The 144,179-nt window shown below is 44.0% G+C and overlaps 1 protein-coding gene and 1 non-coding gene across 3 annotated transcripts; both read right to left on the bottom strand.

Moving 5' to 3' along the window:
- Positions 1-8,737: 8,737 nt before the first annotated feature.
- TRNAA-UGC (transfer RNA alanine (anticodon UGC)) lies at positions 8,738-8,810 on the bottom strand. The gene has a single exon. It is a non-coding gene; the product is annotated as a tRNA-Ala (tRNA).
- A 41,997-nt stretch (positions 8,811-50,807) lies between these two features.
- LOC147437519 (E3 ubiquitin protein ligase RIN2-like) lies at positions 50,808-143,527 on the bottom strand. Of its 2 annotated transcripts, none has more exons than XM_086487044.1 (12): positions 143,101-143,521; positions 133,978-134,055; positions 133,173-133,259; positions 132,958-133,079; positions 132,759-132,855; positions 132,514-132,637; positions 91,409-91,566; positions 91,182-91,319; positions 90,999-91,066; positions 90,670-90,921; positions 90,211-90,592; positions 50,808-51,399 (listed from the first exon to the last, which is right to left on the bottom strand). In XM_086487044.1, the coding sequence occupies exons 1-12, from the start codon at positions 143,335-143,337 to the stop codon at positions 51,349-51,351; spliced, it is 1,794 nt and encodes a 597-aa protein (XP_086343170.1). In that variant the 5' UTR covers positions 143,338-143,521; the 3' UTR covers positions 50,808-51,348. The 2 variants fall into 2 exon arrangements, with proteins under 2 accessions (XP_086343170.1, XP_086343169.1); XM_086487043.1 differs by lacking the exon at positions 50,808-51,399 and adding an exon at positions 76,404-76,639 and having other exon boundaries at positions 143,101-143,527.
- Between the last annotated feature and the right edge of the window lie 652 nt (positions 143,528-144,179).

The following is a 144,179-nucleotide window of genomic DNA, read 5'->3' as shown; positions in this document are numbered from 1 at the left end:
TCTCCTTGAGTGCATCTTCTTCATCTTTTGACAGTTGGACCATTGGCACTTCATCGGCTTCTGTTATTGGTACCTGAAAGTCATCTTCTCCACCTAGCCCTTCTACCGACTGTGTTTCCATCTTAGTGAAAGAGACTGAGGGAATTTCAATGTGGGGTTGTTTTGATGTACCTGCTTCTTCCTACGTCTCTTGTTGTCCATCTCGCAGTAGCTGATTAACTCTCTTGAGCTCTATTATCTCCTTGAGCAGCTCTTTTTCTCTTTGTACTCACATTAATGCAAGGTCTCTATGTTGTGACTGCTCTAGTTTGGGATCTTTATTCTTTTTCTCCAGTGCTTTATACACTTCGTCTGTACCTTTGATCGAGGCAACTGCGGGATTTTCTCTTATCTGTTGCAAGAAGGTTGCCTAATCATTGATCCTTTGCTCTGAGTATTGTAATGAAGTGTTTGCTACATCAAGCTGCACTTGGATCTCTTGAACTGATAGAGTTGTAGTTAAGAGTTTTTTGGTAGCCTCTATCAGTTGTTCGTCTTTTGTCTTGCAGTTGTCTCATAACTTCATGAGAAGTTCACCTAGTTCTTCCATTTCCTTTTGTTGATTTTCTCTGGCTAGCTGGTGTTGTTTAGCTTCATCTTTCAATTCTTGGATTTGTTTTTGCAGATAGTGATGACATTCAATCTGTCCTCTAGTTCTCCTTGTAGAGCATCTATTACCATCTCTAACTCTCTAGCCTTAGCACTGCGGCTAAATGCTGTTGATCGCATTTTCTATGTCATCTCCTGCATCTGCTTTGCATATTCATTTACTTGGAGAATTACTTCATCATTTGTCTCCCAATCTTCAGTTTTTGTGAGCTGCCTAGATGTTTCAGAAGTCTCTATGTGTGGCTCCTTGGGTGGGACTATGGCAGCTACTGGTTGCGGCAAGGCTTCTACGTCTATTTGTGGCTGTGTGGTTGCCTCTACTGCTTTGTCTTCTTGAGGCTCGTGGATGCCTCGGCCGTTTCCTACTGGGTGATTGTAGACGTTGTGGCCTCTATTTCTTGTGCCTTTGGTTTCTCAAAACTTGTTGTCTCCTGTGGTGAAGGACTTTCTGCCCTTTGCAATTCTGGCTTGTTTGCTTTGTTTTGCTCACCCTCAGTGAGTCTAACTGTTGGTGATGGGGGAGGGCTTGGCATGGGGTGGTCTTGTGGTTCCGTAGCAGGTGATAATGATCAGGGAGACATCTCACTCTCTTCGTGTTGGGCTTCACTTTGTTGTGTCGCTTCAGCTTGTCTTTCTTGCTCGATTGCCTCTTCTCTAGCTTTTCTTTCAGCTTCTTGAGCTTCTTTTATCTTTAAAGCTTCTGCTTCCGCGTACATGCGTTCTAAAAATTTAGTGGGGTCTTCTGCCTCTTTCCTTGCAGGGTGCTTTGTTCTAGGTCCTTTTACCTCTTTAGGTACCCACTTTTCAAGGTCCTCTCATGCAGCTTGGCGGCTTCTTTCATAGGTGTGCTTCTCTCTTTCAAACCTCGCCTTTTTCTGTTGAGGCTCCTCTTGATGTGAAGCCACTTCTTTTCTTTTCATCTCTTCAATCTGGGTTCTTCTTTCCTCGTTGTCTGAGCTTTCGCTGCTATGTGCTTCAAGAGAGATCTCGATAGATTCTTCATCAAATTTGTAAGCTCTTTCTGTGGACCTTGTGGCTCGAGGGGATGGCTGTGCAGACACAATCCATGTGTTCTGATCTAGGGCAGGCAGCAAATTTTCTACCATGCCGATAGCATGGTATGCTGAGTACCTCAGGTGCTCCCAGATACGTTATCTTGCCCTCTTTCTTGGTACCCTTCAGCGTGGATAGCACATACTCTGTGTGATCAATGGGTTGCCTGGTTGTCGACTTTAATACTTGTGTGAAGTTAGTTGTAACTGCATGATTGGGTGTTGTGTACCTTGGCGGTCTCTTTGCTAGAAAGTAGAAGTGTTGGTGATATAATTGTGCTGGTTCTTCCACTTCCTTCTGGATGAGGTCAGCAAAGGTTGCCACTACGGTTTCCTTGGTGAAGGTACCTGCTATCTTTCTTTCTCTAGCTCTCACCATCATCCATTCTATCGGCAACTTGAGAGCTTCAGCCACTATTTCTTTCGTAATTACCACTTCTACCTTCTGCCCTTGTTGGTCAGTAATCTGGGTTGTTCCATCTTCTTTTATTGTAGCCAAAAGCTCATGGGCTCTCTGGAAGTCTACACCACATGGCTCTTGGTTGTAGAACTCTTTGAGTCCAATCCCTCTGTTAGCTTCTTTTTTTTCTGGCTTTGCCGCGACATCATAGACCTCTTTTGGCAAAGTTGTAGTTCTACCTGATGTCCTTCTGCACTTTTAAATGTGCCTGTGAAAATTGTTGCGTTGTTCTCCTCAAGCTGTTCTTTGGATAGACATGTTTCCTTGGCTGTCTTTACTGAACTGGGGTCCAGTTGGTATGGTGGAAGCTCTTGCAGCTTCTCTTTTTGAGTGACCCTCTTCTTGGCCTTCTTTGCAGCTTGCATTGCTCCTGTTAAGTGAATAGAGTGCCAAAGTTAGAAAACTGGGCAGATTCCGCTTTGAAATGTCCTGCAATTTGAATTGCTGACAAATTGAGTCCAATTTGCTTCAAATCAATTTTTGAACATGCATAGATGCGTATGTGATATGAGGTGATTTGGATCTCCACAACTTAGAAATTGGTTTAAAAATACTTCTTTGCATTTTTTGACAATTTTCCAAGTTATCATTGATCAATTTGGCTCATACTTGAAATGTGGCATGTAATAGGTGTGCACAAGTGATAGGTGAGGTGATGGTATCATTTTCAAGCCAAAAATTTGCAAAAGTAAATAATTGCGATTATTTACAACAGTCAACTTTTTTTTGCAAAACTTGAAAATTTTGAGCTAAACATATTTAACACACCTAAAACAAGTCCTAAATTGAATTTCGTAAAGTTTCATCTTGCTAGCATCACTTCGTGCTTTGTTGACTCTGAAATCACCGATTTTTGTGACTACATGGTCTATGGAGTTGGCTAGTCACTTTTGAGGCTACGAACTTGTCCGCTACATAGTCCTGAAGCAACTCATCCAATTTTGGTCCATTTGGAGTCAATTTGACCTCGTATGTCAAATTTGACGCTTTGTAGCTTTCGAGCTATTTTCTGCTTTCTGAGGTTTTGCCTTGATTGATTTTATGAAACCAACCATATACATTGTATATAGAGCCACAATCTATAAGCTGTCTGTGGAGTCAAAGTCCAATTCTGGCATCTGCCAAAAACCTAGCTTTTCTACTTGGGACCCCCCTCATGTCTCGTGTGAGATGGCATTAAAAACAGGCAACTATGGACTCCAAAAAATGTGCGCGAAAAAGGTTGAAAAGCTCTCTCTCCAAAGGCGACAAGTAGAAATGAGGTGATTTAAAACTACCTTGGGTATCTATACTTGGACTTCCCGAACCATTTTTTTCCAAATTCCCCAATTCGTCCTATTAGGCCGTGAAATCTATGTTAGACTCAAAAATTTTCCCAATCGGATTCTTGTAGCTCATTCTGCAAGAATTCTGCAAAAGTAGGTCTGGCCGCCTAATTTAGGCTTCCCGCTTCCATCTGCCGATTTGATTGAAATTATTTTGTGCCTGTTCGCCTTTTCCTTCTGATCATCAACGTATCTTCAGTTTTTCCATCTGAACTCATTTGCTATTTATTATTAATTTTTGACCTGTTTATTAAAAAAATCAAAGAAAATAACAAAATGCGCTAAAAAAGAAAAGTGAAATCTAGTAATTAAGAAAATCCATTAAAAACCACAGCTTTATTCTTTTTTGTTGGATTTCTCCATTTTTAAGTCTCAATATCAAGAAAAATGATTAAAAAAAGTACCAAAAAAGACTATTTTTTAATGATTTTTTGATAGTATATAAACTATTTACACTCATCGAGGAGATATTATCAGTTAATTTTCCTTGATGATGATTTATAAGGGCATTATTAGGTAATTTTGCAAAAAATCACATCTTAACATCAAACTTTTTTCTCACTCTTCAAACATTGCCCTTAATTACTTAGTTCCCTTCCACCGCTCCTAGATGGCGTACACCAGGACGACTGTGTGCGTGGGTTAACCAATCGTGTCTATGCATAGCCTTGGTTGGTTCTACCATGCTTTCAAGATCAATGCAACTAAAACCATTATGATGTGCAAGAGTTAGGTCTTGAGTAATTAACTCAAGGGTTTCTGATGTAGAGGTTTTCCTTGGCTGTCTTCCAAAGAGCAAATCTTGTAGCTTGTGTGCTCTTTGCTTGATTGTACCATCGGGATACTTTGGCACGCGGCTTTTTTGAGCTATTGGTATCACTAGTGCCTGTTGTCGAGATTTTACCCGCCATTGATATATTGGTTTGTTTGTCTTGGTCAAAATGGTGTGGTTGAGTCTTCTGAGACTTAACTCCCCATTGCTTGATCGGTTTTACCGTTTGTGGAGAAGATAAGTGCTCCTTTTTCTTCCAAATCCATTGTGTGTAATATTGTTTGCTCGGAGATGCTCCTCTTTGTGTTTTGAACCTTGGAATCATCTTCGGTACAATAGATGATGTTTTGGGCACCCAGATTTGAATAGGCTTGTCCTTAAGCTGTGATTTTGGTACCCAGATTTTCTTGACTCCTTGCATGCTACTTGCAGCATTTGCTTGTCAATAGGATGGAGAAGATTGATTGCTTTGCGGTTTGCTCTGCTGGTAACTCCCTTTCCATTCCTCCTTGCTTGGTGCAATTGGAACAATGAGTTGTCCGCCTTTAGGTGATAGCTTGAGCTGATTGGTATCCCAATCTGGTACTGCCTTGTACGTCCGTATCCATGAGATTCCAAGAATCATTGTCTCATTCATGTGTTCATCTGGTAAGCATACAAACTGATAAGGACATGAAAATCCGTGTACTATCACATTTAAATTGACTACTCGCAATGTTGGTGTTGGGTTCTTGTTGCATCCTTTGATAGTCACTATCCTTGCTATCAAAGACTGACTTATTGCTTTCTTGTACATGGAATAACTCGCTGCATTTACTCGAGCTTCTGTGTCAACCAATGCATTTGTGCTATCATTGTTCACTTGTACTTTGATGCGATGGTCCATCCCATCTAACCATTTATTATCTGTTGACCCTGCATCTTTCTGCAATTCCCATTATCGGTCATCTATTTCCAGAGTGTTCATTGGAATAGGTATTTGTTGATTCTTGAGAGCAGCTTTTCTTTTGAGTACTCAAAGCCGAGATTTCTCTTGGGCTTCATCAATAACCTGTTGTCGTTTTATCTTTCTTTGCTTAGTTGCATGCATCCTTTCTAACAATTCACTGGTAGTGGAAAATTGTACTTCTTTAAACGACATCCACTAATCCAGTTGGCCATTGGTTCACCATCTAGGGTGGACAACTTAACTGCTCCACTTGGAGATACATCTTCAATGATAAACGTCTGTTTTCCTTTTTCTTAAACTTGGGAATGTGTTGTTTAAGGGAATATATTAAAACTAAGTCCCCTTTTTTGAAGATTTTTGTAATTAGATGGGAATCAAAAAAACTGTTTTTGTTTCCTCTTTTGTGCATAGATCTAAGCTACAACAGTTAGCCTTTGCTCATCTAGCTTTTCTAAATCTTCAAGTCTCTCTGAAAATTCATTTCCAGTCCACTCAAGATCCTTAGCTACCCTTAGTATCGGCAATAGAATTTCTATTGTCAGTATGGCATCAAGACCATAAACAAGGTTAAAGGGTGTAGCATTTAAAGCTGTTTTGAATGAAACTCGATAAGCCCATAGAGCAGCATGGAGATTCATTTCCCAGTCTGTCCCTCCTGAACTAACCACTTTGGTCAATACCGAGCTAAGAATTTTATTCGTATGCTCAGCTTGTCTGTTTGATTTTGAGTGATAGGGAGCTGATTTGTTATAGATGACCATAAATTCATTAAGCAGATACTCGATTACCTCATTTAGGAAATGAGTTCCCTATCACTTACTATTTCTATTGGCATACCATATCTTGTGAACACATACTCATATAAGAATGCGGCGGTGGTTTTGGCATCATTCTTTTGAGTTGCTTTAGCCTCGATCCACTTGGTCAAATAGTCCATAGCTACAATGATATATTGAGCTTGGGCTCTATAAGCAGGTGGTTGTATTGCCCAACAAAATCTATACCCCATTTTGCGAAAGCTCTAGCTCCCATCATTGGTATTAAGGACATGCTATCTACACGGGTTGGCATTTTGGCTCGTTGACAAGCATCATACCTTTGAACATACTCCTTGGCATCTGCAAAAAGTGTTGGCCACCATATGCCTGCCATTAAGATTGCTCTTGCAGTGATCTCACTAGAAAAGTCACCTCTAGCTAATCCAGCATGTGCTTGTTCTATAATGGGAATATATTCATCTGCATTTGCACAAAGACACAGGTGTTGATCTTTACCTTTGATACAATTGGTTTCCAATAAGAGCATAATCTTTTCCTTCAGTTTCAATTTCTCTTTAACGGTGTTTACTCATATCCTCAGGAAATGTCCGGCTTGATAAGTAAGTAACTAAAAAATTACTCCACTTAGGAACAGGTGACATTTGAAACAATGTTACATGAGGTATGGGTGTTTGTTTTTGACATTGAGGACAATTTGACGTTTTTTCTTCACTTTACCCTTTCATGGCACTGAAAATGTCTCGGGGCTCAAGTGACTCACCGAAGCGACGAGACCTTGAAAGAAGCTTTTTCCTTCGTAATTCTTCTAGTTCCTGGAAATATCGCCGTATTGGCGAGTCAACCCCCGGTTTATTTCAGAGATCTTTAGTACCTGTTCCGCAAGTTTTTATTATCTTTTGATAATGAAAGTATTTTAAATAAAGCGCGTGCGATACACACCTTAGCATGAGCACATATAGGCTAGTCCGCTCAATTATAGAGAACAAAAAACAAGCAAAAGTCTTTGATGGCAACTAATAGGAAGATTCTAAGGAGAATTAAAATCCAATTCCATATGAGGATGTGAGCTATACTTCGCGAGAAGCTCCACGAGCGTATGGCCTCGCCGATTATGGGCTTTCTCTTTACCCAGGCCTTTTTCTCAGTTCCTTTTTAAGAGCAAAGGGTACAGGAACGTAGTGGACTTTGGCAGATTGGCTTAAAGATATTATATCCTCGGTCTTTTTTAAAGTTCTTGTATGTATTGGATTTTTTTTAAGTGCCTTTCGCTTACACTCGATAGATGTTTTAAAGAAAGTGTATGATAGACTATCATAGAAGAGGAAAGACATAAACCCTGTAAGAAATTAACTCGCGGCAAAATCGCAATAACGGACTTGAACCGCTGACTATCTCGGTGTAAACGGCGGCAACTTCATGATATTATGCTAGCTCCAATTTCAAGGTGCCACAAAGGGCTTTCATAGCTTTCAGCCCTAATCCAACGTTACCTACGCTTAGCGATAGGGGACGCTAAATTCAATGAAGCTGCTTCTACAACATGCTATGCTTTTCCTTTCCTTCCCTTTCCTTTCCTGCAGTAATCCTCAATAGCACCTTTTAATAAAGCATACACACTAGTTTCTTGAGTAAAAGGTTCCCCTTAGATCTTTAGGTGCTAGGCTAACGTAACATTTGATTATCGAAGTTCCCCTCAACTATGTCAAATATGCCATTTTCTGCAAGCAAGGATAAATGGCACTTTATCCCGTGAAATTGTAAGCAGCATGGCATATTTTAAGGTATGTCGCTGTGTACAAAGGCCCTTGCCATCTCAAACGACGTTAAAGAACTTAGTCTTTATCTATTAATTCATTTACGTTACCTCCACTTTAAGTACCTAAGGCTACTTTATCTTCAGCTTTTTTGAGTTGAGGTGGATAACCAATCTATCCGATTGGTTCGTAAGACAGCCGCAGAAGCGATAGCACCGGAGAGCTCAATTACTTTTTTTCTCTCCTTTTGATGTGACTAATCACTAGTTAGATGTTACTTTGTCGCCTGTGCGCCTCTCTTTTTGTTGAGTGCCCAAAAACACTCTGGCTATTCAATTTCACTCCACCTTATGATTGATAGCCTTTGGTTCTCTGGCCATATGCACCGGCGTATCGAGAGCTAAAAGGAAAAAAACTAAACAAATGACCAACCACGAAAAACTCAATGGGCTAGGGTAGCCCAAAGCTTGACCGACCCCAAGGAAACTCCGAATACAGGCCATGGGTTTGTACAGACAGACTTCGGGTGCTAAGATCCAAAGTCGAAAGGGAAACAGCCCAGATCGTACGCTAAGGTCCTTAAGCAATCAGTTAGTCGTCAGAATGAGGATGCCTCATCCATGATCTACTGGATGGATTCGATATGGGCCTTAAGAGTAGCTTATCTGTTGTGCAGATGTCGGCAGCCCGCATATGCCCGGATACACATGTATCCCTCGTATACTATAAAACCAAACCCTACGATCTATCTATCTATCACGGATTACCCCGTCGAGTCAAATTCCCTGAGTCTGCACTAGCAATAGTCGTAGCTGTGGCTGCTACAGGGTTAGTGTTTATGATATTGCTTTTATTCATAATCTACAAGGCCCTTCCACCTATTCCCAAAGAAAAGAAGGAAAAGCGCTCAACAGGCTATTGGGATGGCAGAAAAACTTCGAAAGTGGTGTAGTTGTCCTAGCCTAGTTATAAATTTAATGTGCTAATCTGTATACGAATGGAGACGATCGGACTTGAACCAATAACTTCATGCTTGCAAAACATGCGTTCTACCAATTAAACTACGCCCCCGCCCTCGTTTCATGTGCAACACGTATCATATAGGCAAACTTTTCTTTTAAAGCAAAGAATTTGTGTGGCGATCCTGGTTATTGAATCTTGCGGCGCGGGCTATACAGCGGCGTTGTTCCTTTCTTTGCTTTAGAGGAACACTTGCTTAGAAAGGCCTAAAATAAATTGCATGCATGGAGAAGGGAAAGCTATGCTTTCCCCGTGTCTCCCTCCGCCCCAGGTGGCGAAGAGCCGACATCGAGGTGCCAAACCTTCCCGTCGATGTGAACTCTTGCCCATCATCGCAAAACGATACCAGAGAAAAACTAATCTAAGAAATCCCCTAGCACGCAAGCAAGAAAGAGAGACACACTGATGCCTACACGAAAGAAAACTACAAAAGAGAGACAAAAGAAAAGAATGGTTGCAAGAGTCTTTGGGAAATGGAATCCAGGATAGCGAATAATCTTACTTTACTAGCAGCCTCTAATTTGAGTCCCATCTTACCCAACTCTACATTTGGAGTTGGCATCATCTTTGCTAACTGCATAAGGTATAACGCACACTTAAGTGAACCTTGCGGTTCATTAGATGCAGGTTGGAAGATCTGGCCAAAGAAGGTGATAGCCTTTGGATAGTTTTTAATATCTGGAATTTCCCTTACGGTCTAAGTATCACAAGCTCGGATAAAAGGCAAAGCAAAAAAACCAACAAAATGCTATTTGATATTGCAACAGCAGGAAATGCAGCCCGGGTACAACTAGAACAAATAGGTATTGAACACCCATATTTAAAATTATGGTTGTTTTATAAATATTTAACTTTTTCCAGACACGGCCCAGACTCCATAGGGAGGCAGCAGTGGGGAATATTGGACAATGGACGAAAGCCCGATCCAGCAATATCGCGTGAGTGAGTGAAAAACGTCGCGTTAGCGAGGAAGGGGTTAATGCAAAGTGCACTTTCTTTACAAATACTACCTGAAAAACAAATGAGCTCTTTCATGCGTTCCATTTTTTCACAAAAGAATGAACATCACTCCTCATAGTTGGCCAGAATACTCCAAGTCTCAAGATCCTTTGCATAGTTTGGATTTTAGCAAAGTGAAGTCCTACTATGGACTTAGTTATTGGGTTTTCTCCTCAGGATTAATGCATAAGAGCAATATTCCATCTCGATTTCTTTTGTACAACCTTCCAACTAGTAATTGATACATAGCCGATTGCTCAATTAATCTGATTGTAATAGGAAGTGATATTTGTGAATCCAATTGAGCTATGGTCATCAATGATACCATGTTTTCCGACCATCGAGGTATCATTTCTACGGAGAATAGATATGCATCTGGTAGATCATCATCTACTCCTTTAAGTGGTTCTCCTGAAACAATCCTTGACAAATGATTTGTTCTTTGATGAGTGGTGCCCTTTTTTACAACTACAGTGAAATCAAATTCTAGAATAATGATGAACCATCTCACTATTCTTCTTGTGTTGCATGGCTTGTTGACCAAGTACAATAAGGCTTGGTGGTCCAGAAGAATGATGAACCATCTCACTATTCTTCCTGTGTTGCATGGCTTGTTGACCAAGTACAATAAGGCTTGGTGGTCCACGAAGAAGACAAACTTGTTAGCTAATAGGTAATGTCTATACTTTTTCACGGCATAGATCATTCCTAGTCCTTCCCTTTCGGTAGTGGTATAATTCTTTTCTGCCATGTTCAACTGTCGACTAGCATAAGAGATAGGAAAATATCAACCATGAGAGTCTTGAACAAAATTCCCATCCAAATAATCTCAACCCTTCACACAGAAGACAGTTGAACTCTAAATAATATCTCTTATTTTTTCAACTCTTGATATTTCTTTCTTCGTTCAACTCGTGGCATGGTTGAATCCTTGTCCTGGTTTTTAGGTTTTGCTTGAGTTTTCTTTCTCATTCTTCTTGATGTTTTTGATATTTTTGGATTTTTGTTTGAAGGATATCTACCAGTGATTTTTTCCTTGACACAATCATGTGCATCTATCTACATCAAGAATTGTGTTCTACTGGAGAATGATGGCATAGTTCTAGCTTTCAAATTTCTAGTGTCTCTTTTTCTTCTATACCATTTTTGTCTTCTCAGTTTCTGGTTAGGAAAGTCAGAAAACTTTTCCTCCCTTCCTTTCATGAGTAGCTTAGCTCTCACATGTTCTTTTTCCAACCCCGAATCATTTGAGGTAGCTAAGTGTTCTTCTAACTCATCTGCTGCATCATAGTAGAGGTCTGAAAAGACTTGTTGAGCTTTCATCAAGTCCTTGGGTTCCGAAATTTTTTCTTCGGTGTGAAGGGTTGAGATTATTTGGATAGGAATTATATGATAGCCGTCCTCATTGCAAAATTGAGTAGGCATAGACGTATTTACACATACATCCATTGTCGCTAAAATTTGAGTCCACTCAAATGGCTCAAACAAATGCTCTGGAAAGGGTTCAGGTACATAGGCTTCATCCGTGCAATCCCTTTCTACGATACATTCTTCTCGTTTTAAGCTCCCATTTTTTGAAGCTCCGCACATCCAAATAGGAGTGTCTTTGCTCAATCAAGATGGAAGCTTAGTTTCAGCCGAAGAAACTGAATCAAATTCTTGTATGGGCATTTTCATGACATCTCTATAAGTGTGATCTTTTAGATTAACCCTTGTTATCGATCCTACTTGCTTCAAGTACAGATAATTGTTTTTCCAATCTTGGATGAGTTGTACTTGTCGCATAAAAGGTCTTCCCAATATGACTTCGTAATTGAGTTTCTTTCCAAAGTCTACTATGGAAAAAGTGTGTTGATATTCAATCCCATAGGAATTAACTATCACTTTTTCAAGCAGTCTTAAGGGTCTTTTGATGTGTCCATCAACCAATTGCAATTTCATTTGAGTTTGTCTAATGGCTGGTTGTCCCCAAGATTCTCATACTGCTTTCGTGGCTATGGCTATGCCTGCCCCACTATCCAGTATTGCCATGGTTTCTATGTCATTATTTTTCACTAGAAGGTATGTGTTGCCTTCTTCCCCTTCATATTATTCTCCGACTTTGTTCATTGGAACAGATCGAATCTCCTTGGTATCCATTTTGTGTTTCAATTTTCCCAAACTTTTTGCGATTAGCCCTGTTATTCCCACCTTCTCGAAAGTTTTCTGTAGATCATTCCATAAATATGGACTGATTTTCAACAGTTCTCCTAAAGTAAGAGTGCACTAAATGGGTGTAGACATGATTGAATGAATATTGTCTACTTCTAGGATCTCTTCCGCTCTTTTTACTCAAGTGGTTTTACACACTATGGATTCATCTTCGTTATCTCCCAAGTAAGAGGGTACTATTTTCAAGGTCAATGGTTTAGACATTCCTGAAGCTTCAGATCCGCAATCCCCATACAAGGATTGTACATCCATGTCCATATCTGGAGGTAGATTGTCTAACCAAACTTCCTCTATAGGAGCTGACTTTAGAGTTAGGCTCCCATCATTAATCTCTCTAACCTTTTCCCATAAGTGTCCTGGCCAATCTTCTTCTACGAATGGAATTCCGTCTAAGGTATCTTCGATGTCCGGCACTATAAGTTCTAGCTCTCTTGTTTCAAGGTGGGGATCTATCACCACTTTGGATTTTTCTTTATTGGTTCCTACCACGAGCTCTTCAGGTTTTTCCATACTCTCGAGCTTGGGTTTTTGTTTTTCCAGCATCTCTTGCGTGATTCTTACCAAATTTTGATAAGCTTCAAGCTTAGCTGCTTCCATGTCTGGAGAAGGATAATTTTTTCATTTGTTTTACATGTTTTAGTCTGCTTTAAGTCCCACTTGGTAAGCTTCCAAGGCTACATTAATTGGCTCAAAAAATTTGTCAACCAAATTTGATCCTCCAGATTTCACGGTGGTTTCTTTGATTTTGCTTCCAATTTCTTTCACCTTTTCCTGGAATAGCTTCTTTGCTTTCTCCTCAATTTTAGACCTTTGTTTTTGTTTTCTCATCTCATACCTTTTGTTTCTGCTTCTCCTGGTCTTTTAAGAGAAATTTTTTGTATTTTTTGAATCATTAGAGGAGTTATGTTTCTTTTTCTTAGCCTGGGATCTGGTGATTACCTTGATTGGAACAATCAGTTCACTCTCATAAGAGCTACTAGGTATCACTTGGACTACGTTCACTATTGTTTTACCCTTGTTTAAAGGATTTTTTAGACAATCCTCTGGGAAGTGTCCTCCTTTTTTGCAACATTGAATACAATAAGCTTCAGCTGGCTTGAGGTTCTTATCAGGCTCTAGGCATTCATTTTTCCAATGATCATCTACACCATAATTATGACAGTTTCTAGTTCTTGGCTCAATCATGGGTCTTACCATTGGAGATCTAACACCTTGATTAGCTACATAATACATTGGTGCAATCTCTGGTGTAGTATAAGTCACAGGCTCTTCCATTGGTGGTGGATGTGAATTATACCACTCTCCTTCTACCATTACTGTAGATGGACTAGGCTCAGTATAGGGTGTAACAGGCACTAGCTTATTCATCTATAACTCCCTTTGGATGCATGTACTCTACAGGCACTGCATTATATCCTGGATATGGAGGTTGTTGACCCAACACGGGTTGAGGTCTTTCCATACCCATCGGTGGTCTTTAAACTGGGGCCATATTAAGCTCATATCTGTACATGGGTTGTCCTTGTGGCCTCATAGGCATGTAATAAACATTCCCATCATACTTTGGTCAGTAATAGCACTCATTAGTCTCATGGTTGGTCCATTTACCCTCGATTGTACACCATTTCTGCGGCCTAATTGGTTGTTCTTGTTGAGGTATCCCTTGTCTTGGTCCCCTCATAGATTCTTTTTTCATGTTATTCATCCTTTTGAGCATGTCTTATATGGCTGAAAGTGGTACTGCAGCAGCCATTTCCACTTGTGTTGGCTTGGTGGATGTTGTTTTCTTGCTTTGGTTATCCTTAGGGACATCTTCTTCATTGAAAATATCACAATTGTCTCCTAAGTCAATAGCATCTGACACACACTCTTCTAGGGTTGTATGCTTCTTGCTATACAATATAGCATGAAGTTCTTTGTTTAACAATCCCTCTAGAAACAATGATACTAGTCTTTCTTCTGCAGGTATCTCTAGCTCTGGGCATCTTTGGATGTATTGTTTCATTCGAGTTGCACAATCCCCAACAGACTCACCTTGTTTTTGTTTTTGTTTTTGAGCTAGCGTATTGTGTTTGATCCCGATTTTGAAACAAGCAGCTACAAATCCTTGAGCTAATATATTTAAGTCTATGATTGACCTTGGTGGAATGTTTTGGAACCATGTCAATGCTTTTCCTTTTAATGTCATTCTAAATCCCTCCAATTGAGTATGGAAATCGAATATGCATTCTGCTCTTAGCACTTGCTTAAAGCTTGCTAAGTGGTCGTATGGATCCCCAGATCCACTGTATTTTTTGACCCATTTCTAAAAATCAACTAGTCTAACACGTCTATTTGGTTCAACCCCTGGTCTCCTGGTAGTTGGTCATGTTCCGAGTCCTTCAAACCAGTCTGTTGGAAATAGTGACTCATGTAGCCCTGGATTGGCTTTAGTGTCACTCGGTTTTCTTCATGATGAGGTGGTTTTTGGTTTCTTAACAATACTCTCAAAAGCTCTCTCGCGGAGTTCATCTCTTGGAAATAGTGACTCATGTAGCCCTGGGCTGGCTTTAGTGTCACTCGGTTTTTTTCATGATGAGGTGGTTTCTGGTTTCTTAACAATACTCTCAAAAGCTCTCTCGCGGAGTTCATCTCTTGGAATAGTTTCCGGTCCTTGGCCCAATATCCAATCCCTTATGGAGTACCCTTGGTATTTGGTTTATTACACCTCCTCAGGAGTCATCATAGCAAAGATGTTGTTATAACAATCCCTAAATAGGTAGGTTGGTAGATCTGTTGAACCCTTATCTTTGATCTTGAAGATATAGATGATCTAATTCATGGGTGTTAGTTGCCCTGATTTGGCATGAGAAGTCCATAGGAGATCCTTTACATTTCTATCCTCCTAACAATATACTCCGATCCTAGGATTATCCATATTAAGCCGTTTCAAAGGCTTCAAATCAACTTGATCGTATCCCTCGAATTCTAAAGTTGGTAGTCCTTCCTTTGCTGCCATATCTGGAATTATGGTGTTTACCTCTAACCCCCATTTGTCTATCACGTCAGGGTTTTTAACTTGTAAATATTGAGTTCTGTTTCTATCCATGTACATTTTTTCTTGTTTGTTTGCCATGATTTCCTCTTCAAACTCAATACCATGGTCATCAATGCGAATAGCATACTCTTCGTTAGGATCCATGTAAATGTGAGCTCCATGGCGATTGGTCTTATAAAAAGAGATTATATGCTTATAGCGCATTATCGTTCCGATTTCTGAGTGAATCGAATAGGAAGACATTTCAGATGTTGATTCTAAAAAAGTATCTGAGAATTCTTCAAGGATAGTGCCCAAGTGCTCACCTTGATTAACACTCTTCGGTGGATACTCTATTGGAGGTTTCTCCAAATATGCCTTGGTTTCCTAGTATACGACCAGATCTAAGGTTCATAAAGACTTGTGAAGCCCTAGATAGAGTACTTGCCATCGGATTGACTTGTTGTCAATTTCTTCCACTTGACTTGATTGCAAATTCTATCAAGCTGTAAATTCCTTGTTTGTAACCTGATTTATGTATCAATTTTGATCAAGTTAGCTATTCTTTCACAAAGACTGTATAGTTTTTGCTAACTATTGTGATTGGTTTATGTGTATCACTTCAAATCGAGCTATGTGAGCCAGCAGTTGAGACTTTCAGATTCTACTTTTGCAAAAAGTCAAAGGACTAATCTGCAAATTGAAAACCGAGTGAACATGTACCAATTTGGATCCGATTGAATCCAAAATTGCCCGGTGGCCTTGTATTATGTTGGTCTAACAATATACAAGTTTGATAATAAAAAATGGTGTCTTTGTGTAGCAGTAGTAAATAAGCTCGATTATTTACTTTTCTCAGTTTTTTACACTTTTTGGCTTGATTTGCCAAGTATACAACCTGTTAAGGTCCCTAGACAAGTTTCAATGAGTTTGGATGAAATTTGTTCAAGTTTATCAACTGTTTCGTGTCCGCAGACTTGATTTTCAAGAATCTTGCTTAAGTCTCACTTTTGTGATCCAAATTTCACAAAAAATGATTTGTGTAGTCTACTTGATATGCTTGACCTTGTGGTATACTCAAATGTGCAAGATTAATAATTTTTGTAGCAGATATAAAGAATCACTATTATTTACTCCAACGACTTTTTTTGCAAGTTTTTGTCTCAATCTTGACACATATCTATTCAGTATCTCAACTTAAACTCCCTAGCCAAGTTCCATCAAGTTTGGACAATTTCTGTTCAAATGCATCAGTTTTGTATCCGCAGACTGACTTTGCAAATTTTGCAAAGTTGAAAAATGGGGCAAATGTAAATAATTGTAATTATTTATATCTTGTAAATTTTCGCATCTTTTTGGTCAAGTGAACATGTACACATATCTATCACATCATTATAAGCCTATGAATAAAGTTTCATTGAGTTTGAATAAAAATTTTCCAAATTTACACTCAAGTTCCCAAAAGTCAGTACAAACTTTAGTTTTTACCAGTTTTTGGTCAATCTGGTGATCCAAATTCTATGGACCTTTACAAAGTTGTTTGTACACATGCATAGAGTCTCTGGTCTCAACCTTGGTCAATTTTGAGCAGAAAGAAAATAATCATGATTATTTATTTTAGGCCTAAAATGAACACTTTTTTTGAACTTTTTCATTGGACAGTCTTTTCATGAGCTATTTTAAGCCTCTGAGTCAAGTCAAAACTTAATTTGACCTAAAATGTCAAGAAAAAGTAAATAATCTGAGTTTTTGCAAACTCTTGAAATTTCTACCTCAATGTGTCCTTGAGCTTACCCACTGGTTCATACAACTTTTAAGCATACTCTCCAGTCGGATTGAGTGGTTGGCAGTCTTTTCGTCCTATTTCTAGCCGTCGTCCTGAAATTCTACAACTTCACATAACAACTCACAATTGATTCTTTTGAAGAGAGCAATGTTCTGAATTCCACCTCGGATTCTACTTACCCTGCATTGGGGTTGTGAAAAGTGTCCACAAACACTCGTTTTCTTGTTTTTAATGGTTTTTTGAGCTTTGATCTTAAGACTTGTCTCGGCCATCAATCATTCTCAAAATCCTAATCTAATTCTACAATCCTACAATCCTAAAGGCACTCAGCAAGTACAATTACTTCCAAGCTACCTCTACACAGCAAAAGACGACAATCTTAAGCTATGCGGTTTTAAAAGAAAGTTTCTACTCTAGGAGATCCTAGAGGAAGTTAAAGGATAACTTCACAAGACGCTCGTGTTTTTTCCTAGTTTAGGTTTCTTGATCCCCAGCAGCGGTGTTAAATGTGGGACGGGTGTCTAACCTCACTCCTATCTTATTGCAGATGTAGCGAGAACCATGAATAAATTGTCAATCCATGGGACGAAGCTGACTCGACTAGTGCATAGAGGCTACAAGAGGTTGTCAATCTCTTGGAAAACAACAAACAACTCACATCTAACTCAAGCTACACTCAAGTGACTGAAATCACCAAAAGCCAATCGCTCATCGGCAAACAAATCACATTCATTACAGCATCAAATGACATCCAAACGTTATGAAACTTATAGGATATGTTTATAAGACCTAAGCACACATGCTTATGGTCTCAAATCTCACTTTAGGTCAAGTACAAAAATCACGATTATTAACATCAATGAATTTTTGACCTAGTCATTTTCGACCCAAAATGCATCTAAATGCTTAGCAATGATGCCCCAATACCCCGCCTATACTTAGTTTTTGATTTTGAAGTGTAAATTTCTACTTATGATGAAATTAGGCCGTGGGTCCGTGGCGTCAAAAGCTATGAAATATCGTGAAATGCTTACGTCAATGTGTAGATCTCTTACCTACGGTTGCAACGCAACTGACGCGACTGCAATGTGGCAATCGAGGAGGGAGTAGGAAGCACGACAAGGAGAGAAGTGAGCGCCGTTAGCTCACGCTATGTATTTTATTATCCAAAACTTAATAATAACTTTACAAAATTGGCTTTTATACCTTAGCCAAGGTTTTTGGTGGTCAAAACTAATAATCTGGGAGCTCTAACTAAAGACAGGTTGATACAATTTGGAAGCTTGTAGCCTCGGCTCATCAATTACAAAGTTTATCCAAAAAATAGGAGTTACAATATTCCTGATTCATCAAAATAATAAATGTTTTTACAATGAGAGCTCCAAAAAATGGTATCCGAGTTAGCTTGCTGCTAACATGGTGGTATTGCCTTGTGTCAGAAAAGTTACATACAGACATTGCTATGTAAGTTTGGACTTGAGGATTGCAAACCTATTGCCACTCCCATGGAAACAGGTTTGAAATTGAGTCTTCGTGATGCTGGTAATCTTGCAGATGTCACTCTTTATCAAGTTGTTGTTGGATGCCTCATTTATGTATGCAACACGAGGTCGGATATTCAGTTTGCAGTCTTATAAGTCAGCAGATTTATGCATAGCCAAGGGTCTAAGCATTGGCAGGCTGTCAAGAGGATTTTCCGCTACCTTAGTGGCACTTTACATCTTGGCTTGTTTTATCCCAAGGGGGGGATCATTGCCGCCAGACTTACATGCTTTTTCGGACTCAGATTGGGCTGGTTGTTTTGTCATGCGAATGTCCACAAGAGGTTTTTGTTTCATGCTTGGCAGTTCATGTATATCATGGTTGAGCAAGAAGCAACCTACTGAAGCCACTTCTAGATGTGAGGCTGAGTACAGGGCAGTCTTCACAGCTATGGTTGAGTGTGTATGGCTCAGACGCCTTATGGCTGATTTGGGTGTTGGACAGGACACTGCCAACACTATCTACACTGACAGTCAGAGCGCATTGGCAGTTGTGAGGAACCCAGTTTTTCATGCTTGCACAAAGCACATTGAGGTATTACCACTATGTCAGGGAGAGTCTCTCAACACGAGAGATCAGCTTGGCTCATGTGCCAACACAAAACAACCTTGCATATCTTTTCACAAAGGCAACATTCTCATGAGAAGCTCAAAGCTTTCCGCAAATCTTTGGGCTTACTCCCCTTTGTGGATGGGTTTAACGGGAAAAGATGGGTTTAACGGGAGTAACTCAAAAAAACTTAGATGAATTGGAAAGCAAAGAAAAATTACATGTAAAAATTGTTAAATATTTGTCCATGAACAAAGTAGGAGACACTGTGAAGGGAATGAAGAAAAAATGACCCTTCCAGTACAATACAATGATGTAACAACCATGGTTGTTTTGGACAATGGGGCATACATAGCCATTGCAATGAAATCTATCTAGGAAGCCCGGGATAACTAGCAATTGGACAAACACACATGAAACTGCAACTAGCAGATGGACACATTGAGAAACCGTGGAATTGACTACCAACACACTTTTGCCATTGTAGATTTTGGAAAGAAACTCAACTACGAAATTATCCTAGGAAGACCATTCATGAGACAATTATAATTGATCCAAGATTGGAAAAATGATTATCTCTATTTGAAAGAAGTTGGATCAATTACTCGGTTAAATGTAAGGGATCATTCCAACAAGGATGTCATGAGGACACCAATCCAAGAGTTAAATTCAAAAACCTCAAATGAAACTAAATTGCCATCGTGGATACAAAAAGACAATCCAATTTGGATGTGTGGAGCTTCCTAATTGGGCAGTTTACGAGGAGAAGACTAAGTACTAGACACAGAAGTAAACGATGTATAATACACACCTATACCATTTCTTGAACATCTTCTTGAACCCTTTGAGTGGACTCAAGATTCTGGCCACTATGGATGTGTGTGTTAACAAATCCATACCCACATACTTTTGTGATGAGGAAGGGAATGGCATAGTTCCTATCTAGATGGAAATGATTGAGGAGATAAATTTTCTTTGATCACTACTATGATGCCACGGATGATTTGGAGGAAGACACAATCACAACGGAGGAATCGGACTCTAAAAAAGTAAAACTTCTACTCAGGGGAGGTGAAGAAAAAAACATTGAATTCTCAAACCAGTATCGTAGACATCAACAAAGATATCAAACAAAACGAAAAAATAACATGAAAATAAAAACATCAAAACCAACAATGGAAAACAAAACTCAATTCTTGATGAAAGTGGATGCATCGGATTGCATCAAGGACAAAATAATAGGACGATATTCAACAAGAAAAAACATGGATCGACGCATGAAAACAAAACAAAAACTGGGAAAACGTGACAAAACTAAAGAAAAAGAACCTTCAATGTAGAAAACCAAGCACAAAGCGAAACACAAGGAGTTGAGACAGACATTGAAAGAAGTCTCGATCGACCACTTAGATGGAATCAAAAAGAGATAAACAAGGAGCAATCAGTGTTCCATCTCATTACAAAAAATACACTTTGCAATATCAACAAATTATTGTAGAGAAACCCTTGTGACAATCAAAAGAACCAGGAAAATCCTACGAGGGACCTAAAAACGCAAAACGAATTGACCTAGTGGAGTTAGGAGAAAATTCAAAACCAGTGTACGTTGCTAAAGATCTATCGCAAGAAGAGGAATAAATTATCATTCAAACGTTAAAGGAGTATAGGGATGTTTTGCCTAGTCCTATAAAGATCTCAAGGGAGTGGATCCTAAAATATGTCAGTATTCTATCCCTATGAGAGATGACACTGAGCCGAGTAGACAATGACCATACACCTACAATGAGACATTCACTAAGAAGATCAAGGAAGATATTGAGAAGCTCCAGGAAGCTAAGTTCATCTACAAAATAGAGCACATTGATTGGTTATCACCTATTGTGTAAACCTCAAGGAGGTGAATATAGTAACCATCCATATGAGATAATTATCCTCTTTCAAAGAGGCTGATAGTTTCTTGGATGGATTCTCTGGTTACAACCAATTAGCCATAGATCTCAAAGATCAACATAAAATGACCCTTGCTACAAAATGGGGTTTTTTTGCTTACAGGGTCATGCCCTTTGGTCTAACCAATGCACCAGCAAAATTTTAGTAGCTATGAGCCATGCTTTTAAGGAATATTTGTGGAATTTCTTGGAAGTTTACATGGATGGTCTTTGTGTGCATTCTACAAAGAGAGAGTCATCTTGAACATTTACGGTGTGTCTTTGAGAAATTCCGTTTATATAGAAATTTTTTTAAGTCCTGAAAAATATGTATTTATGGTTAGACAAGGCAAAATTCTCAGACATATTGTATCAAAAGAAGGTATTTCACAAACATGGAGAAGGTGATAGTGATTGCTAAAATGACTAGACCAACAAGCGTTAAGGGAGTTGAAGCATTTAGGGACATTGTGACTATTACCGTAGATTCATCTACATGTACGTAGTCATAACTAAACCTATTTATATCCTTATCACTCACTTTGAATGGACACATTAATGTGAGTCATTCCAAAAGCTTAAACTAGCTTTAACATTAGCACCAATACTTAAGACTCAATACTAGAACAAACTTTTTCGTGTACATCTGGATGCTTCAAATTTTTCTATTGGTTTCCTATTAGCTTAGCCAAGAGAAGGGACTATGGATTTTCCTATGTCATATGCTAGCAGACATCTATACCTAGCATAAAAGAATTACATTACCACTAAAAGGGAAGGTCTTGGAATGGTGTATGCGATCAACAAATTCAGACACTACTTGTTAGTTAACAAGTTTGTCTTCTTTGTAGACCATCAAGCCTTGCTCTATTTGGTAAACAAGCCATGCAATACACAAAGAATTATAAGATAGTATATCATCCTACTTGAGTTTGATTTCAGTGGTAGTAAAACAGGGAACCACACACCAAAAAGTGGATCATCTGTCCAGGATGACCTCAGGGAAGCACCAAAAGGGGTAGATCATGATTTACCAGATGCTTATCTATTCTATGTGGAAATGATTCCTAGATGGTCAGAAGAGCTTGTATCACTAATGACCATAGTGCAAGTAGATTCAAAAATACCACTTTCTATCACACCACAGTTGATAGAGCAATAGACCTGCCCTATATCAATTTTTGGTTGGAAGACTATTGGAAAAATAAGAATGGAATTTTGCTTTTGTGCATCAACCCAAAGGAACAAGAAACCTACTTAAGTCAAGCTCATACTACAGTGCTAGGAATCCATTTTGCAAAAGAACAAATCATTCAACGAATGACTTGGCTAGGGGTTTATTGGCCTACCATGAAGAAATACTTTCATAATTACATGAATAGTTGTTCTCAATGTAAGAAAAAAGTCAACATACTCCATGCCACCTTATTCCAAATTTTAGTGACACCACAATGGAGTAGATATCTGGTGGAATATCTGACCAGCACAACATTCCCTAAAGATATAAGTAAATGATGATTAAGAGAAATAGAGACTGAAGGAGCCAATTATGCAATGATTCAAAACCAGCTCTATCAACAAGGAAAGGACCAACAGCATAGATTGCGTGCCAATGAAGGAAGTATCTTCCTATCCTAGAGAAAGCACACAGGGGTCTTGCAACAATCCATTTCTCTCATGAAACCACAGCCAAGGCTATATTGATGGCAGGCATCTGGTGGCCAATCCTGTTTGTTCATGTCAAAGAATTGGTTCGACGATGTGATTCATGTCAGCGAGCAAAGATGCCAACGAGAATTGATAGTATGCCATTGCAATCTATGATGGGGACACACACATTTGCTAAGTGGGGATTAGACTTTGTTGGTCCAATACAACAACCAACATACAAAACTGAGGTGCAATATATTATTGTAGCCATGGACTACTTAACCAAATGGACTGAGGCAAGAGCCACTAGGAAGAACAATGCTTGAATCACAGCGGCATTCTTGTACAAATGCATATTGACTAGATATGGACTTCCTATTGAGCTTGTAAGTGATCGCAGATCGCATTTCTTCAATTAGGTGATAGAACACTTGTTGAATGAGTTTATGGTAATCCATAACAAATATGCACCCTATCATCCTCAAGCTAATGGTCAAACCGAACATACAAACACGATCTTGCGCTCGGTGCTAACCAAGATTGTTAGTACAAGAAGGACTCGCTGGGAAATGCATCTTCATTCAACCTTATGGGTGTATCAAGTTTCATTCAAAACAGCCTTGAATGCAACTCCTTTTAACATGGTCTATGGACTATATGCAGTACTGCCCATGGTATTTTTATTGCCCACACTTAGAGTTGTGTACAAACTGGAATGGAAAGTACATGAGTTGTCAGAGCGACTCGAGAACCTAGAACGACTAAATGAATAGAGATTGGCAGTCATTGCCCATATATATGCACAAAAACAAAAACAAAAACAATTTGTTGACTCACATTTGCGAACAAAAGTTTTCAAACAAGGGGATTTGATTCTAGTTTACTCCTTGAAACAACACGTACCAAAATTCAAGAAAAAAGGACACGATCCTTTTGTCATTGAGAATGTTTCTCCAAGTGGTGATGTGAAACTAGCTACATTAGATGGAGAAATCATGGAAAATTAGATAAGTGGTTGTTGACATAACAAATACCATCTACCTCTTTGACTAACAAACTTTTGCAAAGAATGCATACAACAAACAAAAATACGCTTAAAAGGAAGCAAGTGATTGAAGAAGCCCAAGAGGAAGCACACATTTGAGTGTTGAAGCGGAAGACATCAATGCGATCTGTCCCTCAAGATCTACCCCTCAATACCCTTCAGATTCAACCCCTAGTAAATGATGAGGTATAGACAGACTACGAATGTCAGAATGGATTGGACATGCACATAACATTGACCCTGAAGGATGGGTTCAAGACAAAGCACTAGCTGATACAGGTGCATGGTTCAATGCGATCAACTACACAACGTACAAAAAAGCAACAACCCAATCACTGGAACGTTGCCAATCACAAGTCAAAGGCTGCCATAAAAAGCTAACACCAACATTAGGTCTGGTCAATCTTAACATTTTTGTCCATGGATTTGTCCACCCATATACTTTTATAGATATTCTAGACAAGCGTATGAATGAAGATATTGTGCTAGGAGTTCCTTGGATGTGCACCTGCGAAGTTGTCCAAGATTGGGATAACAAGTTTCTATAATTAATACTCAAGGGTGGACAACTAAGAGTACCGTTTGCTTATGGTCGAGAAGAGTGGAAAGCCACTCTCCAATCTTCGATGGCACCAAATAACAACTAAAGCTTCAGGCCAATGCCCACCATTGCGCAACACCAAATTTATCTGCACAAACCAGATATGCAAGGAACCATGGAATTTTGGGTACCCAAAACCCAACCCTAAACAAATTTGGGTGCCTAAAAAACTGTTGTACACTAAGAAGAAGCCTACTATTGCACCATCCTACCAACCTCGACAACGAAAACCACAATCACAAACGACAAAATGGATATAGAAACCTAAGAAGGCATCTAAAGATAAGCCCAAGACACCAGCTGTTTGCAAATGACAATCCAAGGCACAGCCAAGGGAAGTTACATATCGATGGGTACCAAAGACTTCACCAATAACAACAATGCCAACGACTTCAAGCACAATGGCTGAGACAAGTGCACATAGCACTATCAAAGAATGAGCGTAACTACTACAAGTTCTTCTCTTTAAGAGAGTTAGTCAAAAGGATGCTTTGTCATTGGCAACCCTTGAGTACACTACTCAAGACCCACCTCTTGCACTGCATAGTATTTTCAAATGCATTGACATTAGTTAGCATGATAGGGGCAACTACGACCATGCTTAGACACGATTTTTTCGCCCATGCATTGCACACCCGAGAGCTATACTATGTCATCTTGAAGTACTTAATCAAGGAGGGGGGGAGGCATTCTCAATGCGGACCCGGATACCTAAAAATAGACTTAAATAAGAGCAAGGTTTTGAAGTGTTTGAATGTTAACATGCTAATTCTCATGATTAAAGAGTAAGATGCCCTTAAAAGAAATCGAAATAGGGATATGTAATATGGTAATCCCTAACTGTGCATGTAGATAGTGTAAATACTGTCAAAAAACCAAAAATATCACAATTTTTACTCTTTTTACATGTTTTATGACCAAAAAACTGATTTAAAAGGGAGCAATCTACAAAATATGGCCAAGTATTACAATTCAATGTGTTTTTGTATTTTTAAGCGTGGAATGGAATTTTCTTGAGTATGCTTTGGGTAGTTTCTTTCAATTTTGTTAATAAAAGCTAATAAAAGTCCAAAATAAATAAATAAATAAGCAAGAATGCCAAAATTGGAATCCGAATTGAAATGTCAAATCTTGAAGCTCAATGGAACAGTCAAAAAGATTTTGAGGCAACTCCAATCAAATTGTTCGACGGCCACTCTGACTCACTAACCACTTTGGACAACTTTTCGCAAAAAGATCCTCAGGTGTCAATTTTCAAAAAAAATTGATCCGAGGTTACATTGTGAGGGCTACTCGCCTCAATAGGTAGGTACAGGATGGTGGGTGTGAAAAAAGTCCAAGTATGTATAGTCCTTTAGGCCATTGCTAATCTCATTTGCATTCTAGTCCTTCGTGGAGATCTCAAGCTAGTGATTTCGACGCTCTTTTGCGAGCTTCTACACACGATATGTTGGTCCTTACTTGCTCCAAGTATAAGGGGTAAGTTCCTAACTATAGCAAGAAGCATTTTGATTACCACTTTATCCACCATCAAGGTCGTAGGGGACGACAACACATGGCAATCTTGGTATTTTTGGGAACAACAACGTTTATACCGATCACATCGGGCATCCAAATCACAACAAACTTGAACCATGGACTCATCTCAAGTAGGTAAATATAAGAGTGGGCTTCAAAGTACAAAAGCAGATCAAAATCTTGACCTATTATCTTTGGCGCACTGAAGATAGAAGGCCCATTTGGACACCAGTTTTGACCCACTAGTAGATATCATCATGCAAAAGGTTTGTAGAGGTTATGGGGTGCAGTAGAGTCCACCTCATCATGTTATGGCAAACTGACCATATCTCCACCGCAAAGTGACATTTTGCACTTTCATGCAAAATATTGATCCATTTGACCTCAAAGTCAAGGGGGGCACTCTACACACTATATCTAACTCTTATTAACCTCCAGTGGGCCCACAACCACAAGATAGAATCCTCGAATCAAACTCAACAATCAACTTCACTTGGATCAATACCATGTGCAAGATAGAGAACCAGGGCAGAACCAGGGCCAAGATCCACCTTAACTTAACCACAAGCTAGAATCCTCGAATCAAACTCAACAATCAACTTCACCTGGATCAATACCATGTGCAAGATAGAGAACCAGGGCCAAGATCCACCTTAACTAACGTAGTAGAAGCTATATAGGGCAAGTTAGGGGAAAAAGTAGCAATAATATACAAAATTTATCTTAGGCGTGCCAAAGATAAATTGTCACATTTGAAGCATTTTTTGCACATTTTTTCATACAGGCATGACCCACTTAGCCTCTACACACTGACGGGAGCAAAGATAACCCCGAACCCCAACGGCCTCTAAAACACCGGGGACCGAATGGCGCGCCTCGAGCCTGTCATGGTAAAGCAAAAAGGGGGCACCACCTAGCTTCAGCGGCTAGGACGCAAACAACACACCACCATAACAAAGTTTTCATCCAAGAGAGATGGATGCTTGGGAGTAATGATGAAAAGGAAAGGGAATGAGATCAAGTGAGAGAGAGAGAGAGAGAGAGAGAGAGAGAGAGAGAGAGAGAGTGAGGGAGGGGGTATAGCGGCTTAGTACTTAGGCATCACAAAAGGATGGCGAATCCGCACACCCTTCACATCTACACAAGCTCACTCCAAAACACAAGACTAGGTGGCGATTCCGCACACCTCACATGGGCAAAACATTGCAAGAAAACATACTCACAAAACCTCAAGCTTTATTTAGAGAATTAGGCGATGAAATGGGGAGCATAGGGTAGGGGAATGAGAAGGGAGAGAGTGGTAGAGCACATGGCGGATAGGTGGGAGTTGATGGCGAAGACTCGCACGAGGATTATGGCCATCATCCTTCATTTAGTTGCCCTTCATCTTCCATAGCCAAGGGTGTAGAGGTCATGCTCAAAACAAGCATGGTGATTGCGGTGATGGTGATGGTGATGGTGATGGTGATGGTGATGGTGTGGGTGTGGGTGTGGGTGTGTGCACTAGGCACACACAGTGCATAGTGTGTTCTTTGGTGATGCTGTGTGTTTTTGTGTGATGGTGACCCCTCTTTATATAGGGGAGGAGGGGGGGAAGAAATTCTAGAATTTAGAAATGAAGAAATCATTATCTCCATAGGCCATGTGACTGTGGGCCCCACTTGTCTGGCTGTGTGTATATGTGCCAGAACATCGGTCTCATGAGAGAGACTAAGAGAGAGAGATGGGTTGATGAAAAAAAAGTGAGAGGTGACATGGAGAATAAAGTAATTACAAGAGGGGAGAGAGGGGAGTGTGCTCAGAGGTGAATCTGTGTGCAGATGTGTGTGAACACAAGAAAAATCAGGTAACCACCGGGTGGGGATGGGTCTGTGGGCACCTTTTTCAGTGAAACTGAGTGTGTGTGAGTGTGGGGGAGGTTATTTAGCTACAAGACAAGAGACATGGCGTCCTTTAGAGAGAGAGGGGGGTATTTGGGTCATGGGATATGATAGGAGAGAGAAAGAGGAGGTGGGGTATACTATTTTGGAAGATAGGGTAAGTTGCATGTGAGTTAGGGTGCATTATTGGTGAGTTATAATGCATTATTGGTGAGAGGTGGGGTAGCTTGAGGGGAGAGAGAAAGGAGAAAGGACAAGGGGAAGAGAGAGGGGGTTGACCTTTTGAGTGGAGGAGAGGAAAAGGGACACACGGCGGGGCAACAGTGAAGAAAAAGGAGGCAAGGTGGGGATGGGCTACCCCGCAGGCATGAGGTGGCCTATTTTACCTTTCTTATATATTTACATAATCATACTTTATTTTTTTCTTACTTTTTTCAATGCCTTTTATCACTCCCTCCCTAAGAGGGGGTTTTCATGGGGTGGGGCGAGAGAAGAGGGGTATGGGAGCTTGGCTTGTGAAAAGCCCCCATCATTAGCCCTCCCCTTTTGGCTAGAGGCATTCATGTCTCTAGCTCATCTGTTTGATCATTATCGTCGGAGGTGGCGGCTTATGGTGTCTCGTCATCTGGAATGTCAATTGGTGGAGCCTGGTCAAATCGAAGAAAATAAGGTTTAAGTCGCCAACCATTTACCCTAGTTTTATGAATTTTTCCATCAGCCTCCATAAGCTGGTAGCTTCCATTGGCATACTTTTTCCTGACGATGAAAGGACCTTCCCATCGGAGTAGGAGTTTCTTATCCTTGCGCGTGTCGAAGCGATTGTCATAGCGGAGCACCAACATTCCTTTCTTCAATTCTTTTTTCCGGAGATGCTCGTTAAAGCTAAGCCGTCTATGCTCTGCTTGTGCTGCATAATAATTTATTGCTTCTTATCTGTCCAGCTGCAGTCTTTCCAAGTTGATGATGTGATCTCTCAAATGCATGTTGGGCTGTTGAAGCTGGCTTGCCATTACTCTGAGACTTGTAGTTGCACTTCAATGGGCAAGATTGCTTCCTTACCAAATACTAGATGATACGGTGTGAATCCCAAGGATGTACGAAATGAAGTTCTGTAGGCCCATAAAGCTGGTAGTAGATACTTATCCCAGTCTCCAGGATGATTGTTTACCTGCTTGGTAATAATTTTAGAAACCATTCCATTTACCTTTTCAACTAAGCCATTACATTGAGGGTAATATGGTGAAGAGTGCCTCCTTGTAATGCCCAGTTTCTGCATTAATTCTCCTACCAAGTCTGCTCTGAAACCTGGCCCTCTATCAGAGATGATCTCTAAAGGTGTGCCAAACCTACAGCATATGTGCTCGTAGATAAATTTAGCTACCTCTACCGCTGTGATTCTAGTGGTGGTTGTAGCCTCTGCCCATCTAGTCATGTAGTCGACCCCCATGATAATCTAGAATTTTCCTGAGTTGGCCCTAGGTAATGGTCCAATGGCATCGATACCCCATTTTTCAAATGGGCCATATGAGAGAATAGGTGTCTGTGGTTGAGGCATAAGTGACCTAGTGCCAGCCTTTTGACACAACTTACATGTTTTGCACGAGTGGTGTACATCACGGTTGAGGCTAGGCCATATGAAGCCTGCCTGCAAGATTTTCCTACTTGTTATGTCTAGGGAAAAGTGACCACCACAAACCCCGTCATGACAGCTAGCAATTACTCCTATGATTTCCTGAGAGAGAGGGACCTTCCTGAGTATTTGGTCCTTACCCTTACAGTACAAACCGTCATTGATGAGTCGATACCTTGTGGCCTTCCGTGTCAGCCATTGCTTCTGTCCCTTTGTTAAATCTGATGGGCATTCTCCTGTTTCCAAAAAATTCATGATGTCAGGCAAGGCATCACTGCCTTGAAATAGAGGGAGCTTTAGTTTTATTGCTCCAACCACCACTTCCTGTAGTCTTTCACTTGCTAGGGCATCTGCTTCTTGGTTTTGAGCCCTTGGGATATGGTGTATTTGAACATCTTCAAACTTACCCAACAAGGTTTTTACACCACTTAAGTGAGTCCTTAAATTAGGATTCTTGCATGTCCATGCTCCATTTACTTGCCTTACCAGAAGTAGAGCATCCCCAAATACATTAAGGTGTTGTACACCTTGCGAGACGCACCATTGTAGACCCTTGGTTAGTGCTGCATACTCAGCTTCATTGTTAGAATGTGAATCTAACAATTGGCCCAACGAAAATACCTTTGTCCCTTTGTCATCAAAGACCACTATGACTGTAACTGCTTTGTCGGACGCTCGCTTGTAGGCTCCATCAAAGTAGAGAGAGTATGCTCCTTCTACCATCGGTGGTACTGGAGGTAATCGGACTTCTCCTTCCTTAGATTGCTTCTCCTTCCTTTCAAAGACTTGGTAGGTCATGAGTCCCCCCAAACTTGCCCTTGTCGTGCTTTCTACCTGTACCGTGTAGTCAAACTCTTGCAGACGAACTAGCCATTTAGTAATTCTAGCAGACACATCCATGTGTTGTACAGCATAGGGAAATATTTCATCCGTGGTTAGAATCACAAATTGCTTAGGCAGCAAATATGACCTAAACTTTGTAGTTGCAAATCTAAGAGCTAGGACTAAGTGTTCCACATGGGTGAAACCTTTCTCTCCTGCTGTCATCATTCTACTAGAGAAGTAGATTGGCCTCATGAAAGATGTCTTCGTATCCTTTTGGAGTAGCACAGCCCCCAATGAGTCATCACCAACACTTGAGGTGACATAGAATTTTTCATCCCACTTAGGTGGTGAGATAGTTGGCAGAGTGGCTAAGACCTCCTTTACCTTGTTGTAGTGATGTTCGCTTTCCTCGTCCCAAGTGAAAGTTGATCTTTGAGTGAGTTGTTGCAGTGGTAGAACAAGTTGTGATAGTAGATGTATGAATCTACTTAAGTACCTCACCTTCTGTAGAAAAGAGACCAGTTGACGTGCGGTCGTTGGTGAAGGTAGGGCTATGAGTACGGACACCTTACTTGGGTCGGCGTTGATACCTTTTGCTGAAATTTCATGGCCTAGTAGAATGACTTTACTCTCCCCAATGTGGCATTTATCCACATTTAATTGCCCACCTAGGCTCTGCAACCTGGCCAAACCTTCAGTTACCTTTTCTAAATGTGAAATACGGGAGCTATATATACAAAAATCATCAATGAACACTCTTATGGATGTTCCAAAGAACGGTTGAAAAACATATGTGACATATCTTTGGAATGTGGCAGGTGCATTTGTGAGACCAAATGGCATAACCCTGTATGCAAAACAACCCCATGGCGTGATAAAAGTGGTTTTTAGCTGATCTTCCAAGGCTATGCGTATTTGAAAGTATCCAGAATAACCATCACAGACGGTATAGCATTCAAAACCCGCTACTTCATTCAGAATTTCATCCAAGAAAGGAAGAGGAAAGTGGTCTCTCTTTGTAGCTGCATTTAGTGGTTTGTAGTCAACACAGACCCTCCACTTACCATTCTTTTTAGGCGTCACCACTACGGGTGACACCCATTCTGAGTTTTCTACAGGATAGATGAATCCCGCCTCGAGCAATTTCCTTACCTCGGCCAAGAGTGTCTTTTCTTGTATGACACCCAGTCGTCTTAGCTTTTGCACAACTGGTTTTACCCCTTCCTTCAGCTTAATATGATGTTCCACCACTGTAATGCCTGTGATTCTTTCATAGTTGTCAATGAACAGGTTAGGAAATCCCATCAACATTTGCAAAAAACTATCTTTCTCCTCAAGTGTTAATTCCGTAGACAACATACCCTTCAACCTGCTTCCTCCTAGGCCAGGTGATTTTCTCTCCTCTTCATTGGGTTTCCCTTTTGGTGATGGATCACCAGTTGTGCTTACCCTTTGTGGATCCTTCATAATGATACCCATCACATCAATGGAACTGTCACTTTCGTCGGTGGATGTGGTCTCCTCCTCAAAACTGGAAGATTCGCTAGTGGTTTCATCTGCCGATGTTTCCAGATTCATTTGCTTCTGCTTGCCAATCCTCATGTCGTAGTAGATTGTCTCCCCTTTCTTACCGGTCATGCGTAGAAGGCCAGTACCCCAGTCCTGTTTTGCCTTCATGGCCATCAACCATGGCCTTCCCAAAATTAGTGGATAGCCCTCCCCTTAGTAGGCATTACAAAAACATCTACCTCTACCTCAGTGTTGAAAGCTTTGATTTTCACGGCACTTACCACACCCACACACTTTACTTTTGCGTTGTTTGCCATCTTTGCCTTGCATGGAGAAGGCCTGTCAACCTCGAGCCCTAATCGAAGCATCATAGCTTCGCTCATTACACAGATTTGTGCACCTCCATCAATGTAGGTGTTTCCAACCCTCTTTCCTTTTATGTTTACGTCGACATTTGGAAGGATGTCATCCATGTTGCATCCCGAAATTGCTCCGGCTACCTTTGTTTTGGAGCGTCTTGTACTTACCATTTTAGACCATTGTCGCCTTACTTTTGGTGCAAGATGTAGCAGTTGTGGCCATGTAATCTTCGGTCCTTGCTCTGCCACACTCAATGTTAGATCATAGGGCTTAGAACTTTCCCCTAGCTGGAAGTCGGTGATGCCCAATTTCCGTCGTGGCCTGGATGGCCTCTTGCTAGTTTCTCCTCTCATGCTTCTCTCATCATCTGATTGTGTAAGTTTTCATCCAAGAGAGATGGATGCTTGGGAGTAATGATGAAAAGGAAAGGGAATGAGATCAAGTGAGAGAGAGAGAGAGAGAGAGAGAGAGAGAGTGAGGGAGGGGGTATAGCGGCTTAGTACTTAGGCATCACAAAAGGATGGCGAATCCTCACACCCTTCACATCTACACAAGCTCACTCCAAAACACAAGACTAGGTGGCGATTCCGCACACCTCACATGGGCAAAACATTGCAAGAAAACATACTCACAAAACCTCAAGCTTTATTTAGAGAATTAGGCGATGAAATGGGGAGCATAGGGTAGGGGAATGAGAAGGGAGAGAGTGGTAGAGCACATGGCAGATAGGTGGGAGTTGATGGCGAAGACTCGCACGAGGATTATGGCCATCATCCTTCATTTAGTTACCCTTCATCTTCCATAGCCAAGGGTGTAGAGGTCATGCTCAAAACAAGCATGGTGATTGCGGTGATGGTGATGGTGATGGTGATGGTGTGGGTGTGGGTGTGTGTGTGTGTGCACTAGGCACACACAGTGCATAGTGTGTTCTTTAGTGATGCTGTGTGTTTTTGTGTGATGGTGACCCCTCTTTATATAGGGGAGGAGGGGGGGAAGAAATTCTAGAATTTAGAAATGAAGAAATCATTATCTCCATAGGCCATGTGACTGTGGGCCCCACTTGTCTGGCTGTGTGTATATGTGCCAGAACGGCAGTCTCATGAGAGAGACTAAGAGAGAGAGATGGGTTGATGAAAAAAAAGTGAGAGGTGACATGAAGAATAAAGTAATTACAAGAGGGGAGAGAGGGGAGTGTGCTCAGAGGTGAATCTGTGTGCAGATGTGTGTGAACACAAGAAAAATCAGGTAACCACCGGGTGGGGATGGGTCTGTGGGCACCTTTTTCAATGAAACTGAGTGTGTGTGAGTGTGGGGGAGGTTATTTAGCTACAAGACAAGAGACATGGCGCCCTTTAGAGAGAGAGGGGGATATTTGGGTCATGGGATATGATAGGAGAGAGAAAGAGGGGGTGGGGTATACTATTTTGGAAGATAGGGTAAGTTGCATGTGAGTTAGGGTGCATTATTGGTGAGTTATAATGCATTATTGGTGAGAGGTGAGGTAGCTTGAGGGGAGAGAGAAAGGAGAAAGGACAAAGGGAAGAGAGAGGGGGTTGACCTTTTGAGTGGAGGAGAGGAAAAGGGACACACGGCGGGGCAACAGTGAAGAAAAAGGAGGCAAGGTGGGGATGGGCTACCCCGCAGGCATGAGGTGGCCTATTTTACCTTTCTTATATATTTACATAATCATACTTTATTTTTTTCTTACTTTTTCCAATGGCTTTTATCACTCCCTCCCTAAGAGGGGGTTTTCATGGGGTGGGGACGAGAGAAGAGGGGTATGGGAGCTTGGCTTGTGAAAAACCCCCATCAACACCTTACATAACACTGGCACACTCACATCATTCATGCACTTCCCTATGTTGTACCTTACCGCCAAGAATATACAAGAGGGTGTATACAAAGGACTTTTGACCTACCAACTGAGCTCAAACTTTACCCATGACTTAATTACCACCCTATAGAGGAACCCAAGTGGCAAGAAGTGAAAAAAGAACCAATTCAATCAGGATTTATCTTTGGTGCATCAAAGACAAATCTGTGAACAATTGGACCCTATTTCATCAAATTTTGTTACAAGTGTGTCTACCTGGCTTGAGTGAAGCTCCATGTCAAGTTTCATCACATTGACAAAGCCTAACTCCCTCTGGCATGACAAGCTCAGATGACAAAAAAAGCAGACAAGGAATTTCCCGTAACTCTCACCACAGGGGTCAGAAAGCCATCATACTTCATGCATATCACCTACAGCACACGCACCTCTTATACATCCACTATGGCACCAAATTGCAATCAAAGGCACATACTTGCATCTTCGGCGCACCAACGATAATCTTGCTAGATTGTATATTTTTTGCACTTCAACTACTGTATTAGCCTTTCTACTCGTTAGTAAGAGATGAAACAAGTATGACAAGCATATCTTGATAATTTTCTGCCAGGATCTCTCTCATCTACCTCGAGCGCTCCAAAGAATAAAAGCATGAATACTAAGCTGGCATAGTTTCCCCCATTTCCATTTAGAAGAAGATTCTCTCAAGGAAGCAAATGTTACTTGGTTGGCCAAAAAATAGCTAGAGCATCAGCATGTCATACTCTGTCATGGAATTGTCAAAAGTGCACAAGGATTAAAAGTAGAAGTGCAGATGTTGCCAAAAGAAGCTAAAGACCTAGCAAGGGAAGATGTTGGGAGAAGATAGGTCTCACTGACTATATCCAGTTGGAGCCGTGTGGTATCGACTACAAAAGGGCTTACAAGCTGATACACAGCATTAACAAAGATAGGTCTCACTGACTATATCCAGTTGGAGCCGTGTGGTGTCGACTACAAAAGGGCTTACAAGCTGATACACAGCATTAACAAAGGCGGTCAAGCCAACAGTTCTCATATTTGAACGACACTCCAATAGAGGTGAAACATCACGGAAGAGCAGATAGTGGATGCTTTGAAACTACCCAAGGGGGAAAAACCTATGAGAGACCGCCAGCTGCCTACCATTTCCATATTCACCAATAAATCAACATCTTTCTTCGATCTCCAATAGAAAGATGTAGAGCAGGCACTTAAGCTATACCACCAACACTTCCATTTCACGCAAAGATGTCACCTCGATACACATGCCCTAATCATGCAGTGGCATCTACCTTCACCTAGGCATCAAAGAAAGAAGGGGCTATAGAGGTCACCCATGCTCAATATATCCACACTACCCTAACACATGTAAAGAGACCACAACACATATCTTTCTTGAGGCCCCCAGAAGTACTCAATAGGATAGTGTATCATGCTATCGACCAAGTAGATCACTTACCGCCAGTCCCTGAGAAAAACTTATCGCTAGCAGGCAAATTGGATGGAGAAGAAGAAGAGGTACAAAACAAAGCACCACCGGTTGCTAAAAGGTTGAAGAAGAATTGTCCAAGTCTCTAAAGCGGTGGCAAAAACAGGATCGGCCACCGCATCGACGACACTTGAAAGAGGAACAAGATGAGGAGAAGGAGACATCTCTATAGAGAAAATCAAGAAAAAAAAGGAACTGGTATTAGAGCCAATGTATGGCCTCACAACGAGCTCACTTGCTATGGTGGAGCTTGGAGCTCAAACTTGAGCTTAGCGACGGAGCACAGAGCAGTACAGCGTAGATCCAACAAGGCAAAACTGGATCGGAGGAGATCGGCGGGGATCTCGGACCTCGGCGTTCCTACCACGTGTGCAACCCTTCTCTCAAAGAGGGAATCTTGAGAGAAAATAGGGGAATCTCTCCACAAATGGCATTCTGCAAAGATTGCAAATCATTATAAGCTTTGGGGAATCAACATGCAAATCGAGCAGGAAGCAAGGAAATTGTGCAGACCCGAGCAGCTAGTGGGAAGTGCAAGCTTAAAAAATCAAGATGCCATCAAGCAAGCAAAGCAAGTCCAGGAAATGCAGTAACGCTTTTAGCGTTGGCTGCCTTGAGCAGTCTATGAAGCTAAAAATGGAGGCTTCTGCAATCTCGACAGAGAGAAATCGACGAGATTAGAGAGAACCAGCCGGCAATCGATCATGTGCAGAACTGAAGCAAGACGAATCATCACTGATAACCTTTGGGGGTGTGGTGGTGTTACACACATTGCAGAGCATCAAACAGAGCCAATAGAGAGATTTTTTTTTTTTACAAAATTTGTGTGTAAAGGCATGTTCTCCCACACACTTCTCAGCGGAGAGCACGAGAAAGAGAAAAATCCGACATAGAGTAGCTCGGACAAAGAGAGCAAGCTTGGAAACTGAGAGGGTGTGTGTGCTCTTGACACACATGTGTGTGTGGGCACGAGAAAGTAAGCCCAAGTTTTCCCTGGCATCACCCAATTTTTGTTTCGGGGATTTTCCTTCGGCTCGACTACGGTACCCGCGTTCTTTTGGAGATTAGTTATCGACGGTTCCTTTCCCGGTTGAGAGAGCATCTCCTGGATAATTTCTTCTTGGCATCTATTTTTTATGTTCTCCTCTACACCTCGGTAGCGATTAGGCGACTCGGCTCTCAGTGATTTTCCTCTATGATTTGCATAGGCTCGATCAATCAGTTTTGACACCGACATTGGCAACTCGGAATCGGTAGCTATGACCTTGGTGAGCACTTCCATCTAGCAGCGGAAGGCGACATCGACCTTCTTTTATTGGCTTCGACATAGCGCAAGCAAGAGAGAGTAGTTGAGTTCTCCTCCAACGTAGCTGCACCAGGGATTTCCCTCCCACGCCCATTCCAAAACGAATTTGCTCCGGCGAACATTCCTCAGTATCCCGGCCTCGGTCTAGCATTTTAGCTTCGACGTACTCCCAATTTGCAACTTTGGTGGCACATACTAATGCATAGCAGCTCCGATGGACCATTTTAGAGAAGCTTCTCCTACGAGTGCGGCTCTCAGATGGCAATTTCAACCATAGTCAGATGGTCATGTTTTGCGCTTGGTTTCCGATTGACGTATTTACCAATCAATGACATAGTGTGCACCATTTTCCAAACGGTCACAATTTGTACTTTCATGCAGTGTAGACTATGTATGATTGTGTGGGGCATTTCAAAGAGAAATTTTAGCACAATTTTGTGCAGCTTATGCCATGTATACATATGCAGATATAGCTTGATCTAGCTATAGCTCGTAGGTAGTAGGTTCATAGGTTTGTAGTGTTTTGGGACAGGTATTGATGCATAGAGCCACTCGTTCAGGAGTGAGCCAGTTTGCCAGGCTTTTGATAGTGCATGTATAACATTTGTGGATTTGTTATGTGGTATTGGTGAGATTTTTTGAGTTTTCACTTAGTTTCAAGAAAAACTCTATCGGATTTTCCCTAAAATACTTACCATGTTCTCTGCGTATCTGCGGTTATGCTCTGCAATGGTTTAGTGGTCGAGTGTGACTCCCACTTTGACAATGATCGAGTGTTCACTCTCATTTTGATCGGCTTTGTCAGCTTGGACACAGTTTAATGTTCTTTGCCCACTCTCAGAGAAGTGAGGATTGTGTATGCTTATGTGGCTACAGACAGACAGTCACAAGTTTCACAGGTTTTTTCCATATTTTTGCAGACAGTTTCTCTTGTGAGATTCGTTTTGAGCTAGTTTGCTCACTACTTGCATGTATCGTTATGCGCTTTATGCTCAGTTGAGCTGTTTGTCCCAGATTGTATGCTTGCATTTTGCAGATTGTGGAGCTCTTTTATACATATATGAGCATCGGTCAAATGCATTTGATCATGGTTTCCATGATTGTGTAGTGTTCAAGTTATCTCCCAATCTATTGCCAATTTTGGCATGGTTTATGGTACATATTGTACTTGAGTTTTTCTCAGTTTATAGGGGAGACTCTAGAAAATTTCTCCCAAATTTTCTCGCCATAGTTTCTTGATATTCACTTATGGTTGCAGACATGTGTGACAATTTAAAGTCTACAGTGATGACTCATAAGAGATGGCGGTCTCATAGTTGCCAATACATGCGATGTTGGCATTGTGGTCACACATGTCACATTAGGCACTGTTATTTTAGACATATGAGACAGCAACAGAGATTTATGTGTGGTGCAGATGAGGTTTTGACACATGCTAGAGTGATGGCTTCATATGCCAGTGACAGTGATGTCATGTTTGCCTTTAACATTCCTCCTGATTACATGTCTTTGAGAGGTGACACTTCTCCACGTTGGTTACTAGATGAGGATGTAGTATTCCATGTCACACCATATCTTTACTAGTTTAGCACCTTCTCTAGTGGGAGCTTTGGTTGCGTGCACTTGGCCGATGGTTCGGTGTTTGACATTGCAGGTGCAGGACGTGTTTGCTTGTCATTGCCCAATGGTGTATCATATACACTAGGACATGTGCGCTATGTTCCTTATCTGAGACAAAGTTTGATCAGAATAAGACACTTAACAAATTTTGGGTGTCAGACACTGCTTAGAGAGCAGTCTTTCCAGATGCATTGCGGTTCACTGATTGCCAGAGGAGTCCGCAGCGGCTTGGTATATCCTATGCATGTGTCTAAGGTTCGACACAGAATAGTCTCACTTTGTTGCTTGATAATGCAGTACATGCAGATAGTGCAGGGGAGGCAAGTACAACCAGCTTTGCGCCAATTTCATCAACATTTGGGCATCTCATGTACGACCTTCTAGTGTCGAGGCCCGATCTAGCAGCTGCAGTGGGAGCATTTGCAACAGGCATTGTAAATCGTATGATGATTGACACGAGCATGATGCATAATAGAGTTTTGTAGACCATACAGAGTTGTCTACAGGATTTACATGTAGGCTGTAGCGTGGATATGCACGCTCACCTATGACTAGAGCCGATATGGCTACATGTAAATCGATTGAGCCAGCCAGTGGATGTAGGTTGAGAGAGTCTCTTACCTGTTTTCTTGTACATACTAGTAGGTTAGCTAGTAGGATTCACTAATCGGCACATTCGCCTTTAAGAGGGAGATTGTTGGGGTAAATCCGTGTGCCTTGCCCAACCGCCCAAGCGATGGTCAATCGTCCACTAACACCACCTTATTCTTGTACACATACCAAGAATAAGGAGCTCCTCACTTTGAAACTTTCCATATGCACATCGCACCGCATCCGCACCACGCACACATGCATCCCTGCACATGCACTCTTCACCTTATCGACAATAAACTAGTAGCAAGAGCAACATCTTCAAGAGGTAACCACTGCTCTACAGAACTCCATCTCATTTGCTCAACGATTGCAAGTCCACCTTGATATTGCAAATGCTCAGCTGGCACAATCAGAGTCTCGTCACCAAGATCAAAATCAGTTACTCATCAACTCAAAATCAACCCCACCATGGTGGCTACACTACAAAATACGAATGAGACTTATAAAGCTCTCGAGCAGCCTACTAAAGAGCTTGAAATGGAGGTCAAGCTGGAGCAAATGCAAAGCCGTAAACTCTCAATCTGATTCATTAGAAAGAAGAAGACTATCAAAAGGATATTGCATAGCTTAAAGAGGAGCTTAGCAAAGCATAAGAGGCTGTTGGATCTCAAGCCTCCACAGTAAGAGAAGATCCGCCTAAAATGGCAATGGGAGATAAAAATGCTCTCCAATTCATGAACTTGAAGAAGAAATCACTACATAAGAAAATCTTGTTGAGCTTGTGTTCATTCAAGAGGAAGCAGGACCCTCCACACCAACAACAAGCTTGACTACGGACGAAGAAGCCTTGCTTACAAACCTTCCATAGAGTTGAGCAAACGAATGTCCCCGAATCTCATTCCTTGAAGGCAATCAAGGTCTATGCTATGATCTGTCCATACAACCATCAAAATAGGTGCTCCATGGATTCTATGTCAGGGTCATGTTTTTACCCTCATATTACATGCACACATTCAAAGAAGCCTTCCACACGGGTTTCTTCACTTACAGTAGCAAGATAGTCGGCCCAGTCATTGATTTGAGAGCTTACTTTGTGAGCTATTCAGCCATTGAACATAAGAACAAGCTTACCATGCACTTTATGTCTACAAAAGACAAGGAACTTCGGCTCAAGTATCAACAAGGACTGGAGAAACACTTAAAGCGGATTGAAGCACAGAAGCCTGACCACTACTTAGCACCCCAAGTAGTCGTGTCACAATCCATACAATCAAGGAGGGGTAGAATGTTAGCTGCTTAGCTGACGGGAGCCTCAAAAGAATGTTATCATCATTTTTTATTCCCATTTATTGTATCAAAACCTCATTTATTAATGAGAAATCTCGTAAAAGTCCAAATATGTTGTAGCACCCAATTGAGTGTCAAAGAGTGTAAATGGGCCACGGCCTTCCAAAGTTGTATTTAATTGCAGTTCACAGCTTTATTACTGAGCCAAAGTAGCTAGAGATCCATTTCTTAAACCTTGGCTAATGTATAAAATCCAACCTTTGTAACTTTTGAACTAAGGTTTTAGATGATGAAAGTGAGGGTACAATTGTTGAGTTGATTCCATGTATTTGTTTCTTCTCTCTCTCCCTCGTGGGTTGCGATATTGGTGTTCCGTGAAGTGCGTCAAACTTTGCAGATGAAAGCTCTTCAAGTTGACGTAAGTTTCTTGCATCATTTCTGTGTGTTTAAATGTGCTCATCTATGACATATTTCAGCTCATAACACACAAATCAGCATTCTAAATCAACTTTTTAGCATAGGAGGGGATCTAGTATGGTCTAAAGATATTGTAGGGGGATTAGAAGTGTTACCATAGACATGTGGTAGTGATGTGTGTGAACACACTAGGACCGCCGGGGCATTTTTTCCCTCTTTAGGAGGTTTTTTCCCCCGTGCATTGTATATACGCCCATCACTCTAGGGCTATCTATCTTTCCATTGCACACTAAGTAACACACTCTCTATTGTGTGCCTTGAGCTTCCTTCGTCTTCTCCAAGCTGTGTGCGTTTCTCTGCAACCCTAATTCCAACAATTGGTATCAGAGCACGTCACGTCCTCTCGGGCTTAGTCGCCAGCTGCTCCAGCACACGCCTCCTCACTTTCTCCGATTTAAGTGAGCTTTGGCGAGCGATCGCAGGTCGACAAAAATTTTGGGAGAACTCAAAGAGCTTGGTCTGCTCAGAATTTTGATTTGGGCTCATTTCGGCCTCCGTCTCCACTACAGGCAGTACTGCACAGGCTATTTCGTCATTTTGTGCAGAATTTCTGTCAGTGCCGTTTTCTGCATAACAGGTGCCTTATAGTCTTCTACGGTTTGTGCTATATAGCACAGGTTGTTCCCGCTCCGTTTCTCCTATTTTCGGGTAGTTTTCACATCAGGTGCAGCATTTACCATGGCTGACAACAACAACACAGATGTGTTCAAGATGTTTGCTGCTGAGGACAGGTTGGATGGGGACAACTACCCTATGTGGGCTTATATGATGCAACATGTTCTTGTGTCAAAGGGTGTCTGATTGATGTACGTCCTGGTTATGAGGATGTAGGCGATGTTGAGGATGTTGCAGGTCTTGCTGCAAGGATTGCAGATGTTAGAGTTGTTTTGCCTACGGCAGAACAAGCTTGTTGGGATGTTAAGGATGTGCAAGCTCATGCATTGATTGCGTTGTCTGTGAAGCGCACCATTGTTCCTCACATCCGTTCAGCAAAATCTGCAAAACAGGCTTGGGATATTCTAGCAGGTCTTTATGCAAGCCGCAATGAGGCTAAAATTGCTTTGCTGTGTAAAGAGCTGGAGTCGATGATTATGCATGATGTTATGCTTTGGCTGTGTCTAGCTTACATGATGTTGAGGAGCCTCTGTCTTTTGATGAAGCACAGAATTCAGAAAATTGGATGGCTGCCATGCAATCAGAATATGATGCACTTATAGAAAATGACACATGGACTTTATGTTATTTGCCTCCTGGCAAAAAGGCCATTGGTACGAAGTGGGTTTACAAGTTGAAACGCAAGCCGGATGGTGAGATTGATCGCCATAAGGCTCGACTTGTTGCAAAGGGTTATGCACAGCAAAAAGGCATAGATTATGAAGAAACTTTTTCTCCCACTTGTCGTATGACTACGGTGCGTTTTCTATGTGCATTGGCAGCTCATTTTGGTTGGGATGTACATCAATCAGACATTGTTACTGCTTTCTTGAATGGTGACATATTTCCGGAAGTTTATGTAACGCAGCCTCGCGGTTTTGTCATAAAAGGACAAGAGGACAAAGTGTGCAAATGTAACAAGGCTTTGTATGGGTTGAAGCAATCTCCTCGTGCTTGGTATGAGAAAGCTGACACTCATTTGGTCAAACAAGGCTTTCGTAACAGTCCATCAGAAAGCACATTGTATGTAAAGCGTGAGGGTGATGTACTTCTCATTGTGGTTCTTTATGTTGATGATTTGTTGATCACTGGACCAAATGAGAGACATATTGCTGAATTTAAGGCTGATTTGAATGCTACTTTCAAGATGAAAGATTTGGGGCTGTTGCATCATTACTTGGGTATGCAGTTTAAGCAGTGTGATGGTGGTATTGCCTTGTGTGAGAAAAGTTACATAGAGACATTGCTATGTAAGTTTGGACTTGAGGATTGCAAACGTATTGCCACTCTCATGGAAACAGGTTTGAAATTGAGTCTACATGATGTTGGCGATCCTACTGATGTCACTCTTTACCAAACTGCTGTTGGATTCCTCATTTATGTATGCAATACGAGGCCAAGTATTCAGTTTGCAGTCTCACAGGTCAGCAGATTTATGCATAGCCCAGGGTCTAAGCATTGGCAGGCTGTCAAGAGGATTTTCCGCTACCTTAGTGGCACTTTACATCTTGGCTTGTTTTATCCCAAGGGGGGATCATTGCCGCCAGACTTACATGCTTTTTCGGACTCAGATTGGGCTGGTTGTTTTGACACGAGAGTGTCGACAAGTGGTTTTTGTTTCATGCTTGGCAGTTCATGTATATCATGGTTGAGCAAGAAGCAACCTACTGTGGCCACTTCGAGTTGTGAGGCTGAGTACAAGGCAGTCTTCACAGCTACGGTTGAGTGTGTATGGCTCAGACGCCTTATGGCTGATTTGGGTGTTGGACAAGACACTGCCAACACTATCTACACTGACAGTCAGAGCGCATTGGCAGTTGCGAGGAACCCAATTTTCATGCTCGCACAAAGCACATTGAGGTGCATTACCACTATGTCAGGGAGAGGCTCTCAGCAGGAGAGATCAACTTGGCTTATGTGCCAACACAGGACAACCTTGCAGATCTTTTCACAAAGGCATTGTCTCGTGAGAAGCTTGAAGATTTCCGCAAAGTTTTGGGCTTACTCCCCTTTGTGGACTGATCCTGTCCTCAGGGCATGGAACTTCCCTTTACTCATGTGCGAGCTCTCGTTCACCGCATCACTCCAGGGGGGATTTGTTACCATATACATGTGGTAGTGATGTGTGTGAACACACTAGGACCGCCGGGGCATTTTTTCCCGCTTTAGGAGGTTTTTTCCCCCGTGCATTGTATATACGCCCATCACTCTAGGGCTATCTATCTTTCCATTGCACACTAAGTAACACACTCTCTATTGTGTGCCTTGAGCTTCCTTCGTCTTCTCCAAGCTGTGTGCGTTTCTCTGCAACCCTAATTCCAACAAGAAGACCAAAACAGTAAACCTAATTTTTGTCGTCTATCTTTGGCACGATTTTTCCAAATGTTGAAATTGACATTTTTGAGCTTGACCTCAAATTATTGTGACCTACTAAATAGTGTAGAAGGTTTGGGTCCATTCGAAAACTCTAGCTATCTCAAAAGTGATGTGACAGACTAGCAGCATTATTGACTAGTTTTCAGTAACTAACGACTGCTTGAGAAAGGTAGGATAGAGAACACTTGGGCAAGGGTTTTGCAAGAGATTAGCTATGTCTTGTAGCCTTCATGCACTAGTCGGGTCAATTACGTCAATAGAAAGAATCTCTTTAAAATTTTACACGAGCCCATTTATCATATTTGTGTATTTTCTAAGGAAGAGAAATGGAATAAACATTTGTTTGCATTCTACTTTTGAAAGATTTTTTAGTGTTAGGCTTGTATGGAGTTAGTTTCAATGTTTCTATAAGCAAAAAAGATAACATAATACAACGATGTCACTTATTCTATGAATACATAGATAACGATGTTCAATAGGTTCATATCCAATACATCCCATGAAAAAACTCACTAGTGAGGGAAAAAAAATCAAAAATATTGTATATGAATGCACATCATTACCAAATATGGCAACAAATCCCTCCGCAAGTAAGTTCCACAAATGGAAGTAAACCAAAAGCTTTGGAAAAATCTTCAAACTTCTGAGGAGGTAAAACCTATGTAAGTTGATCAAGAATGTTTCCCTACACAACTAAAAATGGTTACTATAGTTGTCTTCTTGCTTCCTTCCTCATGTTATATGCTAGAAACTACCAACATATCATGAGACAATTCATATAGTGTATGTTGGGACAAAGAATCGATACAATGCCAAAGGTACATCCAATTTACAATCTTGCAAACTTTTCGCAATCGTGGAAACTTATCCTAATGAAGTGCTTTGTGAACTTGTTGGGAATGAGCTGAATTTGCCTCTGTTTGTTTACATGTGGTTAGTTTCTTAGTAACTATGGACTTTGTGTCTATCTCCTTAGCCGGCTTAAGGTAGGATTTGTGTTGCTTAGCTTGTTCAAATTTTGATCTTAGCCTACTTGGGCTTATTTTTCTACTAGTAGAAGTAGCACTTTATTGATAATTGTATCCTTTTTTGTCTACTTTTTTCATAGGCATCTCATAGTCTATTTTGAGTTGTGCTAGATAATAGATGCTGGTTTTGTGTGGTGTTTTCTCTTTGTTAGGTGACAATATCATAAAGTACAACCAATCACAAGGATTGAAGACAATGTTGTTGCACATAGGTTGGCTACTAACGATAAGTTGAATGGAACTAATTACCCACTATTGGCTGCATGATACTTCAGGTATTTGTTGCCATAGGGCTTACAAACATTGTGCAAGGATCCCAAAAAGGTTTTTGGTTATTGCAAATTCTACATACAACACATTTGAGGGCATTCTAGGTTGTTAGGTTAGGACCACAGTGTAATTGTACCACCTTGATGAGAGTTATACAACTACGCATATGCACAATCTCATGCTTTGATTGTAGTTCAAAACTGCTAGGGTGATGGATAAATGCACTTTCAAGGTTATAGCAATATTGAATGAACCTTATGTTGCTTATCTACATAAGCAAAGGTACAGCGACCATGTAAAGAAGATAGAACTCTTTGAACTTTTTTTTGAAAGTAGTGGATTGATATAGAGAACACCCACTTATGCACACTATTTTAAATGGGATGTCCAAATGCTACCTCATTTGAGGAGTTAAGTTGTGTTTTTTGGCAATAGGACTAACCTAGGCAAAACAGAAACCTAACCAAGGTCTTTATATGGTAAGCAAAAACCTATAGACACTTTGTAGAAAAATGAAAAATGAAAAATATAGGAAGAAGCTAAGAAGAAATGCTTGGTTGCTTATCATACCAATAGATATTTTTGCTTTTAATTTTGGGATAATTTACAAGTGTTGATTCATGATGTTCCATATCAATTCAAATCATTGGAAAGATATATTGTAGGATGCATGATGAATAGAAAAATGCAAGACTTAAAATTAAGCTATACCCAGAACTGGTTAATTATTGCAATGACTTGAAAGGATGCACAATGGACAAGGAGATGTGAAATGGACTTAGGATGGGTGATTTTTTAAAGAAAATATCTAATGCTAAGCCAATTCTAAGTCTCCTTGATTATTATGATATAAAAAAAGAAGAGGAAAATTTGGTTGTTGGTGCAATTTTAAATGTTGATGCAAGATGCACAATGATCTTACTATAAACAACATTGGTTCATGATGTTTTTGTGTCATTTAAGGATTCTCATGGGTGGCACTTTGTTAATGCGCCACTAAGGACATCCTTTGGGGTGTGACATATTCATATTTCTTTGATTCATTTTTTCTGAGAACGTTTTCACATCTATTGATCCTTGTACTCAATCAAACGAAAGGGAAAAGGTGTGCTTATGAATTCACACAATTCTACTTTCATACACTTAAATGCTTTGTATGTACCCAAGAAAAGCAAAGTTGTTGCCATCCTTTTTGTGCTTATTTGAGTTGGCGTGGGCTATGTTTTAAAATTTGTGGATGTAAAATACTTGGTTTATGATCTCAATTTTGGTGTTACAAGTGTGGCATCTAGAACATTTGTTTGTAGGCTGGATCAATTTAATGTGTGTTATAAGTGTGTCAAATATCTAGCATGTCTATATTCAAGATGTAAATTGGTCACTCTTCATTCTAAAAGGGAGTGTAGATCTAGGGCAGTAATGGACTTTGCCCAAAAATTGGGAAATGCTATGACTTAATGTTTAGAGCCAATTTTGTCACATATGTGTTTTTGCTAAAGACTTTCATGTGTGTCAATCATATGCAAAACAAGTGTCCAAGGAAAGACTTTCATTGTCACTCATAATGTTTGGCATGCTAGAAAGCCATCCATCATTAGAGCCATCCATCGCTCATTGTTATTAATAGCTATTTGGTGTATGCATTATTGTCGTAAGTAACACCACATGAAACTAGATGATGAGTTTAAACCATAGGTTGGTGAGTTGAGATCTTCCATTTATCAAAGATGGTATGCAAACTCTATTTGCATGTTCCAAAGAGAGATATGTACTCTAATAACACTTGTAGAGACTTTGTTACCTCTTTTTAGTGGCAGGGATAGGTTCCATCTTTGATACCTTATGCATAATTGCATGCATGAATGGACACAATCTTGGAAAACTCAAGTGTATGTAACACAATGGTGTTTCTTCCAGTGTAAATAAAAGATAAAAATCCCTAGAATGATGGTCATATATGTGGAAATCAAGATATGGGTGTGCATCGCCCTCATGCATCCATACAAGGAGTCAAGAGACATATATCACATAAAATAATGCAAAGTTGTCACATAAGTTTGAGCTAACGTACATAAGATGTCACTTCATGTTGAACTACATATACACACTAAGCATAATCTCCAAAGATGATCAATATAGAATTGCAAGAAAAACTTATCTTGGCCAAAGCACCTTAGAGCTACTACCTCAATCTCTAAGAATAGAGAGAAAATTGTCCAAGGTACACAAAGTGCAAGGTTTAAAGAAATTGTTTTTACAAAATGTTACAACTTAGTGCCCATCGAATGCAAGCATACAAATTGTTGGAAGATTCATTGCAAAAATGAGTGGAGAACATGGCTCATTGCAAAATATTGTGTGCAACACCAACCATCTTATATATAGATAATAGTATTTACACAAGTTTCTCTCGCTTAAACTTTACATAAATTGAGTATAACAAAAGGTTGGGAATCTCAATTACTTTTGATCCTTACAAATTGAAGGACAAATGGAAGGCCTACAATGTATTCCTTTACATTGGAAACTCATTATCAACAAGTCTTATGTTCACACTTGAAAGTGACCACGGCTAGGTCCAAGGCCATTGGCAAATGCTTGGTACTTGAAATTTTTGGTTGATGCAAGTATGTGTTCCATTGTATGCACATGCTAAAGGTGCAATGAGAAGGAAGATAGCTAATTAGTAAAGCTTTTCTGATCAACAAGATTTAATCCCTCATGCCAAATGCAATGAGGTTTGGGATGCCACGTTCAATCCAAGCTTGTGTAAATGTGCAAATTTGATGGGCAAGATTTCAGTTCTTGACTGAGAAGTCCTTTTTTGTTGGTAGTCTATGGTCATGTATGCCATTGTGTGGGGTCATTGTATGTTTTTTGAAGTGTTCCTAGTGTCACTAAAACAAAGTAGCAGCACATAGTACACAAGTTTGATGCATTGTGTTGTGTTGTATGCATTAGTAGTTTTACTTTATCTCAATTCGAAGTTACTTCTATGAGCACCTATTTGTATGTATTTATGTTGTTATCTAGCAACAATAGTTTTTCCCCACTTTGTGTATGATCTTTGTATAACATGGCCGATGTGCAATGTCGTAATGACATTAACTCACATCCCGTTATTAGTTATACATCTTGATTTGGAGCCAACCTTTCTTGATACTCATGCAAGGGTTTCCTGAAGTCTTTTGGTTTTGGAGACTAAGCATCTTCACAAGGCGGAGTAGATACTTAACACTAGCCGAAAGTTCCTTGAGAAGCTCTCACATGCCTAAATCGATCAATCCTTTCAATTGTTTTCATGCTCAATGCCTTGCATACACATTATGCACCTTTTTATGCCTAGCTACATCTAGAAATTAGTATTTTGTCAGTTTAATGCTACTTAATTAACATATATATTGTACAATATCATCAAACTCTCCAAGAACTTTATTGTTATTTGATTATTTAATGCGTCTTTGCATAGTGGTTATTGATTGAATTACGTTCAAAATTTAAAAATAATTTTTTGTCACAAATTTCTTGTCATGGTCATACCATTTAGTGCTTTTAGCTATCCAATTTATCCATCATTATATGATTCTTAGTTTGGAGAGTGTGATCTTCCATATAAGAACGTTAGATGGCACTAGATTATTGTTAACATTGACAAATGGAAATAGCTGGATGGACTTGCAAAATCTACTAATATTTTCTTTTTCAAAGTGTTTTCGCAAAAAGTTTGTCACCTACATGATAAGTATGAGTGTTGCAAGTCAAGTTTATTGACTAAAGATGTTCACAAACCTTAACATGAACCTTGTAGGGATCATATGAGTGTTCTCACAGAGGATTGCAATACGACGATGACTTCAAAATGTATGGCATATCACTCACAACTTGCCTTATGAGAGTTCTCACAAAGGATTGCAATATGATGATGACTTTAATATGTATGACATCCCTCCCGCAAATTGCCACATGATAGACTTGACTTGGGCCCTATTTCGTTCTTTTGAAGTTTCTAGGTAAATAGGTATGCATTGAGCACTCTATAGGTTAAAGCTCTTGACTACAAATATTGCATTGAACTCATTTATTTGCCCTCCTTTGCCACCTCCATTAGAGATGTTTTTTGTCGCCAAGGTGTGATGCACTCAATCATTTTTCTCCTACATTTGTGAAATAACCTACATATACATAGTAGCTCTTGGTTTTCCATGTACTTTAATTTCCTTTACCCTTATGAACTCCTTGCTATGTTGGGCTATCATTGTTTGATGAAGTTTGTATGGGTGGCATGATACACTCTCATGCTTTTGATTTTCATCTAAGTTCCTCTATCAATACTCTATTTCCCTCCGTACAACAGATGAAGATATAAAGGATCCATGTCCATCCGACAAAGAATATATGTACTCATGTACTTATCTCAGCATACCAACCATAATCTCTAGTTTCCTAAGTCCGCTAGTACTATCCAGGATGGCTCTACTCGATGTAGTGTGCCAACTCATCTATGTTTAGCCCAAAGAGAGTGAAGGAAAGAAAGCAACCTTACTTCACACACATGTTTGACATAATCCTCTAGGACAACATACTTTGTCAAGAACTCCAAGCTTATAATCCCGAAATTGTCTTTGATGAGACCCCTAAAACTTGTTGTCACTCAAGCATCCTATGTTAAAAATCTTTATAGACGCCTATAAAGCAGCCTATTTTTACTCCTCGACTCCTCTATAAGGCACTTGAGAATTGAAAAATACCTACTGTCACAAAGATGGGTGTTACCAGCATATGTAAAATTCTCTCCGTGGACATCAATGTGATTGGATGCTCTCCCATGTTGTAATCTCTACTTTATATCATGCCTTTGGTGGAGAACTAGGGGTAGGTTGATCGAGGCTTTACAAGATGCAGGATACGTGGATAGTTCGGTACATGCTGTTCACTGCATATAAAAAACTATGTAATAGGTGTGGGAAGGGCCCAGTCTACACAAAGAGCTCTCTCTCTCTCTCTCTCCCCCCTAATTTCAAGGAAGTAGATCTAACAAGTGTGCCCTCTTATAAGCATCGATTAAGTCTAGTAAGAATATGCACATCTCGTCTAGCCTCGCAATGGAATAGATGGGCCAACAATGTGGTGAGAACTAGAGGGGTACATGTGAAGTAGATCCTCTCTCACATCTCAGAGAGACTCAAGCTCGTGTAAAATGGAGAGTAGTATTTTGCGGCTATCGAAGGGATAATGATGTTTGAACAAGGGGCCAAGGACAGTTTGTAGGTATCTATGATCAACACTGATAAGGCACTTGAGGATCAGGTTGGACTGCCGTTTGGAGAGAGCTACAAGTGAGCAAGATAGTAGGCTTGATTTTATGTGGGTGAGGATCTGCTTATATGATGCACAAGTGATTCCTGACCACCCTATGTTACTTCGTATCTAGAGGTTATTCATATGCAAGCAGGATGGACAACTTCACTCATCGAAGGGCAAATGGAGAGTTGATCATTCCCTAGGATCGTTCCCTAGTACGCAGACTCCCAATAAAAATTCTCACACAAATTTCTCCCATAGAAAGGTTTGTACCCTCTTTTTCGGGTCTGGTGTGTCTTTATCACCAAAATGACTCTCCGATATCCATCACCTCCTTGAACAAGCCTAGATGTGTCCATAGTTATAGCTCCAAACAAGAATTTTAGGTCCAAGGATATACCCTTTTCCTCCATCTTGTAGGCCACAAGTCCGTAAGCAACCAATCTTCAATCAGTGCAAACGCCCCCAATCCCTATAGACGGTCTTGTCACATAGTTCGAGGCATTCGAGCGCAGCTGCTTGGAATGAGACTTGACAGAGCTTTGATAAAAATTGTACCTATAATCTGGGCATCAGCTTTTGATAGATGAACTTGCAGCACCTTAACCAGTTAGACGATATAGTATCGATCTTCCATGCTCAATTTGATGCGCAATAACAAGGAAATTGTTCATGCCATAACCATCTGATAGAAGTATTGTGATTTTTATACACTAACAAGGATTTAAATTACAACAGAAGCATGTCTGATCCAAGAATGACTTCTTTATGACAAGAGAGTGCAACACAAGGAGCAACACCGCCATGCGTACTATTGCATAACACCATTGACAATGTACATTTCTTTGCCATGCTCAAAGGGCAGCAGTAATTATACATACTTAAGAGACTACTTCGCTAGAAATTATTTGGCATTCAGGGGATGCTACCAGAGTACAGCCAAAAGACCAATACTCCAGGTCCTTCCCCACAATTATAATCCCCACAAGCGGCAAGTCCCTATGCGCATCACCTCTTTGACTCCCCATGATTTTGTAAAGGGCGTTGCAGAATAGATATATACACCTGCATACAAAAGCCCTTCTCCTCTATACACAACAAACTCATATTCATACCTGGAACGCGTTGCTAGACAATGCAAGCATCCATTCATATCTCGTATTACCCCGTGATACTTGGCGCTCTTTTTATGAGACTGGATGTCAATAACAGGATCGCCAACTCAAATGAATCGACAATCTACGCAAGACACCCAGTTTAAAACAGATTGCGAGCTCCACATCAGTTTATAGCAGATTGTTGACAGTAGTCGTGACAGAATTCGTTCTTTGCAAATCCTGGCATAAGATACAAGGATCTCTCTCTCTCTCTCTCTCTCTCTCTCTCTCTCTCTCTCTCTCTCTCTCTCTCTCTACAAAGGCCACTGATTTTTATTGCTTAAAAAGTCCCTCAAAACACCAAAATTGCGCCGATTCTAAGGGGAAGTACATCACTGATCACAAAGCAGGCCCGAAGGCAATAATCTGGAAACTGTAAAAACTGGAAATGACTAGCCACATGGCAACTGTAAAAACTGAAAGCCAAGAGGAAAAAATGCCCTGGCAAGCTAAGTGGAGAGAGGATGACATCAGCCTCTGAAAGATACGCACTTCCACCAAAAACAAAGTCCTTTAATGCAAATCAAACACCGGAACCATTAGAGTGGTGAAAAGGACAAGGAACATCTGCAATGGCAAGAGCTCGAACATTGGGCAATGCCTGCCAACAGGTAGAACCTGAAAGCAACATGCAACAGATAGACAGAAAGAAGAGAGCTATCGGTGACGAATATGAGGGAATACAAGGGCATGGATTTCATTTTTGATCTATCGAGGACAAAGAGAGGCAATTATGGTATCAAGACCATTATGGACCGCTTTAGCAAACAAGCTCATTATGTACTAGTCAAGCAGAATATCAAGACTGATCGTATGGCAAAGCTCTTCTTGGTTCACATATTCAAGTATCTTGGGATGCCTACATCTTTTGTTTGTGATAGGGACCCTCGGACCCTCGATTGAGCCTCTTCTGGAGACCTTTATTTGAAAATATGGGACAAGTCTCAATTGCATAAGATGCCTGCTAAGAAAACCTCTACCCAAAGCTTAGTATGAGGTACTGACATTTTCAGATTTTCAAAAGATCAATGAAGTCTCTTTCTGACCTCCACGAGGTGGGTGCTGGCATAGTGGATTGATTTTCCACTGGGACGAACAACTCCCAACCTTAAGCAACCATTCTACTTCCGACTACAATAGCCGCTTAAGGTTTAGAGAACTGCATGTGCTCTACTTGTATTATCAGAGGCACAAAGTTCGAGCCGCTTGAGCTGCTAAGTTAGTTTTGCATGCTTCGGCTTCGGCTTCGGCTTCGGCTTCAGCCATTTCCAAATTAGTGAAATCCAATCTGTTTGTTTACTCGATCTTCTTAAATGAGATAGATAACAAGGAAATGTCAAATTTGTCCGACCTTGAGAAGGAACGACGTGAATTTTTGCAAGCTCAGGCTGACTGATTCTCAAAAGGCTTACCAGGAGAGTTAACTCCTCGACGTCCTAAAGGTCACACGATAGATTTGATTCCAAGAAAAACGCCACCGAACCTGCCACCTTACAAAGTAAGCAGAACCAAAAATGAAGAGATTATGAACCAAGTGAAAGAATTGTTGGAAAAAGGATTAGTTCAACCCAGTACCTCACCATTTTGTTCCCCGTGCTTTTAGTTTTGAAGAAAGATGGATCTTGGAGAATGTGCATTGACTACAAGGCTCTCGATAAAATCACCATCAAGAACATATTTCCGATACCCAAGATCGATGATATATTGGATAGGTTACAGGGTTCTACTTGTTTCAGTAGAATCGACCTGAAAAGTGGCTATCATCAAATCAGGATTGCTCCTGGAGATGTATACAAGACCGCATTCACGACGTCCTTTGGTTTGTACAAGTATTTGGTGATACCTCTTGGTCTCACTAATGCCCCCGCAACCTTTAACAGGATGATGGACAAGGTTTTTTGAGTGTATAGGTCATTTGTGGGCACTTTTTTTGACAATATCATCGTGATTCTCCAAGAATGAGTATGAACATCGACAACACCTGCTACAGGTATTTCATGCACTAAGGCAACATCGCTTGGTGGTGAATGGAAAGAGGAGTGAGTTTTTCTTACTAGAGATTCACTTTTTGGGACACATCGTCTCTACGGATGTGTTGTCCCTCTCATAGGAGAGGGGATCTAGCCAAGACACCGTCCGGATGGGCGTCCAGTGTCCGGGCGGACGTAGTGTGAACCCGGCTAGTGTGGCCGGCATTATTATAAAAGGGGGGCCAAGGCCTCATTTGCAGTTATCGACCCCCACTCGCAGAGTGCCAGTAGTTAGCCCGCGAGGCTAGGAGTACGCGAGGTCACCTCGAGGAGGTGAGGCCGGGTGGTATGGAACGCTCGGTCTTACAGGTGCACGCCTATATCCTCGGACGCTCGCCCCAACACGGGGGAGCTGCCAGATGGTGGCTATGCTCGGGTGGTTCATCCGACGCGTGTCTGGAGGCGGTCCGTGTAGCCAGGAGATTCTCTCCTCTCCTCCGTTTCATGGTATCAAAGCCGGTTTGGTTGCACAAGGGATCGTGTGCACACCTACATATCGGTTCGAGTCGGGAAACATCGATTTCGTGTAATTTTTAGTCATTAATTGCTGAAATTTCTTGTTTTTTCTTCTCATATGTGTGTTTGCAGGTGCAAATTAATGCTCTATCAAAAATCAGCAAAAAATCAGAGGTTTTTTATTAAATTTACTAGTTCTCTATCTTTTGATAAGTATACGACAGCTTTCAAAGAAGCGCTCACCTTCTGCAAGGTGGATTCCACGCATGCTGTGCACATGACACATGTACCTGCTGGGATTACATGAAGATTACCGTTGGGCCTTAATCAAGGACAAGGCCCCGATTGACATCGAGGATGCAGTGGCAAAGGCCAAGATGGTCCATTTGATAGATGAAGCGAATTATGAGAAGAAAAGAAGTTCAGACCATCAATGCGGTGAGGGCGCTTCGAAAAAGCAACCTCGATTCCAGCAAAAGTCAAAATCACCGCCGAGATCTTCTCAGGAGAAGAAGAACGCCAAAAATGCTTCAGTTGTTAATGCAATGAAGAAGGGGGCTTGCTTCGGATGTGGCCAGACGAGTCACCAAATCAAGGATTGCCCCAAGAAGAAGACAAAGAAACCACAAGGTCGTCCTTCGGTTTAGATTCACGAGATCTCAGGTAACTCTCATGTCATTCAAGTTGAAATCCATCATTTAGCGCACAGTTCATGCACTAATTGTACTTTTAGCACCAAAGTGTTTGATAAGCACGATCTTCTCCGTTTCCCCGGGAAGATCAATGGTCACAACACGACCGTACTCCTTGATAATGGAAGCTCACACAATTTTGTGGATGCAAAATTGGTGCAGAAACTGAGCTTGCGGACGTAGGACAGTGACCATGAGTATCGCGTGAAGATGACTCGTGGCGAGGATACGGATGTATGAAATCGGATGGTTCCAGATTTGTCGCTCGAGCTAGCTGACTACAAAGTGAACCTGGATTTCCACATCATGCACCTGGATAGAGCAGATGTCATTTTAGGAATTCCATAGTTTAATGTACATCACTCTCTTGTTTTTGTTAAGCAGGACATGCCTCATGTATTTGTGTCTCTTTGCAATCAGAATTCTGTAAATAATGGTTTTGCAATGCCAATTGTTACTGATTTGGAAATGTATAAACATACAAAGTCTTTTGATATTGACTTTTATCAATGTGTACCATCTGCTTGGTTTGATTCATTAGAGCTTGGTACTTCTGTCACTAAATTTCGTAAAAATGTTTCATATTCTTCTGCTAAACTTGGGGATTCCGACGAATCCAACTTAGCATTGAGTTGGTGGCTGGTAATCAACCCTTCTCAAAGCAACCCTATCATTTTAGTAAAACCGAGGAGAACGAGATTCAGCGGCAGCTGAAAGATTATCTCGACAGGGGTTTTGTTCGACCAAGTAAATCCCCGTGGAGAGCGCAAGTGTTTCTTTCTCGAAAGAAGGATAACACTATGCGCTTCTGCGTGAATTACAAAGGGTTGAATAAGCTCACTGTTAAGAACAAGTATCCGTTCCCGCGTATGGACGATCTGATAGATCAGCTCCATGGAGCGCTTTACTTTACGAAGATAGACATGCGATCAGGCTATCATCAGATATGGATCAAATTGGAAGATATTCCTAAGACAGGTTCCGTACGCATTATGGTCACTACGAGTTTTTGGTCTTGCCTTTTGGTTTGACCAATGCTCCAGCTATGTTTCAACAGATGACGAATGATCGGCTGAGACCATTTTTAGACAGCTTCGTTGTTGTATTTCTCGATGATATCTTGATCTACAGCCGAAGTTTGTCTGAGCACTTAGCGCATATACGCGTTGGTCTCGAAGTACTGAGAATTGAGAAGCTTTATGCTAAGGCTTCCAAGTGTGAATTCTTCAAGAAAGAGCTTCTGTACTTGGGTCACATCATTACTCGCGAAGGAATTCGCGTCGACCTTGAAAAATTGAATAAAGTGCGAAATTGGCCCATTCTGAAGAATGTGCGCCAAGTATAGTCCTTTTTAGGCTTTACAGGATTCTTTCGCTAATTCATCAAGGATTACTCTAAAGTTGCTCCTCCGCTTACGTAACTTTTAAAAGGAGGGGTGAAAGGACCGAAGACTTCGGGTCCTCACCGTAAAGGTAATCCCCATGTTGTCTGGAATAAGCGTCTCGATGAGAGCTTTCGGACACTAAAGCACTTGGTGACTACTGCTCCAATATTGCACATTGTGGATCCTAGCAAACCATTTGTGGTTGAAACGGATGCTAATGAATATGCCATTGGTACAGCGTTATACCAGGATGGACGTCCTGTTGCATTTGAAAGTAAGAAACTTTCTGACGTCGAGATGCGTTATCCAACGTATAAGAAGGAGCTTTACGCCGTAGTTCACGCCTTGAGGAAATGGCGACACTACTTGTATGGCTCTACGTTTGTTGCATGGACAGATCATCACTCCTTGCGCTATGTCTGTGATCAGGGTGATCTCAGAGGCCGGAAGGCTAGATGGGTTGAGCTTATGCAAGAGTTTGACTTTGAGATCCATCATAGAAAAGGATACAGCAATCGAGTTCCCAATGCACTTAGCAGGATTCCTGAGGTTAATGCCTTGTCTATGGATGAAATCTCGACGGATTTCTTCTCTCTCTCCAACGGCTATGTCGTTCCAACAGCCATTTTGGCAACATATGGAACGGGGTCGAAGCGGGACATGACTCGCGTACAGGCTTTGCTCATCCGAAGACCCAAGTGAGTCGTGATGGAGAGACGAGACAGCGACAATATTCCATTAAAGGTGGACTATTGTTCAAAAATGGAAAAGTCTGTGTGCCGAAAATCGATGAGGTTCGACAAAGGATTTTGTGCGAATGCCACGATGTTCCCAGCGCTGGGCACCCAGGCATCCAGAGAACTTTGGCTTTGGGCAAGCGATATTTCTATTGGCCCTCCCTCTTACATACAGAGCTATGTGAAGAGATGCGCTCAGTGTCAGGTCAATAAGGCAGAGCGCCTTAGGAAAGCTGGCCTGCTACATCCATTGGAAATCCCAGATGCCAAGTGGCAGAGTATTTCCATGGACTTCATCGTTGGTTTGCCAAATACTAGTCGGGGCAATGACGCTATTTGGGTTGTGGTCGATAGACTCACAAAAATGGCGAAGTTTATACCAACGAAGTCAACAGTAAAAAGCCATGAGTTGGCGGTTTTATTTGTCGATAAGCTTTATAAGCTATATGGTCTGCCAGAGGATATCGTCAGTGATCGAGATACTAAGTTCACTGGCCGACTTTGCCGAGATGTCTTTGCTCATCTTCAGACGAAGTTGATGATCTCATCTTCTGACCATCCTGAATCCGACGGACAAACTGAGAGGATGAATCAGACGTTAGCGGACATGCTGAGAGCCTATGTCTCTCACAGGCAATCGGATTGGGAAAGGTATCTCCCATCGTAAGAGTTTGCCTATAATAGTAGCAAGCATTCTGCTACTCGGTTTAGCCCGTTCATGCCCTGGATTTGAGCCCAAATCCCCGATTGCTACTGGCTTAGAAAAAGTCAAGGAGCGCCAGGCTCGTGATTTCTTGTATGACATGCAAGAAATGCTCGAATTGGCTAAGGATAGTATAAGAATAGCTCGTGATTGAGTCACTACTTTTTTTTTCCGAGAAAAAGATGCTTCTACTAGTTACTGAAACTGCCCATAGGGCTACAACCACCTCTTCAAGAGAGGGCTACAACAACCATGGTGGGGAGACTCTCCCAATGAAAAAACCAGGATATGTACAATGGGGATAAAACAAGAAATGGAGGGAGGGAAAAGCCACACAAGTGGTCGGTAGTGCCATCCGAGTACACCCTGGACCATGGTGTAGAAAGGCCCAGGACGCCACAGTCAAAGGAAAGCCTCTCTGCGCTCCCGCATGCGGTCGGAGCTGCCCTGTAGTCTCTCGAGCTGTCCTCTGAGAGTGTCGATCAGCTCTAGCCAAAAATCGCGAACAGTCTCTGCTGGTGACACAGGGCGGGCCTCAAAGATGCGGAAGCAACCGGCCCGCCAGATGAACCAGAGTGTCAGGCCACTGATGAGCTCCCAACACTCCTCTCTCTCACTGCACCACTCCTGTGGAGTAAGCTCTGTGGCAGGCTGTAGTGTAGGTCGCCCCTCCTGCATCACTATCATCCTGTTGGTGGAAGATAGCTCAAACTGGAGTGCCGGGCCCGTGAGGGTAGACCAAGCCGCTGCTCCCCAAGTGTACTGTCAAGCCGTGGAGAGAGCAGGCATCAGCCGAAGAACTCGAAGCCACACCTGCTATGCCGAAGGACAGTCCCAAAGACAGTGACGCTGACTCTCCACAAGATGGTCACAAGCTACACATGCGGCAGAGAGGCCACTATGCACTAGCCAGCTCCCAACTGTTGTAGCTCTGTGTGCGACCAGCCATTGAAACAAGGTGACTCGCCTCGACTGTATGGAGTCCCACAACCTCTCCCAGAAGGCTGCCAAGAACTCAGCTGTGAGACCCTCCTCCTACCAATGAGGTGCTGCAGCGGGGCGGGCCTCTCTGTGTGCTGCTAGTATATGACGTCCCAGTCGAATAGTGTACTGAAAGAACGGGACACCTGGGTGGTCTGCAGAAGAGAAAGGGTCCCTCTAGAGCCATCACCAAGATCCCACTGTACTCGTGCCAATGGACAGTACTCCCAAGCCAACAGCCTCCAGTGTCCACTCTATAGAGCTACTGGGTCAGGATCGATGACACAAGTCCTCCCACACATGCCCACTACTCGGATCTTCTGAAAACAGCACTCTGCCACCTGCGGGGACTCCACTGCAACTCGCTGTAAGCGTCTCCCACCCTGAAGTCTCTAAGCAGGCCCTGACTGACATGAGAACCTCCAGTCGTATGAAGGCTCCCATCCACCTGGGTGCTGCTGGCTCGAGAGACGTGAGCCACTCAGCTGGAACTGCCTCTGACATGTCCTAGCACGTGCTCTGCACCCCTCTCATGCCCTGTAGCTGGAAACCCTGCACCTCCTTTGACAAGCATGAGAACTCTAACCAATCACCTAAAGAGCGCGCTAGACCCGCTGCCATGGGACCCCAGGAAACATGAGGCCAACTACCAACCAAGTGGCCTCTCTAAGTGCTAAACATGGGGTTCCAGACAAGGGGCTGCCGTAGGCGCTCCTCCGTGCAAGTAGGTTGTCGCTGCTCCAAGCCTCGCCGCAAGAGCTCCAAAGAACGAAGCAAACTCACAGCGAAGCGGTCCTCCAATCTCCTGCTCAAACCAACTCTGCGCATCTCTGTGAAGATCCATCTGGTCGAAGGTCGCCAGGGGCCTCCAGCCTGAGGCACCCTAGTACGAAGCCGCTGAAGCAAGAACTCCTTCCAGGGCTCCTCACCTAGAAGAAGTCCTCTGACTATGAAATTCCCAAGAAGGGCTCTGCTCTGCTGTGTTGAGTCAATGATCCCAAGCCCTACCTGTGAACAAGGAAGAGTGATAACCTGCCAAGCCACTTTGGCTGGGGCTATCTAAGTGTCACGTCCTGACCAAAGGAAGTTCCTGATCAGCCTCCCTACCTGGCTGATACAAGAACTCGAGAAGATCCAGCAAGAACTGATGTACCACATAGTCACCAACACCTGGTTGGCCACTACTACTCTGTCAGCCAAAGAAAATCGTGTTGAGCTCCAATGTAACAACTTCCTCCTGATAGACAAGAGGAGGGGAGCAATCTGCTGCTCGAGAGACAAGTCCAAACCAACCTGACAGCCCAAGTACCGAGGGAATCCACCTAAAACCCTCTCCTGGCATCCAATCGAGCAAAAGAGCACTACCAACCGAGAAAGCCACAGTCTTTCTCCAGTTGGGCAGTGCGCCCGACGCACAACAGAAGGTCTCCAGAGCCTGCTCACACCTGTGAAGGTTGGCCTCCTGGCCATCTAAGTACAAGGCTGAGTCGTCGGCAAACTCAGCGTCCAGTAGCTCATCTCCCCCGAATAGGGAGTGCTAAGCCCCGTAGACCAACCTGCTGCGACACCAAAAACCTGCTCATCGGCTTCGCATAGAGCAAAAAGAGGAAGGGGCCAAGAGGACAGCCCTGTCTGACCGAACGTGTGAGCATGAAGCGATCACCTCTACCTCCTGCCAAAAGTACCTGACTGTGAGCCTGTCTGTACAAAGCTAACACCCCTCTGATCCAAGCATCTGAGAAGCCCATCCTGCGTACAGTGCCCTCTAGAAAGTCCCAGTCAACTCTGTCGTATGCCTTCTCAAAATCAAGAAGAAGAATCACTAGGTCCTCACCATAGAGCCGTGCTAGGACAGAAGCCTCCCAAAAAGTAAAGATGTTGTCAAGGATACTGCGTTCCTTGACTAAACCTGTCTGAGTCCCATGTATAAGGCTCTCTAGAAGTGGCTAAATCCTCAAACTCACAGCCTTGGCAACAATTTTGTAGGCTGACTTGAGGATGGTGATGGGGCGCCACTGTCGAATCTCATCCAAGGAGCCACCCTCCTTGGGAATGAGGTAGATCAAGCCCTCACTCATGCTGTCAGGCATCACTCCTGTAACAAAATGTACTGAAAAGCACTACAGAGATCTGGGCCAACCAGGTCCCAGTACTCCAAGAAAAAACTGGGAGTCAGACCATCCTCACCTGGACAGCTACCACGGGGGGAGGGCCCTAAGAGTCGTGTGCAGCTCCTCAACCTGAAGTGGCAGCTCAAGCCTCTGACGCATCTCCTCACTCACAAGACAAGGCATCTGTGCCCAAACCTGCTCCCTGCATGCATCCTGACGCTCTAGCTGAGGCTCTGCAGACAGTAACTCACGGTAAAAGTCAGTAGCAACTGTACGCATATCCCCGAGCTAACAAGCACCTGGCGAGCCTGTTGTAGCTGCTCCTCCAACCAGGGACTGTCTGGATGCTGCTCTTGCATCCTCTATAACGAAGCAATGCCCCGTCTGAGACGCTGCTCCTCTTCTCTCACTGCAGCCCGGTGAGCCAAAGACTCCTGGAGAAAGAAACGACTAATCTGAGCTAGTCCTAAGGCCACTCTGTTAGAAGGAGAATCCTGCCTGTCCAAGCTCTGTCCAGAGAGCCTCTACTCACTCTCTGAGTGCAGAGTCCAACAAGACCCTCTCTAGGATGCGAAGCATTGTGCTCCCTCTCTTCTGCCTGTCTGCCACTGTGAGGATCACTGGTGCATGGTCCGAGAAGAAAGTCCCTGCCACAATCCCAACTGTCCCTCCCAAGTCACTGAAATGGTCACTAGTGTAGATGCGATCTATCCGCGATAGATTCACTCCTCCCACTCTGCGGTCCGTACGAGAGAAGGCAAGGCTGTCTGGGGGCCTCACAAAACTAGAGTGTTGTCAAACATCCGAGACCCTCAGAGTCATACAAAACCTCTCCCAAGCTGCCAGCTCAACTCCATGCACAGTAGCATGGCTACCACCAATCCTCTCAAAAGGGTCCTCCAACACGTTGAAGTCCCCCCCCTATGCACCAGTGTTCTACCTGCGGCAGAGACTCAACTTTCTGTGACCAAAACTCTGCTCGAGCACTCGCCACATTGGGCACATAGATGTTGAGGAAGCCAAAAAGGCAACCCTGAACCTGCATAGTAATCCATTGAGCCCTGCCTGACACAATAATCCCTCTGCCCACAATGGCCTGCTGCAAAGAGTCCGCAATAGTCATACATACCCCACCCTGGATGTCTCCAAGTCCAAAAGCAGCTAACCAAAAAGTATCATATCGTCCACGCAAGAGCTGACCACAACGTCTAATGCGGCTCTCACATAGATGGTGCTTCTGAAGCATAAGGGGATCAATCTCTCCTCCCACAAGGCAGCGCTGAAGCTCCTGACGCAGCCAGCCCCGCTGACGCTAAAACGAGGGTCCACCAAGTCCCTGCATGTTCCATGAGACGATCCTCATGGGGAGCGAGAGAGAACAGATGCTCTCGCAGCAGCTAAACAGGCTATCTTCGAGGCTGGCTTGGATGGGGAGTAATCCGCATCCGAGCGTCCTCTAGATAGGCGTGACTGCAACGAGTGCCTGGCCCAAGCCCAAGCAGAGTGAGCCGTACTTAAAGCAACCTTCTCTGTCCAAGAGTCCTCATGAATGTGTACATAGCATGGCAAGCACTGTGTATCGGCGAAGACGTAATCAACAAATGTGTCTACATCCTGCTGTATCTGGAGGTGTCACCGCAAACTTGGCCAATGGCCACAAAGTCTAAAGCATGTCTATAACTTCTAGTTCTTCCATGTGGTGAGAGAACTCTAGGACCTGTGTGTGCAACCGTCCCAACACTGAGTCAAGAGTCCACTCAGTCTGTTCCCTGTCGCAAAGGGGAAAGGAGAAGCCAACTGCTAAGTCCAACGCCTCTGTCCCCCTAGCTGCAAGGAACAGAACATGGACCCTGAAGCAGGCTGCCTCATGGTCTGCTGAGGGGTCGCCGAGAAAACGAGTAAAGTCGTAGTGGAAGAAGTCCAATCGGCGCCGGATGTCGATGCTCGTCAGACCACGAGGGATAGCTGCAAGGCGAGACGTCTGTACCTGTAGAGGGGGTCGCAAGAAAGGCTGTCCCTCTCTCGCCAAGCGACTCGTAGCAAAGGTGCCGCCAAGAGATCTCCTAGCAGCCGAAGAAGGCTCTGCCCCATGGGTCGATTGTGGAACTGAAGCAGGAGGGGGGGGAGTAGGAGCAGGGGGGAGAGGTGGAGAAGAGGGGCGGAGGGGAGCGGTAGAGGTAGAGGGACGGGGGGAAGAGGCGGCGGGAGAAGGAGGCCGGGGGGAGGATGATGAGGAGGGGAGGAACTCTGGGGGGGAGGGGCTGTCGAGGGTAAAGCTGGGGTAGGGGCTGGAGCAGGGACCTCATCCTACTCAAGAGGACCGAACCGGTTCCCCGTGGGAACCCATTGCTGCTGGGTAGGCGCCTGAGGACCACTCTGAGTGTCAGGCTATCGCTGTGGCCCTTGCCGTCGTGGACCACGAACTTGCTGCCAACCCTTCTCTGCTGGAGCCCCAGGCTCAGAGAGTCGCTCTGCATGTGTGCGTTGTCTCTGTCTGTGGCTGTTGGCCAGCCCTTGCAGGCTGGCCGAGTCTGTGGTGTAGGTCGAGGCCTCCTCTGTGCACGGGCTTTCACAAGATGGCCCATCTGTCAACAAATGAAGCACTGGTTCGAGAGGCCCGAATACTCCATACTCTGTCTAAACCAACCCCCACTCATCCGAGGCAGAAGAATGACCTTTGAGAGCGTGTGAGTGTCCCTAACCAAAACGCGAACTGAGGGAATGCCAACCGCCTTGGCAGCTACTGAGGCTGCCGTGCGAGGTGTCTCCAAGACAGTCCCAATGGTTGAGCCTATCCTGGACAAAAGTGGTAAGTACTCTCTCCGCAAACTTGGAAAGCAGACAGAGATGGGGATGTCTGCCTCCTCTACCAGAACATCCGAAGTAGGGTCGAAACCATGTCTCCACTGTTGAAAGTGGGCTCGTGTTGCTCGGATGGTCAATGGACTCATGGCGATGACCTTGGATGCCATCACGGAGATCTCAAATTCGATCTGATAGTAACCTCGTCCGAGTATCTGTACGTCCAAGATCTTGCCCACCTCTGCGAGAATGCGGGCCTGGAGAAGGTCACGCAGCTCTCCTCTGCTAGGTCGGGTGCGGAGAATCTTGCAGATGACAGAAGTCGCCTGCAAGCGCTCTACCTCTGCGGCTAGGCTCGCTTGCTCTGACGGTGAAAGAGCAAGTCGAATGGTGGGCTCAACGGGGTTGGGTGAGGGGGCTTCGGATGAGTCCCTCTGTAGCGGAGATGGAGCCTCTATCTGTGTCTAATACTATGGCGAAGAAGCGGACGGAGAAAAAACTCTGCAACCAAGCGCGCCGAGCATTGTCCGAGAACAATGCTGCCAGAGCCAATTGCAGGGAAACTTCGGAAAAGAGGAAGGCCACGGGGGGGGGGGGAGAGCGGATAAGGCGGGCAGGGGGGCGACAGCTCAAGAGGCAGCGGGCGGGGGGGGGGTGGCGGCGCACGAGGGCAACGGCCGGGTAGTGCAACGCACAGCGGGGGGGGGGGGGCTACATATGAAGATCAAAAGAGATCTCCTTATGCTAATCAAAAAGATCTCCCAGGACTCTAGAGGTGGGACAATGGGTCTATCTGAAGATACCCAAGGACTCCAAGACTATGCGAACGAGAAAGTATTATAAGCTTTCAACTAGATATTGTGGTCAATTCTTGGTCACAAAGAAAATTGGCCTAGTTGCCTATAAACTAGCTCTTCCTTCGGATGTTAATGTACATCCAGTGTTCCATGTCAGCCGCCTTAAAGTAAAATTGGGCGAAGCCGACGTTGTTGTGCCTATCGAGGAAAATGTATGGCAAGATATGCAAACTGAGGATATTTTTCGAGAACCAGAGGCAGTTTTAGATCATCGTACCCATCATTTACACCAAAAGGCTTATGATGAGTACTTAATTAAATGGAAGGGTCAGTTTGAAAGGTTTTCTACTTGGGACCCAATTAGAGCTCTGAAAGCTCAATATCCCCACTTCATTAATGAGGACATCAATGGATCTTAAGGGGGAAAGTATGTTATGTCCCGCTCATAGGAAAGGGGATCTACCCCAGACGCCGTCGGGATGGGCATCCAGTGTCCGAGCGGACGTAGTGTGAACCCGGCCAGTGTGACCGGCCATTATTATAAAACGGAGGCCAAGGCCTCATTTGCAGTTATCAATCCCCACTGGCAGAGTGCCAGAGTGCGAGTGGTTAGCCCGCGAGGCTAGGAGTACGCGAGGTCACCTCGAGAAGGTGAGGCTGGGTCATATGGGACGCTCTGTCTTACACGTGCACGCCAACATCCTCGGACGCTGGCCCCAGCACTGGGGAGCTGCCGGATGGTGGATATTGTCGGGTGGTTTGTCCGACAAATGTCTTTAGGCGGTCCGTGTAGCCGGGAGATTCTCTCCTCTCCTTCGTTTCAGCGGAGGGTGTCAAAATGGATACGGCCAAGGTTGAGACCATCAAAGATTGTCCAGATTTGAAGAATGTTCATGAGGTTCGCAATTTTCTAGAGTTATGTTCTTATTATGGGCGGTTCATTCTTTGCGGAGATTGCTTCTCCTCTACATTCTTTGACACAATAAGGGGCTCCTTTCACTCGGCGACCATCTGAGATTGCCGCTTTTAAGACTGCCAAGGAGAAGTTGGAACCGGCCCGTAGGGCAGTAGGCTTTGGCTTTCACCCGAAATTCTTTACTTTAGACACACAGAGAGCACTTTAGAAAGGTAACCTGCGACGGGAATTAACACAGCACACATAGTTTCGGAAACTAGAATGCTCCGAGTGTACGCCGACAATCGGTAGGCCCCCAAAATTGGCGCCCCTTTCGGTATTTCTTTATTCTTTAAGAGGGTAATTACAAAGAAAAGTCCTGGGAATTCTTTACCTATATCCAGCTAGATACCACCTGTTCTGGCAAAATTTCGGTAGCATAACAACCCCAAAACTTGCCCGAAACCAATTCCCCTCCTAGAACTCACTTCCACTGGCATAAACCCTCTAATTCCTGCCCAAAAACAGTCAATTCAGCACGCTGTATTCACTGGTTTTTCATCTGTTTTCAGCCCTAAGCAACCCTCAACTGTTGTCTGACAGTGGGGCACGGTTCCCAATGATTCTGGCATCATGGCGGCTGCAAAACAGTCCAAAAACAGCATGTATATAGCATTGAAAATGCACCTGTGTCGTGAGGTTATGACCCTCACCGGTGCTTGCTTTGGAGTAGCAATTAGCTACTCCTGTTCCTACTCAAGGAGGCTCTTGCCTCGGCACAAAAGCATGAAGCCACACAGTTGTACATCAGTCAAATGAAGAGCCCTCTTGTGGGGCATCACATAATTGCACGTAAGGGGGAGAGAGAGCAATGTGTAGTGTGCACGTCATCACTCCTAGCACCACAGTGTACATAGAGAGGAAAGCAAGCACTCCCTAGCTCTGAACCTGTGACAGGTTCTCAATGAAGCATCCCCCCAGCATAAATCGAGCACCCCATCTTCTGCGCTTCAGCTGTAATGCATCTGTGAACAAATAGATGCAAAAGGAGAAGAGTTCCATGGCTGCCAAAACCTGCGTATCGCTGAAAACGCTGCAAAACAACCCCATAAACACGCATCTGATGCCTTCCAATGCTAAAAATGAGCTCCTTGGTCCTAGGTAAAGTCATCGGAAGATCAAAGCTCAAAAATGCAGAGAAATGGCTGAAAATCAGAGGTATCAGCCTCCGAAACTACTCTCAACACGTGCATCAGTTGACTTTGCAGCAGAGTAAGAAAATGTTCCCCTTGTCATTCCGGAGTAATGACGCGAACAAATTGCATGGTCCAAAATAGCGGTTCCCTAAATTTTAAGGGATGCGTCCGTTGGACTCCCACTGGTCATCTCACCATCTATCCCCACTGGGACCGCATCCAAAAATGCAATGTGACCCAACTGTCGGGTACTTTCCTTCGGTGACCCCACCTTGGCTTTGTGCCTTTATTGAGTTCACTTCCTAGTATCCACCAACTTGCTAAGTGCGATAGGAGGAACCTACATGATCTTGAACTGAGCCTAGACATCCTTTTACTTTACGAGTTTCAGTGCCGACCAACTTCCCGTCTCCGGGTGAAACTACCGTTCACATTGGCCATACAATGCCCGACAATTTGCAACTTCAAAATGAGGGTCTCAAAATTTAAACAAAAATCATTGGAAAGAAACCAACAATTAAGGTTAGCAGTTGCCACGTCCTCGTAACATACCCCTCTCTTGAAAGCGCAAACGTCCTCGATTGCATATCATAAATACATTCCACTGATGATCTTGTGTTGTTACCACTCTTTGATCATCCCATGTATCCACAAGAAAGGTCGTAACACATAGATACAAATGGCTTAATGAGACCTTCACACTTTTGTCATTTCCATCTATTACACTGAATTCATATATACATATAATGTGCTAGCTCTATCATTATCCCTCCTTTGCACAAGTTGGGTTGGGGTATAAGTAGGTCTTGAACTTCACCACATAGCATCTTGCAACCTGTCCCATAACTTTTTACATGTGCAAGAGGCTCTTGCCTCTGCAAACGAGCATAATTCCACAATACTGTAGCGTACTACCCACGACCAAGTAAGCTCAAATTTCAAGATGATTTACCAATGTGTCAAAGAATCCAAGCAATGGCCTCACAAAATCGGCGAGCAGCGTACCACTTGGCAGACCCAACATCACTCCCGCAGGAGATCTAGTGGCCAATTTACCACCATGAGACCTCTCTCTATCTCATCTTGGTTCATACTTGCAAACCCTAAAAACGCAGCAAAAAATCAGCTATAATTTGACCACTTTTTGGTAGAGCGAATATGCGGAATTTCCTGTTTGTCCTGTGAAGAGAAACTCTCTTCCATAATGCCTTTCCCTTTGTCGGACATAGTACAATCCCGCGTTCCTGTACTCTGTTTTTACCCAACACAACCGAGGCTCACTTCTTAACGAAAAAGTGATTGATGTCCCGGCAACAGAACCTTGAAACCGTCCCGTAGGGCGGTAGGCTTTGGCTTTCACCCGAAATTCTTTATTTTAGACACACATATAGAGCACTTTAAAAAGGTAACCTGCGACGGGAATTAACACTTAAGCACACACACGGCTCGGAAGCTAGAATACTCCGAGCGTACGCCAACAACTTGTAAGCCCCAAAATTGGCGCCCCTTTCGGTATTTCTTTTTTCTTTAAGAGGGTAATTACAAAGAAAAGTCCTGGAAATTCTTTACCTATATCCAGCTAGATACCACCTGTTCTGGTAAAATTTCGGCAACATAACAACCCCAAAACTTGCCCGAAACCAACTCCCCTGCTAGAACTCACTTCCACTGGCATAAACCCTCTGAATACTGCCCAAAAACAGTAAATTCAGCACGCTGTATTTACTGGTTTTTCATCTGTTTGCAGCCCTAAACAGCCCCCGAACTGTGGTCTAACAGTGGGGCACGGTTCCCAATGATTCTGGCATCATGGCTACCCAAAAACAGTAAATTCAGCACACTGTATTTAACGGTTTTTCATCTGTTTGCAGCCCTAAACAGCCCCCGAACAGTGGTCTAACAATGGGGCACGGTTCCCAATGATTCTGGCATCATGGCGGCTGCAAAACAGTCCAAAAACAGCGTGTACACAGTGCTAAAAACGCACCTGTTTGGTGTTTGGTGAGGTTATGACCCTCACCAAAGCCTGCTTTAAAGTAGCAATTAGCTACTCCTGTTCCTGCTGAAGGAGGCTCTTGCCTCGGCACAAAAGCATGAAACCACAGAATTATACATCAGTCAAATGAAGAGCCCTCTTGTGGGGAATCACATAAATGCACGTAGGGGGGAGAGAGAGCAGTGTGTAGTGTGGAGGTCATCACCCCTAGCACCACATTGTACATAGAGATGAAAGCAAGCACTTCATAGCTCTTAACTTGTGACAGGTTCTCAATGAAGCATCCCCCCAGCATAAATCGAGCACCCCATCTTCTGCGCTTGAGCTGTAATGCATCTGTGAACAAATAGATGCAAAAGGAGAAGAGTTCCATGGCTACCAAAACCTACGTATCGCTGGAAACGCAGCAAAACAGCCACGTAAATACGCATCTGATGCCTTCCAATGCTGAAAATGAGCTCCTTGGTCCTAGGTAAAGTCATGGGAAGCTCAAAAATGCAGAGTAATGGCTGAAAATCAGAGTTATCAGCCTCCAAAACTGCTCCAAAAAGTCAGTTACAAGTTCTGTTCTCTCAGACTTGGTAAATTGGCCAAAAAGTGCCACTTGGCACTCATACATGCAATTTCTCCGCATTGGGCTTCTCGCTTAAAAATCTCTCAACACGTGTATCGATTGACTTTGCAGCAAAGTAATAAAATGTTCCCCTTGTCATTCCGAAGGTAACGACGCGAACAAATTTCATGGTCCAAAATAGCAATTCCCTAAATTTTAACGGATGCTTCCGTTGGACTCCCATTGGTCATCTAACCATCTATCCCCACTGGGACCGCATCCAATAATGCAATGTGGCCTAACTGTCAGGTACTTTCCTTTGGTGACCTCACCTTGGCTTTGTGCCTTTATTGAGTTCACTTCCTAGTATCCACGAACTTGCTAAGTGCGATGGGGGGACCTACAAGACCTTGAATTGAGCCTAGACATCCTTTTACTTTACGAGTTCCATTGCCGACCAACTTCCCGTCTGCGGGTGAAACTATCGTTCACATTGGCCATACAATGTCCGACCATTTGCAACTTCAAAAAGAGGGTCTCAAAAATTAAACAAAAGCCATTGGAAAGAAACCAACTACTAAGATTAGCAGTTGCCACATCCTCGTGACAGAAGTTGACTTTGCTAGACTTGCAAAAGTCATTTCAGGTATACTGTGATGCTTGTGGCTGCAGTCTGAGAGCGATCTTGATGCAGGTAGGCCATGTTGTAGCCTATGAGAGCAGAATGTTTCCTAGACCAGAATGGGTTGCACAGACCGATGAGGAGGAGTTGTTGATAGTTATTTATCCATGCTCTTACTAAATGGCGTCACTTTCTACTCAGAGCCGATTTTACAGTGTTTATCAATCATCAGACGTTATGATATTCTTGTCTCAAAAACAGCTTTCAGACAAGCAGATGCAGTGGGCAAATATTTTGTCACAATTTCACATTCAGATTGTGCATGTTCAAGGACAAAAGAATGTGGTGGCGGATGTCACAAGACGGGCACCACGTGCCAATAGAAAAGAACAGGCTGAACAAACTTTTAGCACTACAATAACAACTGCATTGAAAGAGAGAGACAACACGCGACATGGAGTGGCGGAATTCCACCCCAGAGAGTATTGGCCCTAAACCTTGGCGCCCCTTTCAGTATTTCTTTATATTGCATCAACACAATACAAGTAGGTACTCCAGACTCTGCAATTCTCCAGGAAGCATGCCAGAGAATGAGCCCTAACCCCATATTTAAAGGCCGTTGGCCTAAAAAGCAATTACAGTGAAAAGCCTTCAAACTCAAAAGCATCTTGTCCAAAAGCAAAGCCAAAAAGCTGTCAGCGCAATTTACAAAAATCCGTATAATCCTGCCACGTCAGCACCGCCAATGTGAAAAGTGAAAATCCGTACATATCTGCCACATCATCAGCCAGCATGAATTTTGGAAATCTGTCACGTCATCAACCTGCTTCGCAAGTTCTTGTGTGTGTGTGTGTGTGAGCCCTGCTTTAATTCCTGCTGTTCTGCCTCTTCACTTAGGGTTTAGGCCCCTCGGCCCACATCTGCAAGTTAGCTCCCTTCTTCATGCCTTTGACACGTAATCAGTTTGTGACATCGCCCCTTCTTGAAAGAGAGTAATCGTCCGCGATTGCAGCATATCTGCAAAACAACTCAAGTTAGCTCTAAAGAAATTTCTGAGGGACAATCAGTTTGCTCTTTTTGTTAAGGAGTTAGCTTCTCTTTTCGGCTCTTTTGATCAAGGAGTTAGCTTCTCCTTTCGTCCAGATCGGAACTCTCGATATTCCGGCGTAGTAAAATTAGCCATCACACCCAGACCGTACTGATCTTCCACGGGTGTCTTGATGCACTAAAATTAGATACCCAAGCAATCTCATCCAATTAGGAATATTTAGTGGTTGGCACATCACAATGCAATACAAATGCTCACATATGCATGTTACCAGACATAGAAACATAAAGCCGCCGATGAACACTCCTCCCACATAACCTAACAAGGTCCGGACCGGGAGATGTTCAACAACTCCCTCATCACTCCTCCCGCATAACCTAAAAAGGTCCGGGCCGGGAGATATAGAGGTCTTTTACAACCAAACACCCCCTAGACCGCAGCCTGCGTCATTCGGAGGTGTTGAGAATAACCACTGCTCAGACTTCTTAATACTCCTCCCGCATAACCATCCAAGTCCGGGCCGGGAGTCACAAGAACAATTATTTTACAAGCATACAACCAAACGCTCCCCGCTCCCTAGGCATCGGCCTACGTCGTTCGGAGGTTTTCAAACATACAACGAAACGCTCCCCAAGCATTGGCCTGCGTCGTTCCAAGGTTCAAACAATACCAAAACAGTATTTCTCACTTCCCCACCCGAGAGTAAAATCAACAATCATTGAAACCAGTATCAAACCAAAGTCAAACAATTCAAATCGACACCAAAACAGGTTCAAAACAGATACCATCCATTTCAAACAAATTCCAAACAGGATCACCAAACAAGATTAAACAGAACTCAAACCTAAAAATCAATCTCGACATCAGTCGAGCTCGAAAAGTTGACTGACTTTCCATCCTGAAACCTGCACCAAAAATTAGGGTTAGGTTCATTCCATAAGGTCGTAGCCGAGCACACCATGGTCCATCAGGTCTTGGACAGACAGTGTTTCTTTGGCGGCGATGGTAGTCCCAAGATAGGAATCTCACTCGACCTCCAAGGTCATCTGCTCATGAAGAGACATCTAGTAAGAGATGTCGAGAAATTTCAAGTTATAATCTGCTAGGGTTTCCATGGCAAGCATTCAGGATACCCCACTCTACCAAAAGTTGCACTCCAAAGGAGGATGTCAGAAACCTTATAACTTCGGGCAACAAAAATTTCTTGAAAGCTTGCCAAGTCCTTGGAAGTGTGCGGCTTGGTAGCTATAGACATCTACATGGTACTGTCTTTGAGAAAAACAGCAGCTCGAAACAAATCTTGGATCCTTCTCTTGCAAGTGATCTTAATGGCTTATGCCCTGTAAGACATGAGCGGTGAAGACGGGAGCGCGCTCGATGCACGATGAAGTAAGGGTGGAAGTGGCTAATAAGTTCAGGTTGGAGGACGAAGATACCTCGATAAAATTCCAATAGCTCTGTCTGCTCTTTTGTAGGACCGGTATGCTTTCAGAAAAGCACACGCCTGATGCTCTGATACCACTATCACAAGACGGGCACCACGTGCCAATAGAAAAGAACAGACTTAACAGACTTTTAGCACTTCAATAACAACTGAACTGAAAGAGAGAGACACACATGACACAGAGCGGCGGAATTCCACCCCAGAGAATATTGGGCCCAAACCTTGGCACCCCTTTCGGTATTTCTTTATATTGCATCAACACAGTACAAGCCGGTACTCCAGACTCTGCACCTTCTCCAAGAAGCATGCCAGAGAATGAGCCCTAACCTCATATTTAAAGGCCGTTGGCCTAAAAAGCAATTGCAGTGAAAAGCCTTCAAACTCAAAAGCATCTGGTCCAAAAGCAAAGCCAAAAAGCTATCAACGCAATTTACAGAAATCTATCCAATTATGACACGTCAACACTGCCAACGTGAAAAGCGAAAATCCGCATAGTTCTGCCACATCATCAGCCAGCGGGATTTCTGGAAATATGTCACGTCATCAACCTGCTTCGCAAGTTCTTGTGTGTGTGTGTGTGTGTGTGAGCCCTGCTTTAATTTCCTGCTGCTCTGTCTCTTCACTTAGAGTTTAGACCCCTCGGCCCACATCTACAAGTTGGCTCCCTTCTTCAGGGCTTTGACACATCATCAGTTTGTGACAGCAAATGCATTGTCTCCTAAGCCTTTGGTTTTGGCTATTTCGGCAGTTCATCACCATCGCTTCGAGGATATGGTAGATGAGTACGCCACAGATCCAGATTTCTCAAACATCTTTGGTCGGTTGTAGAGTGGGAAAGTAGTTACGGGCTATTCACTCAAGGAAGGCTAGTTTGATGCGGAAGAATTTGTTGTGTTAGACAAGCACTAAGGAATAAGGTTTTGACAGAGTGCCACTGTCCACCTTTTTCGGGCGATCGCGGCACAAAGACCACCTTGAAAGGTGTGGAACAGTTTTTCTATTCGGTGAGGCTCAAAAAGGATGTGGATGAGTTTGTTCGCAGTTGTTTGATATGCCAAAAGGTCAAGTTCAACAAGCATAAGGCACCAGGTCTTTTGCAACCTTTACCTATACGTAGCAGACCTTGGGAAAGTATGGCAATAGATTTTATTTTATATCTTCCCAAGACTCAGAGTGGGCACGATGGCATCTGGACAGTTATTGGCAGACTTAGCAAACAAACTCACTTTACTCTAGTCAAGAAGACGGTTAAGCCAGATCATTTGACTAAATTGTTTGTCTCGCAGATATTTTGACTTCATGGCATGCCTCAATCTATAGTTTCAAATAGAGATACCCATTTTACTAGCTTGTTTTGGAGGGCAATTTGGGAGAACATTGGTAGTCGGTTACAATTCTCGTCCTCTTCCCACCCGCAGACTGATGGGCAATCGGAGATTATGAATGCAGTAGTTCTGGACTTGTTGAAGTCTTACATCTCTAAGCAGAAAAATCAGTGGGAGAAGTTTATGCCCTTAGTCGAGTTTGTCTACAACAACACAGCGCATACGTCTACAGGGAAGGCGCCATTTAAGATCATTGAGGGTGCAAAGAAGGTTCCACCTATTCTAAGCACCAAGGATAATATTTTTGAAGCAGATCAGTATGTTCAGGATCTGCAGAGGTGCGCGAGGTTCTTGAGAAGTCTCAAACAAGGCATAAGAAGGCAGCAGACAAGCATCGACATGACTTGTAGTTGAAGGAAAATGATTGGGTGCTTCTACATTCTGAGAAGGCAAGCCTGAAAAAATGAAAGGGTAAGGAGCGACTTTTTCCAAAGTTGAGTATGAGATACTATGGCCCTTTCCACATTCAGGAAAAGATAAATGATGTATCCTTCAGACTGAAGTTACCTTTCAAAGGTGAAGTGCCAATAGACAAGGAGCCTGACAAGCAACCTGAAGTGGAACAGACAGAGGAGATTCTCATTCCAGACTAGATACTCTCTCACAAGGCAAGAAAAGTGAAAGGTAAGCTGATACGTCAGTATTTAGTCAAGTTCAAGAACTATCCAGCATTGGATGCAAAATGGATGGAAGAGGAGGACCTAGCAGATACTCCTCAGATTTTAGAGCTTTACCTTGAGGCTTTTGGTCTAGCTTCGACTATTCGAAGAGTTACCGATGATCAACGGGTTGAATTTGGTGCGGTGCAGACTGCACCAGACGGCAGTTACTCCGCTCTTTTTGTCATAGATTACCCAAATGGATTAAAGTCACTGATTTCTCTTGAGATTTCAGGAGTACTAATGGGCTGACAGTATTCTAATGTATGACTTTAAGAAATAAAGTACTTTGTCATGGGAATTCCTTAAATAAATTTGATATATGTGCTCGCTCGTGTGTGATGTCTGAGTGCATGATTGAAAGACGAAATGACTGCAGCATTTCGGTCTTGATTCACCTGAGGGGTGATGTGGATATGCTAGTAACAAGATTTAGTCGATCCCGACATTTGCTAGAGATCGGTGAGATCTGCATGTGATTGATGACGTGGCATGACCTAAAGGACAGACTCCTGACAAAAGAGGCCACAGCCCCACTGAAAGATGCAGAAGAAGGTGTGACACTATAAAGAGCCATTTTGACAGGAAAATTTGAAAGGACGCCAGTTTTTTATAAGTTGTACCAACTTATGGGGTCCTGTCCGATGGGGCCCAAAGGGACAAAGGCTAAAAAGATATGCGTAAAGAACGATGATGTGGCACCAAGTACGGACCTCCGCAATTTGCGCTACTGACCTCGTTGTTGTACGAAGCTCCGTGATTTACGGCTTTTCATGTACACTGCTTTTGGAAGGCCCAAGGCCTATAAATAAAGTGTCAGGGCCTCAATCTCAGGCAAATAAGCTTGGGAGCACTATTGAGACAAGGACCCCCGGACATTGTACTTTGTGAAGCATTATTTATAAAGAAATATCGAAAGGGGCGCCAGTCGTTAAGACCAATCTCTCTGTGCACGGAATTTTACCGTGTCGTCTCGTCTCTCTCTCAGTTTTGTAGAGTTCTTTCAATTTTCTCACGTGTTATGGTAGGTTAAGTTGGGGTATCCAAGTCTGTTGCACTGTCATCCAAAGAGTTATGAAAAGCGCCTTGCATGCCTAGCATTCCTCCATTCAAACCACTTTTGTTTCTTAGCATGGCATTATTGTTTCTTGGAATATTGGATCCAAAAACATCCACGGGTTCCCTTGACCTACCATTCCAAAGAGTACAAATTCCTCCTATAAATCCGGAAAATTTGCTATTCCCTCCCGTTGTTTGTTTGCAAAGAAGTTGGGTTCTCCAGGAACCTGGCCTTTGAAACAATTGAGGGTTCATAGGGCCTACCAAACCTTTTCATTACTTGAAAATGGTCTTCATGGCTCTCTCCTTTATGTGCTTGACATAACGAGAATCCTTGCTATATGCAAGAAAATGGTAAGATGTAAACTTGAGTCTCTCTCTCCGCATCGCTATTCAACGACTTATCAAGTGTAAGGTGCAGCGGAAGTGAATGTTGAACTTTGCTCAAGATGAGTGCTCCGAACTGTGCTCAAGGTTCCTTTTACTTACGGAAGGGAGAGCCTTCCGTTCCTTTAGTGAGAGAGTGCAATGGACATAAACAAAGTGGATGAACACTGTGAATGAAGGTACATGACATTGAGAGAGAGAGAGAAGAATACGACACCAGAAAAGTTGTCAAACCCTCCTTTGAAGGCCCCACTCTCTATGGCGAGAGCGGTCTACTATTGATTGCACAAATCTCTACACTGCTTTGGACTTGCCGATGATGTCGACGACGACAAGACGGGCTGAAATCTGAAAATGCTAACGGCTGAAATCTGCAAATCTTGTATCTGCTGAATTAAGACTCTATGTCGATGACGACGATGCAACGACGACGCGCTGAAAAACGCAGATGCTGAAATCTGCATTTTTCGGGCTGAATCTGCAAACTAGTCGGGATCTGACCATGCGGCGAGGATTGCTGTAGGGAGGTAAGATCTGCGAGGTTCGGGACTTCTACTACAATGTCTGACTGCTGAAAACTGAAAACACTAGTGCTTACTGAGGTTCCATCGCGATGAATCTGCAAACACCGACGCTGATCTGCAAACCAAATACGCTAGGGCTGAAAACTATCCTGCTTGTGGAAATCTGCTAACGCTAGGGCTGCTCTCTGGTCTTGCTGTCGCCAGGCTATTGCAATGCAAAAACGCTGGCTGATCTTGGAGCAAAACGCTACCTTGTTGCTGATGCAAAAACGCTAGGTCTGCTGATGGGGGTTTCTGTTGAGAAGGTGCCTGTTGAACACGAAGTTCCTGCTGCCTCTTTTGCCCATAAGTGCTAGCGCTAGGTTTCTTTATATATATCATTGGCCAAATTGCCCTACCCAATTCCCAACAAAAGTCGCTTAAAAATAATAAGTGAAAAATGTCAAAAATAGGAAAAATAGGTCTATGCACTGTAAAAATGCTCTTGATGGGTTCTGATGGAAATCTAATGATCATGTTGTGTGCAACCACAGGATATGCATCTACTCTGTGTCTGGACATGCACGGTCTACGAACAGATTCACAAAAGTGCCAGATCACTTCCTATTCTAGACTCACTGAACTGAAATAAACCCTTGTCATGAAGTAGCTTGTCCACGTACACTTAGGGTTAGATGTGCACGTGACACCGCTTCCTTTACAAAGTGAGGTACTGGTAACGAAGTGTATGGCATCGAGGGAGATCGCCAACAGCATTTGGATGAATCTTGGGAAGGACTCTTCGACGGCCCACTCTGAGGTGTGGATCGTGCGATACTTGAACTTCATGAAGGTCTGCAACGCTCGCTTCTTTGGGCCGCGCCGAAAGCGACAAAAGTCTTCTGTGGCTCCTTCGATGCTTCAACTTCGTCCATAGTCATGCGTCTACCTTCTTCAAGAATCTCCAAGGCTGAAAATTCCTGAACCACTTCCAACACAAAAACATGAACATACCCATTCCATGTAAAGTGACTGGAAAAATTCTAGTCTTTCAAAAAAATTGTGCATGCAATGTAGATGAACAAAGTGACGGAGTGCCAACCTATTCATCAAACACACCCAAACAATGGGGTCGAATCTTGACTTTCTGATCTAAATTAATCAACTATGGCAAAACACAATGGGAATGCCCATGCTTGATGCTCAATCCTTCTTGTGCTCTTTCGGATATTGTGTCATGCCAAGAAAGAGACGTGGAAGATGAATTCCTTGAATGCAAACATTTCATTTGTTCATGAGTAATCCGCATCTATCCGTGCTCATTCATGAGTGAATCGTGTTCAACGTACAATATGGCATGCCTGTGAAAAGGGATCACATAAGGACGATGACTAAAATACAGGAAAGCATCACGAATGAAACACTCGAACAATGCGTGCTAACTCATCATTCGAACACATAATACTTCCTGTGGGGGTTCTTTGGACCTCGACTCGAGAGCCAAGATCGGTTCTTCGTGATCGATCGAATCTGCAATGAGGTTAGTATCACTAGAAAAAGCATCAACTAAACCATCATCCTTGTGAACAATCACATCATTATCCAGCAAATCATCATGCTCGTGAATAATCACATCTTGATCATGCAAATCATCATGCTTATCATTATCAAGAAATTCATCATGCTTATCATGCAATTCATCACGCTTATCATTATCATCCAAATCATCATGCTTGTCATAATCATCCAAATCATGTGTGTCATGCTTTGGTAAAGAAGAGACCAAGAGAGTCTCCTTTTCCTGATTCTTTTTAATCTTCGTCTGCACATTAGAAATGAGAGAGAAGAATGAACAACTTGCTCTCCACGAATGACAATGGGAGAGTCACTTTTAGCATTGAAAGTGAACGTATTAGCTGCCCAATCAATGAGAGGGTTATGCTCATGAAACCATCGAATGCCTAAAAGCATATCACATCCTGAGAGAGGAGAGACTACAAATTTTCTGCGGAAGGACGCTTGTTGAACAGTGAACAAAACATCAAGGCACTCTTTCGTGATGAGAGAGACAATACCAGGAGCGAAGCTTGACACCTCAAAAGGAGATGTCGTGCTAACCTTCAAGCGCGCTCTTTCGACATGAGTCACTAATCACATCATGCATACTGCCTAATATGACAAAACGCTGACCATTCACATGACCATAACACTTAATGAGAGACTCATCAATGGGAGGATCAAGAGAGACTTGGGTCATACTCGTGTTCTCATTTATTGCATTGACGGAGGAAGTGGGTCATGTGGGTTCTTTAGTTTCTTTAGATTCAAGCTTAGGACATGTTCTTTTTATGTGACCCTTAATGTGACAATGAAAACAACGACCTTCCTTAGAATAAGTGCTTTGCTCTTCCGACGTGATGTATCCTCCTAAAATTCCTTGTTCTACCTTTTCATTTGGAGTGAGCTTAGGTTTAGCAATTATGTTAGTCTTACCCTTAGGTTCATTTTCAGAGTTCTTTTCTGAGAGACTATTAGAAGACTAGTTAGCAGAGTTACCGTTCTTACCATTCTTACCGTTCTGAGGGTTCTGAGAAGTCTGAGAGGTACTTCCTGAAGTCTTGTTTTCCTTACGCTTCCCCTTGTTGTGCTTCATCTCCTCTGCGAGAGCAATCGCTACCACCTTGTTGAGATCGATTGGGTGGAGGACGTCGACATCAAACCTGATATAGTCGTCCAACCCAAATAAAAGCCTCCTTGCGCTCATCATCCGATTTGTGTAATTGGGTGCCGAGTTGCAAAACACGGTTAGAAAAAGACATGACTGGCATACCATTCTACTTGAGATTGCACCAATCTTCTTTCAACCGCACTGGGTACTGTGCTTGCATAAACCGCGCCTTGAGCTTGTCTTGGAAGTCGGCCCAATTGAAGGAAAGGGGCGCATCTTTGTCGGCTTCCTCTAGGTACGCGGCCAACTGTGCGTCTTGCCATGCGTGGTACCAATTAATGGCATCACTGGCAAGGTACATGGCTGCCGTCAAAATCTTGCTATTGCTTGTCTTCTTAGTTGTCGCAAAATAGGCATTCAATTGATGCAACCAAGAATGAATAACACTAGCATCCATCTTACCATCATACTTACTGAAAGTCAACTTCTCTGTGACGGGGTTGTTGAAGTCCAAATCTCAACTTGCACCACTTAATGAACTACCACCCTCTTTGGCCGGCTCGGGCGTTGAGGTGAGAACCTATCGGACCAACTCTTGCATGAGTAGTTCTCTCTGTGTCTCCAAGGCCGCTTGTCTTTCTTCGGCAATCTCTTTTCTTTGTGCTTTTCTTTGTGCTTTTCTTTCTTTTCGTTCTTCGGCCGCCAAGCGCGCTTCGCGGTCCAATGTTTCTTGTCTGTTTTGGCGTTCACGCTCCACGGCAACGCGATTCGCTTCTTGTTCTGCCATTGCAACGCGAGTCGCTTCTTGTTGCGCCATCACAACCCGATTCGCTTCTTATTGTTGTGCCATCACAACGCGATTCGCTTCTTGTTTTGCCATTGCAACGCGAATCGCTTCTTGTTGCGCCATCGCTTCGCTTCTTATTGTTGTGCCATCGCAACGCGATTCGCTTCTTGTTGTTGTGCGATCATGTCCATCATCGACTTGACCAAAGCCTCCATAGGATTTGGTGCAAACCGTGGCGTAGATGGAGAAGGGGGAGGGTCAAAAAAACCTCCTGGTGGAAAAAATTCTTCTTCACCTTCTTCATGCTCACCACCTTCATGCAAAGTATCCATTCCGCTTCGGGTGATGACCATCCACTGAAGTCTTGGGTTCTTAAGTTCACAAGGAACTTGGGTTCTTGTGGGTCGTGGTTCTTGAGTTCTTGAGGTTCTTCTTTAGCTTGGAATCTGTGATAGAGAAGGATCTTCTCTTCACCCCAGTTCTGCTCTTTTCCGCGGGCGCAACCCCTTGGCGGCCTTGCGCTCACACCAAGGTTACTTTTTTCCACCTCACGTCCATTGGCCGGCCGCTAAGAGCACGGTCCGCTCTCAATGAGTGAAAAGAGGCACAAGGAGAGGCTGGACAAGCCCTTCTTTCTTGGGTTTCCTGTCACTCTTCAAAAACACAATTAGGAATCGACACACCCAAGAGGACTTGGGTTACGTGCGACCACAACAAGCAAAAAAAAATTATGTGGTTCTTTCCTTGACTAATACTGAACACTGCCAAAGCTCTGATACCAATGTAAGGTGCAACGGTAGTGAATGTTGAACTTTGCTCAAGATGAGTGCTCCGAACTGTGCTCAAGGTTCCTTTTACTTACGAAAGGGAGAGCCTTCCGTTCCTTTAGTGAGAGAGTGCAATGGACACAAACAAAGTGGATGAACACTGTGAATGAAGGTACATGAGACTGAGAGATAGAGAGAGAAGAATACGACACCAGAAAAGTTGTCAAACCCTCCTCCGAAGGCCCCACTCTCTATGGCGAGAGCGGTCTACTATTGATTGCACAAATCTCTACAATGCTTTGGACTTGCTGACGATGTTGACGACGACAAGACGGGCTGAAATCTGAAAACGCTAATGGCTGAAAACTACAAATTTTGTATCTGCTGAATATTGACTCTATGTCGATGACGACGATGCAACGATGATGCGTTGAAAACACAGATGCTGAAATCTGCATTTTCTGGGCTGAATCTGCAAACTACGCGGAATCTGACCGTGCGGCAAGGATCTGCTGCAGGGAGGTAAGGTCTGCGAGGTTCGGGACTTCTACTGAGATGTTTGACTGCTGAAAACTGAAAACACTAGTGCTTACTGAGGTTCCATCGCGATGAATCTGCAAACGCCGAGGCTGATCTGCAAACCAAAAACGCTAGGGCTGAAAACTGTCCTGCTTGTGGAAATCTGCTAACGCTAGGACTGCTCTGTGGTCTTGCTGTCGCCAGGCTACTGCAATGCAAAACGCTGGCTGATCTTGGTGCAAAACGCTACCTTGTTGCTCATGGAAAAACGCTAGGTCTGTTAATGGGGTTCTTGTTGAGAAGGTGTTTGTTGAACGGGAAGTTCCTGCTGGCTCTTCTGCCCATAAGTGCTAGCGCTAGGTTTCTTTATATATATCATTGGCCAAATTGCCCTACCCAGTTCCCAACAAAAGTCACTTAAAATAAATAAGTGAAAAATGTCAAAAATAGGAAAAATAGGTCTATGCACTGTAAAAATGCTCTTGATGGGTTCTGATGGAAATCTGATGATCATGTTGTGTGCAACCAGAGGATAGAATCTACTCTAGGTGTGACATGCACGGTCTGAAAACAGACTCACAAAAGTGCCAGATCACTTCCTATTCTAGACTGACTGAACTGAATTGAACCCTTGTCATGAAGTAGCTTCTCCACGTACACATAGGCTTAGATGTGTACGTGACATCAAGACCATTAGTAGCTCCATTTTAGCTTCGACCTCGACTTCCTTATACTCCTCTTGCTCATTGTTATTGGTCTCTCTAGGATTTTTCTCCTGCACATTATTATTGACTTCTTAGATATTCTCCAGTGTTGGTGAAGGAAGGAAGTCCATTCAGGAACCGATTGCGCGTAGGAGATCAACTGCATTTTGTTACTATTGTAACCACTTGGTCTAATGCGCAAGAGGTAATGGATAGCAAAAACACCAAATATAGCTTTTACTAAATTCTAATAAATAAGGAACTGAAATTTCAGCTCACAGATAGTACAGAGAAACGGATAGAAGAATTAAGAGATAGAATGAGAGATAGTAACGGGATGGGAAGACATGGGGAGGTGGAGTTCCTCTTGTAAGGTGCAGCGGAAGTGATTGTTGTTCTTTCTCAAGATGAGTGCTCCATTTGTGCTCAAGGTTCCTTTTACTTATGGAAGGGAGAGCATTCCGATCCTTTAATGAGAGAGTGCAAGTGATCACAATAAGTGGTAGAACACTGTGCGTGAAGGTGCTGAGACTGAGAGATAGAGAGAGAAGAATATGACACCAAGCAAGTGTCAAACCCTCCTCCGAAGGCCCTTCTCTCGGTGGCGAGAGAAGTCTATGCTATTGATTGCATAATTCTGGTACAAGATGATGATGGAAGTGTGTCTAGGTTGGAGTCAATGGCGACTACGAGAGCGACGACCATGCTACTGAATGCAGGCTGGAAAAACGCTGATTCGATGGCTTCAAACGAAGCTTTTTTTTCTGATTGAACTGCTGTAATTGCTGATGTATACTGCTGCAAAAACGCTGGATTACTGCTGTCCTAAAACACTGGTTTTGCTGGTTATGAAAACGCTGGCTTGGCTGTCTTCAAAACGCCGCTCTGCTGCCTATGAAGCGCTGCTACAGGCTGCTGAAAAACGCTGATCTCCTGCTGTTCAAAAACGCTGCCTGCTGGTTATAAAAACGCTGGTCTGCTTGCCTTCAGAAGCGCTGAAAATCATTGTAATGCTAGGCTGAAAACGCTGTGAATAGAGGCTTCAAAAACGCTGTCTATGGTGCTGAAAAACGCCAGATCTATGGGCTGGTTCTTGCTTGAGAGGGAGAGGGAGATGCCTGCTGCAAGTGGCTTTGCCTATGCACTTTCCTCCTCTTCTGCCAGATAAGCCTTGCGCTAGGTTTGCTTATATATTATCTTAGCAAAATTGCCCTACCTAGTTCCCAACAAAAGTCGCTTAAAAATAATAAGTGAAAAATGTCAAAAATAGAGAAAATAGGTTCTGTGCATTGGAAAATGCTCCTGATGGTTTCTGATGGTAATGCTCATGATCATGCTCTGTGCAACCAGAGGACATGCATCTATTCTAAGTGCCTGGGCATGCACGGTATGCGAACAGACTCACAAAAGTGCCAGAACACTTTCTATGCTAGGCTAACTGAACCCTTGTCATGAAGTAGCTTGTCCACATGCACATAGGGTTAGATGTGCACGTGACATCCCCTCCTTTTTAAAGTGAGGTATTGGTACCTAGCTGCATGGCTTCCTTGTAGTCTGCCAACAACTCTGGGTAATCTTTGAAAAACTCTTCGTTGACCCACACTGCTTCGTGGGTTCCGCAATCTTTGAACTTCAAAAAGTACTATCTCACTTGTTTTTTCGAACCATGTCGAAACCGATGCAACAACACTTGCTCCGGCTCCATGACTTCAGCTTCATCGATGATCTCCAGTTCGTCTTCTTACGAAATGTCATTTGGAGGTGTGCCCTAAAACACTTTCAACCAAGAAACATGGAAAACGTTGTGCATTGACCATGAGTTAGGCAACTGCAATTTCATTGAAACCTCATTTATCTTTTTAATGACAGGAAATGACCATACATTCGAAAAGACAACTTGGGACACTTCTTTCCAACTTGCTTAAGACGTCCTCCTGCCATCGCTGCTATTTTGGAGTGATGAGCACTTAAAGCTCCTCTTCCCTAGGGGCCGAGCAAGCACCTCCATCTCTTGAAGCTTCACAAGCATTACTCTGTCAAAAGCTCCTCGGGCTACTCTACAAACACTCAACAAACATCAAGGTTATGGACAAATTGATGACAAAATTCTAGTGCATCCTTTCATGTTACTCCTCATAGAGAGTATGATGTTGTCGAAAGTGGATGTGTATATTTGGGCAATAACTTTGCTTGTGATATTGCTGGTAAGGTTACATATATTCAAAGCGTGCAAATGGTTCTCCATTTGAGCTTAAAAATGTGAGACACCTTCCTTCTCTCACAAAGAGCTTGATTTTCACTAGGTAGTAAGATGATTGTGGCTATCACGCATGCCTTGGCAATGGCACTTGGAAAGATTCACAGTGGATCTTTGGTCTTGGCTAGAGGAGACAAATGTGGGACTCTTTACCCTTTATATATGTCTACAATCCAAGATAATGTTGTTAACGTAATTGAACATCCAAAAACCTCTTTGTGACATAGCCGGTTAGGTTGTTTGAGCCAGAATGGAATGAAAGCTCTTTCTCCTTTGGTTTACTTGCTTGTTTCCAACCTTTCAATCTTAGCATTATGTGAGCCTATATGTATGAAATCATGTTAGGTCAGCCTATTCTAATTTGTCAAACAAGAAGTAGCTTGAGAAAATAGATATAGTGCATTCGGATGTATGTGGGTCTATGCCTACCAAGTCACTAAGTAGTGTTGTGAACTTCCATCACTTTTATAGATGATGCAACTTGCAAGGTTTGAGCATATCCGTTGAAACATACAGATGATGCCTTTCATATCACACAAAGATTTCTCTCATTTGTTCAAAATCAATTAGACTGATAATGGTGGAGAGTATGTCTCCAATGAATTCCAAAGAATCATGATATCCATGGCATTACAAGAGAGCTTACTACTACTCATACACATGTCCAAAACAGCGGTGATGAGAGAATGAACCGCGTGATTCAAGAGAGAATCAGCAGGATGTTATCTAACGCTAAGCAGTCAGATGGTTTTTGGGCTGAAGCTCTTAAGACTCGAGTTCACTTGATCAATAGGTCACCGAGTAAGACACTTGTCACAAGACGGGCACCACGTGCCAAAGAAAAGAACAGACTGAACTAACTTTTAGCACTTCAATAACAACTGAACTGAAAGAGAGAGACGACACGTGACACGGAGTGGCGGAATTCCACCCCAGAGAGTAATTGCCCCAAACCTTGGCGCCCCTTTCGGTATTTCTTTATATTGCATCAACACAATACAAGCCGGTACTCGAGACTCTGCACCTTCGCCACGAAACATGCCAGAGAATGAGCCCTAGCCTCATATTTAAAGGCCCTTGGCCTAAAAAGCAATTACAGTGAAAAGCCTTCAAACTCAAAAGCATCTGGTCCAAAAGCAAAGCCAAAAAGCTGCCAGTGTAAATCACGGAAATCCGTACAACTGCCACGTCATCATCCAGTGCAAAACGCGAAACTCCGTACAACATGCCACGTCATCATCCCAATGCAATTTTCGAAAATCTGCCACGTTGTCCTTAAGGTTAGGGTTAGGGTTTTTGCAGTTTTAGGGTTAGGGTTTTCAGAATTAGGGTTTGCATGTTTTAGGGTTAGGGTTTCCAAAATTAGGGTTTCAACAGTTAGGGTTTTTGGCAGAAATTAGGGTTAGGGTTTTTGACAGAAATTAGGGCTTTGCCACGTCAGCAATTTGTTACATCTCCCCTTCTTAAAAGAGAGTAATCGTCCGCGATTACAGCATATCTGCAAAACAACTCAATTTAGCTCAAAAAAATTTCCGAGGGACAATCAGTTTGCTCTTTTTATCAAGGAGTTAGCTTCTCCTTTCGGCTGTTTTGATCAAGGAGTTAGCTTCTCCTTTCGTCCAGATCGGAACTCTTGATATTCCGGCATAGTAAAATTAGCCATCACACCCAGATCGTACTGATCTTCCACGGGTGTCGATGCACTAAAATTACATATCCATGCAATCTCATCCAATTAGGCATATTCAGTAATTGGCACATCACAATGCAACACAAATGCTCACATATGCATGTTACAAGACATAGAAACATAAAGCCGCCGATGAACACTCCTCCCGCATAACCTAACAAGGTCCGGGCCGGGAGATATTCAACGACTCCCTCGTCACTCCTCCCGCATGACCTAAAAAGGTCCGGGCCAGGAGATATAGAGGCCTTTTACAACCAAACGCCCCCCAGACCGCAGCCTGCGTCGTTTGGAGGTGCTGAGAGTAACCACTGCTCAGACTTCTTAATACTCCTCCCGCATAACCATCCAGGTCCAGGCCGGGAGTCACAAGAACAATTATTTTACAAGCATACAACCAAACGCTCCCAGGCATCGGCCTACGTCGTTCGAAGGTTTTCAAACATACAACGAAACGCTCCCCAGGCATCAGCCTGCGTCGTTCCGAGGTTCAAACAATACCAAAACAGTATTTCTCACTTCTCCACCCGGGAGTAAAATCACCAATCATTGAAACAAGTATCAAACCAGAGTCAAACAATTCAAATCGGCACCAAGACAAGTTCAAAATAGATACCATCCATTTCAAACAATACTTTCTCAAACAAAGTTCGAAAGTATCTAACTATAAAACAACTAGAGAGTTCATTCAGGATTTTGTTCGGACAACCGAACTTTGAGGACGACTAGCTTGCCCTTTTTCATCACGGTGATGGTTGGGTTCCGAACTTAGAGAGTCGCATCATTCTTGTCATGCCAAGGCATGCCTAATAGAACGTCACAATTGCCCAACTTCATGATGTGGAAATCAGCTTTTCCATGATAATCTTGAATAGTCACTGGAAGAGCATCAATGAGCGGTACTACTTTCTGAGTTTGCCCTGTGGCTAGCTCAAGCTCAATTTCTCCACCCTCTGCATCATAATCTAAGTGCATCTGCTTTAAGAATTCTGGATGGATGCAGTTCTCTGTAGCTTCGAGGTCAAAGAAAATAAGGGCTTTGAAACCATTGACTTTGCCATATGCTCGGCACAATTCATTTGTACTCTCAAGGCGTATGCCATAAATATCAGGAACTGGTCCAATAGCGGGTCTAGCTCTCCCAGGAGGTGGCGCTGGGGTTCTGTCGACCGTTGGTGCAGACGTCGGTTCCTCTGGTCTATCAGTGCGTTTGGGACAAATTAGAATGATTATGCCCTGTTTGAAAGCATCCAAAGCATCGGCCTTCTTGTAGTAAGGTGTCTCGTTGTTGAGGCGTCAAACGAGGCTTTGCGGTTGATTTTCACGACTCTCGAGAATTTGTTCGTTGTTGCTGAGAGTTGTGGTTAGTGGCCGGAGATTCTTCTGTAGTAAACTCTAGCTTTCCCTTCATCAATTTGTAGCCGACTGCGGCGTGGTCCATAAGTTCTTGCATGGTAGAGACTTGCTTGGATAGACAATATTCCTGCAATGGTGATGGTAGTCCAATGGTGTATCGCTCGCATTGGGCCTCCAAGGGAACAGATCTAAAGAAGGACACCGGAAGATACACGTCGAGAAACCTTTGGTTATATTCGTCCATGGTTTCAGTGGCAAGAATTTTCAAGTTGCCCCACTCTGCCAAAATCCGCACTTCAAATAACTACGTGTAAAAACTGTCTTGAAAGCTTGCCAACTCCTTGGAGCATGCGGTTGTGTCGCGATTGAACTCCACCATTGCATAGCATTATCTTTAAGAAATCCCATTGCTCGAGAAATCTTTGATTCTTCTGTATAGTTCCCTAAAGCATAGATGTTGTCGAATTGCTGTAGGAACTGCAATGCTTTCTTGCGATCTTTCACCCCGGAAAAAGTGAAAAATTTGACTGTCGTGCCACCATCTTTGAAATCTTTGTGTTGTTTTGGCACATATCCCAGGTATGGATAATAAGAGTATCCATATGGGCTCCAACCATTGTAGCCTGGTGGCGGTGGTGGTGGAGGTGGGGGCAATGGCGGTGGCAAAGGCGGTTGCACTGGATCAGTGTCAGATGCCTGCACCATATTCCTGAAGACTCCCCCGATCGGGACAGACGACTGAGAAGGTTGCCGATTGGAAGCTCTCGTACTTTCTGGTGCCGGAGGAGGAGGTACCACCTCGGGCATCAAAGGGGGTAACATGTAGTTCAAAAAGTGTTGAAAACTTTACAGCATCGAAAGATTCTGCTGAGGGTGCCGCGAAAGAATGTCATGAAGCTCGTTGAGCAGAAAATGCAAATATTCTGTTGAATCCATGAATTCCACTGTCACAAGACGGGCACCACGTGCCAATAGAAAAGAACAGACTGAACAAACTTTTAGCACTTCAATAACAACTGAACTGAAAGAGAGAGACGACATGCGACACGGAGTGGCAGAATTCCACCCCAGAGAGTATTGGGTTCTTAATTGGCTTATGCCCTGTAAGACATTGCGGTGAAGACGCATAAGCCTGTAAGACATTGAGGTGAAGACAGGAGCACACCCGATGCGCGATGAAGTAAGGGTGGGAGTGGCTGATAAGTCCGGGTTGGAGGGCGAAATACCTCGAATAAAATCTATCTGCTCTTTTGTAGGACCGGTATGCTTTTAGAAAAGCACACGCCTAATGCTCTAATACCACTGTCACAAGACGGGTACCACGTGCCAATAGAAAAGAACATACTGAACAAACTTTTAGCACTTCCGTAACAACTGAACTGAAAGAGAGTGACGACACGCGACACGGAGTGATGGAATTTCACCCCAGAGAGTATTGGCCCCAAACCTTGGCGCCCCTTTCGGTATTTCTTTATATTGCATCAGCATAGTACAAGCCGATACTCGAGACTCTGCACCTTCGCCAAGAAGCATGCCAGAGAATGAGCCCTAGCCTCATATTTAAAGGCCCTTGGCCTAAAAAGCAATTACAGTGAAAAGCCTTCAAACTCAAAAGCATCTGGTCCAAAAGCAAAGCCAAAAAGCTGCCAGCATAAATCACGGAAATCCGTACAGTTGCCACGTCATCAACTAGTTCAAAACGCGGAACTCTGTACAGCCTGCCACGTCATCATGCCAACGCAATTTTCGGAAATCTGCCACGCTGCCCTTATGGTTAGGGTTAGGGTTTCTGCAGTTTTAGGGTTAGGGTTTCCAGGATTAGGGTTTGCAGGTTTTAGGGTTAGGGTTTCCAGAATTAGGGTTTCAGCAGTTAGGGTTTCTGGCAGAAATTAGGGTTTTGCCACGTCAGCAGTTTGTTATAACACTTGATGGTGGTATTCCAGAAGAAGCTTGGAGTGGTCGAAAGGCATCATATGATCACTTCCGTGTCTTTGGTTGTGAAGCATTAGTGTGTGTATCCAAAGAGCTTAGAAAGAAGCTAGAGCCAAAGTCTACTAAGGGCATTTTCATTGGCTATGGAGAAAGTGGTGAGATGGGTTTTCAGCTGTGGGATCCAGTTTCTCATAAGAGTATGTAGCAATGATGTGATATTCAATGAGAGGAAAATGCACAAAACTCCTCCCAACGAGGTTAAGGTGAGGAAGGTTACATTTGAGGATGTTATGCCACCTGTTCATGAACGAAGAAATGAAGCGGTACATGGACCACCAGGTGAGCAAAGTGTGCACAATGATGCTCCTAGTAGCTCTGACCATGCAAAGAGAAGTGGCAATACATTGAGTGGTAGTGACATGCCAATGAGACAACTTATTCCTCATGCAAAGCCGGTTGCATTGAGAAGGTCAACAAGGGTTTCTAGGCCACCTGAGAGGTTTCCTCTTCCAAATGCACTAGCCCCAAAGTCTGGTGCCCCTTTTGGTATTCTTTTATATTGATGAATTATAGATTACGACTGCAGGGGAGTCACTCTGCAGTCTTCTTACTTATGATTATGGTACCAAGCTGACCTACCACAGTGCTCCCAAGGGCTCCCTTAACAAGACCTGAGACCCAATAGAAACCAATACAAAAAGCTGGTGCTGCCCCAAGCTATAGCTAAAACTGGTGCCCAATCTCTTTGCCAAGAGGCATAACATGTCAGCAATTATATGACTGCCACGTAATTAGGGTAAAAACTGCCGCAATTTTTGGATGGGCTGCCACATGTCCCTCTGACTTTTGCCATGTTTTTTGCGTCCATCTGCTCTGTCTCTCCTTGGCGGTACGTAGCTACTTCGTCCATTTTGTGACATCAGCATAGAGGCTATTCCGATGCACTCTACACGCCAAGCTACAACAATGTTGGAGCTGCTTCACACGGACCTTTCCTGCAGACGTCATCCTTAGGCAAAGCTCTCTATTTTATGTTGCTGTTGAATGATTGCAACCGCTTTGCTTGGGTATACTTCCTCAAGCACAAGGATGAGGCTTTTGCAATGTTTTAGAATTGGTGTACACTTGTGGATATGTAATCGAGCAAGCAAGTGAAGACTATTCGTGCGCAGAAGGGTGGAGAGTTTACCTTCAACACTTTTGTAAGGGCGAAGTTTCACTCCAAGTCCAACCGAATGATTTTTGTCGGCGACAATACTCTTTCCAAAGGCTATCGGCTTTATGATCAAAACAGGAAGGAGATTGTGGTGAGCCATGATGTAGTCTTTGACGAGCACATTCCTTTTAAGGAGGCTTTGGCACGTGAGTCTTCCACTTTATCCCCAAATTTGCATCTTCTTGTTGATCCTCACGAGTTTCTACTCTAGGAAGTTCAGCCACACAGTAAGTTCATGCATACACGGTCCACCCACATGCAAAGCATCCTTCGTGCTCCTTTCCCTTTTCTCAAAGAATTCCCTCTCATTTGTCCACATCATCCACAGACCTCTGAAAAACTTGAGTTTAGGACCTAGGTAATATCAAGGGCCAGCAAGATGGCTTGCCCTTGCATGGAGCCATGTCTATCAAAAATAGGAAGTGCAGGAGGTCCTCGTATCACTCCAAAGATCCTGTCCTAAAGCTATTTTTTGGAAAGCCAACCTCAATGGCATTGTTTCCTTTCTTACCACTTGAAGATAAACAGAACTTTAAAAATACCATCAGAATGTTTAGAAAATATGCAAGCAGCTAACAAGTATACAATTTCATCAAGTCCTGTCTACAATTCTCCTTCGAGCATAGCATCAACATCAAAACACTTAAAACAAAATTACCTGAACAATCGTCTCCTCAGAGACATTTGGTAAGACTTCTCTCACTGTATCGACCATGGCACGCAACCTCGAAGGGCCTACAAAATCTTGACTTATATTGCCAAGGCCAATAGCCCGATGAAACGATCGAGATGTCTGTTCCTCCACCACTCCACCAACTCCCACCTGGCTGGAGCTGATCTCGCCCATTCGATGCGAAAATGGCCACCAGCCCCAGGTGGTCGAACTTGATTCATGTTGAGAATGAGGCATCCTGTTTCCTGTCAAGTGCTGCATTACAGTTTCCATTCGTCCAGGACCCAGTGTCCCTGCTCCAGATGAAGACCCATTGTTCTCTGAGGCTGCTGCAACACGAAAAGAGTCTGCCCATGCCTCTGTTTCGCTACATTAAAAGACCATATTCAAGTGCTGAAATTCAACAGAGAAAACACAAGTAGAACTACTGCCGTCTTTGCTAACCTCCATGTATTTGAAAAAGCAGAGTCCCAATGTGGAGCTGTGAAAGGATCCTGCATCCTGGTATTTGGAGCTGTTCTCTGAGAGAAAGTGCTGAGGACCTGAGTCTCTGTTGATGCTGCATATCCTGTGCTTTGAACTCCTCTCCTACCACTAAAATGCTGCCTAGATTCGAGGCTGTTTTTGCCACTGCCCATAAATAAAGGCCTTCGGCATGTTGGGCAAGAATAGGCTTCTGCGAGTCCCTGGTCAAGCCTTAAAAACAAAACCGCTTAGACTGTCTTTTTTGGCAAAGAAAATTTACTGCAATCTCTTACTAACACCCAACATACCATGACCGCAGGCAAGGAAGGTGAAACAAATGAGCGCATGGGAGTTGTTTTGCTTTGCCCATTGGCTCCTGTACATTCAAATTGGTGTCAAAATTGGAAGTGGAAACTTGGCAGCTTAGTACTTTTGAGGATGCTGTGAAAGATTAATAAAGCACATCTGAATAGTGCACAACACGAACTTGCCTTGCAAATTGCACAGTCATCATCATATGCAAGCAGCTCTTCCTCCGTTGCATCAGGGAGCGCACATTGAAGAGTATTCATGGCTGTCCTAACCTTCATAAAACCTTTGATTCTCCTCAAGATTGCACTCAGGAGAGACTAGTGTGCAATCCAAGAAGATTGAGTTTTTTTATACTCTTAACAGATTCAATGTAATAAGTCTAAGGAAGAAAAAAAATGTAACTTACACGCAAATTCAAAAAAAGAACACCATCAACCAATTTGAAAGCTAGTCCCCTGAGCCACCATATATGCAGGCAATGACTTAAGGCAAGCAAGTAGCTTACGACATCCATGGCAAAGCCAAAGTTTTGCAACAATGATCCCCTCCACTCCCAGGCAGCAGCTGTCAAGGGACAACAGACTTTATCATATAACCATTAATTATTGTAGAGGCAAAAACAACGAGGAACTAAAGAGACTATTAAACTACAATGCTTTTATCAACTTTGCCATTTGTCACCTGGACATGCAGTAGCAACTAGTTTCCTGTCTTACATAGATGTCGCAGAAAAGCCATTGAACTAAATACATATCTAACGCGCTCGTTGCTGCTGCTTCTCGCTTCCCCCCCCCCCTGCCCTGCTTTCGCCATCGCCCTCAGCCCCCACTTTCCGCCTTGCTGCACGCTCCCCTCCTTGCTAACTCCCATTTGCTGCCCGCTGCCTCTCCCTCCCTCACTGCCCTGCTTACTGCCCGCAGCCCTGCCCTCCCCCCGCTGCCCCATCCCGCTCCCTCTCCCTCTTCCGCATCCCCCCCCGCCTGTTCTGTTTGTCGGGCTTCGTCACCAACTCATCAGGTTTGCTTGTCGTGTTCGTTCCAGCAAGAGAACGCCATCTCTTCTTCGCCCTCACTTGCAGTAGCTGACACAGATGGAAGCTCGTGATCCGCCACTAAGGGACTCAAACGAAGCCCCCTCATCCGACCCCGCGGAGCTCACCATCCGACTTGCTCTGTTGCCAGCAAAGCAAGCGAGCCTCGCAGCAGAGGTGGACCGTGGAACGCCTTCAAGCCACCTCTGTCATTTGCAAGATTATTGGCAGTCGTCCCAATCGAGGAGAGGTACGCGACCTTCTGCAAGCCCGCCTTTTAGCGGAGGTGGGGGAGATCATTGACATCCAACTTCTCAAGCGAGGATAGTATCAGATAGAGTTTGAGACTCCCGAGATGGCTGCCAAGGTCATCTAGATGAGCTCGTTGGCCATCCGAGCGGTCAGAGCTCATTTCCGACAATGGCGCCATGGGTTCGATCCAGCATCGGATGTTCTTGTCGAGGAGGCAGACTGGTGTGCTTCCCTGGCCTGCGGAGGGAGTACTTACCGCTTTTTTCCAAGGTTGGTTCCGAGATCGGGATAGTCTTGGAGACCCCGCACACGGCAGCTTCAGTTGCAACCAAGGCTACCTGTGTGCCTTCAGTACGCGTTCTGGTTCGTGACACTCGTACTCTCCCGAAGGTGGTCGTTCTACCTAGGGTGGATGGGGGATGGTTACGCCAGAGGGTGGAGCATTCGAGACTCCCGAACCAGTGCTTCATTTGCAAGCACATGGGCCACTTAGCGAAGGCTTGTCCTTGCAAAAGATCTCGACCCACAGCACATGCACAGCCTCCCAAGGCTGAGCATGCCCAGCAGACACGTAACATGACCCACAGGCTGGTACCTCGATAGAGGCCAGCGACCAGACAGCTGACAATTGGCAGTAGGTGCCCAGCCGCCGTCAACAAGGACGAGCTCGCCACACTACTCCCCCTGGTGGCCGGCCTCCTTCAGCTCAAAAACATTGGGTTCCTACAAGGAACCGTTTTGACCCCCTCCAGCAAGAGGCCCCTTCCACCACCTCCACCGTTCCCCCCCCCCCCCCACCTTCAAACTCCTTCCTTCCTCCGCCGCCGCCTCCACCCCCACCTCTTGCTCCTCCTCTCTCCCCGGTGGGGCCCTTAGCCTCATCACCCGACCCATCCCACACTCCTCAGACGCAGAGGACTGGACACACATCCGCAGCAAGACGAACTCTTGGTGGTGCTTTCGCTACGAGTCGTATGGCTCGAGAGGGACAGCCCCACTTGAGGACATCATTTCCGGTTCAGACCTCTCCTTTTGCAGCAGTCCCTCGGGGTTTGACCAGCTTTGACATTCCCAAACGATGGGAATTCTTCGACTACAACTTCACTCGCTTCCTTGGTGACCCTTCTCCCGACCTAGAGGAAGCTTGCTTTCAAGTTCACGTCCTCTTTCTAGTAGCTCGAGGCACCAAGGCCTCAGGATACAACAATAGGTTTCTCCTTTCCACAAAGCGATCATACAGAGTGAACCTTGACTGGCTCGAGGTCGAGGCTATTGAGTTCTCACACCACACACGAGACCTCGGGGTGACAGATCTGGTACAGACACTTGGCATTTAGCCAAATTCTGTGTGAGGCCGCTAGATGCAGCAGGTTGCAGGCACATTGTGGTGCACTTGTTTGCTGACACTTCGAGTCCCCCCTTGCTATGTATTTGTACATAAGGATTCTTGGACAGAGGATGTAGCCCTACGCACAACACGCTCGGCATGGGCCTAGGTTGGACAGTCACTTTAGATGCGTTTGTCTAGAGGCCACTCGGATGCAGATTACTCCCCATCCAAGCTGGCAGTGAGGTTGGTTGCTGCTGCAGCATCTGTTTTTTCTCATCGACTCCATGAGGATCGTTTCATGGAATGTGCAAGGATTAGGAGAGCCCCAGTTTCAGTGTTAGAGGGGTTGGTTGCGTCAGGAGCTTCAGCAATGCCTTGCGGGTGGTGAGATTGATATTCTTATGCTACAGGAGCATCATCTCTGTGAGAGCCGCATTAGACAATGTGATCAGATATTGTGTGGTCACTATGAGACATTTTGGTCTGCTGCATTTGGATCTGGTGTTATCCAGGGAGGGGTATGTATGACTATTGCGGACTCATGGCAGCAGGCCATTGTGGGCAAAGGTAAAACTGTGCCAAGAAGGGCTCAGTGGGTTACTATGCACGTTCAGGGTTGCCTCATGGGTTTTCTGAACATACATGCACCCAACGTGGCAAGAGCACGAGCAGAGTTTTGGTCTCATATTGTATAGTCTTTGCCGCATGTAGAGCAGTGGTGTGTTGGGAGGGACTTCAACATGTTGGAGGACCCCTCTAACAAGATTGGAGGTGGCCATGCTATTGTGCACGGGGCTGAATTGGCAGCTTGGGAGCGTCTATGTATGACTTTGAGGGTTTCTGATGTTTGGCAACACTCAGGCTTTGTGAGGCCCCCGCTTGGACACGCAAGACACCCTTGCTGGTAGAGTGGCCTTTGGACTGGATGAGCTTAGTCACTTCTTCCTCCAGGAGTCTGCAGCTCGCTTGGCTGCAACCAAGGAGGAGGAAAAGCATCTCCAAAGGGGCATTGTTTCCTTGAGAGGATGCAAGAGCAGCATCCAGGCAGTCCTTAGTTGGAGGAGCAGATGCAGCAGGCTAGACAGGAGTTGGCTAGCACTGAGGAGCAGCGTCATGAGTTTGACTTCCATCGGCAGGCATCTCAGTGGACCCAGGTGGGTGATAGAGTTACCAGGGAGTTTTTTGAGACGGTGGGGCCACGCCATGCGCACACCAGTGTCAGCCCACTGAGGAGACCTGACGTGTCAATTGCTTTAGAGCTTGAGAATAAGCGTGCAGTTGCTACTGACTTTTACCGTGATATGTTGTCAGTTGAGCCTCAGTCAGAGCGTCAAGATGCATGCAGAGAATAGGTTTGTGCCAGAATAGGTTTGGGCACAGATGCCTTGCCTTGTTACAGAGGAGATGTGACAGAGACTTGAGCTTCTCTCCAGCTAGAGAAGCTCCATGAGGCCCTCAGAGCACTCCCTCGAGGTAGTTGTCCAGGGGAGAATGGTTTGACTCCTAGCTTTCTCTTGAAGTATTGGGACTTGCTTGGTTCAGATCTTTGCACGCATTCCGGTACATTTTGCACAATGGTAAGATGCTTGACAACATGAGTGAGGGCATGATCTACCTTATTCCCAAGGAGGGACGCTCCTTGGATGAGATTCGGCAGTGGCGACCCATCACTATCCTCAACTCATCCTACAAAGTTCTGGCAAAGGCTCTGAGCTTGAGGATTCAAACACTACTAGAGAGCACTATACATGGGACCCAGACAGGTTTTGTCAAGGAGCATAGTATCCTTGACAACATCTTCACTTTTTGGGAGGCCTCTGCCCTCGCGCGTCTCTGAGGAGAGGATCTGGTGATACTCCTCGATTTAGAGAAGCCCTACGACATAGTTGACTAGAACTTCTTGGAGGGCGCTCTACGCAGGATGGGTTTCTTATATGCTTGGATCAGAGGCGTGTCAGCTCTCTAGAGGCGCGCGCACAATCAAGTGCTCTTGGCAGGGGGCAGAGGGGAACGCTTCATGCTCACGCATTTGGTCAAACAAGGTTCTTGTTTGACCTCTAGTCCCCTTCCTCTTTTTGTTCTATGCTAAGGCGATGCGTAGAGTTGACTTCTCAGCAGGTTGGCTTGCATGGCCTCGAGTTCCCTATTAGGGAAGGTGAACTGCTTAGACGCTTTGTTTGCCGACGACTAAGCCTTGTACTTGGACGGCCAGGAGGCTGCACATATGTGAGTAGGCTCTTGAGGTATTTTGTTGTGCATCAGGAGCACTGATTAAGTGGAGGAAGACACTTGCTTTCTAGGTTGGCAGTGCTCCTATGCCTGATTCCTCATCAGGTGAGGGTTTTAGATGGATCCCCCAAGGGACTGCAGTTCATTACTTGGGTTGTTAGGTTGCCCTCAAATTATCCCCTGAGCAGCAGACTGCTCCCCTCTTCCTGTCCATTAGGAGGAAGTTGTTACATTGGAGTTCGGCACAGCTCTCTTTGGCAAGCAGAGTTGTAGTGGCCAACCAGGCGTTGTTGGCTACTACATGGTACATCACGTCTTGCTCGATCTTCTTGAGCTCTTGTATCGGCCAGCTAGAGAGGCTGATCAGGAACTTTCTTTGGTCAGGGCGCGACACCCAATTAACTCAGGCCAAAGTAGCCTAGCAGGTCACCTTACCATGTTCTCAAGGGGGACTAGGGATCATAGACCCAGCACAACACAGCACAGCATAGCTCTTCTTGGGAATTTTGTTGTCAAAGGACTCCATCCAGGAAAGAAGCCCTAGAAGGAGTTGTTGCTTCACCGACTTCGAGCTCGAGTCCCTCATGCAGGATGCCCTTGGAGCCCTTCCATCAGGTGGATCTTCACAGAGATACGTAGAGTTGGTATGAGCAGGAGGTTGGAGGATCGGTTTGCTACGAGCCTGCTTCGGTCTTGGGAGCAACTGAGTGACCTGGAGCAGCACCAACCCACTTGCACGGAGGAGCACTTGAGACAGCCCCTTGTTTGGAACCCCATGGTTCGCACTCAAAGAGGTCACCTGGTTCGTAGTAGGCCACAAGTTTCTTGGGGTCCATGGCAGAGGGCCCAGCCCGCACTCTCGGCGATTGGCTTCAGTTTTCTGGGTTGCCTTAGGAGGCAAAGAGCATCCAGCTCCGAGGCATGAGAGGGGTGCAAAGCATGTGCCAAAACATTATAGAGGTTTTACCAGCTAAGTGGCTCACCTCTGGATGGGGGCCTTCACGCGATTGGAGGTTTTCATCACAGTTCGTGCTTTTTCAGAGTTCGTACCCCCAATGCTCTTTGAGATCCAGGGAGAGGGTCGCCTACAAAGTGTCTCAACAGAGGCTCCACAGGTAGCAGAGTGTTGTTTTCATAGGATACGTGTAGTGGGCCTTTGTGGGAGGAGTGTGTCATAGATCCAGACCCAGCAGATCTTGAGACATGCCACTGGCGGCTTTGGGCTTGGGAGAGCTTCCCTCTCGCACGAGTGCAGTGAGACCCTGGAGGGTGGTTTTGAAGAGACCCCTTCTCTTCAGCCAATTACCCTGGGATCCCCTTCTCTCAATACACTATTCGACTCGAGCAACACATACTAGCAGAAAGGAGAGGGGCTCGTCTTGCTACAGCACTTCATTGGCAATAGGAGGGTCTCACAGTTGAGTTCTTGTCAAGTTTTTGGGAGTGGTTGTGGACAACCGAGGCGAGTCACTTTGTTCCAGTGGTTAGTTACACACAGAGCTATAGCAGTGAGGAGATGGCTAATACATAGTGGTTTGTCAGCAGCTTGTTGATATTCCTTTGCAGAGTCAGCATCACTGTCTGTAGGACTATCCCATGGCACAACAGGTTTGGCTTCAAGTACTTCGACTAATGGCAGCTCTTTGGAGAGCGGGACAGTTCACTTGGGGTGTTGTAGCTTGTACCCTCACAGGCCCTGCGCTCCATTTTGAGCTAGCCTTCACCAGCAGGATGATAGTAATTCAAGGGGGTCGACCTACACCTTCAGCCAGCCACAAAGCTTACCCCCTAGGAGTGGTGCAGTGAGAGAGAGGTGTGTTGGGAGCTCCTCTGTGGCCTGACACTCTGGTTCGTTTGGCGGGCCCATTGCTTCCGCATCTTCAAGGCTCACCATGTCCCACGACGGAGACTATTCGTGACTTTTGGTTGGAGCTGATTCATACACTCAGAGTTCAATTCGAGAGACTTCAAGGCAGCTCCGACCGCATGTCGTAGCGCAGAGAGGCTTTCCTGTGACTGGCGCCGAGGGCCTTTCTTCACCATGGTCAAGGGTAAACCCAGATGGCACTACCGGCCACTTGTGTGGCTCTTTCCTCCTCCCATTTTGTGATTTAGCCCCACTGTACATATTTTGTTTACTCACTAGAAGAGTCTCTCCATGCTTTTGATGTAGCCCTCCAGGTGGTTTGTAGCCCTATGGGCAGTTTTATTAACTAATGAAAGGATCTTTTTCTTGTTAAAAAAAAATTTAAGTACATATCTCAATTGTGACACTAATCGAATCAAAGCATTAATTTTTCTAAAATACTTTTTTCACACTTTTTTAAATTTTGATGCATGCTTCACCTTTTCGCAAACAAGGGACACCAAACAGTCATGTATAGCAACCAACTTTTGAAGGCATGTGTAAGGTGCAACGGAATAAATCTTGTATTTTCTCAAGATTAGTGATCTTTACTGCTTAGGGTTCCTTTTAGTTCTTAGGGAAAGAGAGAGCTTTCCGTATGTAGAGTGTTGTGGTCACGAACAACGTGAGTGGATTGTGCGTGCAAGTGAATGAGACTCAGAGAAGGAGACAGAAGAGATACGACACCGAGAGGTTGTAAAACCCTCCTCCGAAGGCCCCACTCTCGTCGGCGAGAGTGGTCTACTTGATTGCACAAATGCGTACAATGCAAATGCAAATGCAATGGACTGATGCAATATACCTATGCCGATGACGATGAAGACGGCAGCGACTTAGGCTGAAATCTAGGATCTTCTTGGTGGCTGAAAATGAGAGAGTCCATACTAGGAGCGAAGCCAGAAACCTCGATAGGAGATTTTTGACTAACCTCTAGGCGGGCTCTCTCAACAAGAGGGGGACTAATCACATTATGCGTACTGTCTGAATCAAACAATATGATAAAACGCTGTCCTTTTACATGACCATAACACTTCATGAGAGATTCATCAATGTGTGTGTCAGAGTCATGAGAAGATACAGGTTGTGTTGTGACAGAGTTTGTGGTAGTTGTGGGTGCCTTTGGTTCTGTAGGTGGGACGGTCTTAGGACAGTTTTTCTTAATGTGACATTGAAAACATCTACCTTCTTTAGCATAAATCACTTGTTCTTAAGCCGTGATGTATCCTCCTATAATTCCTTGAGAAGCTTTTTCATGGGGGGTTAGCTTAGGTTTTGCATGTGCTTTAGCTTTACCCTTAGGTTCATTGTTAGAGTTATTTTCCGAGGAATTAGAGGAAGAAGGGCTAGAAGAATTACCATTCTTACCATTCTGTGTGTTCTGAGAATTCTGCGGGGTTCCTTGAGAAGTCTTGTTTTCCTTAGGCTTTCATTTGTTGTGTTTCATCTCGTGGGCGAGAGCAATGGCTACCGCTTTGTTGAGATCGGGTGGATAGAGTACCTCGACATCATACTTGATATACTCGTCGAATCCGTAAAGAAATGCCTCCTTGCGCTCCTTATCCGATTTGCGTAATTGAGTGCCGAGCTGCAAAACACGATTAGAGAAAGACATAACCGGCGTACCGTTTTTGCTTGAGAGCTCGCCAATCGTCCTTTAGTCGTGCAAGGTACTGAGGTGGCATAAACCACGCCTTGAGCTTGTCTTGGAAATCAGCCCAACTAAAAGAGGGGCGTGAGATCGTCGGTTGCCTCTAGGTGCGCGGCTAGCTGTGCCTCTTGCCAAGCCTGATACCAATTTATGGCATCACCGGCAAGGTACATAGCTGCCGTCAAAACTTTGATGTTTCCTGTTTTCTTAGTTGTCGCAAAATAAGCATTAAATTGATGCAACCAAGAATGAATAACAGTAGCATCCATCTTACCGTCATACTTACTGAAAGTCAACTTGTCTGTGACTGGATTGTGTGAATCCGCCTCGTGGCTTGCGCCACTTGACGAACTCCCACGATCTTTGGGTGATTCGGTCTTCGAGGCTAGGACTTGGGAAATAAATTCTTGATGACAAATTTCCCTTTGAGCTTCTCGCTCCGCGTCCCTTTCTGCTTTCCGTTCCACGCGCTCGCCTTCAAGGGCAAGTCGCTGGTCTTCTTGTTTTGCGGCAATAGCAATGCGCTCACGGTCCTGAGCAAGGCGCTCACGTTCCTGAGCAAGTCGCTGTTCTTCTTGTCTTGCGGCAAGAGCAATGCGCTCACGTTCCTGAGCAAGTCAATTCTCTTCGTGTTGTGCAGCAAGTTTGTCGTTTCTTTCATCGCGCTCGCGGTCCTTGGCTTCTTGTGCACGGTCCTTTGCCGCTTGTTCATCTGCTTTGCTTGCGAGTTGTGCCAAGGTAACTCGATTCGTCTCTTGTTGTTGTGCCATCATGTCCAACATTGACTTGACGATCATCTCCATAGCAGTGAGGACAACTCGTGGCGTAGATGGCGAAGGGGGAGAGTTGGAAAAACCTCCTGGTGGGGAAAATCCTTCGTCGTCTCTCTCATGCTCATCACCTGAATGCGAAGTATCCATGCCGCTTCGGGTGACGACCATACACTGGGATCTTTGGTTCTTAAGTTCACGAGGAACTTGGGTCTTGAGGTCTTGAAGTTCTTGAGGTTCTTGAGGGTTTCTTTCGCTTGCAAATCGCGTTGAAGAAGGATCTTCTCTACACCCGAGTTCTACCCTTTTCTGCGGGCGCACCCCTTGGCGGCCTTGCGCTTACACCAAGGTTGCTTTTTCCCACCTCACGTCGATTGGCCGGCCGCTAAGTGCACGGTCCGCTCTCAATGAGTAAAAGAGACACAAGGGGAGGTTGGACAAGCCCTTCTTTCTTGGGATTCCTGTCACTCTTCAACAAAACACGATTAGGAATCGCCACTCCCAAGTAAACTTGGGTTCGTGCGACCTCAACAAGCAAAAAAAATTCTTGTGGTTCTTTCCTTGAGTAATGCGGAACACTTCCAAAGCTCTGATACCAATGTAAGGTGCAGCGGAATAAATGTTGTATTTTCTCAAGATTAGTGATCTTTACTGCTCAAGGTTCCTTTTACTTCTTAGGGAAAGAGAGCTTTCCGTCTGTAGAGTGTTGTGGTCACGAACAAAGTGAGTGGATTGTGCGTGCAAGTGAATGAGACTGAGAGAAGCAGAGAGAAGAGATACAACACCGAGAGGTTGTAAAACCCTCCTCCGAAGGCCCCACTCTCGTCAGCGAGAGTGGTCTACTTGATTGCACAAATGCGTACAATGCAAATGCAAATGCAATGGACTGATGCAATATACCTATGCCGATGACGATGAAGACGGCAGCGACTTTGGCTGAAATCTGGGATCTTCTTGGTGGATGAAAATGGCTGTTTCTCTCTATGTTAGTGGCTGAAAATGACTGTTTCGGTCCGGGTCGGATAGGTGATGAAAAATGCTGAAAATGACTGTTTCGGTCCGGGTCGGATAGGTGATGAAAAATGCTGCTGTCCTCTGCTTTTTGGCTGCGTTTTTGGGACGAAACTCCTTGCTGAAAAACGCTGGACAGCAGAGGGGTTTTGGCTGAAACTGCAGGTTTTTCAAGTGCTTAAGAAAACCCTTACCCGGCTATGATGACCTGCTGCAATGCATTGATGAAACGCTGCATTGGCTGAGTTTCTTCTGGCGTTAGTACTTTGCAAAAACGCTGATCTGCCCAAGTTGAAAAACGCTGGACTTTCCACTTGATGGCGATCTCTTGCAATGGATGAAAACGCTAGGGCAATACAAGGGATGGCGATGGTAGATCTTGTAAATGCCGGCGAGGGAGAGATGCTCTATGATGAAAACGCTAGGCTTGATGGGTTGGCCTCACCAAGGGGATGGAGAGGGTTCTTGCTGAGAGAGGGTGGGACACCTGTTGCTTGGGGAAGCCTGCTGTGTCTTTGCTCTTCTGCCAATTTGTGCTAACTTGGGTTTGCTTATAAATTAACTTACCCAATTTTCCTTACTGAGTACCCAACAAAAGTCACTTAATAAATAAGTGAAAAATGTCAAAAATAGGGAAAAATGGGATAAAGTCATCTAAAAAATCCTCAAACTGACTCTGATGGAATCTGATGGAAATGCTTATGCTTATGCAAGGTGCAACCAGAGGATATGCATCTACACTGAGTGACTGGGCATGCACGGTCTACGAATAGACTGACAAAAGTGCCAGATCACTCCTAATCTAACTTGACTGGACTTTACGGAAACCCTGTTATGGTGTAGCTTGTCCACGGACACATAGGGTTGGGATGTGTCACGTGACAGCATGGTAGGCAAGCAACTCAAACAAAGAAGTTTAAAAAATAAATAAATAATTGAATAAAGATAGATCGTCAGACCTAGTATTGTTAGGTTACTTGCAAGTTTAGCAAGTGAACAACATAACATCTATGGCCAATGCAACGCAAACCCCAGCATGTGTACGAGGGAAGAAAACAAGAAAACAAAGAAAAAGAAAAACAATACACAACAAAATAAAAACTCGCGCACGGCACACACACCCACACTCACACACCCCACCCGCACGCGAGAAAATCACAAGCAAGAGGAACTAAAACAAACTCACACACACATGCACTCACTCACATACTCCTCCTATGTAATTTTTGCACGTTGCATGTCACGTGACACATCCAACCCTACGTGTCCGTGGACAAGCTACAACATAACAAGGGTTCCGTCAGTCTAGTCAGTCTAGATTAGAAGTGATCTGGCACTTTTGAGAGTCTATTCATAGACCGTTCATGCCCAGTCACTTAGTGTAGATGCATATCCTCTAGTTGCACACAGCATGATCATAAGCATTCCCATCAGAATCCTTCACGGGAATTTTCCAGTGCATTTAGCCTATTTTACCTATTTTTGACATTTTTCACTTGTTAATTTAAGTGACTTTTGTTGTAGGGCAAATTGGGTAAGATAATATATAAGCAAAAGCTTAGCACTATTTGGCAGATGAGCAAGGAGAACACAAGCCTTCGGCGACAGGTTCCCCCTCTCTCTCAGCAAGACTCCCCAACTACCTTGGGCGATTTCCCTCATGCAGGCATCATAGCGTTTTTCCGCACCATCACCAGCAGCCACTTCCCCTTGGCGTTTTTTAGCAGACACAAGATCGCCATAGCCTCTTGCATCTAGCGTTTCCAGAGCCCATCATCGCCCACTGCCATTGGCGTTTTCAACACCAACCCGCAGCAGAAAGTCAGCGTTTTCAGCACCAAAACACAGCAGAAAATCAGCGTTTTCATCAGCCAAATCAGCGTTTTTTTCAGCAGCATAAAATCAGCCCCGAATTCAGCGTTTTGAATCGCAGCAGATTTCAGCCTTGAGCGTTTTTGGACAGCAGATACATACTTGCAGATTTCAGCCCTTAGATCGGTTTCGCCATCCCCGTCGTCATCACCGACATAGCCTAGACTTGCATCAGTCACATGCATCATCATTGTACCAGTTTGTGCAATCAATAGTAGACCACTCTCGCCGACGAGAGTGGGGCCTTCGGAGGAGGGTTTTACAACAGTCTCTGGTGTCTATTCTCTTCTCTCTCTATCTCTCGGTCTCATACACTTGCACGCACAGTGTCCATTCACTTTGTTGTGATCATAGCACTCTCTCATTAAGAACGCAAGGCTCTCCCTTCCATAAGAACAAAAAAAGGAACCTTGAGCACATTATGGAGCACTCATCTTGAGAAAGAACGACATTCATTCCACTGCACCTTACATTGGTATGAGAGCTTTGGCAGTGTTCTGTATCACTCAAGGAAAGAACCATAAGAATCACAAGAATTTTTTTTGCTTGTTGCGGTCGCACGAAGTCGATTCCTAATCGTGTTTTTGAAGAGTGACAGGAATCCCAGGAAAGAAGGGCTTGTCCAGTCTCCCCTTGTGCTTCTTTTCACTCATTGAGAGCGGACCGTGCACTTAACAACCGGCCAATCGACGTGAGGTGGGAAAAAGCAGCCTTGGTGTGAGCACAAGGCCGCTAAGGGGTGCACCCGCAGAAAAGAGAAGATCTCTGGTGAAGAGAAGATCCTTCTCAAACACGGTTTGCAAGCGAAAGAAAACCTCAAGAACCCCAAGACCCTCAAGAACCCAAGAACCCAAGTTCCTCGTGAACTTAAGAACCAAAGATCATAGTGCATGGTCCTCACCCGAAGCGGAATGGATACTTCGCATTCCGGTGATGAGCATGGGAGTGGCGAAGAAGAGCTTTCCCCACCAGGAGGCTTTCCCGACCCTCCTCCTTCCCCATCTATGCCACGAGTTGTACCAAATTCTATGGAGGTGATGGTCAAGTCGATGATGGAGATGATGGCACAACTAGAAAGGAAAGTAGAACGACAAGAAGCCAAGGACCGCGACCGCGAAGAACGAAGCAAGAGAACTGCAATACAACAAGAAGCGACTCGCATTGCCTTGGAACGCAAGCGCGAAGAACGCAACGAAAGAATTGCCATACAACAAGAAGCGACTCGCATTGCCTGGCAACGTGAGCGCAATGAACGAAAAGAAAGAACAGCACAAAAACAAGAGGAATCTGAAGCAAGACGAGCGGCCTTGGAGGCGGAGCGTGAGGCTCAGAAGACAGGAAATAGAAAAGTTTTGATGGCAGCCATGTACCTTGCCGGTGATGCCATCAATTGGTACCACGCATGGCAAGAGGCACAGTTAGCCGCACACCTAGAGGAAGCCGACAAATTCACACCCCTGTCCTTCAGTTGGGCTCATTTCCAAGACAAGCTCAAGGCGCGGTTTATGCCTCCTTAGTACCTAGCACGATTGAAGGAAGATTGGCGCAATCTCAAGCAACATGGTATGCCAGTCCTGTCTTTTTCTAACTGTGTTTTGCAGCTCGGCACTCAATTATGCGAATCGGATGATGAGCGCAAAGAGGCTTTCCTCTTTGGGTTAGACGAATATATCAAGTTTGATGTCGAAGTCTTTGACCCCGCGGATCTCAACAAGGCGGTAGCGATTGCTCTCTCCCAAGAGATGAAGCACAACAAGGGAAAGCCTAAGAAGAACAAGACTTCTCAAGGAACCTCTCAGAATTCTCAAACCACGCAAAATGGTAAGAACCGTAAGAATGGTAAGAATGGTAATTCTTCTAGCCCTTCTTCCTCTAATCCTCGGAAAAGAACTCTAACAATGAATCTACGGTTAAAGCTAAAGCACCTACAGAACCTAAGCTAACCCCATATGAAAAAGCTGCACAAGGAATTGTAAGAGGATACATCACGGTTGAAGAACAAGTGATTTATGCTAAGGAAGGTAGATGTTTTCAATGTCACGTCAAGGGTCACATTAAGAAGGCTTGTCCTAAGACAGCCCCACGTAAAGAACAAAAGGCACCCACAGCAACCACAAGCACTATAACGCACCACGCTGAATCTTCTCATGACTCTGACACACACATTGATGAGTCTCTCAAGAAGTGTTATGGTCATGTAAAGGGTCAGCGTTTTATCATATGGTATGATCCAGGCAGTATGCATGATGTGATTAGTGTCTCTCTTGTTGAGAGAGCCCGCCTAGAGGTTAGTCAGAAATCTCCTCTCGAGGTTTCTGGCTTCGCTCCTGGTATGGACTCTCTCATCAAGAAAGAGTGCCTTGATGTGATGTTTACCGTTCAACAAGCTGCTTTCCATAGGAAATTTCTTGTGTCTCCTCTCTCAGGATGTGATATGATTTTGGGCATAAGATGGTTTCGTGACTCAACCCTCTCATTGATTGGGAGGCTAATACTCTCACTTTACATGCCGAAACTGACTCCCCCCTCATCATTCGTGCTGAGGAGGGCTTGCATTCTTTGCCTCTCATCTCTCATGTGCAGGTAAAGCGTGAATTACGACGAGGAGCACAAGCGGCATTCCTCTATGCTGCTCCAGTTTTCCAGAGCATTCAAGCTCCAGCTAAGTATTCAGATTTGTTTACCAAGTTTAAACATCTCTTTTTACAGGATGATCTTCCACCTCGTCTCCCACCCGAGCGGCCGGAGGACCATCGCATCGAGCTTATGGAGGAGGCACAGCCTGTCAGTAAGGCTCACTATCGTTTGAACAAGACACAAGAGGAAGAGTAAGAGCGACAACTCACAGAGTTGGTGGCTAGAGGATTCATATACCCTAGTGTAAGTACTTTTGCTGCTCCTATTTTGTTTGTTCGCAAGAAGGATGGTTCGTCTCGTTTGTGTGTTGATTACAGGGCATTAAACAAGATGACCGACGAGAACAAGTTTCCGATGCCTCGCATTGAGTATATCCTCGATAGGCTCAATGGGGCAAAGGTTTTCAGCAAGGTCGATCTCAAGAGTGGATACCATCAGGTACGGGTATTCAAAGGCGACATCTTCAACACCACTTTTCGCACCGAGCGAGGGCAATGGGAGTATATTGTTATGCCTTTTGGAGGTGCCGTGGGTACATTTAATCGTCTCATGGTGGGTCGTTTCGGCGATATGGTCGGTGTATGTGTGTTCATCTTTTTGGATGATATTCTCATTTTTTCTGCATCGTGGGAACAACATGAAAGAAATGTCGAAAGGATACTAACCCGTTTGGATGAGTGTCAGTTGTACATTGCAGCTAAGAAGTCTGAATTTTTTCTTACTGAAGTCACTTATCTGGGTTATATCATTTCTGCAGAAGGCATCAAGCTAGATCCCGCGAAGGTGAAACAGGTTCGTAATTGGGATTTGCCCAAAACTGCATATGATGTGCGTTCTTTTCTTGGTTTATGTCAAGCATATAGTTCGCACATAGAGAATTTTGCACGCATTGTTGCACCTATGACTGATGTTTTGAAAGGGGTAAAGACTCGCCGTCAACGCGTAGACTTGCCCGAAGTAGCCATTGAGGCTTTTGCAACTCTCAAGGTTTCGGTGACAGAAGCACCGTGTCTTATCCTTGCCTCTTGGGATGATCCCTTTGAGGTATGGACGAATGCGAGCAATGTCGCCATAGGCGCTGTGCTTCAGCAGCATGGTCGTCCAGTAGCTTTCCTTAGCCGAAAGCTCAATAGTGCAGAAAAGAATTATTCAATTTATGATAAAGAACTTTTGTCTGTCATTCACTCTCTTAAGCATTGGAAGCATTTTATTTATGGTAGAGAGTTTACAGTTCACACAGATCATCAAGCCCTCAAGTGGCTCCAATCTATGCCTAGTGCACATTGGAGTGATCGCCAAGCACGGTGGTCACAATTTTTTGACCACTTTGGAGGTTTGAAAATGTGCTTGGAAAAGCTAACCCTGTTACAGATGCGTTGAGTCGCAAAGGACAAATTTTGGCTCGAGTCAAGATCCACATTTTCTATTCAGGGTGAGTCTTTTGACAGCATGAAGAATCAGTATGCGGATTCCGAGTTTGGTAAGCATTGGTTGCAGGCTCTTTGCTTCATAAGGGCCAAGCAACTATCTCATTCCTGATGGTTTGTTGTATTTTCGTCAACGTTTATGTGTGTTTCCCACTCTCACGCCAACCATATTGCATGATGCACATGATTCTCTCACGGATGGGCATAGGGGAATGAACAGCACTTTGGAAAAAATCGAAAGATTCTTTTATTGGCCTAAAATGCGAAAACATGTGTTTCGTTATGTCACACACTGCACTATATGTCAAAAGGTAAAAGCTCCTTGAAATAAGCAGCAAGGCCTCTTGCTTCCGCTGCCTATTCTCGATAGACCTTTTCAAGATATTTCCATGGATTTTGTGACTAACCTACCACCAAGTTTACATTCAAGGAACACTCAATGTTTGACAATTGTTGATCGTTTCAGCAAGTTTTGCATGGTGATTCCTTGTAAAGCCACAGTTACTACACAGATATAGCACGGTTGTTCATTAAGCATTGTTAACCCCTCTGTGGTTTGCCAAAATCAATTGTTTCAGATAAGGATGTTAAGTTCACGTCCAATTTTTGGCGCGCACTCTTTGAAAATTTTGACACTAAGTTGAATTTTCCATCGGCTTTTCATCCACAGTCAAATGGTCAAACAGAAATTTACAATCAATTGGCTTTTGATGTTTTAAAGTCGTATGTGCATAATCAGCAGTCTCAGTGGCAGCTCTATCTCCCATTGGTTCAGGCTATTTTGAATCTTTTTCTTCTGGTCAAACTCCGTATGAGGCAGCTTTTGGCCGTCCATTCCAGTCACTTTTGACTCGCTCGGTCAATCAAATGCCTGATGCCAATGCTGAAAGTCAATCATTGGATGAGATTTCTGAGAGAGTGAAGCTTCGGCTAAGCAAGGTTCAGGAATCTTATTCACGGCAAGCTAATAAGCATCGTCAGGATGTTTCGATCAAGGAAGGAGATTGGGTGTATTTAAGAATCATGAAGCAACGTCTTAAGCAAGTTGGAAAGAAGTGTCCAAAGTTGTCTTTTCGTATGTATGGTCCATTTCCAGTCATTAAAAAGATAAATGAGGTTTCAATGAAATTGCCGTTGCCTAACTCATGGTCAATGCACAGTGTTTTCCATGTTTCTTGGTTGAAAGTGTTTCACGGAACACCTCCAAAGGACATTTCGGAAGAAGAAGAACCGGATATCATTGATGAAGCTGAAGTCATGGAGCCGAAGCAAGTATTGTTGCATCAGTTTCGACATGGTTCGAAGAAGCAAGTGAGACAATACTTTTTGAAGTTCAACGATCGTGGAACCCACGAAGCGGTGTGGGTCGACGAAGAGTTTTTCAAAGATTATCCAGAGTTGTTGGCAGACTACAAGGAAGCCATGCAGCTCGGTACCAGTACCTCACTTTAAAAAGGAGGGGATGTCACGTGACACATCCAACTCTATGTGTCCGTGGACAAGCTGCAGCATAACAAGGGTTCCGTAAGTCCAATCAGTCTAGATTAGAAGTGATCTGGCAATTTTGTGACTCTATTCATAGACCGTGCATGCCTAGTCACTTAGTGTAGATGCATATCCTCTGGTTGCACACAACATGATCATAAGCATTGTCATCAAAATCCTTCAGGGGGATTTTCCGTGCATTTAGCCTATTTTACCTATTTTTGACATTTTTCACTTATTAGTTTAAGTGAGTTTTGTTGGAAAGTAGGTAGGGCAAATTGGGTAAGATGATATATAAGCAAACCAAGCTTAGCACTATTTGGCAGATGAGCAAGGAGAACACAGACCTTCGGCGACAGGTTCCCCCTCTCTCTCAGCAAGATTCCCCAACTACCTTGGGCGATTTCCCTCATGCAGGCATCATAGCGTTTTTCCTCACAATCGCCAACAGCCACTTCCCCTTGGCGTAGCCACTTGCCCTTGGCGTTTTTCAGCAAACACAAGATCGCCATAGCCTCTTGCATCTAGCGTTTCCAGAGCCCATCATCACCCACTGTCCCTTGGCATTCTCAGCACCAACCCGCAGCAGAAAATCAGCATTTTCATCAGCCAAATCAGTGTTTTTCAGCAGCATAAAATCAGCCCCGAATTCAGCGTTTTGAATCGCAGCAGATTTCAGCCTTGAGCGTTTTTGGACAGCAGATACATACTTGCAGATTTCAGCCCTTAGATCGGTTTCGCCATCCTCGTCGTCATCACCGAGATAGCCTAGACTTGCATCAGTCACATGCATCATCATTGTACCAGTTTGTGCAATCAATAGTAGACCACTCTCACCGACGAGAGTGGGGCCTTCGGAGGAGAGTTTTACAACAGTCTCTGGTGTCGTATTCTCTTCTCTCTCTATCTCTCAGTCTCATACACTTGCACGCACAATGTCCATTCACTTTGTTGTGATCATAGCACTCTCTCATTAAGAACGGAAGGCTCTCCCTTCCATAAGAACAAAAAAAGGAACCTTGAGCACATTATGGAGCACTCATCTTGAGAAAGAACAACATTCATTCCGATGCACCTTACATTGCAGCTACCATAGCTCTCAATTACTACTAGAGGTGGTAGAGGCTTCTCTCCCTCAGGTTCTCATGACCTTTAATATGGCTACTCTTCGAGTTGTGGAAGAGGGGTTCAGCTGTCCACTGGTGTGGCCAGTAGTTAGTTTGGGAAACTCCACAAGTTCTTCTACAGCACTTAGTCTCTCGGCTGCCTCCTCCGACCCATTTACATATATACTTTATCTTGTACTCATCGCTAGCCTTTTCCCTCAGCTTTGTAATCCTCGAAGATCTTGAGGGGTTTTTTACCTATGATTGTATCAGTTAGAGTTTCATCAGTATCTCCAAGGACTAGATCAGAGAGTGAGGGCTGTTTTGTGGTTGTGCTAGGCTGTAAATGAGACGGGCGTATCTTTTCCTGACAGTACTAGCCATGTATGTGCCTGCTCGTTAGTCTTGCATGAGGCACGACCCTTGTTCCTAGATTTCCACACCATCATAGTCTTTGTATGCAACAGATTTCACCTATGTGTCACCCTGATGGCCAAGTGGCATATTTAGGCTTGGTGGCACATATTAAAATGATGTGGCATTTTTCCCCTGGCACGCACACCCCCCCCCCAAACAAAATTTTTGTGTCGTGGGGTATTTAGGGAGGGTAGTTCTATTGGCCCCTGTATATGGAGCCATCCCCCCTTGTATCATGCCAGTGTGGTATGCAGTTCACCAATCTTTTGGGGTCGCACTCTCTCCCCCCCTCTTAGCAGCATTTTTCTCTCCCTAGCATTCCCAATTTAGGATCACACTCTCTCTTGCGTTTTCTATGTGGCAGTGTTTTCTGAGTTCTCCCTATGGGCTGCGATATGTTCTCTGCCCTCTCTCTCCACCGAGTGTTGTGCTCTTGAAGATTCTACACGAGGTGATGCTGCCATAGACCGTGTATCACGCAGACATAGGGTTATCCACAGTTCGGAGTTGATTTGGAGGAGGTTTGATCTCGTCATTGTCGAAGGTTGTGATCGAGAGATTCCTTCTTCACCGATTGCAAACTTGATTGTCATCTGATTCACCTTTTCTATTGCACCTTTGACAATGTCTTTGGCTATGAAAATCTTTCGGCCAGAGGGCCGCCCGCCCACATGCGTACACATATTGTATAAAAGAATAAGGAGCTCTCTCACTCTCATACCGGAGAGGAGAGGTTGCTCCACCCACACCGCCGCATCTTCTCTTGTCTACCTCACCGCACACGTGCACCGCACGCGCACGCGCAACTCCTTGGTGTAGAGCGACAATCGCGCCGACTACTTCGCGACAGCAGCACATCTAAGAGTGGGAGATCCTGATCGGATTGGAGTGGGAAGCACTTGGCTCGGAATTTCGATTTTGTTTAAGAGCTTCACTGTGTAGAAGCTCTCACAGGTACACTCTAGAGAGGAAATTGAAGGGCAGCAATGATCCTCCAAGCTGGACTGAGTCGGGCAGTAGGTGAGGAGCTTGGAGAAAATTGAAAGCTTGCAAGGGGGAGACTTCAGAGCTGTAGTGTGAGCAGAATCAAAGGGGGAACTAAAGCACTGAATTAAAGGCATACAAAAGCAAGGCTTTGTGGCCCTACAGCACACGGAGGTGTGAGAGAAGAGAGCAAGTGCTGCTCTTGGAAGAATCAAGCAAGACTTTGTAGCGCTACAGCACACGGAGGTGTCAAAAGAGAGCAAGTGGTGCTCTAGGAAGAATCAAGTAGTAGGGGGTTTTTTTAGCGCTGAAATTTTCAGAATATCTGCATATGGCAGCGCTGGACTTTGTGTGAAAACAGGCAGCGTTAAACAAAAAGCTAGGTAAAATCGGATCTACAAAAGGAGAAAGGCCTTGAGCCTCCGTAGCGCAACAAACAACGCTGGCAGTTGAGGTAGCGCAAGAGGCACAGAGAGGAAGCCCTTGAGAGAGAGAGAGAGAGAGAGAGAGAGAGAGAGAGAGAGAGAGAGAGATTTTTTTCTTTAACGTCTATGCCGAAGTGGGCCTATGAGACAAATCAAGTATACGTGTGTGTATGTCCTCTGTCAATCGAAAAAGACAAAATAGTGCAAACTAGTACAGAATAAAAGAAAAGGACTTCTGGTGGTTGATGAGATTTATTGTGGGGGGTGGAGCTCTAGTACTAGGGATATGTGCATATCTGTATGCTCAAGGTAGCACAACCATGCAAATGCATCTAGCTCCATCCTATGCTAATGGGGGGGTGTAGAATGTAGTACATGGGAGGCTCGGGAGCAAGGGCTGCTGCCTTGATGAACGCCGTTGGGTGAGCCATCATTTGGGCTCGTCTCTCCTCAATATGGCTGCCTATGAGTAACCACGTAAGGCTTGCTGTAACAGCGTTTTGGAATGCCGTTGAACAACCTCTGCTAAGGGCGTTCAATATGCTACACATCGACTAGCTCTGCCCGCTGTAGACAACGTTTTGCGATGCTCAAGTACTACCAAGTTCAAGTAATTGCCCTGCAGGACGTGCCAAAGATAGCAGCGTTTTGGAACGCTTAATGGAGACACAGCACCGCCGCTTATGCTTAGTGCGTTTTGATATGCCGTCGCCAAGCTGTTGTCAAACAGCGTTCTGAAACGCTCTGCAACGTAGCCGACCTCCTACAACTGCGTCTAGGTCTTGTCGGAGCCACAAAACAACAGCGTATTGAGATGCTTCCTGTGCTCTGGCAGAGTGGACACCCTCTTGGGCTCTGATACCAATGTTAGGCTTTGAGGCTAGGGAGGATGGAGTCGTAGGGCCATGGCGAGCTTGAAAACGGGTGTACTGTGCAAAGAACGAGAACGAGAGCGGGAGAGCAGGAGCCGACACAGCACAAGAGAAAAACGCTTTGTATTGTATATACTTTGTAAAAAAACCTTCCAGCTATATAGACCATGCAATTTCCACTTTTAACTGAGTCTACTTGCATGCCATAAGGGGAGTTTCCCACCGGCTTGGAAACCCAACAATGTGTCTGTTAAATCTCTCATGGTAGCCTCCTTTTGTATGGCAAATAGTGCCACCCGGTCCTATGTGTCGTATGTCTTGTTAGATTTACACCACTCCGCTGCTTCACACGTCTAGGGCATACATGTACGGCTAGTGTGCCTCCGGGCTGGCCACCCATGCTTGCATATGCATATAGGCTGCCCTGTCCGGCCGCCCACCTTCTTTTGTCCGGGCGCCCATCCTATATTCCTTTTATGCTGGATCGTGGAGCACTTTCTCTGGCACTGCTCGACCCCCCTCCTTGGGCACCTATATATGGAGCCAAGGGGGTACCCACATATCATCTGTACACAGCCTTTCATTGGCGTTTTCTGTCTATGGCCAGTGGGGGGGCTGATCGCCCCCTCTTCCACATCTAGCGTTTGTGTCTACTCTCTTTCTCTCTCCCCTCTCTCACGCTTCCGCATACGTGCACTCTCACATGGTATCAGTAGCCAGCGTTCAAGGTGCTACATCTCCACATCAGGTTCTCCTCCCAAGAAGCAGATCAGATCAGCCAACATTTTTACACCAAGAGGGGCGCGACACCAATACGAGGCCATCCGTCGCGTAGACCTCAACCCTCACCTTGCGTTTTTGCTGGAGAACCGCAGATCTGCCCTCCCCACACCTAGCGCTAGCAAAAAGAGGGCCTTTCATCGCCGGAATTGCCCCCTATCATCAGCGTTTTCTACCAATACACCCTAGCGTTTTTTATTGGCTTGCGTTTGGCAATCAGCATCAGCGTTTTCACGTTGGGAGCATCAGTGTTTTCAGCCAAGGGCAGGCAGCACCCACACATCTTTGCCCCACCGGCCGGTGCCTTGCCGGCGAGAATCCTCTTCAGATCTTCAGATTTCAGCCACCTACCACTGCTGTTTTTCTCTGTTTTCAGCCCACTTTCGGTTGCTACATTGATTCCCCGCCCTCACTACACCCTCTGCACCGCTCCAAACCCTGCCGGGAGCGTACGAGCACGGTGAAAATCGCTGGACAGCAGCGTTTTCATCACCTCGCAGTTGCGTTTTTGGGTGGACAGCAGCCACATGGTTTGTATTTTTCACAGAGGATGAAGTTACCTCCTGCCAGGACACCATCCGATGGTGGTCCATGCGGTCTCTCAGTAACTGCTGCAATACACGGTAGTTTTGACATCGTCTTGATCATCTACGGGCGTACGATCCTGGGGAGATCCATTCATTCCAGCCATCATTCGACGGTTGTGCACTCCAGAGGGGGTGATGGCTTGTGGTTTGCTATGGACACACCTATGCACTCATTAGAGGAGTTCACACGAGATATGGCCATGCTCATGGCATATGGGATTCCGACATTCCCAGAGAGGACACCACCATCTTGGGTGGACACACTTACCACTTGACCTCGACACGTCATATCACTTGCTTACACAGGAGCATCTACATGGACTTAGGGAGAGGATCTTGGATCTCTTCTTGGACAGGTTCATTGCTTGGAGCTACAAACTGGAACTTCAGTGCTTTGGACTCTCTTGGAGAGTTTACCCGCGAGATGCGGGAGATCAGGCATCATCATGCGACTACATCCAGAGTCACCCGAAGCTTGGCTTGTGTCACCAGGAGGTGTATTTTTCCTATTGCCTTCCGTAAATAAGTACTAGATATTTTTATTTATTTATATTTTTTACTTGTTTTCCCCGGAACCCTTGAAAAGGTGCAAGTAGACATTGCATGGCCAGTGTGAAACGGCTGCGGCCGAATAGGTTTCTCACAGCGGGAGTCTGGGTCGGTCAATCTAGGACTGGTCGGGCCAGTTAGCACTGAATTCTGATGAGAATGGAAGCCTGTGTGCGCCAAATGAAGTCTGGGCCACTCGGAAAGTCACTTATAACTTTATAGGTCAGTGGGAACTAGAGAATTAACTCAAAAGGGGCAAACTGGACACATGGCGGCTCCAGGCAGTTTTGCCACTTCCAGCATGAAGAGGGGACGCCCAATTTGAGAGAGGAGGCTGAATTTTACACTAAGTGACCTACAGTGTGATGCGTGTGGCCATAGTCATGGTGCAGTTCTGATGCAAAATGGCCGAGTAGTCGCATATGAGAGCAGAATTCTTTTGAAGACTGAAAGAAACTTGCAAGTCTATGAGAAAGAATTGTTGGCAGTAATTAATGCTCTCACTTGTTGGAAACACTATGTGCTAGGGGCTGATTTTGATGTCCAAACAGATCATCAAACCTTGCGATATTTTCTCACACAAACGAAGTTGTCTGAGAAGCACATGCGATGGGCAAACATCTTGTCAATGTTCCATTTTCAGATTGTGCATGTGCAAGGGAAAAAGAACGTGGTGGCTGATACGTTGTCACGAAAGCCCCAAAATTCAGCAGTGTCAATTCCATACCATTGTGAACTAGACGAAGTGAAGACACAATATGTTGAAGATTCAGATTTTGCAAGGATCTATGACCAGCTTGTTGATGGGCAACATCATGAGCACTATATGCTTAAGAATGACTTTCTCATGATGCATGGAAAGTTATGCGTTACTAAACAGTTACGGCCAAAGATTTTGATGAAAAGTCACGCTCCACCTTATGCTGGGCATCGTGGAATTGATGCGACAGTGAAAGGGGTTGAGGCATTCTTCTATTGGCCATCTTTGCGTCAAGATGTTGACACATTTATAAGATCGTGCTTAGTATGCCAAAAAGTCAAATTTGAGAGACAAAAGCAACCGGGATTGTTGCAGCCATTGCCGATCCCTGATAGGCCATGGGAAAGCATAGCAATGGACTTTATCTTTGATCTTCCAAGAACACAAACAAGCAATGATGGGATTTGGACTATCATTTGTAGGTTCAGTAAACAGGCCCATTTCATTACTGTGAGGAAGAAAATAAAGCCAGAACACATGGTCAAGATATTTATGAGCAATATCTTTAAATACCACGGGATGCCTCAGTCAATTGTCAGTGACAGGGATCCACATATGACGAGTCTTTTCTGGAAGGCATTGTTTGAGAACATGGACACTACGCTAAAGTTCTCTTCTTCGTTTCATCCGCAAACAGATGGACAGTCAGAAGAGGCAAATTCTATTAATCTGGACTTGCTCAAATGTTATGTGTCAGAGCACAAGGCAACATGGGAACGCCATCTTCCATTGGTTGAATATGCTTACAATAACACTGTGCATACGTCAACAGGTAAGGCACCATTTGAGATATTGGAAGGAGGGAAGAAAGTCCCGCCCATTTTGCAGACTAAGGACAAGATTTTTGAGGCAGACAAGTATGTGCAAGATATGGATGAAACATACAGGAAGATAAAGATTGCTCTTGAGAAGACTCAGGCTAAGCAAAAGAAAGTTGCTGATCGTCACCGTCGTGAACTTGTATTTTCACTTGGTGATTGGGTGCTTTTGCGCTTTGAAAAGGCCAGGTTAAGGAAAAGGAAAGGCAAGGAACGCTTGTTTCCTAAGCTCAGTATGCGATATTATGGTCCTTTTCAGATTTTAGAAAAGATCAGCGATGTAGCTTACAGGTTAAAGCTACCAGAAGGCTGGAAAATACATAATGCTTTTCATGTCAGCCTTCTAAGACCCTTTGTTGGTGATGTGCCAGAGAATATGCTTGATGAGGAACAACCCGAAGTGGAAGAATTGGATGAAATCCTTGTTCCTGAACAGATATTGGCACATAAAGCAAGAAAGGTTAGAGGAAAGACGCTATTTGGTGAAGTTCAAGAACTATCCATCGTTGGATGCCAAATGGATGGAAGAGTCTGAATTGGTTCATTCACCTCAGCTATTGCAATTGTATCTTGAAGCCTTTCAGATGGAACCCACAGTGACTTCATGTAGCCTTTTCTGGAGCAAGGCAAGAGCATGGTTCATGATGCTCAAGAGAGTAGTTAAGCAATTGTATCTACTCTTTCCATACAGAATTTAGCTAGAGAAGTTTGTGCTTGAGAGTACACTAGAAGACTTCTATGCTTGATATATGTGTCGTAGCTAGGTTGGTGGGATTGTTTAATCGTCCAACGCTACATTTTCGGAAGCATGTATATCTTGGATTCCCATCATAGAATATATGTGATATCAGGAGATACCGCATGTATTATTGGCATGCAAGCGAGGTCGCTTGCAGTATTTCAAGGGTGGGGTATGTCACCGGGAGGTGTATTTTTCTTATTGCCTTCTGTAAATAAGTACTAGATATTTTTGTTTATTTTTATTTTTTACTTGTTTTCCCCGGAACCCTTGAAAAGGTGCAAGTGGACATTGCATGGCCAGTGTGAAACGGCTGCGGCCGAATAGGTTTCTCACAGCGAGAGTCTAGGTCGGTCAGTCTGGGACTGGTCGGGCCAGTTAGCACTGAATTCTTATGAGTATGGAAGCCTGTGTGCGCCAAATGAAGTCTGGGCCACTCGGAAAGTCACTTATAACTTTATAAGTCAGTGGGAACTAGAGAATTAACTCAATAGGGGCAAACTGGACACATGGCGGCTCCAGGCAGTTTTGCCACTTCCAGCATGAAGAGGGGGCGCCCAATTTGAGAGAGGAGGCTGAATTTTACACTAAGTGACCTACAGTGTGTGGGTGAGTAGTGGGTGCAGGTCTACAGCTTTAATGGAAAGCTTGCCTTCTCCTCTGTCTCATGTAGCGCAATGATTTTCTCTCGTGCATCTCTCTCTCCCTTTTGGCACATATGGTAATGCCCCACTAGTTGGGCTACTCAGATGAACATGTGCAGTTCTGGGGGTCTATGCGCATTTGCCAAGGCAAGAGCCTTCTGAACAGGAACCGGATTAGCTAATTGCTAATCCCCCACAGGTATAAAAAGTCCCATCGCGAAAGATTGCGAGTTTGGAGAGTTTTCTCGCGTGAAAACTCGTCCAATTCACAGGGAAACTGTCCCATTGTGTGCGGGAGCCCTTGGGACACGTGTAGGCGTGTTTACTCCGCTAAAAACGATCCGAAACAGCGAATTACAGCCTGCTGTGTTTTTCTGCAGGTTTAGGGTTTCGCACCTAAACTGCAAGGGAACCCCGAGGGAGCCTCGGAGAGTCTTGGGATGTGTGTACAGGCTGTTGGGCACCCGGCAGTGAAAAACAGAGAATTACAGCCCGCTGAATTTCTGTGACAGCTCACCAGAAAGCTTCCAGATAGCGAGGGAATCCGTCCTAGACAGGTGCTTTTGACCTACAGGGGTTTTTGCGCCGTTATGCTGCCAAAATCCGGTCGAAAACCTGCGTGTTCACCCGCAGGTTTTCACCCCTCGCCAGGTTTGGACAGCTTTGTGAAAGCTTGTGCTAAGTGGTCGGATCGTCTACCTTAATTTGAATAAAGAAATACCGAAAGGGGCGCCAGTCTTTGGGGCCTACAGGGTGTCGGTCTCGTGTGCGCAGTGACATTTTAATCGTTGGACGCAAGTGTGTTCTCTTCCCTTCTCAGTGCTCTGTAAAGTTAACAGGTAATTCAAATAGTACCGCCCTCTACGTTGTATAGGCCAGTTATAGCTTGGATGGTAGTGCAGTTGCTCTTCTACACTCCTGATCATTTGGATTGCTACCTTCAGAGTTACTTACACTCACCCTCGGTAACCTTACACCAAACTTATCCCCCAACCTGGGCAGTAGGCCACTCCCAGCTCATTTACCTTGAGAGCCACACCGAGATGCGGTTAAGTGGCGTTGGCACACATTCTGTTTTGGTTGACACCGGAGGATTGGAGGCACGAATACAAGCAAGACGGTGAAAACAGATTGGTCTGGCCTTTCCTCTTATCAGAGGATCTTCACAGCGCAAACTTCTCAGTATAGCTTCCCTACTTCTATAGGATGATTACGGTGCAGACAGCTTGGTCTGACCACACCTCTTCTCACAGGCCCTTCAAAGCGCAAACTATTTAGTATGGCTTTCCCCTCATCTTGGATTACCTTACCTACTGACAGGACACCATCTGGTGGTGGTCTGTGCGGTCTCTCGGTGACTGCTACAGCTTATGGTAGCTTCTATAGTGCAGACTGTTTAGTCTGGCTTTCCATGATTCGGAGGACGTTTACGGCCTTCTTGGAGTTTTACATAGCTTAGCCACCTGGCCACACTAGGTTACATGGCAGATTACTACATCTGGCCTTCTTGGAGTTTTACACAGCTTAGCCACCTGGCCACATTGGGTTGCAAGTTCATGCATTGACAGGCTTCGGTCATTTCCTAGGCTTTCCCATTTTCTCTAGACGGTTTGACTACAGACACCGCAGATCCTATTGGGCAAGACACTTGCAAGTCTATTGGCACTCCTTTTACGCCAAGGAGTTGTTTTTACACACAGTTCGCGACCTTCACGCAGTATCTTCATACTATATCGCCAGAGTATAGCAGTTTGCTACATTGCTCATGACGGCATTTACCATGGAGATTTCTTGGTGGTCTGGACACCCCACACTGCTGCTACACTCACGGAGTTCTCCGGAGTATTGTCCTTCAGTGGACATTACAGTTGTTAGGAGGGAAGCTATGGAGGATGCCGACGATGAGGTGCCATGGCAAGGTGCAAGTGCAGCAGAACGAGAGCGAGAGAGGAGAGAGACTCGACAGAGGAGAAAAAACTACACGCTATGCTTGTTAAATTTCCTTTGTAAAGCTTACAATATATAGAAAAAGTTTCCATGCAAACTAAAACAGTAGCTCGAGTTCATCTGCATGCTCAAGGAGGTGTTCCCACGGGCTTGGAAACCCAAAAATCCCCCCCCTCAAGCCCGAACTAGACAGACCCTCTCATGATACCTTGAGTTTTTGGTGTACTCGTCAACCATGAGTTTTAGGTTCTCTCACAACCAAGGATTTCTGGTGTATCCATAACCTGGTGCTATGATAGTAAACCCCTCCTCGAATAGATAGGGTGTAGGTCAAAAACTTAGCTACCAATAAATGGAGTTTTTGGTCCATTGCCAAACCTTGGGTTTAAGGTGTACCCAGTAACCTCATGAGAAGTGGTAAAAACAGGCTGAGAACTGACAAAAAATTGGGAGGTCTTACCATTTATGGATGGCAGTGTCTATATCTCGTACAAATTTTGATTGCATGGCAATAACTGACAACAGATAATGTAAAAAGAGGCTTTGACTGGAAAGTTTATGATGGTTCTGACAATAGACAAAAGAGGACAAATCTAGGACACTAAAGGTGGCAAAAATAGTTTTGAAAACTTGTACTGCTATCTCAAAGCAGATCTTGATGTTCATCATCTATTGATGTACCTCTTGGTTCTCGAAGCAAATTGTTGGCTTATGGATGTTTTTCATCTTCTCTAGATCAACATGTAGTATTGGATCAATCTCTGTCGAGCTATTCTCTGTCCTATCTAATTCTCCAGTACCATATAGCTCTTTATCTGCGACGCCCGTCCATATATGCATAAGAACCTTTCTTATCATGTTAAAAAAATTGCTCGTCCAAATCCTTGAAGGCTTACAACCACCGTGGTCGACAAGGCCGTTTTGAAAAGCTTTGTTTAACTTCTTGGTTGTCACCAACAAAAATCTCCAATAGCTGCATTTTTTATATGCAGGTAGCTTGCCTACCACAATCTGGAAATTCACAATTTCTTGATCTGGTAATCGACTATGAGCATTGACGAGCACCGAATTAGGGGCCGAGCGTACCCGAGGGTGGGAATCCCTACTTGGAAAGTTAAAAGGGGTGGCTACTTTATTAAAGTGTGAACACAAATAAAAGAGAGCCTTCTTTGTAGCAGCGTCGAGCAGAACAGTGCGATGGTGAACTTGTGTATGAGGCACCTGTAGACGCCGATTTGGCTAGAGTTGCAGTGTCGAGATATTATCAACGTCCATGGGCGACCTTATTGATGATGAGGTTGCTTATTTCGCTGCAGGTCGATAGTCGGCTTATTCCCTCTGCAGGCGGTCGCTCCCGCGAAGCTTCTCGAGCACAAGGCCGATGCCAAGCTCTGATACCGAGTGTTAGGAGGGAAGCTATGGAGGATGCAGATGGTGAGGTGCCATGTCAAGGTGCAAGTGCAGCAGAATGAGAGAGAGAGAGAGGAGAGAGACTCGACACAGAAGGAGAAAAAACTCCGCGCTATGCTTGTTAAATTTCCTTTGTAAAAGCTTACAATATATAGAAAAAGTTTCCATGCAAACTAAAACAGTAGCTTGAGTTAACCTGCACGCTCTAGGAGGTGTTCCCACGGGCTTGGAAACCCCACAACAGCAGACATCTTCATCATTTGCCTCACATCTTCAGCTTCATACAGTTTGTTCAACATCAGGCGCTGAGAGGGGGTGTTAATTTATTATTTTACACCACTCTGCTACTTCACAGGTCTAGGGCTAGTGTGCCTCCGGGCTGGCCACCCATGCTTGCATATGCATATAGGCTGCACTATCCAACCGCCCACATCTCGGCGGGCCGCCCGCCTTCTTTTGTACGGGAGCCCATCCTATATTCTTTTTATGCTGGGTCGTGGAGCACTTTCTCGCACTGCTCGACCCCCTCCTTGAGCACCTATGTATGGAGCCAGGGGGGGTACCCACATATCATCTGTACACAGCCTTTCATTGGCATTTTCTGTCTATGGTCAGTGAGGGGGCTGATCGCCCCCTCTTCTACATCTAGCGTTTGTGTCTACTCTCTTTCTCTCTCCCGCTTCCGCACACGCGCACTCTCACATGTCTCACATTGATTCTGGCATGTCCTAGCATTGAAGTCACCCATAAGGAAGACTTCCCCTAGTGTAGAGTACTCCATAATCTCATCTGACAGGCATGTGTATGGGGATGATTCTCCTCCTCCTCCCCTGCCATCTCTGTGGTAACAAATCTAGAGCCTGAGGGGGGAAAAGAAGCAGAGAGCGATGTAAATAATCCTAGCCCGTGAAAGCTCAAGGTAACGGGCCTATGGGTCCCATGCAACAATCTATATCCTGCTCTGGAGTCCCTGTCTAAAAAGTATAGCCACCCCTCCTGACCCTCGTGTGGTGTGTTGGCGAGTGCTCCCTCGATGTGAAGACTCCCACTGAAAGCCATGGATCTTTGGTAGACTCCGCTCTGGACTCTCATGTGTCTCTGTCAAAAGGATGAGGTCCCGTCCTCTCATCACCTCCTCAAGCCTCTTTGGATGTGTCCATAGATCCCCATTGCAGTTCCAAACCATGAGGTGCATCTTCTCATGTGTCCCACAAGCCGCGAGTCCTTATGCGATGGTCTTGCCATCAATGATGTTCCTACCATCTCCATATACCGCCATCTTCCCTTCTTTACGAGCTTTCTTGACTCTAGGCATGCATGCTCGATGGTGGTCTTGTTGCATTTTTCTGAGGTCGTTGTCAAGGTAGATAGGAGGCCCCTCTAGCCCTCTCACAATAACCCTCTTTGAAATGAAGGATGTTCGCGACTCGTTGGAGGTGAATTGGAGGATGACGGCTCTTTTCTGTGGATCTTTGCTGGCTCTCCAAGCTTTGCAGACAGGTGGCTCCTCGTCTTCTTTGTACCCGAGCTTCATGCATAGGGCTTTCCCATCGCTCTCGAGTGTGGACCCCTCTCTTCTTTGATGCCAGTCACTCGTATTGAGACGGCAGACTTGTCGCATCTTCTCTTCCTCAATGGTTGTGTGTATGATGCACGCCTCATCTATTTGAGCTTCCGCTCTCGCCTCCTTTTTATATTCTTCTTGACTACTTCAACCCATCCTTCCTTGGTAGCCTCCAATTTGCCGTCGATGCTTGCCGTGAGAGACTTGGTGATCTCCTCCTTAAGAGCTTCCTTGGCTTCCGCTTTGATCTCTCCTTCAGGGGTGAGGGATATGATAGAAGCACAGAGGAGGTCGATTTGCACCTTAAGCTCTTTCTTTTCTTTCTTCCATTTTTCTTTCTCCTTCTCTCTCTTTGTATAGCCGGTTGGTGAAGAAGTTGAGGGAGTCCGCAATATAGGACGTCATTTTATCATCTGTAGTTGTATTTTTGTTTCGGTTCTTTTTTATTCCGGACATGGTATCAGATTCATAGTAGTTGTATTTTTGTTTCGGTTCTTTTTTATTCCGGACATGGTATCAGATTCACTATGTTGTAACAACTTGGTCTCATAGGTTATTTTGGCCTTTTGAAGACGTTAATATATCATTTCATCTCTCTCTCTCTCTCTCTCTCTCTCTCTCTCTCTCTCTCTCTCTCTCTCTCTCTCTCTCTCTCTCTCTCTCTCTCTCTCTGTGTGTGTGTGTGTGTGTGTGTGTGTGTGTGTGTGTGTGTGTGTGTGTGTGTGTGTGTGTGTGTGTACATAATCTGAAAACTCATCTACATATATCCCAAAGAGAGTTAAGAGATAGGGGACAACCCTGCTTCACCCCAATGGTGGAGTGAACCATGTCGGACATGCCCTAAGTAGTGCATTCTTGTCCTACCATTGTCCTATATAAAGCTAAGATCCCCCAGATCAGCTCTGTGGGCACCCCCATATCTTGCAATATGCGTATGAGTCTAGCTCGTGGCACTGTATCAAACACTTTGCAAGAATCCACAAAGCTAAAATATATCCTCCTGCCATGGTGTCTACCCTCCTCAATAATGGCTCTTAAGTGTCAAAATCTGGTCAAGAGTGGAGAAACCTCTCCTAAACCCTGTCTGTCCTACTGCCCATATGCCCTCTCTCTCTGCCCATCCACTCAACTCATGCTCAAGAATTGATGCTTATAACCTAGCCAGAGTGTGACCAACCATGATGGTTCGGTAATTCTCAACAAGCATAGGATCTCCCGACTTGAAGATAGGCACAATAGTGGACATACTACAAGTCTCAGGGAAACCCTCATACATGGCTCTATTAAACATCATAGCAAGAGGCTCTGCAAGCATATCTCTGGCATGGATAAAGTGCTCTGCTACCAGACCATCATGATCCTGTGCTCTTCCTGTCTTCATCTTGTCGATGGCTTTCCTTACCCTCTCAGCAGTAAAGAAAGTACATGTTTCTGGGCATGCCTCTGGAGGGTCAGGCAAAGGTGGCTGCCCCGATGCTGTAGAGAGAGATGTAGCATATTCCCCCGATGTCTCTGGGGAAGTGATGCTGGCGGTGGAGAATGCTCATTGAAAAGCCTCCATGCCTCACTAGAGTCCTGACTCATAAACAGCTGATACAGATCACGCTCTAATTGAAATAGGTAAGCCCTCTTCTTTCGTTGCACTAGGCGGCGAAAGATAATCCGTGATTGTCTATGTGTAGCGGTTGTGTAGTAGTACCCATGAGCCTCTCTCTGTAATCCAATCCTCGTCTCTCTACACTCCTCATCATACCAACTGTTCTGAGGCATGCTCCCAGATCATCTGCGCGTAGGCTGGCTGTGGAGATATGCCTCTAATGTTGCATCATGTAGAGTCTCTGTCAGTATCTGGGTGAGCTTATCTAGTGGTCGTCCTGGCTCCTGAGTGCATAGCTGCCTGTATATCTCATCAGTGTACACGTGATCCGTCTCCCTCGTGAGGTATATCGAGTATATGTGGAGGCCTCTCCCAATGGAGCTGAGTTGAACTGGAACGATAGAGTGAAAGACAAGATAGCATGATCGACTGCTACCCCAACCGGCCTAGTTCCCACCACGAAATCCTGAAAGAAAGGAATGAGTCCCGACGGAGCCATAACATAATCCACTGTACTAGCGCCATGCCGATGTGGGAAGCATGTAAAACCACCAGCTGCAGGGAATCTCTGTAGGCCATTCAAAATGGCTAATCCATGTGCAGTCCCCATATCAATCAAGTATTTGTCATACTCAGTGTGCTCCTCATCCTGTGATAATCTAGACAAGCCCATTTCTGTAATATCAAGCTCCCGCATCAACTCTTCTGAGGTATCATAGACTACTGTCTGGTGATGGGTAGTCCTAGCTTTGAAATCCCCCAAGATAATAATGTCGCCATTTCTGGAAAACTCCCATATATCATCATCTAAAATAGAGAAGGGGGACTGTCCTCTAGGTGATGCATATACTGACATACTAGGAGGGAAATAGCGAATAGCGATGTAGAGATAGTCTGCCTTTCTCTACCTTCAGTCTCACCCACATGTAGCTAGCATGCTCATCCCTCTGAGCTATATGTATCAGAGACTGTAGCTCCTCCTTGAATAAGACTACCACTCCTCCTAAACCTCGTCCTCTACGCTCTGATCGAGTCTCCTGTTTGCAAGTTGTCTCCCATTTGTATCCGCTCACATGGGCCATGGACTTCTCCGGGGCCTGATGCGTCTCAGAGTAGAAAATGGTCTCTCTCCTTGTGAAACTATCCTCTAAGGCCCCTACATCAAGGCACAAAGATCCATTACAATTCCACGTAGCCACTCTTGAGAGTGGTCCCACAGGTCTCGCACCGGCGCTTCTCCAAAATAACCACTCGTCCATCCTTGTAGAAGGCCACCTTTCCCTGTTGGGATTAAAGCCCAAGTGGCCTCTTATACGGATATGGCCACCCGCCCGCCCGCCTAACTCACTTATCACTAACTCTTTGTATATACTCTTTGTATTTTTGTGGATAATAACGTTTTGGGAGATAACCCTTCAAAACGATTCTCTGCGTACTGTGTAAGCTCTCTGTGTATGTGTGTGTGTGTGTGTGTGAGTCGATCTACGCTCCACTCCGCAACTTCAATTGGTATCAGAGCCAAGTTCAGTGCGTATTTGCGTAATCGCGCGCGCGCACTTTTCGGGCAGATTCTGGATCCGAAGCTTGGAAATTCACACTCGGCGTTCCGGGAGTATTTCTACCAAGCGACCTGCGATTTTATCTCCCTTTCGAAGCCGTTTATGCCCTCAGAATTTCATTCTGAGCACTACATCAAAAGATAGGTTTCAGCCGCAAAGAAACCCGTCTTGTATAGATTGGCAAGCAGGAGGTGGTCGGCATCAATATCGGCATCGACATACATCACTCATTCGTCTTCAAAGCATCATCTATAGACCAGGTACACATATATATCATCAGATATATATATTGCAGTCTGCATTGCTACTTCTTGTGCTTGCCAGGTTCCAGGGGAGGTGTGGCCATACGACGGCTTGACACCACTGGCATGTATTGCAGATTGATGTACTGTGATTGTGGGTCTGCTAGTTGTGAGTCACGCTAGCAGACAGACCGCCGTAGCGGTCATAGGACAGTGATTGGTCTATTGTAGGATGTATGCTAGTTCTTGGCAGTTTGCTGAGCCATCTGTGAGGATCGTGTGTGAGGTTTTTTGAAGCCAAGCACTGGGGGCTGGGTTACCCAGTGTGAGGTGGATTAGGTTGCTGGAGTTCCCCTCTACACGCATCCTCTTTGGCGACTTTTATCCCATAGGATGTATGACTGTGTAGACACTGGATTGCATCTTATGCGTCAGGCCGTTGAGGCATTGTTCAGGGTTCAGTCTTGAGACAGATACACGTTCTGTCATCGCCCAGACAGGAGACAGTGCATGCTTACAGGATAGCATATTACAGAGATTTTCAGATTTGTCACTGGTCAGCTATTTATGATTGTTTTTTGAGCTATCTTTTGGTTCCCAGAGCTCAATTTACAAGGGAGACTGTCAAAATTTTTCAAAATACTAACAGTTCTTGAGGAGAGGTGTTCGGCTTGTTGTTTACAGCTTGTTTATTGTGTACAGAGGCCAATTTACAGGGGAAATTCTGCCGAATTTTTCCAAGGAGTAAATAGTTTGGCAGATATGGCATCTTCTCAAAGTGAAACTCTTTACAACATAAAGAAGCTGGATGGCACAAACTTTCCATTCTGGAAGAAGCAGATTTGGCATGTTTTGGTGCAGAAAAAACAAGTGAAGCCACTGAAGCTCAAAGGGGAGAGACTAGAAGGTATGGCTGAAGATGAGTGGGAAGAGCTTGACGAGTTAGATTGTTCCACAATCATGCTGACACTGACAGAAAATGTTTACTTCAACGTAGCAGAAGAGACTACAGCGTATGGCGCATGGCAAAAGCTATGTGATATGTACGAGAAACAAAGTGCTGCTTCTCAAATTTATTGGCTCAAGAAATTGGTGGATTTGAAGATGAAGGAAAGGACAGCCATGTCAAATTATCTCAATGAATTTCACACAATTTTCAGCCAGTTAACAGAACAGGAGATAGTCTTTCCAAATTTAGTGAAGGCTATGTTTCTCTTAATCACTTTGCCAGACAGTTGGGATACTTTTCGTACAACGTTAAGTAATTCTGTCGCGCCAGAAGGTCTTACAAGTGCCAATGTAGAAGGCAGCTTGCTCACAGAGGAAGTGCACAGGAAGAACATTGACAAAGGCAAAGGCAATAGTGCTTTGGTCGTTCGAGGTTCGAGGGAGACAACAGTCTAAAGAGAAGAAGGGTAAGAAGGCACAAAACCGAAGTAAGTCTCGTGACTCAAAGTCAAAGGATGACATAGAATGCTACCATTGTGGCAAGAAGGGTCACATGTACAAAGTGGAAACAAGAAAAAGGCAAAACAAAGAGTTCTGAGCAAGATGAAAAGAAGAGTTCAGTGAAGATTGAAGAGGTGAATGTCACAGGATCTGGTTCAGACAGTGATTCTGGTATAGCAGCTGGTGACATCTTCCTCACAAGCAATTTTGATTCTGTTTTCTTGACTGCAGAGGACGGACATGCTATGAGTGATTGGATTATCGACTCAGGGGCATCTTTACATGTTTCTCCACACAAAGAGTGGTTTACTTCATATGTGACTACTAAAGATTATGTCAGACTTGGCAATGAGCAGGTTTGTGACATACTTGGAGTGGGAGATGTGCAGTTGAAGTTTCAGAATGGCTTTTCTTTATGGATCAAGAATGTCAGACATGTTCCAGCAATCCGAAAGAGCTTGATCAGTACAAGGAAGTTGGATGATGCGGGTTATGTGACAGTTTTTGGGAACAGCGCTTGAAAGATCTCCAAAGGTTCGATGACTGTAGCACATGGTAGCAAGTCGGGAACTCTGTACACTTACATGTTTCAGATGTTAAAAAACATGTAATTAATATGATTGAGCAGCCAAGTGTGTCACTGTGGCATCGTAGGCTGGGACATATGTCAAAAAGAGGAATGGAAATACTTTCTCATTATGGTTATTTGCCTCGTTTTTCATTTCAAGATTTCGAGTTTTGTGAGCATTGTGTTTATGGTAAGCAAACACAAGAACCGCACAGATCAAAGAGGAATCGTAGGACGAACGGTTAGCTCTTGTGCACAGTGATCTATGCGGACCAACGCCTAGTTTGTCACTAGGGGAAGCAACGTACTTTTGTACATTCATAGATGACTATTCTCGCAAAGTATGGGTTTACTTCTTGAAGCACAAGGATGAGGTGCTCAAGGTCTTTAAGACATTCTTGCAGCTTGTGGAGAATCAGAGTGGTCAAAAGCCGAAGTGCTTGAGAACTGACGATGGTGGAGAGTACGTTTCCAAAGCTTTTCAAGACTTTTGTGAATCAAAAGGGATTAAGCGGGAACTTACTGCACCATATAATCCTTCACAAAATGGGGTTGCAGAACGTATGAATAGAACCATACAAGAGAAGGTCAGAAGCATGTTGTCAAATGCTGAGTTGCCTGATGGATTTTGGACGGAAGCAGTGGCTACAGCAGTCCATTTGATCAACAGGTCTCCTAGTAGGGTTCTGGATAAGAGTGCAGTGGCCGAGATGCTATGGACAGGCAAGGCACCTTTGTATAAGCATCTCAGAGTCTTTGGTTGTGAAGCTTATAGCCATATTCCTAAGGAGTTCAGGAATAAGTTAGAACCAAAGAGCAAGAAGTGTATATTTCTTGGCTACGGAGAATCGGGCGAGATGGGTTACCGGCTTTGGGATCCTGAGTCCAAAAAACTTATTCATAGCAATGATGTGCATTTCAATGAAGCCAAGTTTCACACTAAGCAAGAGAAGACAGAGGAGATCAGAAGAGTTGTCTTCAGGGAAGATGGACCTAATGCTAGCACATCAAGACAGCATGGTCAGGCTCAAGAACAGCCTATAGTGGCTAGAGAGGCAGAATCAGTTGTGGTGAGACGTTCGGAGCGTGTCTCCAAACCACCTAATCGTTATGTGCCATCTCTAAATTATGTCATGCTCACAGATTGCGGAGAACCATCTTGTTACAAGGAAGCATTACAAGTGGTTGACTCAAAAAAATGGCAGTTGGCCATGCAGTCAGAGATGACAGCTCTACATAAAAACCAGACATGGAAGCTAGTTAAATTACCACAGGGCAAAAAGGCTCTACCTTGTAAATGGGTTTACAGGTATAAGATCACCGCTCATGATAGTCACCCAAAGTACAAAGCAAGGCTTGTTGCCAAGGGCTTTAGGCAAGAACAAGGCATTGACTTCGATGAAGTCTTCTCTCCAGTGGTCAAGATGACTACATTGAGATGCTTTCTTGCATTGGTTGCCATATTGGATTTGGTGTTGCACCAAATGGATGTCAAGATAGCGTTCTTGCATGGTGATTTAGATGTGGAAATTTACATGCAGCAGCCAGAAGGGTTTGTTAAGAAAGGCAAGGAAGATTTGGTATGCCAGTTGTTAAAAAGTCTTTATGGCTTAAAACAATCACCGAGGGCATGGTACCATAAGTTCCACCAGTTTATGCTTTCTCAAGGCTACAAACATAGTGAGTTCGATCACTGTCTATATACAAAGAAGGATAAGGATGGCAGTTGGCTGATCCTTATTTTGTATATGGATGACATGTTGATTGTTGGCAAACACTTGGAAGAAATTTCAGCTTTGAATTCAAAGATGGCAAAATCGTTTGACATGAAAGACATGGGTGAGGCAAGTCATATACTTGGTATGCGCATTGAGAGAGACAGATCAAAGAAGTTGATTTGGTTATCTCAAACAGAGTATATTAACAAGGTTTTGCAACGTTTCAATATGGAGAAGGGAAAGGCATTGAGTGTTCCATTGCCACCATATGTGAAACTTAGCAAACAAGATTGTCCTGTGTCTAAGGAAGAAAAGGCTGAAATGGATAAGATTCCATATGCGTCTGCAGTGGATAGTTTGATGTATGCAATGATTGCTACACGTCTGGATATTGCATTTGCAGTGGGAGTGGTTAGCAAATATATGTCAAATCCCGGCAAGAAACATCGGGAGGCAATGAAAGGTATCATGAGATACTTAAAACATACAAAGAGTATGCGCATATGCTATGGTAGTCAGGATTTGAGTGTCAGAGGATACACTGACTCAGATTATGCAGGAGACTTGGATAAGAGGAGATCTATATCAGGCTATGTCTTTACATTGGCTGGAGGTGCCATATCATGGCGATCTCGATTACAAGATTGTATTCACAATCTACTACAGAAGCTGAGTATGTTGAAGCAAATGAGGCATGCAAAGAAGCTATTTGGCTTGGTAGATTGGTAGCAGACTTGGGAATCAAAGTAGATATGCCAGAGTTATATTGTGATAGTCAAAGTGCTATACGATTGGCAAAGAATCCAGTGTTCCATTCGAAGACTAAGCATATTGATGTGAAATATCACTTCATTAGGGAAGTACTTGAAGACAAGCAGATACAACTGCTGAAGATCCACACCAAGGACAATCCTGCTGATCTACTCACAAAGGGACTTCCAGGAGAGGGCTTTGTGCATTGTCGTGAGTTATTGGGCATTGGATAGATGGCAGCCATATAAATCTTTGTACATTTATGTTCATAGATTTACAGTTACTTAAAGTGCCACATTGGACTTTAAGTGGGAGGTTGTTGGGATTAAAGCCCAAGTGGCCTCTTACACGGATATGGCCCGCCGCCCGCCTAACTCACTTATCACTAACTCTTTGTATATACTCTTTGTACTTTTGTGGATAATAAGGTTTTGGGAGATAACCCTTCAAAACGATTCTCTGCGTACTGTGTAAGCTCTCTGTGTATCTGTGTGTGTGTGTGTGTGTGTGTGTGTGTGTGTGTGTGTGTGTGTCTGAGAGTCGATCTACGCTCCGCTCCGCGATTTCATTCCCTTCTCTTGAGCTGTCATTATCTCGGGCATAACTTCTTTCATATGAGCACTAGAGTCTTCGCGACAGCTGGCATTGCAGGGAGATAGACCATGTTGGTATGCAGAGATGGCATCTTGGTTTCAGTTACATGGCTTTAGTATGGACAGGCTACCCCCATATCAGTACTCTCTGGATGCACCCTCCATCTCCCTCACTAGGGCAGAGATTACCAGGCTCATCAGACAGGACTTGATTCAGTTGGATACGAAGAGGACACGGATACAGCCTACACATGAGCTAGGTACGAAGATGACTTTCTATAGAGAGCATCTTCTCCAACTCACGAAGGATGGTTCTGTGATCAAACCAGGATACATGGATACTCATCTATCCCAGGGGATACAATGTGCTATTGGTCAGATACGCACATCCTCACATCAGCTAGAGACCGAGATAGGCAGATTTAGAGTACCCGCTAAGTCCAGGATTTGTCAGGTGTGCCAAATAGAGCCAGAGACAGAGCTACATTACATATGTCGCTGCCCAGTATACTATGAGATACGAGGCCGCTTTCACTGTCTATTCAGAGAGGGTTTTGGGCCACTTTCTAGAGTCATGAGATACCAGGATCAGAGATGCCTCGGATTATACTTCCTCGAGATTCGCAAACACAGAGACGACCTCTTGAAGAGGGGCACAATGAGAGAGATCCAACGACAGCGGAAGAGTCACAGACAGAGGAGTTGGAGCAGCTCCCACAGCATAACAACACCAGAGGCACCAGAGGCATATTGCTTGACCAGGCGATTGAGTTGGGGCGGTCCCGTCACTCACGGATGAGGAGGCCCTCTCGATATCGACGCAAATTGCAACAGAGGATCCATATCATACTAGCGTGACATAGGAGCCGTGCCGGATACTGATGTATATGTATATGATGCCTCGACTATCAGAGAGCTCCATTGTATCAGCTCACCCTTTGTATTTCCTATTCCCTTTGTATCAGCTTTCACCCCACCCCTACCCACCATTTTCTTTTCAGTTCTTTGTACTTTTTGTACCCAGACCTGGTATTAGATTCACCACATGTAACCTTTTGGTCTCATAGGTCATTTTGGCCTTTTGAAGACGTTAATATTACAATTCATTTCATTTTCATTTCTCTCTACCCACCCCAGCCGGGGCCTAACACTGAGGGCTTGACATCTTCCGCTGTCATCTTATATCATCCGAGGCATGGACTCATCTTGGAATACCTCTCAAAGGTTTGAAAAAGATGAAAAGAAGACTTACGACCTCTTTGCTGGAAAAGCCGTCACAAGACAACGAGTCTGTGCTACTGACACAAATGTGGCAAATACCTATGTAAGGGCCATTCTGCTCTTTATTTATTCCATTAGGGCCAGCTCTTGACACAAACTAAATACAACAGTGTCTCAAAAGGATATTCCCTCATTGTACTAAATAATATGTCAGCTTCCTCACCAGAATTGAAAACGCGCTCACACGTCTCTAAGACTATATGCTCTTGCTTATTCATCTCCCTCATCCAGCTGCCAAGCAGCAATACTGCCACATAAACTTCTACCTCTCCTTAAATCATCAATAGCCACTAAACTACTTTTGGCTGTGGTCGCTTTACATTGCTCAAGTTGAAACTGTTACTGTTCAGCAGACGCTGATACGCACATCAGAAATATTCAGGTGAATCACACAAATGATGCAAACCTCCAATGCCAGGTTGGCATAGGCAGATTCATACAACCCAAATAGAAAAGAATCCATTGAGATTTCGGAAGGAAATTAAATTTGGGGACCGCAAATTTTCAGCACAGTGTCAGACAACATGCTAAAAAATAGTTTGAAGAGCTTACCTGCCGCAGATCTCTCTGAAGGCCGTGATCTCTCTGAAGGCCGTGATTGCTTACATTTGGGCACCTCATCAATGGTGTGTCTAAGCCAGGTATCATAAAGTTGCACCCCATGAACCACTACAGCCTGAAACTCTCCAAGACATGTCCATCAAAATTTTTAGGCAGCATAACCCACTTACTAATGATAGCTTGGCAAACTCACAATGTTGTAAGTTTTGAGGTCAGTTAAAAGAGGGAAGTAATACCTGAAGCGTGTCAAATGCCATGCTGAGAGGCTCAAACAACAGCAGCAACAGTGTATTGATTCCTGTATCCTTGAACATGAAAATACAGAGCTGAATCCTACAGCACATATCACAAATCGTCAACAACCACAAGGACAAGTTCCCGAACATAAATATTGAGATAAGAGCACACAGCTATAAGAATTTCAAATAGAGTTACCAGAACAAGCTAGACAGTAAGACAAGCACCAAAACTGCAAACACTCGTCCATGAGCAAACAGAGTTGCCGCAGGCGATGCATTCAACCGCTCAAGGCGGTCTTTTGCTAGGCCCTGGAAAACCTATTTGTACAAGGACAAAGTAACAACTTAAATCAGGCCCAACTTTTCCTAGAGAATTCAAGGAGGGGATTGGCATACAACCCAAACATATACCTTCAGAAACCCAAGAACAGAGAACCAAACCAGCCACAGAGTTATCTGCATCACATCTGGCTGTGCTATAAGCGCCAGAAAAAGTCCCTAAGCACAGTAAAGAAAACTGTGAGATCACAGGAAGCAAACAAACACCCAAAGCATCTATGTACAATTTTGAGTGGGTAAGGGAGAAAAGAGGAAGAAAAAGAGTGGTGAAATCTGGAATTACTTCAAATGCAAAAAAAATAAAATATAATATGCAAGGTGATTGTAACTCTCATCAAAAACATCTTGAACTGTGAAGAGCTACAATGTGTATGAATGCAGATAACATTCAAAAGCTCAATATCCTCATGTTAATCAAGCTTACAAAATTGATGTAAAGCAATGAGAGACACAAAGTAATTAGACGACAACATTTCCCCGTTCCACTTGATTGGAGGGACCAACTTAAGACCTCGGCTAAAAGGCGCAAATACAAAGTAATCTCCACTGAAAAAACAGTTTTGGGAGAAGAACTACTTGTTTCACAACAATATGTACCTACAGAAGGAAAACAGAAGTGTGAAAGGTGTTCTGCTGACCTAGTTACAAAAATGGGTGAAGACAAACTACATATTTCATGAGAATAAAGAGCCATTTGAGGGGAAAAAACAAAGTTGATGATGATCTAATAAATGTGTCAGAGGCACTCCCTCCCCCCCCCCCCGCGGGCCCCTTTCTCTCTTGATTAGAGAGAGACAGAGCGAAGGAGGAAGAGGGGCGAAGGCAGAAAAAGAAGGGGGCGGGGAGGAGGAGAAGAGAGAGATTCGACATAGCTTACTTTGAAGATGAAGTAATTGATAAGCCTCTCCACCAGCTTCTGAATCTCTAATAATGAAAGTTGTCCAAAAAAAACAACCTAAGACCAGAATAACCAAGTTAAGGTCCATATTTGGCACTTAATTGACTCACCCTGCACAGAAAACATAAGGTTTATCCAGAACTCCATCCATCCAAGGAGGTTCAGTGACTAAATTCCAATAAAAAGCCAAAAGAATGAAGAAAGTGTAGGACAAATCAAACTTCTCATCAAACTAAGTATTAGTGCAAACCATCAAAATGCCTCATGATAATCCACCCCATACATGCATGCACTCTATTATAAAAGCCAGCTCTATTGTTGCTGAGGAAAACCCATAAAGCACCAAAAATCTGAACTTATACAAGGGTCATGCATAGAGATAACATATGATCTTTAAAGATTAAAAAAGCTTCTTGTATTATGTACATTGGGAAGAAATTTTTTTGAAGGGAGGGGGGAGCATTTTCTAAATGAGCAGTATTCTCAAATAAGAGACGCAAAAAAATGTGGCTCAAATTTATTTAGAAAATACTTCAAAAAGGACGGGAAAATACATACTAGAACAAAAATTGATCATGACTAACACTACCAAAATTTATTTTCCTAAATATGTGTTTACCTAACTTGATACTGATAACCGCTCAAATTAAGGTTGACCATGTGTGATCATAACCCCTAATATCAATCTAGTTCAGCAAAAGTTATCTTCTACTGATTAAAAAAATCAACTTCTTGGACACACTAGCACGTGAAATGTATGGCACCACCAAACGACTATATCTAAAGGCCAAATACTTGCAGAAGAATGTGCAGGTTAATATGGTGGCATACCTTATGGTGCCCTATAATAAGCATGTTTTGCAGCATTTTGCAAATACATTGAGAAAGTGTAAGGACATCTTCTAAGCTTATTTGATGCTCTAGAACCCGACTTTAGTGGTAGCCAGGCTTCCTTCTACGCTGGCAAGCTTTGCACTTTAATAAACTGTAACCGTTGTATCAAATACGTGGAACAAGCTTCAGCATCTAGAGGACGAAATATATGTTCAAATCTTCATAGCTTCTCTGTTGAAATTCTCTTCTTCTCGGGGGGGGGGGGGGGGGGGGGGGGGGGGGGGGGGGGGGGGGGGGGTGCTAATAAAAAGAGGAAAATGGTATAACCTTTCTATCACCGTGTAAGGACATCTTCTAAGCTTATTTGATGCTCTAGAATCCGACTTTAGTGATGGCCAGGCTTCCTTCTACGCTGGCAAGCTTTGCACTTTAATAAACAGTAACCGTTCTATCAAATACGTGGAACAAAAAGGTAAGCATTGAGAACTCAAAGAAAAGATAAGAGTCGAGGCTCAAGAGTCAAGACTAGCCACTAGGGACTCAAGAGTTCAATACATAGTTGCCAAAATGCCAAAATGGAAACATGTCTAGGGCCAAGGCTCAAGGACCAGAAGAGACACTAGCCTGCCAGTCTGTAGTGGTGGCGTGGAGATCATGGATGTCATCCCAATCCTCATCCCCAACAGGCTCGTCCGCATCATCCACTTCATGTAAAACTTTTGTAGATCCACCCTCCCCAAGTATCTCTGCCTCTGCCTCCATCTCCCACTGTAGAAAGGGATCTGATACTTTGGGTGCCGACTTGCAAAGCATACGCAAATTTGCACTCACAAATACAAGATCATTTGCTTTCTCCATAGCAAGTCGGTTTCTCTTCCTGAATGCAACGTGGATGTAAACACTCCACAATTGCTCCAAGCAAGAGGAGCTAACCGCTTGGTTGAGGATGCGGATAGCGAGTCGCTGAAGCTCTGGCCCATCTGAGCCATAGTCCTACCACCACAAAACTGAGGAGATCTTGGTGCAATCAACTTGGGCATCGGCAAGCCCAAATGATCCTCGCATATCCCTGTACATAGAAAGTTGATCCTTGATTTTGCGGTGTTCTTCTTTATCAGGGTGAAACATGCTCAAGATCTCGTTCCATTGCTTGGTCACATCTCCATCATGCTCTTGTCCTACACCTTGAAACTCTGGATCCAGCACAAAATCCGCACCATGGAAAGGGGAAGCATAGGAGTCCCATCTGCTCTGACAAAGCTGGCTAATCTTCTCAAACCTGTCTACATTTGGCTCGAGTGTTTCGAGGGCCTCCACCATGCGATCCATGGCCTCATAAACCTTGCCAATGCAAGGTTGCATGCCATCAACTACTCGAAGCGAGTGAAGTACAGGCTGCACCATTTGGTCTATAGTCTTCAATGACTCCCGAAACTGGGGATCCTCTTACTTACTTGCACATAAGATCCCCCCAAAGTAACAGTGTGAATCACCCCCAAAGTTCAAACGGAACTAGCGCCCCTGCTCGTTTTCAAATTTTAAAACTGCTACCGCTTTTCAAGATTCAAATTCTGCTGATGTAGCTGCCGTTCCGGCCCGGTCCCCCCCCCCCGTTCTGGCTGGCTAGAACGTTGTTCCCCTGTCAGGTCGCCGAACCGGAATGTCTGTCCATTCCCACAGACATTCCCGTCACCGTTTCCTCGGTTTAAGCAGCCTGGAACGCCGTTTTGGTACGGAATGCCTCCGTTCCGCCCGTTCCCTATGTTACTGTGGTGGACACTGACTTGTCATAATAATCAACCCAATCTGAGTCTGAAAAAGCATGAAAATCTGGCGGCAATGATCCCCCCTTGGCATAAAATAAGACGAGATGTACTCAAGTAGCGGAAAATCCTCTCGACAGCCTGCCCATTGGAGTAGCAATAGGTTTGCAGTCCTCAAGGCCATACTCACATAGTAATGTCTCTATGTAGCTTGTTTGACACAAGGCAATATCACCATCACATTGCTTAAACTGCATGCCCAAGTAATGATGCAAAAGCCCCAACTCTTTCATCTTGAAAGTAGCATTCAAATCAGCCTTGAATTCAGCAATGTGTGTCTCATTCAAACCAATAATCAGCAAATCATCTACATTTAGAACGACGATGGATTATACGTCACCCTCACGCTTTGCATACAAAGTGCTTCCTATAAGACTGTTACGAAAGCCTCGTTTAACCAAATGAGTGTCAGCTTTCTCATACCAAGCACGAGGAGATTGCTTAAACCCATACAAAGCTTTCTTACATTTGCACACTTGATCTTCTTGTCCTTTCTTGAAAACGAACAATAGTCATACAACAAGTGGGAGCAAAAGTCTCTTCATAATCTGTCTTTTTGTTGTGCATAACCTTTTGCAACAAGTCGAGCCTTGTAGCAATCAATCTCACCATCCAGCTCACGTGTCAACTTGTAACTCTACTTCGTACCAATGGCCGTTTTGTAGGAGCCAAATCACATAAAGTCCATGTGTCATTTTCTATAAGTGCATCATATTTTAACCGCATAGCAATCATCCACCAGTTTTGTGAATTTTGTGCTTCATCAAAAGAAAGATGTTCCTCTTCATCACATAAATAGAAACAGCCAAAGCATATCAATCTGACACATAAGATGCATGACGAGAACCTAAACGAGTACATGTGCATCCAATTTACTGTCATGCACAGTATGTACCAGCCATTTTGGCATACCTCTAGCCTCCTCATACTAAGCCCTTTCCACATCAGGTACATCATGTACGTGTGCATCAGTAATAGGCTGATCCGTAGCATTTTCAGAAACCCCCATAGGCTGTACATTTGTCTCATTGGAATTTACATTCAAGTTTCCACCACTAAAAAGAGGTAATAAAGTGTCATAAATGTCTTGTGAGCTTACATTACTGTCTATGGTACATGATGACAAAGGTTGAACAGAATCTTCCACAAACACAACATTTCATGAAACCAAGATACGTTTTGTTTGCGGATGGTATAACTTGTAACCTTTGCTTTCAATATTGTGACCAATAAAAATGCATTTAACAACCTTATTGTCCAATTTTCAACGTTGCGTTTGTGACACCAAAGCATAAGCTAAACAACCAAAGACCCGCATGTGATCAATAGATGGCTTCTTATCATGCAATGCTTCATAAGGAGTCATAAGCTACAAAGCTTTCGTAGGACACCTTTTAAGTACGTAAGTAGCCCACGTGATAGCCTCGAGCCGAAACGAATGTGGCAAAGCTTGACTCTTGACAATACATCGTGCCATCTCCGTAAGAACATGTTCTTTTTTTTTCCAGCAACACCATTTTGCCGAGGTCTATACGGCACTGTACATTGGTGTTTTATCCCAAGATTAGCTAGAAATGCATTAAAATCATGAGACATATACTCTCCCCCTTGATCTCAACAGAGGGTGTCCATAGTACATCCAGAGACATTTTCAGCCATAGCCAGAAATTGCTTGAAGCACATAAACACTTCGGACTTAGCTTTAAGCAGATACACCCATGCATGCCTTGAGTAATCATTCAATGAAAGTCATGAAGTGTAGGTAATTGCTTAACAACAGAGTTTGCATAGGCCCACAAACATTGCTACGCACAAGTTGCAATAGCCATGTAGCCCTTACTGAACCATCCTTTGGAAACTTCAAACGCTGCATCTTACCCAAAATACAGCCTTCACAAACATGCTTCGAAGGTGCTTCAAGAGGCGGCAAAGAAGCAACCATAGCAGATTTCTGCTAACGAAAAATTCAAATGCCCAAAACGTAAATGCCAAAGTTTTGCATCTGAAACAGCCTTTGAATCCACAGCTGCATTTGCAAAAGTCTACCCACATTTGTAATACAAAGTGAGCTTATATAGCCCACGACACAAAATGCCAGAAGCAACAATTTCATCACCAAAACTGAGATCATAAACTATACATCTGTCATTCACAAATTTGACATCAAGACCAAGTCTAGCAAGTGTAGATACAGACAAAAGGTTATGATCCCAGGTATATAAAGTGCATCAACAAGTGTGAAAGAACTGCCATTCGCAGCAATCAACACAATTTTTCCAACTCCCTTGACCAGATAAGAGAGGCATTGTAGGCATAAGTGACCATATTCCCATGAGGGACACACTCGAGAGAGGTAAACAAGTCACGAAGTGAAGTAATGTGCTTTGTAGCACCATTATCAAAGTGCCACACATGTGACTGTGACATACATGCATCATGGATACAAGGATCATAAGTGCACTCTGCATCTACAACAGCATCACAATCTCCTTTCACATAAGATTCTACAATAGTTGCACTTGTAGTGGTACCAGCCTCTTTCTTCTTGGTCTGTTTTGCCTTCAATTTAGGACACTGCTTTATCAGGTGATCAATAGCCTTGCAATAATGGCAACAAATCTTCTTTTTGTCTTTTTCACCAGAATTCCCACACGAGGTATTGCAAGCAGAAGCATTAGGAACAGATGATTTGCTACTCATCAAAGAAGCATGAGAAGTGGCTATATTGCTTTTACTACCTTTTCTTTGAGCAGCAACAAAAGTCTGTTCAACTGCATGCTGTTTAGCCCTATCCTTTCTTGAAAGTGACTCTTGCAACAGCAATGTGCATAATGCATCAAACTTACCAACTTAAGGGTTTCCTTGGGTCATAAGTCTTAAGTACTAGCAAAAGATTGGTAAGAATCTGGTAATGCATCAAGAACGGTCTGCACAAGTGAATTGTCAGAAAGAACTTTGCCTACAGAAATGAGTTGCTAATTAATATCCTTGATACCAGAAAGAAAAGTGTCCATGTCATCTTCCTCTTGCATAATATTTGACTCCAACTCTTTACGCAACAATGCAATTTTAGCCTCATTGCGACTTGCATAAAGACCAGCCACACTATCCCAAGCCTGTTTTGCTGATTTAGTTAAGCGAATGGGAGAAGCAATAGTGTGCTTCACAGATAATACAATCAATGCATGAGCCTGCGCATCTCTAACATCCCAACAAGGCTGCTCAGTCGTAGGCCAAATAAGACATACATCAATGCTCTGCACAACATTCCATACACCCTTTGACACAAGAGCATGTGTCATCATGTATGTCCACATTGGGTCATTCAATTTATCCTCAACAACAAACATCTTGAAAACATATGGGTTGTTGTTAGCCATGGCAGTAACTGCACCTAATGTGAAAACTGCCGCAAAGAGGAAAAACGAAGTAGGACCAACACGTGTTGTATAGCACAACCCGGAGGGACCTGTTCTGTGGAAAATTGCATTGATAGAGCACAAAAGGACGAAATTGTCTGCACAATACTGCCTATAGTGGAAATGGAGGCCGAAATGAGCACGAATCAAAATTTTGAGCAGACCACGCTCTTCGATCTCTCCCGAAGTATTTGTTGATCTATTGACGCTCACCAAAAGCTCACCCAAATTAGAGAAAGTGAGCAGGTCGATGCCGGCGACATTACTTGGGTGGACGCAACCTGCTCTGATACCAATTGTCGGAATTAGGGTTGCAAGAAAACACAGCTTGGAGAAGGTGAGGAAGCTCAAGGCACACAACAGAGAGTATATTGCTTAGTGCACAATGCAAAAATAAGTTAGCCCTAGAATGATGGGCGTAGTACAATGCACGGGGGGAAAAAACTTAGTGAGGGGAAAAATTGCCTCGGTGGTCCTAAGTGTGTTCACACACATCACTACCATATACATGGTAACAGATACTCATGGCTCGGGCTTTCCCGTGAAGAGTGTTGAAGAGAAGAGTTGATGCTTGATAATGTCGGAATATCTCATGGCTCGGACTTTCCCAAGAAGAGCATTCAATGATTGAAAAGTAGTGCTTTACTCATGGCCCGGACCTTTTTAGATTATTTATGGGACGAGTATTGAAAAGAAAATTAGTACAGTCTGAGAAGTACTTACTCTTGGACCTCAGTGAGACGAAGGTTGCTGTCTAGGGGGTGCTTGGTTGTAAAAGGCCTCTATATCTCATGGCCTGAAGGCCCAAACCTCTTTAGGTTATTTGCGGGGAGGAGTGAAGAGAGTGTCGTTGAATAGCTCATGGCCCAGACCTGGATGGTTATTTGCGAGAGGAGTGTTCATCAGCGATTGTATATTTTATGTCTTGTAGCATGATTATGTAAGCATCTGTGTTGCATCGTGATGTGATTGTGTGAGATTACCGGGGTATGTGACTTTAGTGCATCAAGACACGTAATACACATCAGTGCGGTCTGGTGAAAACAGAATGACCCTCGAATATTTTTTATCTCACTTGAGTTGTTTTGCAGATATAACCGCGGGCAATTGCTCTTCTTTCAAAGGGGAGATGTCACAAGCTGCTAACGTGTCAAGCCACTGACGACCCGGAGGGTTAGGAATCCCTATCCTTAACCCTAGCCAACCCGTAGGTCCCGGTCGAGGGGCCTAAACCCTAGCAGAAGCAAAAGAAGATGAAGTCCTCACTAAGTTACAATCCTCACCGAGTGGCCTATTATTAAAATGGGTTAGGATTAGAAATCCTAGCCCCCAACAACTTATGAGACCCTCGCCGATGGGGCCGAAAATAAAGTGCACACACCAAAGCTTCCGTAGAAGTCATGCTAACATGGCAACTGTACAAACGCCTGCGAATCACGCCAACGGTTGATGACATGGCACTGTTGCACGGACAGCCTATGAGGGCACCAGCTTTTGGGGACCATATGCTTTTAGACTGAATGCTTTTCATGTAGCTGCTTTTGGATGGCCAAGGGCCTTTATATATATATGTACAAGGGGTCACCCTCTGGCATTCTATCTGCAGGTGATGGAGAGCAGAGCCTCAAGTGTTGTGCCATGTGGAAGCAATATAAAGAAATACCATAAGGGTTGCCACAGTTTGGGGCTAGTGCACTCTTGGGGTGGAACTTGTTCCAATTCAGTTGTTTTGAAGCGTCTAAAATCTATCAGTCTGTTCTTTTCCATTGGCACGTGGTGCCATCCCGTTACACAGCTTCTTGTAGGAACCCACTATTGAGCTGGTTGCTCACCGTCTCGACTCTCGAGGCCCAGGACAAGGTCCCCTGCAGCATTGTTGAGAGCGCATGGGGAAATCGAACCAAAACCCAAATGGCCAGTATATTTGCCGGCACTGCCACTTCTACTGCAGTTGTCCTTGAGGACTCAATAAACGAGCCAATAAGGTCCCCCATCCAAGGAAGCAAGGGGTGGTACAGGCAAGCAAGATGCAACTAGAAAGTCTACCTCACTGGAGGTCCCATTAACTGAAGTGTCGAAAACCATTGTGCCATTGTCTGAAGTAGGCCTGCGAAGCTCTCAAAGCCACATGACTCACCTAAAGTGCCTCGGCCACCGTATCTCACCCCTTAAACTCCATTTGGTAGTAGTCTCCACCAAGGATTTTCACAGTAATAAGCTTGCCGACCTTGGCTAAGAGCCACGCCTAAAGCAAGTGATGGATTGCACTACAGATAGAGGACACAATTTTGTGTGTGTGTGTGTGTGTGTGTGTGTGTGTGTGTGTGTGTGTGTGTGTGAGAGAGAGAGAGAGAGAGAGAGAGAGAGAGCACCAAATGCTACAACTCGTAGCTCTTAGCTCACAACATAGATGTAATGTAGAGAGGGGAGTCCTTAAGCATGATCAAAGGACCAAAGGCCCTGGTTTACCAGCCCAAACCATCATAACCCTGAAAAGGATATGAAACTAGCACAAATACTAACAAAGGGCTATTTACAACAAAACCAAAGACTGGTGAGAACAAGCCAAGACTCACCAAACAGGCCATAAAAAACTGACAACAAGAACGATACCTTAAGGAATTTCTAGGGAGACAACCCATAGCAACAAAAGCCTAGCCCTAACCTTGGCAATAAAAACAGGAATTTGACATTAGCAGAATACTTGTCTCGCTTTTGTGCGTCGAACTTGTGCACTCTTGCCAAAACGTGAGTGTAATCCTAGCACAATAAATATCTTTGTGCGCCCCTTCCATAAGCTGCATCTTCTACTTCACTAACGATGGCTGAGGTTTCACCTCTTTCATAGCCATAGCGAAGGAAGCTCCTCATCAATGCAATTTTTTCAGCATGGAACCAAATGCTGTAACTTTGGCAAACCTTATGAAACACACAGGAGAGTCTCACATTCCAGCAATTGCAAGATAAGTTGCAGATCTCATGAATGTGAACCAAAAAAAAAAAAATGATTGATGAAAATACAGTACCTTAGTTGAGAGAGAAGCCAGAATCAGGAAGTTAACCATGAGGTTCACCAGTAAAGTGGTGGAGATGGAGGAATCAAAAAGCGAGCCAAGGAGCCCCGTCGCCTTCACATTTTCTTCATCGAATTCTGTCTCTCCCAGAAGGTGCCCTTTAGACATGAGCCATTTCACCCTCCATGCCAGTCCACAGACACTGACTGCAGTATACAACGCAATGATGGAACCATAGCCTCGGCCCATTTTCTCTCTCTCTCTCTCTCTCTCTCTCTCTCTCTCTCTCTCTCTCTCTGCCCTCGCGATTCGATCAAGAAGATGGGAGAATTGAAGACATAGCTAGCTCGCTCGCTCGCTCGCTCGCTCGCTCTCTCTCTCTCTCTCAGTCGCCAGATCTTTCTGTCTCTCTGCGTACTACCCAAAAAAATGATGACTTTTTAACTTTTTTTGACAGTGCTGTTTAGCGGAATGGTCATGTTCATGAACTGGCAGATTTGTTGGTAAACCATCAGGGTAGCGGTCCGAATTTCAATTGACTTCATTACAACGCCTTAATGATAATTCTATTCATAAACGATTTTGAATAAAAATGACGTGAGAACAATATTCAAATTTTACACCAGCTGGTACCTCCTATTCAAATCCATGGGAGGTATCTGTCCAAATTCCCTCTAATGAAGCACCAAGAAAAAACTTTCGTGGATTGTGTGCGCCTTTTCTTCTCTCGCATCCGGAGGCTCAGACATCTTTTTAGATTCTTCAAAATTTTCGATTAAAAATGAGTGGGTACCCTCTACTCATGTATAGAGCCAAATTTTATTCCCATCATAGATCCACAATGATATATCAAATTTTTATGGTTCTCGATCTTGTCCCGCTATCAATTCCTCTATCATATATCATTAGATGAGAATTCAAATTACAATTGTTGTACAAGTTAGTTAAAAATTAAAATGCTCTCCCTTTCATCGGTTACTAAAAATACATGCATGTAGAGAGAGAGAAAAAAAACTTAAAGATAAAATGTAACAGCTTAATTATGTGAATTCTATGTCCATATAAATTAAACAAATTATGCAATGAAATGG

This window comes from Adiantum capillus-veneris, chromosome 17 (assembly GCF_014529385.1).
Source record: "Adiantum capillus-veneris isolate H3 chromosome 17, ASM1452938v2, whole genome shotgun sequence".
NCBI classification, from domain to species: domain Eukaryota; kingdom Viridiplantae; phylum Streptophyta; class Polypodiopsida; order Polypodiales; family Pteridaceae; genus Adiantum; species Adiantum capillus-veneris.
This window is presented reverse-complemented; position numbering and strand designations above follow the sequence as displayed.

Coding starts and splice junctions, on each gene's coding strand:
- LOC147437519 (XM_086487043.1), bottom strand. CDS start 143,337: ATGGGCCGAGGCTATGGTTCCATCATTGCGTTGTATACTGCAGTCAGT. Junction 91,067..91,181: donor ATGACTGTGCAATTTGCAAG/GCAAGTTCGTGT, acceptor TTGAATGTACAG/GAGCCAATGGGCAAAGCAAA. Junction 76,640..90,210: donor CTGAGGAGACGATTGTTCAG/GTAATTTTGTTT, acceptor GAAGTGGTTCAG/GAATTTTCAGCCTTGGAGAT.